This window comes from Saccoglossus kowalevskii, chromosome 1, assembly GCF_978046115.1.
Source record: "Saccoglossus kowalevskii chromosome 1, keSacKowa6.1, whole genome shotgun sequence".
Taxonomy (NCBI): domain Eukaryota; kingdom Metazoa; phylum Hemichordata; class Enteropneusta; family Harrimaniidae; genus Saccoglossus; species Saccoglossus kowalevskii.
Window position 1 is genome coordinate 20,179,765 of NC_140641.1, and position 136,349 is coordinate 20,316,113.

The 136,349-nt window shown below is 34.6% G+C and overlaps 5 protein-coding genes across 7 annotated transcripts; 2 read left to right on the plus strand and 3 right to left on the minus strand.

Moving 5' to 3' along the window:
- Nucleotides 1–23,055: 23,055 nt before the first annotated feature.
- On the minus strand, nucleotides 23,056–50,662 carry LOC100373827 (importin-7). Its single transcript, XM_002738564.4, has 25 exons — nucleotides 50,483–50,662; nucleotides 47,331–47,412; nucleotides 45,162–45,318; nucleotides 43,974–44,132; nucleotides 43,403–43,559; nucleotides 42,884–42,973; nucleotides 42,662–42,756; nucleotides 41,913–41,983; nucleotides 41,556–41,658; nucleotides 40,957–41,102; nucleotides 40,258–40,451; nucleotides 39,705–39,794; nucleotides 38,944–39,151; nucleotides 38,394–38,512; nucleotides 37,803–37,922; nucleotides 37,171–37,237; nucleotides 36,489–36,614; nucleotides 35,997–36,094; nucleotides 35,635–35,727; nucleotides 35,324–35,544; nucleotides 29,314–29,456; nucleotides 28,286–28,428; nucleotides 27,240–27,369; nucleotides 26,873–26,989; nucleotides 23,056–26,560 (listed from the first exon to the last, which is right to left on the minus strand). Exons 1-25 carry the CDS (start codon nucleotides 50,564–50,566, stop codon nucleotides 26,463–26,465), a joined length of 3,111 nt encoding a protein of 1,036 aa, XP_002738610.1. The 5' UTR covers nucleotides 50,567–50,662; the 3' UTR covers nucleotides 23,056–26,462.
- A 107-nt stretch (nucleotides 50,663–50,769) lies between these two features.
- Nucleotides 50,770–61,434, plus strand: LOC144359385 (vesicle-associated membrane protein 3-like). Of its 2 annotated transcripts, none has more exons than XM_085504583.1 (5): nucleotides 50,770–50,898; nucleotides 54,897–55,039; nucleotides 57,521–57,600; nucleotides 57,975–58,038; nucleotides 60,817–61,434. In XM_085504583.1, coding segments are annotated over exons 1-5 (363 nt in total). In that variant the 5' UTR covers nucleotides 50,770–50,896; the 3' UTR covers nucleotides 60,891–61,434. The 2 variants fall into 2 exon arrangements, with proteins under 2 accessions (XP_085360709.1, XP_085360654.1); XM_085504528.1 differs by lacking the exon at nucleotides 50,770–50,898 and adding an exon at nucleotides 53,886–53,956.
- A 2,265-nt stretch (nucleotides 61,435–63,699) lies between these two features.
- Nucleotides 63,700–82,247, plus strand: LOC100373981 (uncharacterized). Its single transcript, XM_085499779.1, has 14 exons — nucleotides 63,700–63,776; nucleotides 68,154–68,293; nucleotides 68,874–69,018; nucleotides 71,157–71,234; nucleotides 71,577–71,657; nucleotides 73,727–73,825; nucleotides 74,536–74,612; nucleotides 75,625–75,720; nucleotides 76,178–76,303; nucleotides 76,833–77,034; nucleotides 77,341–77,520; nucleotides 77,971–78,198; nucleotides 78,506–78,819; nucleotides 79,273–82,247. Exons 2-14 carry the CDS (start codon nucleotides 68,180–68,182, stop codon nucleotides 79,411–79,413), a joined length of 1,881 nt encoding a protein of 626 aa, XP_085355905.1. The 5' UTR covers nucleotides 63,700–63,776; nucleotides 68,154–68,179; the 3' UTR covers nucleotides 79,414–82,247.
- A 2,921-nt stretch (nucleotides 82,248–85,168) lies between these two features.
- Nucleotides 85,169–128,754, minus strand: LOC102800521 (N-acetylglucosamine-1-phosphotransferase subunits alpha/beta-like). 2 transcript variants are annotated; one of them, XM_085499781.1, is made up of 28 exons: nucleotides 128,517–128,754; nucleotides 119,396–119,481; nucleotides 112,450–112,614; nucleotides 112,007–112,206; nucleotides 110,247–110,314; nucleotides 109,019–109,150; nucleotides 108,197–108,274; nucleotides 106,431–106,502; nucleotides 104,229–104,279; nucleotides 103,329–103,460; nucleotides 102,332–102,502; nucleotides 101,376–101,499; nucleotides 101,092–101,160; nucleotides 100,608–100,663; nucleotides 99,757–99,871; nucleotides 99,356–99,561; nucleotides 98,960–99,150; nucleotides 98,348–98,475; nucleotides 96,993–97,666; nucleotides 95,916–96,115; nucleotides 94,993–95,145; nucleotides 92,121–92,289; nucleotides 91,615–91,700; nucleotides 90,998–91,096; nucleotides 89,782–89,949; nucleotides 89,478–89,568; nucleotides 89,105–89,179; nucleotides 85,169–86,991 (listed from the first exon to the last, which is right to left on the minus strand). In XM_085499781.1, exons 1-28 carry the CDS (start codon nucleotides 128,643–128,645, stop codon nucleotides 86,986–86,988), a joined length of 3,894 nt encoding a protein of 1,297 aa, XP_085355907.1. In that variant the 5' UTR covers nucleotides 128,646–128,754; the 3' UTR covers nucleotides 85,169–86,985. The 2 variants fall into 2 exon arrangements, with proteins under 2 accessions (XP_085355907.1, XP_085355906.1); XM_085499780.1 differs by having other exon boundaries at nucleotides 89,091–89,179.
- Nucleotides 128,755–129,427: 673 nt separating this feature from the next.
- Nucleotides 129,428–136,079, minus strand: LOC100374137 (uncharacterized). The gene is made up of 3 exons (XM_002738566.4): nucleotides 135,930–136,079; nucleotides 135,039–135,721; nucleotides 129,428–130,903 (listed from the first exon to the last, which is right to left on the minus strand). Exons 2-3 carry the CDS (start codon nucleotides 135,697–135,699, stop codon nucleotides 130,458–130,460), a joined length of 1,107 nt encoding a protein of 368 aa, XP_002738612.1. The 5' UTR covers nucleotides 135,700–135,721; nucleotides 135,930–136,079; the 3' UTR covers nucleotides 129,428–130,457.
- Nucleotides 136,080–136,349: the final 270 nt, after the last annotated feature.

A 136,349-nucleotide genomic window follows, 5' to 3' on the forward strand; every position in this document is an offset into this window, starting at 1 on the left:
CTGTTTTTAAATCAAATAGGTTACGAGCATTGTTGGCATGGAAATACTAAGCATATGGTAATATTATCGGCCCACATATTTTATTAATATAAAAATCCATAAGTCCAATGCTGTATACGAATTGTTGCTGCGTGAAACAATGTTGTATTTTATGCATGTATTTATCACCAATTCCAAGAGTAAAAGTCGTAACTTTCGAAGGTACGAGTATTATGACTCGTCCATACATTTCACTTACGTTTGTTACACTTGAATAAAGTCTACCACATGAAAAGAATGTTATTTACGAAGTTTTAAATAGTCAAGCCTTCCTGATTCGAGCCTCTTGTTGATTTGACAACAGTGGGTATCATTAATGTTTATTCTTTGCCAGTATCGCATTCCAGACAAAAAGTTCAAGATCGGTAAACAAGAAATGGACGAGTTAAGCGGCCATGTATGTTCTATAAATCTAACCTTGCACACATAATCTTGTATTGATGTGTTTTTTTGGGGGTCAAAAACAACGTTTCAGTTAACTCTTCGCGTTCATGGTATTTGTGAGAGTTTATCGATTTTTTGAACAAATGTTAAGTAACTGTTTCGTTTTGCGTCAAACTGGGTGGCCCGAATTTAAATGTCGGTGCGTGAACTCATTGAGGTCATTGCCCATTTGCCGCACGTAATTCAAACACGTGGTTATTAAAGTTCAGTCGAAATGTACGTGAGTAATGCGATCGAAGTGCGCTGCGAGTTTATTATAGAAAAAGTTAACATTACGCATGATATTGTATGTTATTGTATGGTTAATATTACATATTCACTTTAATAGCCCAGGTTAGTGTCCCAACAATAATAAAAATAACTTAGTTTGCGTAATTATTATAAAAGCAATACATTGCAAAGTTGAAATATTTAGAGCCCGTGCAATACTGTAAACATATTTGCGTTATTAGAAAAGCAGCACACTAAGTAAACGATGTTGAAATATTCAAAGCCAATACAGAGTTGGATACAGGTTGTGTTATTACAGTACCACCGGATATAATAACAATTTTACGAAATCGACGCGCGGACCAAGAAAGAAAAGGGTTGTTAAGGTAACGCGCCAGTTCAGTGCGTGACTTGGGGTCAAACTTCGGTCAACACACACTTGATGTCAGCATCGCCGCGTAGCAAGTTTCGCAACGTACTTGAAGTTCAATTGTGCCCCAAAATGATGTCGACGATCACTCAATTGTCGCAGCGCATGTTGTACCAAGTCCATGATAGACCCTGTTTCAACTTCGGCTTGCTTTTCCTTCTTAAGTGCGTGTTCTTGTTCACGTAAATTCGACCTCTCACCAATGTATTAAAACACTTTGAATTTATACTTATGCGTGATTATATTTGGTCTACGCGAAACATTAATCTTTCTAAACATTTTCTGAGACCATGCATGATATATATTCACAAAATAATGCGATCATATTTTATATTATGTTGATCTCTACGTCTTTCTGGATCGTTTTGTGATTTTCTTCCAAGGCTCAGGCAAATAAAATAATGTCAACTAATATAGACTAGTTTTCTAGCTTTTGGCTCAGCTAAATTGGTTTAATTTTTCATTAGAATTTTGTGATTCTTTTAATTTCCCAGTTCTTTGTGTTCATTAATGGTCTTGACAATAAGTGTGAATTGCTGTGCGAGCCCATCGCGGACGACCGCGGTCAGCCGGCGTCATGGAATCTATGCATAAATTTGCATAAAATGCGGTCGACCGGCGAGCACCCACCACCACCGCGGTAATGACCGCGGTGCACCACCCGTTTGATTTCCTACTCTCCCCTAATTCAAAATTACTTGTCAGAGATAGTGATGGAAAAGCCGAAAACTAATAATGCAAATCAGAAAATTAATATGAACAGATTTAAATGGAAAACTAATGAGGTCTGCGCAATGTAACAGACCATCTATGTACCAAGCTTTATTGAAATGTGATTGGAACCAAAAAAAATTATAAATTATTATGCAAATTAGGGAATTAATATAAACAGATTTTAACCCCAAACTAATCAGGTTTGTACATTGTCCTAGAGCATCTTTGCACTAAGTTTCATTGAAATGGAATAATTAGTACTTTAGATATCAGTGTGATAGCTTAAAAGTGGTTAATTATGTAAATTAGTAATTAATATGTACAGATTTTAACCCACAATTATCCAGATCTGTCCATTGGCCTACAGCATCCATGTACAAAGTTTCATTGAAATGTGATGATTAGTACTTGAGAAATCAGTGTGAAAGCTGAAAATTAATTAATTATGCAAATTAGATAATTAATATACACAATTATTTACCCTAAAACTAATCAAGTCTCTGGATAGTCCTAAAGGATCCATGTACCAAGTTTCATTGCAATGTGATAATTAGTACTCTGTAGAAAAGCTGAAAATTAATTAATTATGCAAATTAGGTAATTAATATGCACTGACATTACCCTAAAAACTATCAGGTCTGTGCAGTGTCATATGACATCTATGTACCAAGTTTCATTGAAATGTGATGATTAGTACTTGAGATATAAGTGGAAAAACCGAAAATTGACTAATCATTATGCAAATTAGGTAATTTTTACCAAAAACTAATCAAAACCAAGCATTAGTTCAGAGCATCAATGTATCAAGTTTCATCAAAATCCAATAAGTGGTTCTTTAGATATCAATGGAACAGTCATGAAACAGCTAAAAATTAGCCTATTATCATCAAATTAGGTAATTAATATGCATGAAATTTTACCAAAACTTAATCAATTCTGCGCATTAGCCCAGAGCATCTATGCACCAAGTTTCATCAAAAACTGATACACACACACACACACACACCCACACACATACAGACAGACACACTAACCGCAAAGACTCCCATTTTGTGCTTCGCACATGGGAGTCAAAAAGTGCAGAAAAAAGTCTGGTGGTGAAAAGGTTAAACAAAGGTACTTCTTTCAAAGATTCTCATGCATTATAATTTCTAAGAATGTAATTTATGATTTGCGATCATCTCTATTTCAAAGGACTTTATATATAGGTCTCCATCACATATCACACTAGTCACATACTCTCATCCGATCCTTGATACAACAGTGAATGGTAATTTTAAAAATGGCCACCAATCAGCCATTTGTAATTGGATTGCGAGACTCATAATGTCTATATATAAAGTTTCAATCGCATTTAAACAGACAGATGTCTTTGATCAAATTTAAATAATATGATTTAATGGAATAAGTTTCAATAAAAAAGTTTCAGTTCCTGTCAGTCGCCATTTTGTTCAAAGACATATTTTTTTATTCATGTTAGAGAGATATGGAACCAGAACAGCATTTTTTGAATATACACTGTGTCCACAAGGCAGCTATGTTGAATTGTTGAATGGATGTAACGGGTTTGAACAAAACTGTCACACAACATATTCATAGCCTTCTATTGGCCATGATTTGGCCATCTTAAATAATAAAATGATTACAATTGTGATATGATTAGATGAGTGCATCTGTGAAGTTTGATCTTGATCGGCACAGGCGCATGTCTGAGATACAGGTAGGGACGGACACACACAAGTGAATCTATCCCTGTCCGTTTTCAGATTTTTTCAAACTCATGCATTTAAATCAACAGCTAACTCGCTGACAAATGGGTAATATTGAAAAAAATTGAAAAAAATCCTGAGATTTCATCTTCTGTACGTACAATTCATAGCATGGAGAAGAAGAAAAATAAAAGAACTTACGGTAATACTGGGCTTTCAACTTTGCATTTAATGGGATTCCATGGCCGTACTCTCGCAGCTGTAGCTCTCTTCTTGTACTGACGTTTTATTTTCCTTTGCTGATCATCACTATCAACACTGCACTGATCACTCCATTTTTCCTGAAGTGTAGAATTACATTTATTGTAGTCAGTATTTGAAAAAATCCAAGAAAAAGGTTATCTACCTGTCTTTGATATGATGTGCAATATAACAAATCAAAACTGACAGTGATTATGGGTACAAATATTTGATGAAGAAGAAAAATGAGCAAAAAACAATTAAAATTGCCACTGAGGCCATTTTGACAAAATTGCATTGGAAAGTAACAAGTCATTGTTAATGACACAGTCCTGTCCAAAATTTATATCAAATTTATGCTAATGAAGTCATTGAGATTAGATTGAAATCATTAATAGGAGATGGATTTGTAGAATAATTATAATTTAGTGCTTTTACACGAGAATTGGACATTGGGCAGTCATATTGAATCAAATTACAAAAATAATGTTCATGTTGATGTATCTATTGGTATACTGTCTTTGTACAAAATTTAAACAGAAATGTTCATTGCATTCATGGGAAAGTAGGCATGGGTATCATGAAAAACAAAATGGCCACCAGTCAGCCATATTAGTTTGAATCACAGAAAAAATATGACATGCAACTATAACCCAATATGTATGATCATCATACCAGCTTTGATCCCAATTGGCCTAGTCATCTCTGAGAAACAGCTCCAGACATGTAACAATTATTTATAGAGCTTTTACATAAAAATTGGGTGTCACCCAGCCATATTGAATTGAATCACAAAAATAATGTTGGTGCAGATGTATCTCTTGGCATACTACCTTCGTACAAAATTTAAACAGAAATGTTCATTGTATTCAAGAGAAAGTAGCATGGGTATTATGAAAAACAAAATGGCCGCCAGTCAGCCATATTTGTTTGAATCACGGAAAAAGTATGACGTTCACCTATAACCAAATATGTATGATCATATCAAGTTTGATCCAACTCAGCCCAGTCATCTCTGAGAAACAGCTCTGGACATGTAAAAATGACGATTTAGCGCTTTTACATGAAAATTGGGCGTCGGCCAGCCATATTGAATTGAATCACAACAAGAAATGCTTGATATTTGAGGATTTTTTTAGCACAAAAATAGCCACCATTTGGCCACTTTGAAAAGGATCGTCAAACCAATATGTCCGTGTATCTATGACATGATGTATAATGAATATTAAAAATTTGAACATAATCAGTCAAAACAAGTCAGACATATGGGTCTGGAAACCCATTCATTAAAACAAAATGGCCGCCAGACAGCCATTTTGAATCTGATCTCAAAAACAAAATTATTTGCATCAAGGTCCCATAATGTCTAATGTATATACCAAGTTTGAGCAAAATCCATCCGTAAACAGTCGGGAAATGCTTGATTTTTATGATTTTTTAGCACAAAAATGGCCGCCATTCGGCATCTTGAATCAGATCGTAAAACAAAATGACGTGCATATGTATAATATCATGTATGATGTATGTGTGAAGTTTGATTGTGATTGGTCCAGGCATTTCTAAGATTACAGGTCCGGATGCACGGAGGTCAAAACATAAGTCCCCGTTTTCGGACTGCGTCCGAACGGGGACTAAAAATCATGTTGGTGCAGATGTATCGCTTGGTATACTATCTTTGTACAAAATTTAAACAGAAACGTTCATTACATTCAAGATAAAGTAGCATGGGTACCATGAAAAACAAGATGGTTGCCAGCAGGCCATATTTGTTCAAATCACAGGAAAAGAATGTCATGCACCTACAACCCAATATGTATGATCATCATACCAACTTTGATCCAAATTGGCCAAGTCATCTCTGAGAAACTGCTGGGGACATGTTTAGGTATCAGAAATAGCAAATTTTACATCCAAAATGGCCACCAGTTGGCCATTTTTTCTCCGATCATAAAGTAACTTGACAAGCATATGTAAGACATTATGTATTGTCTTCATGTAAAGTTTGAATGAAATCCGTCAATAAGTGTCGGAGATATAGCTCCGAACGTACGTATGGATGGACGGTCAGACGGACGGAACAAACCCAAATTAATAGTCAAAGTCCGAACAGGGACTAATAACATGTACCCGCAATCCAACTGGCAAAATAAATACAGTGATATAGCTGGCTTAATATGATATCAAGATGTATCCTTCATCGTGAGTAAAATGTGGGGAAAATAATTAAAAGTGAAGTATAACTTACTTCTACTGTTTCTTCAGCTGTTTCCGAAAGGGTTAAATCTTTCCACGCTGATTTCTCAACATCATCTAAACACAGTTTTCTCTTTCTACTGTTATTACCAACTCTTTTCCATCCATAATACATGCCCTGGTGATTGTAATCTGCAGCAATATTGAACTTTGACGTTTCACATGCTAATGGCCTTAGTAGTGGCTTCTTCTTATACATCAGTGGTGTAGGCTTGACAATATCAGGGGAGTTGTTCTTCACAGGTGTTTTAAATGGTATATTTGGAACCAGGCTGTGGGTGAAACCATGGCACAAAATAAATGTCTGAAAACTTTTTATGCAAGTTTTGAAATATATCATGGAATATCAAATGTATATAAACCAAGTCATTGAAAAATGACACAGTCCCTGTTAGTACTTTTTCAAAGTGATCTCCTATAAGCTAAATACCAGTCATTCTCAATGAAATGGATTGATTACGATGTAAAGAAAACAAATTCAAGCAATGCAGATAAAAGCAATGCCTTATGTAAAATGTAAATTGAAGTTGGTGTAGTAAATAGTGCAAAGTAAATTATGAATATTTTTCTATACTAGTCAATAATTTTATCAAATAAAGAAAAAACAATTGTGCACATGTATAATATGAGCTTATTTTGAACAAGTCATTGTTAATGACATGTCCCCGTTCCGTTCATATTTGAGTGACATATACATTCAAAGCAGATCATGACCGAAATGCACCTGCATATGTACAACACATTGTACTAAATCTGAACAAAATCCATCCATGCATGACTGAGATCCGGTTCCGGAATTGTGAAAATACGTGATTTTGATGCATTTTCGGCCTTAAAATGGCCATCATTCAGCTATTGTTAAGCGGATCATGAAACAAATGCACATATCTATTTGTGACATGATGTACCATGTGTGTGTAAAGTTTGAACTTGATCAATCCAGACATGTCTTGGATATGGATCCAGAACTGAATTCTTTAACAAAATGGCCTTAAAGCGCTCCATTTGGCTATCGTTAATGAGATCATGAAACAAATGCACATACATATTTGTGACATGATGTACCTTATGTGTGTGAAGTTTGAACTTGATCAATCTAGACATGTCTCGGATACGGATCCAGAACTGAATTCTTTAAAACAAAATGGCCGCCAGTCGACCATTTCAAAGTTGATCCGAAAAAAAAAATGACGTGCATCAAGGTCCTATTATGTTTAATGTATGTACCAAATTTGAACAAAATCCGTCCATGCATAACTGAGATCCGGGTCCGGAATGGTGAAAATGTGCGATTTCAATGCATTTTCGGCCTTAAAGCGGCCGCCATTTGGCTATCGTTAATGAGATCATGAAACAAATGCACAAACATATTTGTGACATGATGTAATTTGTGTGTGTGAAGTTTGAACTCGATCAATCCAAGCATGTCTCAGATACGGATCCAGAACTGAATTCTTTAAAACAAAATGGCCGCCAGTCCGCCATTTCAAACCCGATCCAAAAAAAAAAAAGATGTGCATCAAGGTCCTATTATGTTTAATGTATGTACCAAATTTGAACAAAATCTGTCCATGCATAACTGAGATCCGGGTCCGGAATGGTGAAAATGTGCGATTTTGATGCATTTTCGGCCTTAAAATGGCCGCTATTCGGCTATCGTTAATCGGATCATGAAAAAAATGCATGTGCATATGTCCCATATAATGTGTGATGTATGAGTGAAGTTTGAACTTAATTGGTCCATGCATGTTCGAGATACAGGTGATCACGGACGCACGCACGCACACAGGGCAAAACATAAGTCCCCGTTTTCGGACTACGTTCGAACGGGGACTAACAAAATCTGTTGTGATGTGTGAAGATATGTAAGAATACATAAAATAAAATAAACATGGCCACCAATCATCCATATTGAATAAAATCATGAAACAAAATGACGTAATGCACAAGTGATGTCAATCCCATGCATGAGAAATGATTGATGACATCTTCAAATGTTTGGGGGAAAAAATGGTTGGCAGTTGGTCAAATGTCATCAAAATTAATAACAAATCAACATGCAGTATGTCTTATTACCAACTTCAAATAAAATCGATCATGAAAAAGTTAGAACACGTGAAAATAACACTAACATGGATGCCAATTGCCCATTTAGAATCAAATGACTAAACAAATTTACATCAGTAACAAGCCGGTAGACTGATTGGCGATCCACTCCACTCAAAAAAACAAAATAGTAGCTTTAGACACTCACAATTAGAATGAATATGTCTGAGATTTTGACTTAAAGATTTGTAGGAAGAGATGTATTTTGTGCGAAAGAATTCAGTTTTGTTTGGCGGTGCCATGTCAACGATGGGCCAAAATTTCACCCCAGATTTTACCACCTTACTAGTGAAATGAAGCTGTGACCTCCCTGTTAGCGCTGGGTCATGACAATCATTAGCCACTGTGGTGACTAGCATGTTATGTTATTTGCCACATTAAGTTATCATTAGCCACATACAAGTTGTATTCCTCATCATGTAGGTATATTCTGTTTTATAGTGGATATTATTTTCTCACATCATGCATTTTGCTATAGAATGTAATTTTAGATTTTAAGTAGTTACTGTGGCTAATAGAATATAAATCAGATTAACAACTACAAATTTCAGTTAGCCTAATAAAATCAACCACGACTGAAAACAGTTGATGACATGTTCAAATGTTGATTTTTAATGTTTTTTTGGACTAAAATGGCCAAGTCGACCAATAGTTGACAAAATGAAAAGCAAATAAACATGCATATATGTCTCTATTATGATTTGTCTTTTAACAACTTTGAACAAAACAATCCAGGTATGTCAAAGAAGTGTTGAATGGATGGACTCAAAAACACAAGTCCCTTTTATGAACTACTTCCAACATGGTCTGAATACTTTATGTATAAAAGTCATCAATGAAACTAGTTTCTGTCCAATGGTTACATAATATACAATTGTTTGGATGGAAATTGCAAATTTTAACCACCCAGTGTTGATATCTATTGCCTAAATTACTGCAATTAAAACTACTTGCCTGTCTTCATCAATAATCAACGATGAGAATGGGTCTTCTTCACAAATAAGATCTGGTGTCCCTTGTCTTGCTAACTCTGGTACATTCTGAACATACTTTGATACTTCTGATTCATCATGTGTTTGGTGATCTTCTAGCATGTCTAGATGGTAATTTCCAGTGTTGGTTACCAGAAGTCCATATTCGTTTTCATCAATTGCCATGGAAACGCATTTTTCACCACTTAACATCAAAGCTTGGTTCCCATTTTCAGACTTCTCTCTGCCAGCATTCCACATTTGGAGATTTTTCGTAGATAACAAGTGTGGTGCATAAACTGAACCATGCTTTTGAATCATTTGACCTGGTCGCGTTTTAGGCCTGTATAAAAACAATAAGTCTTCAAGCAAATTGCAACGAGTATGCTCTTCTTTATGTACGAAAGCGAGATAATAATAAAACAAGAACAAATTCTGTGCCACACATATGCTTAGGTAAAGGTGTGTAAATGGTTATTTCATAAAAGAAAACAGTACTGCAACTCATTGATAATGGCAACAAATCTAGATATAGTAAAAGGCTTAAAGGTGTCGTCGTTATAAAAGTGTTATAAATATACATTTTTATAAATCAAAATAGATGTTAGAATTCAAATTGACCAATCTGTACATGGCACTTGGACATCAAGGTTAGTTCTAGTTGATATATGATAAGATAGTTCAACATTACCCAATCAGCAAGGCCATCATTTTGAATAAGTGGGCAGTCACATTTGCTATGTCATGTAAAAGCTTGTGTGTATATTATGGGCGTAGACATTGTTTAGCTCTTGAGCCAATCCCTATTTGAATCTCAATGAAAGCTGATGAACGGCTTTAACAGTTTTATTAATATGTTTATAGTTATAAGCAAATCCCTAGCTTTGTGCCTGTCACTATATAGAAAGGGGTTTAGATTTATAAAACAAAAACTTACTTGTAAGTTTTCTTTTTGTTTTTCTGGAGTACCTCATATTTTGCACCATACTCTGTGATGAAATCATTTTTCAGTTGTACAAGATCTAAATCTTCTACTTGGTTGGCACTACCTGCTAAAGAGTTTGACATGGTAACTACATGCACCGGTATATACAAGTACTACCAGTAACAAGCTACTTGTAGGGTATGTTAAACTTGGATAATATAAGTAAATGCTAGAGATTTAATATCTATAATTTTATATCTTTAATATAATTTCTTTATTGGAGTTGAAAATCGGTGAATATACCTTTCTTTCCTGTCTTGTATCATATAACATATACGTAAAAATATTGTAACCGAGTTTTCAAACACCTGCAGTTGCACTGATTACTATTAACCCAATAACCAATACCAGAATAATCATAACAGATAGTATGCAAGTACTAAAACAGACCCAAGCTCCCATCATTCTACATTTCACCATCAGACAATTAACATGCTGTAAACCACCTAAATTTACAAGACTGATTTTGTTAAAAACAGAATTTGCATTTACGGCCTGGGAGCTAATAATAATAACCCTAAACACAGTAACACGAGCTATTAGCGTAGCTATGCTATTCAAATCTCTTTAAAATGATATGAATGGAGAGTGATAATTAGCTTTTCTGGATCTTGATTTGGGTATGTGATAGGTGAGTGGCATGATCACTCGCTTTAGAAAGTAAGGTCTGTGAAAACTATGTTTATGTTTAAATATACCTTGCTTCTGGTCCAGATACTTGATTGCTGATTCTAAGTAGTGAACATACTGAATTGTTCCATGCAATACCATTTCCTATTTAAAAAAAAAAATTTCCTTTGAAGTTTACATGTTATTTATATTTACTTATTACAAAAAACTTGAACGAGGCTCCTATCAAGTCACTCATAATGAGTTTTGCTTGGCCAAGTGTTTAGGCCTGTCAGTGGGACTTCCTCATACTTCACACAAGACTAAGAGGGAAATCCCCACTAAACAGCCTTGAATACATTTTTGATTTGTAAAAGACCAAATACCAGGGTATTTTTATAATAATAATAATATCTTGATTGCACGCTTTGAAATACTTTTTTCTATTGATTAAACAAGTACTTTATATAATTTGAGAATTGAAAGAATGCAGATATTGCGGGCAGATACAGTATAAATGATTAACTACTAGTATATTTGCTAAATTCTTCACAACTGAAAAGAAAAGAAATGATAAATAAATATTTCCCCCACAAGATATAGTAACAATCACCTTTGAAAGTGGCTTTTTACTCTTAATAGGTTGAGTTCCAGATTCAGGAAGTCTTTCCCTAAGCTTGTGATAGCACAGTGCCAAGTTCGCTCGACATTTAGCATCACTCTCTCTTCGCTTCTGTATACGAACTCTCTCCGCATGTAACGCCTTGGCCGAGTTCTCAATACGTGGTCTCGGTTTTATTCCAACTTTGTTGTGCACCTCGCCCTTCCTAAAATGTGCCTGGAACATCTTGCTATAAAAAAAATTATGTCACAAGAAAACAGGTTTACATGAACTGAAACAATACACACTTTCTATGAAAGCAAATGCGAAACGCGTAAATACAAGGGTGCGTCAGCGTTTGGCCGTGGTTTTGTGAAGAGCAGACGCCATTCAAAACAAACCCCGCCATAAACGACTCGCTCGACGATTGAAGGTCTACACAGGAAGCTGAATTTTAAGTGAAAAACATACCTGCCGTGGCTCTCTAAAGTAACTATGTACTTTCTGCAAGTTGCAACAATGCTGACATCCAGCAAAATAAACCCTTTTCATAGAAATGTATCCGGAAAACCCGCAAAATTCACAACATCTCATGAAGGCGCCAACCAAGACTTTTAAAACATCGCGCACATAACTTCTGCTCATGCTCAGAACGTTTTATTTGAATGCAGACGTCATCAACGCTGAAACACTGTAATCTATCGGCGCAGGCGCAATGTAAACAACAAATATGTAGCAGAATTTTGTAGCAGTTTATAAAAACAGGACTGCGATTGGCTTCAAGAATGGCATCACTGTGTGGAGCAAGGTGTTTTTCAAGAAGCAAACGTGCGTGGTATGGATTGATGTGTTTTCAGTTGCGGGTTCGCAGTTTTCAGTAATCCTGAGAGTAATCTAAGGATGTAAATTGCTATATGGTATACAGATCGCGCTCACAACCTGTTCCGGGTTTTGAATAAATAATAAAAGTTGTTTTATTTATATGTACACTGGGGTAGCTTGGGTTTAAGGTTCCATTACAAATAATAATATGTTTCTCAGATAAAAACTTTATATATATATTTTTGTCATCTGCGAAAATTTCCAGGGACAACTCAAAGTAAGTATGTATTAATTGAAAGACGGTGGTCATATCGCCACACAGCTGCGACGTTTGTGTTGATAAACATTGATTTTCCACAATCCAATGCTCTTTTCTAATGGAAACCACGAGTACGTGTTTTGACCAAGGCACAATCGGCACAATGTGTCGCACAATGTACACTAAATACTGTGGCTGCCGCCCTCTATTGGCCGATTTGAAATGTTATTTCTTAGAATGTCAAGAGAGACTCGCGAAACAAACAGACCGAATAGCTTCACCTTCGCGGTGGTGTGTCCATTTCGCATAGAAAATTTGTTTGTTTCATGAGTTTTATGCATTTGCAGACTCCTTGTTGTGTTTGTTTTTTTTTTTATTGATAGTAATAATTATTTTACTCATTACTTATTTGATCTTTCTAAGTGACTTGCCCTATTGTATCCATGCGCTTTTTTTGCCGTTTGTTGATACATACTAGACATGAAAACTGTGTTACTGAAATGCTATGCGCCCTCCACCAATCAGATCGCCGGATTCACGATTTATATTCCCTGTATAAATTGAGAGAAGTTAGTTAGAACATGGCTTTGTCATCTGATATTGATTGACAGGAGATCGTCAAAAGAACACACATGATTGGTTAATCTAATCACAGTCCCTCTATAGAGGGACTGTGATCTAATGCAACATTTTATTATTGGAGGGCGCATAAAAACTGAAAAATACGTATAGGTTATAGAATGACACGCCCTTTATACATGGTTTTGAAGTCGCTCGCGCTCGTGATTTCAAAACCATGTATAAAGGACGTGTCATTTTATAACCTATACGTATTTTTCAGTTTTTACGGAGCTTAAGATTGTGAATACGATGTTCATGAATGAGCTTTGTTTTACACTACTGGTCGTTCGCTGTATTGTGTTAAATCACATCTCCAGTATACGAAACTCTTGTAGACTTGTCACTCTGACCTCAGACTAGTAATACTATATGCATGTACAAATTAGAAACAAGGTCTGCTGAAAAAAAATCCATACCAGATAGGGGGGAAAATAGACTTCATTTCAATCTTTCTGTCCCCAGGATATCAAATGGTCCGCCCCTAAGCGTGCCACTTGAATGTGAATTGAAAATTTGAAAAGGGACAAATTAATAATAAAAAAAGAAGTTCTTAAGTTGTTTCTTGAATGTTTTATTTTCGTGGGAAGTGATAACAATTTCGTTAACAATATGTAACAAAAAATACTGTATAACCCTAATATCTCTAGTGCGAACAATGACTTGAAAAAAAACAAACAGTTGATCACGCATGCGCAGCTTCCTAATTTATTATAATTTCGAGACATTGCTCGTTCCAGGTATTAATATTATAAAGAAGGATGTGTTCTCAGAAGAGTGTACACTGCGTAAGTAGTGGTTGCCAACAGGCAAGTTACACGGTGAAGGTGTTTGAGGCAATTTTATTTACATTAAAAACACAGGAATTGTGAAGATAACCCATGCTGACAAGGAACCTTTTCGACAACATATAAGCAATAAAAAGTCCCCCAATGTCTGGGGGACTATGGAAGACAATATTCTCTCTGCACCAAAACACCGCTACGTGCATTGTACGAAATGGAGTGTCTTTTTTCCTCCAGCCTTTCACATTTCATTTTTTAAAATAAGTCCTAGGTTCTGGCAATACATTAAAACTAAAATGTGTTTGACAAATGTCCCAATGTGTTCATCGGTATGCTGGCTGTGAAAATGTTCGTGGAATGCGAAAAACAAAATAGAATAGAATTAACATTATCAAAACATGGCGCCCTCAGAGTCGGCAGGCTGTGTTCAACTTAATCACTATCCTCGGGGGGGGGGGGGCGGACATCCGGGCATTTTCACCGCCTGGCAACCCGCGGCGGTGAAAACAAAGGCCCAAAACTCGCAGAAAACAGTACTTTGGGATGATTGTTGAGACTCCTCTGAACAGTGTAACAAGATTAGCCCTACTTGTGTATGATATATAAATTTGGTTGTTCGGGATTACTTCAAAGTTGAGTTTGTGTTGTTTTCTCGAATTTTCACCAGCTCGACGGGCGTTCCACAGCAGCGCGCACAGAGCCCATAGAAATGCATGTACAGTGGTGCGCGTCTTAGCAACGTGGAACGTCTTGTGACGTAGCTCCGCCCCCGAGGATAGGACGGAGTGTAGTTTAGACCGTCGCTATGAGCGAACAAAGTGAAACGGTCTTACAAATACAGAAAATGGTTGTTATCGGGGAATATTTGAGGATGACAAATCTGTATAGTTTTGGCAATTCGATTCTAGAAGCTGTTACAGTAGTTTCTCTTGTTTGATAACGGTGACTGTGAAATGTACGACACAGGTCGCCTCTGTGAGCAATTACTAAACATAATAACGCTAAGACGGCAGCTTTTTAAAGACCAAATGAAAATATCAATCACTGCAGCGCTACACCGCCAACATCTTGGCATCTGTATTGCCATTAGCGTTTGGAAGATTTTTGAGATTGTCTGTTTCCGGCAAGATACCGCCAGGGTATTTATCTTCCAGAAGATTTAAATTTTTTTGTAAGTCGTCGCTTTCACTTGGTTCTTCAAAACTGCTCTCAATATCACTTTGGCTACTTTCACTCCCCGTTTCGGCCAGTTCAAAATCTTCTAGCTCTTGAAGTTCAATGATGTCCCCATTTTCGTTCTGCATGTTCTGTGCTAACAACTGGTTGATGATGACTTCGCGTCCACCATCATCATCCGTACCGGCGACAGTTTCCTCGTCGTCAACTAACTGGTTAAGAGTGTCCTGAACCTCTTCGCCCTGTCCCTGTTCATTAGCCATATTTTGCAGCTTTTCTCTCCATGTAAAATTCTGCTTGAAGTACTCCCCTAAAGTGCGGTCGTAAGGCTCGAAGAACTCGTACAAACGCTGCTTAATATCGTCATCAACGCGCGGGCGAGGGATAAAATCAGCTGCAACTCGCGGACATACATTCTGAGGGAACGATAGACAGTACGCTTGTATATTGTCATCGAACGAGAAATGCGATTCTTGGTAGAAGTTCGGTAGGCCCAGGAACTCTTCGAGTCTGCGGAATTCAGTGAACGTGTTGAACTTTAAGTGCTTACCGTCGACAACGTAGATCTGAGCTGGAGGGAAATAACGCATCCAACTAAGCAGGTGCTTGAAGTAAATGCTGTTGTCAATAAGAAGATTCAAGTGCGCCACGTTGTCTTGATGTTTAGAGTCGAAAACTGATTTCTCGAATGTTTTTTTGATATGCGACTGGACATCTTCAAGGCGCTCCTCCCGCTTAGCGCTCAAGCGAGCGTACTCGGCAACTGCGCGCCTGACGGGGTCGCATACAACTGCAATGAGTTTTGTCGCCGGAGAGATGCCATATTTCACCCTTTTTGGAGCGTCTTCGGGAAAAATAAAGTAGTTGGGTAGTTTGTCCAGCGTCACTTGAGCCTCCGTCGTGTACGGCATCTGTTCTTTGTACCAATCGAAGCCCTTTTCGTAGATATCAGAATAGTCGATAGGAATGTCGGTTCTCACTTCAACAGCTGGATGAAAGCGAAGGTAACGTTGAATACGATCGCTACCGCACTGACGCATGCCGATGATGAGCGCCTGTGGTAGTTCTTGTTTACACCCTCTTCGACCCAGCTCTTTGGGATTGCGAAGAGTTCGCTGTGTCAGATCGTCCCTCGATTTCGCCTGGTAACACGAATTCCCAAATTTCGCCTTGAGATAGTCCTCCAGTTCTACTTTGGCATTGTCGTTAATCGGCATAAAGTTCCTGTCTGGAATGCCGGGGTAATCGCTTCTACCCAAAACGTCGTTAGTTGGCGCAGATGTAAAGAGAAATGTCAAACCGACCCAAGCGATGGCCCCAATTACTATAAAAGTAACACATCGGAGGTAACGGCGAGAGACCACCGTACGAACACTTGCCATGGTGACGGCGGACTGAGCAGGAAAGATAGATGCCACGATCCCACACCCTTATACCAACGCACCTAGCCGAGCCACGTCACTACATCGAACAATGCGCGGACTACATTCTATGCATTTTGGTAGCAGCTGGATGAAAGATTTATGAAAAAAATATGAAAAATACTTTTTTTAGTTACAATGTAAATGCATAAATTTGGGCGATGGGAAAGTTTGCATCGACAGCTTGCTTTGCTTGTACAATAGAACTTGATATAACACATTAACAGCAGGCTTACGATGACGCGCAATATATATTCATGGAAAGACTGTTTGGCAAAATCGTTGGTGACAGCCGGCAACTGTCAAATCCGTAGTTGCCAATGAATGGGATTCTGTTCTTCTTGTTTGCAGGAATTAAATGTACACCCAGTCATATTCACTACGAATAACGTATCTGACAGGCGCGTTAACTCCAAAATATTAAAAACTTAAATTCCACAACAACGAAAATTACTCGTAATTTTTAGATTACTGGAAGAACAGAAAAGCTGATCGATCATTATGATGACAGATGATCAACAGATGACAAACTGGTTATTATAATCACAACATTGTAATTATTCAATACAACAAGCTGGTGTTGTAATTCGTTATTTTAATCCGTGCAATGGTTTGGAAAAACGATTAAATAATATGTGAATGTGTCGCGATTTAATGTGTGTCCGCAAAGTGTGGTGAATCGCGGCGTGATCATTAATATCAATATTTTGTACTAAAATAATTACGATATTCGATGCTATAGTGTACATAATTGTTTTGCTGTGAACACACGAAGTTTATAATATTTAGTTACTAAAAACCAGATACGGTGTTTATTTTGTTAAATCTCGTATACACAGTTGTTGCAAATATAGTCACTGGGTCTGATTTGACTGCATGGATATTCAACTCACAATTTTAAAGAAAACATTCTCATGATAGATTTTAAGTTTACCACATTTAGATAACAATGTAAAGTAAACCCAATGAGAAAGAAAACGTTTAGAGCATTTTTCCCGAGCGTTAGACGAAGGTTTTACTCATCTATTACAAATATAATACAACGGCAGTATCACACTGGGCAATGCCATTTCGCACTCGGCTTATTTTCACGTCAACAACCGATATTTCCGAAATTTTAAATAACGACTTTTAGATAAGCACAAATCGTACACTCGTCATAAGATCTCGCATTCACATTACACATTCGTCGACAGAACAAACATGTATCTGTTACTCTAGCCAATTTAGTATCTCGGACAAATCGTTTTTTATTTTGTAAACAGTCTTAATGTACGTAGACACATGCCCTGAAAAACTATGTAGACTGGTTCCGAATGTTTGTTTGATGTCTTGTCCGTTTCTTCGCCACAGCGAGAAGATTCCAGATTTCAGAAAATTTACAATATGCGTGATGATAGACGTATTGATACTGCTCATTTCTAGACGGAAATAATATATTTAATTTGATGTGATGTGATGAAAGGTAATGGACAGTGATTTGAATCTGGAACGGGGTTCTTCTGAGATCTAAATCAGAGCAGTGGAATAAGGCTGAACGTGAAGCTCACTTCACGCTGGTTTTCTCATGACCAAATACAGTTGGAATATAACAAATGCATAAAACATTATACATTTTCTATAGATACTGACCTCAAGTGCGTTTTATCTATCTATCTATCTATCTATCTATCTATCTATCGATCTATAATTATCACAAGTTCAAATTTCATTGATTTAGCATTTCAGGCATATTCAGTGGGTTTTAAATTCATGGTTTTACCATTTAGACAGTGTGCTCAATTTTACCTAATAACTGGCTTTTAATTTAGCGCATTTTCCAATCAGCGAAATACTAGTAAGCAGAATTAAAACCCAGTGAATAATTAATCCTTTTACAGCAGTAGCCTTCACACAAAAGCATAACAAACACATTTTCTGTCCGATTAGTCTGTAATAGCCAAATTTGGTTTAGTTTCCTGTCTGACAAAAAAAATCAGAGTCGTCAATGATCGCGGACATTGAGATCCTAATAATAGGAGTGACTGATTTGAAGTTGTTCAGACATAATTCAACTTGTTTAGTCTTTCGCTCAGAATGAAGTACTGTAGAATACTTTATTTTTGCTTGGAATTTATTTTCGCTATTTTCGCTGAAGGGATGATTCCGTGAAAATAAAATCCAGCAAAAATATTTTTTTCCTATATTTCACATTAAACTCATCAAAAATCAGTGAAAATAAATTCCAAGCAAAACGCCCAAAAAGCCTTTTCAGCGAAAATAAAGTATTCCACAGTATTTACGGCTGAGGCTGGCATTTTTTTGAACATTTTCTCCAGTGATCTATGTTAAAGCAATAAATGGTATTCATCAGTATTTCGTAACAATTATTGACCGTAACAATTATTATCCGTAAGCACTCATTCATAAAAAAAATAAAACCATATTGTAAATGCCGAGAAAATCTGATTATAACGGTAGCCGTATTGTTAAAACATACACACACTGTCTGTCAATAATTTTATGAGTTTATTTGACATTTTTTAATATCATGATAATTCAGAGAGGAACACGTGTCATTGATTACAGACAAAATAATGTTCACCTGTAACCCCCAATTTGTCTGGTCACGTGATCACTCTACATTTGAATATAAACGGCCCAATCAGCCCCAATCCTTCATGAGCACGTTTTATTACTGGTGCTTTGAAATGGCATTCTCGTCACCGTAGTTTTATTTCCGGTTTAGTGCCAACGAAATGATATGACATGCATCGGTAACCCGCGGTTGATGTCATCAGCCACTATAAATGAAATCGGTTCAGGCATGCCCTTCTATCACGGGACTGTAATGATATGTTCAAATATGGATTTTTTTTTTTAATAAAATGGCCATCAGTTGGTCAAAGGTCTACTATTATGTATCGTCTTTGTACCGAAAAGATTAAAAAAAATAATGCAAATAAAACAGCATGGCTGTCAGTCGGATTTGTTTGCATAAAATCACAAAACAGACTGACGTGCCCCCAGTAACCTATCATATATACGGTTGATGACATGTTGAAAGTTTGTGTTTTGTCAGTCAGTCGATTACATTTGTTCGAAATCCTAATATAACTGAAGTGAACACGCAACCTATCATGACGTTATTTTGTACAAAATGTGTGAAAGCGTAACTAAGAAACAGGTAGAACATATTGGCCACCAGGCGGCCACTTTGAATAAGATCACTAAAAAGATGTACATGTACATCCGTAACCTGCCATGAGTAATGTCAATTTTAATTTTGAACGTAAAAGATCAAGCCATGCCCAAGGAACAGTTGATGACAAATATTAATTGTTGATGTTCTTTAGGGACGAAAATGACCACCAGTCGGTTAATAGTTTACGAAACAAATCGCAGTGCGCATGTCTACCATTATGTCTTGCCTTTGTACCAACTTTGAACAAAAACTAATTTTGCACGGAACCCAAAACATAAATCCGCTTTCTGACTTCGTACAATGATGACTAAAAAGACGAAAAATGTCGATTTGTTGGCCATCTTGAATCAGATCAATTCAACTATGTGAAACATTACACTGCCGCTGCACCAAGTTTGAAAACAAATATGTATTATCAAATTATAATTAAAACTACTATTTGTAATGTATATAATGGCCGCCAGTCGGGCAATTTCGAACAATTCCCGAAAAATGATGCTTATTTAACCAACAGTTGTGAAAAAGAAATGAAAAGCACAACTTGGATCAACACATATAAAATGAAGATTTTTAGGAAACATGACCGCCTGTCAGCCAGTCAAAAAATCAGCAGCATATGTATATCATTATGTATCAACGAATCATGAATAATTATACAAAACCGAATCCATAAGGCCCCCAGATGTGTTCAGTCGAGCCTAAAAATATTTGGATTTGAAAAAAAAAATTTGGTTGAGGTAGAAATGCTCAAAACAAATTGAGTTTTTATTTTCACACCAATTTTGCAGAAACCAGAAAAAAATATCAGGGGGAAGCAGTGCCTCAAAACATGTAATTGTTATGTGTCTTATTCAAAATACAAGATTATGCTTTTTAGGTAATTTAGGTATGCACAAATTTGCACCAAAAAACAACTTGAATTAAGTCTGCATAATATCTCAAAGCCAAAAATTCATTAAAATCAAACATGAGAAGCAGATTAAACTTTAGATTTACTTGAGGCGGGGGGGGGGGGGGGCTTCTTAACAGAGCTCAACAAGAAAACCATCATCTGATGAGAGATCCCCTGTCATCTTTATAACAATTGGTCTGAGCAGTTTTTAATAAGGTAAAATGACCATATATGGTTGTGTGCCCCTTATAAGACCGAGAGAACAGATGCTGGTAATCAGAACAAGGTAGTGCTAAAAAAATACGTTGCTATGGGACACAATTAGCACTAAAAACTAATCTGATCCAATAAGTTGTTCTTGAGCAATGAAACAGTGAATTCAAAACAGTCCTGACATTACACAACCCTTGAGAAAAATAACATAGTTGAACTCCGGTGACCTTGCCCTTTGTTATATAATATAATTCCCTTTATCATAGTTTGTTTCAATATAAATATGCATTGTCATAATTAATTTTGAATACAAACAAGTTTTGGGGTTGAACCAACAGTGGGGAATCAGTCTACCGAATGTCTTTAAAAGATGTAAATATCTTACAAAAACATTGGTGCCTTATTTGTTTAATTATTTTAAGGCACATAATTTCCAGCTTTCTTCAAAGTAATTCAGATATTTTAGTATAAAAACAAATGTCTCATTGAAAAAAAAAAGTGCTGCATTTAGATGTGAATAGATTCATAAAACATGCAAGATAACAGAAAATTTTAGCTGGCTTTAGTCCAAGTATTTTGTACAGGTGTCTGTCAAAAATTAATGATTCACTGAGACAAATATGAACTGCCTCATTGTGTGACTACTGTATTATATGAAAAGTAAAAAAAAAAACACCCTTTATGAATAGCTATCATGTTGCAAGCTCTGCTTTGTATGCAAATCAACTTAAATAGTTAGTTGGTGTCCAGTGGAGGGAGAAGTCAACAGTACTGTTGCCTCCTGAGAATCTACATCTTCAAACACTGCAATCTTTGATGTGCGTTTTTAAACTAGTATTATAAAAACTCTATCATTCTGTTCTAATAGCTGAAACATATTCCGGTGAGTTTTCATTTGTCGAATGAACTGTTTGTCAAATACAGAATACATATATTTTAGAATAATTTTCTTTTTAAAATGTGGATGAAATGTTTTGCTTTTAATGTATTTTTTTATGTATTGTTTTTGATTTGATAACTTTGAACTAAACAGATTTTCTATTAGCTTCAGATCTTGATCAAAGTTAGGCACCCAGTTCATAGGAGTGCTTATATTGATTTTCTGACATCTTGTTTTCTGTAAAGATTTTATTGGTAGGTTTGCAAATGTGTATCAGACTGTGCAATCTCTCCAAAAGTTGGTTTTGAAACCCAGTATGGGATTCTGAGATACATTACCAAGGATATTATTACAAGATAAATAATTTGCTTCATTGAATACATACAACAATGCACATTTCCACTGAGATCAGTGACCTTTGAATGTATATCACCAGTGATCAGTCAAGTAGAAACAGTCAAAATATTTTATCAGATTTTCTCAATTTTTGCATATTTTCATACAGGACATCTGTTGTTCAAACTCAGGGAAGACTTTATACTGATGAATAAGGTGACCAAGTTTGATAAAGTTTGGAATAGAATTAGTAAATTTATTATGCACACAATAACAATTATTAACGACAACGACGACGACGACAACGACGGACAAAATTTTTCCCTTAATATACCTTTCCCTTCCATCTTTGATGGTACAGGCAAGGTAAAAATGACATGCTTTACACACGATTGGCATCCAGTTCTCAAATGGTGAAAATGCCTTACAATGGCAGACATTTGGCCATCTTGAATACGTCCGACATGTCCGCTCCTTTCCACAACTTTCTCACTCAAATTTTTTTGTACTTTATTCTGGTATCCTTCAATATTTCTTGAATTGTACCCTAATTTGGGAGCCAGCAGACAAACATTCGGGTCAATTTTAACTAATTTGAGCATTCTCCATATATTCTGAAGGAAAGTGCAGACTATAAATGGGAATATTTTGTGAATTTGAGATGAAAAAATGAACTGGTGGTAAAAAGGTCAAGTTTGAACTTGCTCAGTGCAGGTATATGCAAGATACATGTACAGCTGAATACGATGCACAGACAGATGAAGGTCAATCCTAGGTTTTGAACTAATCTGGTTACGCTGTTCTGAAGTCCATTTTTCCCATTCAGAACAAAAATCTCTGGTATTTGCATTGCATGCCAGAAAAGCAGAGAAGCTTCAGTTGTTCTACATGGATACAGATTGTGAGCAATAGTTTGATTAAAATCAGCCAAGTCTAGGTCAATCTAAAGCTTTTAGAGAAGGGCTTGTTTTTTGACGCGTTATTAAGAATAATTACAAATATCAACAGATTGATAGGACCCCAAAAAAATTAATTGATGTGCATTTTTACAACAAGTGCCAAAGTTTGACAAAAACCAAACTCTGCACATTAGAGAAACAGTCAGTTTTCAGACGACTGAAGTAAATCGACTTAAAAAATAAACACCATGAAGCTACCTTTTTATACTGAAAAAGGTCTGTTTATTGAATCAACTGTTTGTAGAAAAAAAACAAAAATGACACAGTTTCTGTAGAAATTCAAACACTCATTATGCGCGATACTCTTCCATGATTGGCTCACAACTGTACAATTAAGTCTATAGAAATGCTAATAGGTCAACGTTGAACCTGTTGTTTAACTCGACCACATAACTTCTTTCATGCATCAAACAGATTTTTAATAATTTTAATCCAAAATGTGATGTCCTTTTTTGACATTTACATGAAAAATCCTGAAATTGAAGTAGGGGTAAAATCTGTAAATATTGCGGTGCACATAAAAAATGCATTATTTTTGTCGCAGGAAAAAAAATGTATGCAGCGAGTTACACAACAGTAAAAACTAACACGAGCTGAAAAACTGGAAGAGTATCCAATAGAATTGTCATCCCGAAAATAAATAATTATTTATTCATCAGAATCCCATTCTGCAAACAGACCACATCTGAGTCATTTAGTACAAGTCGCTATTTTTTCGGCACATAGCAGAGTTGACTTATTAATGACGGCGTCAAAATAAAGTCAACTACAATATGAAACATTCACATTAACTCGAGTGTCTCAATTTTCTCTATTAACGCTTTGACAGCCACACCCAAATTGTATTCCATCTATTATCGTCAGCTTTATTCAACGGTTGTCAAGGTACAAAATATGCAGTATGCGACAACTGCGCATACACATGCCGCATCAGTTCATCAACCATTCAACAAAACTAAAAAATATAACAAAGCTACAGTGCCAATGACCTGGGATACAACCAGAATTTACTCCCTGAATAGGAAAATTGACTAGTTAATTTCATTAATATTACAAAATTTATTCCACAAATTTTTAAATAATTTACATTGAGTGTTTGAATCCCATAGAAAGTCACAATTTTTTTCTTTTAAATCTATCCCTAAATATTTTGAAGAAAAAAAACATACGATGAAGCTCCTCATCCCACTTTTTTTTTAAATATATAAATACAATGGACTAAACCATGTAATAGTACCAAACCATTATAAATCGGGGAAGGGAAAAAGATGTTCATGGTATATTCACAAGGAGGTGCCACAGCTGTAGCGACTGACAGCTGATTCATTTGTTCAACGCTGGATGGCAAATGTGTCCAATTACAAAGCCCTGAAACATCTTTTTATACATCCATGTCAAAGCAAATATGGCATACCTTTGGTGTAATTACCGATATCAGTTTTACGACTATTTGGTGGTGGTGGTGGTGGTGGTGGTGGTGGGAGAAGGGAGGGGGGGGGGGAGGGAGGGATTTAACTATTGATAGAATCAAAAAAGATCTTTATATTCAGATAAATGTTCAATGTTTAAATAGCAATCGTAATAGATGACAGGAATTTGTGATAAAAAAGTCTGTCAATTACTATTGTGGAGGTTTTGGGGTTATCAAAAGTGTACCTTTCTTGTAAATTTGTCTTAAATCTAATTGCTTGAAACCTGGTTATTTTGTTGTTGTTAAAGAGTTACTGCCACAACATGCAAAAATAAAAAATGAACAGAACGTGCTTAGAGCCTTCTACAAGGACCCCCTAACCAGCAAAGAATGGAACAACATGGCATCACTGGGTAAGAGTCACTGCTCCAAATCTAGCAATTGACTTCATATGGGGGGGGGGGGGGGAGAACTACAAAAAATATTCGGTAACTAATCCCATGTTCAGCTGCTTATCACTGCTAAAAGCCTGCTTTAAACATTAATAAAACAAATATTTAAAGATTAATTTTTGATTTAAATTGCCAAGCAAGTACATGTACGGTAGGATTTCAGCTTTCGCAACAAATTATCAAAACCCATTTACATAATCATTATTTCTGCAAGTTGAGATTTGTTCACACTACGCCCATCAACAGATGCCACCAAAATGGATATGCACTTTTTAGTCAAAATAAAAAGAAGTGATTGCCGAAAACAGCAAGACATCTGGGCAGACAGAGTAAAGTATAAAGATACACCCAGCCAGACATTACAGTATGAGAACTGCTCAGGGATTGGACAGATCTTGGATATCAGCTGACCAATAGTTGAGAGCCATGCAAAAGCAAATTAAAACCAGACCTTGTACATCTATTCGCTACAGTTGTCATAACAGAAATTTACAAATTCCAAAACAATATGAGTAAGCAAATAACTTAAATAAAATTCAAATTTGACACGCTTTTGAATTTTTTTTTAAGAACATCAAAAAATCTGTAAACCAACTCCTCATAACAAAGTGTTATTAAAGACGATTTCAAGATTATTCTTAGTCATGGTAATCAATAATATTTCATTGGCAGAACACAGATCTTTTACCATCGTCTTTCAGAGTTCAAAATAATAGAATTTGAATAGATTCAAATTTCTAAAATCTTAATCAAATTATAGTTAACACTGATTTTGTTCACACATTTCTGCATACAAAAGGGTACAGAAAACAAACAAACAATGCTTTATAACCCACAATACATGATTTACTTTCCCCAGTGCCATCAAGTAGTAATCTACCCAATAACTTCACAATCAACCTGGACTTTCCAAATAACAGCAAAACAGTATTGCAATAAATCAAATTACTGCAATCCGAAATTTTTTTTCTACTTTTTTGTGTAATGTTATTTATATAGCATTTATATAAAACTGGTTTCAACATTCAATCTAGGAAATATTTCAAAATGAATTTCTCCTCCTGAATCAGAGCATGAGTTTGTTCATGATGGATGAGAATCACTAAAAAATCTAGGGAGTCTTCTAAATCACAAAGCTAGGAATATATTCCAACCTAGGGAGTTTGCGACCTGAGGAACCCTGGGAGTAGACATTTTAACTGAGTACTGTAGAATACTTTATTTTCGCTTGGAATTAATTTTCGCTATTTTCGCTGAAGGAATGATTCAGTGAAAATAAAATCCAGCGAATATACCTTTTTTCCTATATTTTACATTAAACCCATCAAAAATCAGTGAAAATAAATTCTATACAAAACACCCAAAAAGTCTTTTCAGCGAAAATAAATTCCAGCGAAAATAAAGTATTTCACAGTAATTCATTTCAAGGGAGGTAAATAAAAACCTGGAGGGAAAACATTATGAATGTGGAATATAAAGGAAAATAAATTCAAATTTGATTTGATCTTTTAGAGAATTCTAACACTTTTAAAGTTAAAAAGGAAATCTCTGAAGCATTGCAAAACAGCCTGTAAATTATTTTATTTGTGCCGTACTCACACTTTTATTTTTCTTTATATATTTTTAATGTATGGCACATCTCTACATAAGCTGCCTACCCTATAAAGTCAATAATGGTACAGTCATAAAGTGAATTCGGAAGATATAATATTATTATTATAAATTTTCGGGTTTGCAGGTTATTTACTGAGGGGCAGGAGGTGGTGGACTGAAGTTAAATGTCTGAGGCACTGTCACTTGGGTGAACTGGTATCCCCCAACTTCTTGTATCCTCTTCGATTCTGTTGAAAAATAAAACAGATCAGTGATTTAAAAATTTCATAAAATTGTAACAATGAATGGACAAACAAGACATAATGATAAGGTCTTGAAGCTAGATCAAGTAAGTTAAGTTGTCTTCAAGTTATGTATTCACCTCGATAGAGGAGGGAAATAGAGAGTGCATTTTTTTTTTAGGTTTTTGCTCGTGTTCAATAACAAAATCTTGTGCATTTAGTGAAACTTCCAAAAATTAACAAGCCAACAATAAAGATGTGTTCTGTGAAATAAACTGGGTACATAAAATACGTTGTTACGGGGGAAAAAAATCTCACCTGCAGCGGCTCTTCTTTGATCGGCTAACACAAGAATTTCTTGTACTTCCTGCTGTTGTTCTCGAGTTAAATTCCCTGTTAATGCATTATACCAAGTTGGGTCTTGTACTTGCAACCCTGTAATAAAAAAAGTAATGTTACCAGAAATAATTTACCATTTCACAGCCATATACGTTTTATCTGCTGAAACTTTGGGATAAATATTGGAAAGAATTCTTTAATCTTTTTTAAAAATATAAACGGGATATATACATGTAATTCTGCTTAGACTTTAACATGTAGATTTAGATTGGGGTTTGGCATTTTTGAGAAAAACACAATTAACAATGGTGGAAATATGTTCATGAAAACAGTAATAAACACATACCTTGTAAGACCTCTTTAAATACCATATACTCATCAATTGGGCAGTTGTCGTCATCAAGTGGCGTATTGTAGCTTTCTAAAGCAGTCTCTTCAAACCCTTCGAGGTCATCATCACCTAAGTTTTCACCAGCCTTCATAGGAAAGACGACAAGACACTTAGCATTAATGAAAATCTTAAATGTATGTACAATGTATGAAAATAAAATGCTCCTGGGTGAAGCAAATTCAACAAGTCCTTGTTAATGACATAACAATTAGGGGAAATGTTATTCATGCCAAGAATAAAGTAATAGTGACCAAAAGAATAGTTAATAATAGTGAATAACTGGCTGGTCTAGTATTAACACAAATTAATTGTATTAAGCGACACTTCCAAAATCGTAATGTATGATCAGAAATTAAATAGGATGTGCTATTCCTGCATTTTTTGATCAATGTTTAGCCATCTTTGATCCGATCGCGAAACAAATCGTAATATACATGTTTAATGTATGTACCAAATTTGAACAAAAACTGACAAAGGATGCACAAGATACCACATTTTCAAAAAACAAAATGGCTGCCAGTCAGCCATCTTGGATTGAATCAGTAAAGCACTGCATGTGCATATGCACATGTCCGAGATAAAGTACTAGGCACATGCAAAGAATGAACAAATTTGGTCGACAAGTTCTGATATACGACTCCAAACGGATAGATGGAGACTGGATTACAGTCCCTGTTTCAAGGTGGGTTATGACTTCACGCTGACTACAGAGTTAGTTAATTAACTTAATACGGGAAAAAAAAAACACTTTTTCGAAGATGATGCAACAATTAAAAATTTACCAATTTATTTATAAATATCTGGCAGATTCAATAGTTTTCTCTATGCTAACATAGTAATCATGACATCAGATTTTGTTTAATAACAAAACATGGTGCTGATGAGTTCTTGAGAACTTCAACCGATAGCCATGACATCAAACAATAGTAGTCGCATATGTTCTAGAAGTTGGATTGCTATCCCTACTCGTTATTACAGAACAACGTACAAAATTATCTCACCCGCTTTGCTAACATATCCAAATACTGCTGAGAATCCTCGTCTACTTCGTCCTCATCACTTTCCAAAACCTCTTCAAAGTCCTCATCGTCGTCGTCATCATCGATGTCTTCATCTTCGCTGTCCACTTCAGCCTGTGCTCTGCCTTTAATTAACCAAGAAAACATAATAGATAGATAGCGAAACCAGCAAACTGCAAATGTTTGGATTATATTAACATCATTAGTTTAACATTTTTACTGTGAAATCAACTTGGCCTTTCATACAAACCACATGGACAAATCGTTGATCCGCATCAATGTGATTCAAGAGCAAGGTGTAAATTTGAAGCAAACGATAATTTAAAATTCTCCTTTCATCCACCCAGCTTAACCAGATGACGATACCGTACTTATCCGACTTAGTACCAATGCTCGACTAAGCACCCACCCCCACTTATGTCATGCCTAGTTATAAAACCTATGGATTGAGCAATGTTTCACTTTTCTGAATATCGGCAATGAAATTTATATAATACATTGTTGATACTGATCGCTGTGAATATTGTGCGAATGCGTAGAGCATGGCAACTGTGCTTAAATTAAAAATTATGCTGCCTTTTTTTTTATTGGTTTATAACAGACTTAACCTATTAGGTCAAAGGACATTGTTGCAGGTTAAATTATGCAAGAAAAGAACATTGCGGAAATTGATTCCAAGATGAGTTGGCAGTGATTTTTGTTTCCCAAATCGAATTAATTGCTACTCAAAATGTTTTTATATCTGTTTTTTTTCTCTAAATTTCAGTTGGATTTTGCCATATGTACTCAATTACAACGCATTTTTTGAAGTTGTTGCATTGTAACACAAAATGCTTTTAGTATTGTAAAATCTGTATTAGAAGCTACATCTCTTTTTGAACAATTGAAAACCAAAAATTCATATGTGTAGATGTTTAATAGAAACCGCAGCCCCTCTTGTTCCATTTTGATAGAAGACGCGACTTCTAATACAGATTTTTCAGTAAACAGATTCTATTTACAGTACTTACTTTCGTACGCCCTGTTAAGTCCTTTAAATATGAGTAATAGTGATGGTAAGAACTGAGATGCGAGTACGCTCACTGTATCGGGTCTGCCGGGTAAACTCATCAACGTACAGAGACCTAAGGCACACATTTTACGATCGTGTAAACTGAAAGACGACAAACGGCACTCGTTAGTGACAAAGTGAAATCTAAGCTAAGCTGATCACAAAACTGTACATATCAACAATTACTGAAAGTGCATTTGTCTTATAGCAAAGTGTTTGATACAGGTCCCATATCTAAAATGTGCAAAAACTACATTGTTGACATTGCTATTTGAATGCATGTAGCGATAAGACCAATGCTTTCAAGCAGGATCAGAGTTTACTTACATGCACCATACAAAACCGATCATGGTATTGGCAAATTAATAAACCTTTATTTTGATTAATGTATGAATATTTAAATTTGAGGAGAGGAACCAAGAAATTAGTATGCTTAAAATATTCTTTACATCATTGGCATTGTTAGGTGAGAGTAGGAAATTAAACTGGCAGTTAACCTCGATCATTACCGTGGTGGTGGTGGTGGTGGGTGCACACCAGTCGACCGCATTTTATGCAAATTTATGCATAGATTCCATGACCCTGGTTGGCAGCAATCTTGTGCAGTAGACTCGCACAGCAATTCACACCTATTTTTAAGACCATGAATAGACACAAAAAACTGGGAAACTAACAGGTTACTTGACGCTAAGTTCAAATAATAACAATTCAGTGGCACCAGAAGCTTTGAAAGTAGTCTCTAATAGTTTGCAGAAGAACACTTATTTGCACAAGTCTTGGTACAACATCGCAAAGCGACCCAGAATGATATAGAAATCAACATAATGTAAACAAACCATGCATGGCACAGTCCCAGTTAGTTATCAAATTTAAGATATATAGTTTTGTTTATAGTAATATAGCTGGAATATAACCATGTCAGGAATATGATTTTTTTTAACATTAAAATGATTGACATTTGTATCTGATCGTCAAACAAGTACTTGTCCATATTGAGAGATATTGCTCTGGAACAGTATTCAAAATCAGCCATTTTGAATACATGTATATATATAACATGATGTATAACGAATATATAAAATTTGAATATAATCAGTCAAAGCATTTAAGAGATATGGCTCTAGAAGCCCAATCATCAAAACAAAATGGCCGCCAGTCAGCCATTTTGAATCCAATCTGAAAAATAAAACAAGACATGACATGTCATAGCCCCCGCTCAGAAAAAAATTTAAAAACTTATATTGAACTTAGTTTGTGTCAGAGTGAATTAATTCATTATGAGCTGTATTAAAATTCTGTTATTAAATGTTCAGAATTGATGTGTTACAATTTTAGGGGGTGGGGTAAAAATATATTCATTTGGCTTTTCTGAGACAATTTATAACTTGTTAAACATATAATGCGATGTGCACTTGTAAACAATTATTACCTGTCCCTGTACCAACTTTGAACAAAACTGGATGACACACATCTGAGAAAAAGCTGTTAACAGCTAGAAAAAGCTTGTTTTTTTTAAAGATTTTTGAGGGGAAAAAATGGCCCCCAAGTCGTAAAACTTTATCCAATCAAACAGGTCATGAATGACAATCCTTGGTGTATATTACCTGTGTCAACAACTTTACTTCCCATGTACTTCATGTACAGATCTACATGTAGTTTGTGGCCCTGAATTAGTTTCAATATCTCTAAATAAGGACAAGAGTACTTCTCATATGACAATGATACAAATAAAGTGCAAGAATCCAGAAAAATATTATCAAGTTTTTATTATCATACATTAATATTAACAAATCGTGTGAAATTGAACTTTTATGTACAGAGAAACATATATTTATGCTTTGGTTGACAGCACTTCTCAAAAAAAAAAAAAAAAGACGACCTGCAAAACTTTATACAATTGTCAGACATGCAGCGAATAGTATGCTTTTGTAATATATGCAGTTTCAGTGGCTTTGCTTTCCGAGAAAAAAATTCTGGCTCTGCACCTGAACAAAACAAAAAAACATTTAGTCAAAAGTAAGCAGAGGTTGTAGCATATATGCTCCCATTAGCTGTTAAATTTAATTAAAAAAGATATTTGTGTACTGTCTTTTCAGTACGAAAACATATTACTTAATATATTTATACCAGCCAGAAAGAAATTGCAAGTTTTCACTGAGCAATTAGGAATATACATGGACAACAATTGATGCATGTGTAGCAATATACTGTTTGAAAGGCTGCAAGATGTAATGAAGTAGCAAACCAATCACTACTGGAGTCTGACTGGCTGGGAAACTGCACAATACATACAAAAATGTATGCAGATGATATATGAGCAGCTCCACCAAATATAAAAATATTCTTTCCATAGTTATGACTCTAATGAGATCGTACAAGTTTATTGTGATTCTATATGTGTTTGTAATATTATTTAGCTTTATTTAGCATTCTGTTTAGTTGGTTAACTTTACTGTATCTTAATGTAGTTTATTTTATTTTTATACGACCATAGAACAACTCACTGTAGTTTGTTTTAATGTTGAATAAAAATTAAATCAGTCACTGTATAGTGGTGACGTATTGCGCGAAATTGTTGCAAGGACAATACTTTTCTCGATTTGCGTGTCGTCGCGCGTCGATAAAAAATGCATGGAATGGTCGGCAGTATCGATCAAGTTCGTCTAGTGTGACATTCGTGGCTGGCGACAAGATGCCGTATAATCGTTTAAATAGACGTCAAGGAGGAGTGAAAGGCCATAATCTGGTGCTACAATAGACGTCATGAAATGTTGGAAAATTACAGTCAATCAAAAAAACTGTTCACATGACAACAAAAAATATTCACTATATTTATTATGCATTATTTTTTTGTTGGTAGCAAATGATCACGGTACGGTAGCTTACTTGTTTTCGAAGTGTTGTAATTGTTGATTAGTACTCAGTAGTGATTATATTAACGTACAAAAAATAAAGTCGTTGAATTGTTATGAAATGCAAGTAAAATTCAACTTAGTTTTATCGTAAGCAAATGTTTTCGGTTACATGTTAACGCTCGATGAGACAATATCCGCCATGTTATCCATGCCCACGACGCTTGTTTATTGACCAGATAGGTCAAGTCGCTAATCAACCAATCAAAATGCTGGATGATGCCCATGTGCTCAAATTACCATAAAGCATTTAAATATGACAGTTCAGCGACCTCATGGTGAAAGCAACATGAAAGACCAGATTTACCGATGTTTTAGTGCGATCTTTTGGCTTCGTTTCTCATGGGGAAAAAGGCATGATTTTTTTAATCGAATTTAGAAAAATAAATAAACGTATCGTCCCAAATAAAAATGTGCCGGGTGGAATTTTTCTGTGGAAAAAATAAACGTACCGGTACGTTTATATTGGGACATTTAGCGTTGTGGGCAAAGCTCTCCTGAGTAGCGTCATATTTTTAACTTCGCCTATTGCGTGATCAGTGGATTACGTAAATAAACCAACACTTTCAATGAGTACATGCCGACCCAACTAAACTTGTTTATGGCTGTTTATGAACAGCGAGGACACATCTCATAGAACAATAGCTGTGGAAATCATAAACAAATGTAAATGTTGCGGAAATCAAGCATGGCGATAATGATTTTGAGCGAGGCAGAGTCTGGCAAGCATCTCAGAGCAGCATTGCGCCGACACCACCACGACGTTTGAATCCCGGTGAGAGCACTGCAAACCTCTTAAGTCACGAGGTAAACTTTCAATTTACACAATACATAATCAGTTCCTACAACCATAATAAAAAGGCAGTTTTTCTGGCGAAACTCTCGACAGGTTAGCAATAGTTTCTCACGATCACCAAACCCGAGACACAAACGATAATACAAAGTGTATAAATACCATAACAAGCACAGTTTCTTACCTTTGAAATTGACGAGACACAATTTTGTCCATAGAAGCGTTGCGCAAATAAAGATACAATCCCGGGATACAATATCCTCACAAAATTGACTGATTTCCCCTGAGACGAGAACTGCGTAAGCGTCATCAAAACTCGGATTAAACTCGGGTAATTTCGGGAAAAGTCGGATTTTGAAGGAAAAATGTTAAAAATCAAGGAAAAACACAGTGAAACTTTGAAGAATCGAAAAAATAACTTGATGTGCACCATAGCACCATCAATTTCTGTCTCTGTACTAACTCTGAACTGAATTGGATCACACATGTGTGAGAAAAAGCTGGTAACATGAAAATGTGCACACACATTGCACAGACACGACCCAAATTAAACCCCCCGCCCGGATCGCTGATCCTGCGGGGGCTAATGACGTGCATCAGGAACCTGTAATGTCTAATGTATGTACCAAGTTTGAACGAAATCCATCCATAAATGCCAGAAACGCTTGATATTTGATGATTTTTCAGCACAAAAATAACCACCATTCGGCCATTTTGAATAGGATCGTCAAACCAATATATGTCTATCTATGACATGATGTATAATGAATATTTAAAATTTGAACATAATCAGTGAAAGCAAGTCAGACATATGGCACGAGAACCACATTCATTTTAACAAAATGGCCGCCAGTCGGCCATTTTGAATCTAATCTGAAAAACAAAATTATTTGCATCAAGGTCTCATAATTGTCTAATGTATATACCAAGTTTGAACAAAATCCATCTGTAAAAAGGCCGAGAAATGCTTGATTTTTAGGATTTTTTAGCACAAAAATGGCCGCCATTCGGCCATCTTGAAACAGATCGTAAAACAAAATGATGTGCATCAATGTCCTATAATGTCCAACGTATATACAAGGTTTGAACAAAATCCATTTGTAAACAGATGGGAAATGCTTGATTTTGATGATTTTTAGCACAAAAATGGCCACCATTCGGCCATCTTGAATCAGATGATGAAACAAATTGACGTGCATATGTATAATATAATGTATGATGTTTGTGTGAAGTTTGATTGTGATTGGTCCAGGCATTTCACGCACGCATGGACAGACACACGGAGGTCAAAACATAAGTCCTAGTTTTTGGACTGCGTCCGAACAGGGACTAAAAAATAACGTCATTTGTTTAAAAAAGATTTTGTCAACACAAGAATACATGCACAAGGCTAGATTTATGAAACGTACAGAAAATAATCCTGTCAGTGCAACGCAGACAGCTTGACCTGTTTTGATTAGTTGCCAGTTTCTAGTTTGCTGGTCTTTTTTTCTGGAGTGTAACACAAATGATGAACATGATAACTACCATTATCAAATAAATCAAGAATCAGGATACGGCTTGGATACGATGAAACTTTGTCAATAGTCCTTTTTTCAATTGTAGGTTTTATTTAAGTGTAATAAATGTAAACATTTATTGACGAGTCATTACACCTATCATGAAAAATTGTATCACATCTCTTTTGAAATTGACGCTAAATACATGTACACAATACTGAACAAGCGTACATATCATTTTCATGCACAAACAAGTCATTTACAGCATCGGATTTAGTTGAAATACTTGGATTGATAAATTTCCATACCAGCGTTGATCTGGTGAATTTTAAAACAGTTATTTAAAACAATGACTCGTGAAATCACAAAGAAACTTAAGTACGTATTTCCCACCTTACCAACGACTGCGGTTGCGACTGGTACCGAAGTAGAGACCCCTAATTATAAGCAGTCCGCAGCTCTCCTTGGCGTTCTGCGGTACACTGCGATGCACTGCCTGTTTGATTTCCTACTCTCCCCGTAGTTTGAAAGTAAACGACTTTAGTGGTGATGTATAATTTGCTTTCATTGATGATAATTATTTTTAATTTTTTTTTAACCCTCCACGACAAGAGCAACTAAATATTTGTATATTTGTACATCAAAATATCTAAATATTTGCAATTGTGAATTTGTGCATACAACTATGTCTTTAATTCAACTGATCACCAAAACATGACGATAAGAGATAAAGCTCTCGCCATGCCTGCCCACTCGTATACTCACCCCAAGAAACAATCTGTGTCATTCAACCACTGCTTCAAGAACTGTTGCGTTATCGACTGATCCGAGTTTGGTAGTCGCATCTTCTCTAAAACCTCAAACAGTAGAATCGGATTGTAGTAGAGTGCCGCTATGACGACCTGTAAACACATGGTTCGAAGTTCACTCGTCTTCACTTCGCGGGTGAGCCGGTCTAAAACGAGCTCGACAAACAACGGAACAACCTGCGTGAAGAGAAAATACAGTCAAGATCAAATATACTCAGCAGACCAGGGCACAATGAGTTTTATTCCATCTATATACAAAATACTTACCTGATTTATGAGACCTTTGTACTGGATTAAAATAACTTCTAATAATTTGGCAGCATGGCATTCTGGGTCTTCGCCTGCATCACTCTGGAATATCTAAAGAAGAATGCATTTTGTAAATGCTTTACACCAATGCGCATCAAAACAAGCTCATTATACGATAACAATGTATTATTATCAAGTTTTTATAAATATAATGCTGGTTGGCAAAAATAGTAAACAAATAATATCAGTGTGTCGTCGATCTATTGATCTTTCCATTTCAATACTTCGTTCTTTTCAACACCACGAAAGTGAAAATGCATTTACACCTATGTATACACTGCAACAAACCATTTGAAACATAATTTTTATACGAGACACACCTTTTTACACATGTTATAAATTACTTCAATTCTTTTGGGATCCGAAAGAAAAGCAGGAGGATCAACGATAATAAAATTGTGTAAGGCTGGCATCATTTCTGAAAAGATAAAAGTTGACAATCGAATCTAGTGTCACAAATCTGTAACAATGTCGTATTTTTTTTTTTTTATTTCACACAATATGTATTATTCAGGCTAAGAAGATTCAATTTTAGTACCAAGATGTTTTTGAGCCTTGAGCAATAGTAAGTTAATTAAAGTACACCAAACTCACTTTTATTCGTTTTTTAAACATGTTATTTGTGTAAACATGCATGCTCCTAATGGAGCAAATAAAATATCCCAATAGCCTCATAGCAATACAAATAATGCTTGCCCTTTTTATCTGCCCTTGGCATCAATTGTACATATAGCAGTACTTTATAGGCAACATCACAAACTTGTTATCCTTGCTTATCCGCCCTTGAAACTCTAGGACAAACTGTTACTTACCAAGAAAATAATCAAAACCGTCTTTTTGGAACATGTCGTAAATCATGAAATAAACTTGCCAAAGATGTTCAGAGACGTGACTACAGGTCAAACTGAATATCAACGATAATACTTCTTCATAAAAGTCTGCAAAAAGAACATCATTCATAATTGATAAAAGCAGAAATGCAATAATTTTGATTAAACCACCAATTTCTTTTTTGCCTCAAGTGAACATGATTAACATGATTTATAAGATTAAGGTATGCAATCGTTTGATATGCCGCAAAAATCACGCATATATTGAGAAGTCACATGAAATGCAATCTAGGCAACAACAAAAATCACACGATTAAAATTAAAATTAGTGAGTCTATGAAAAAAATTATTCAAGTTCATCTTGGACTTCGTCAATCAAGTAATACGCATGTTTTTTGCGGTTTTTGAAGATGGTGATAATCGCACACATCTCTATTTACGCTATCGTACATTTCCAAGCATCAATTTCTGTGATACTACTCGTTATCAATTGATAATACATTTGATTGGCACACAAAGAATTGGATCGCTTTGTTTGTTTCCCCCATCACATAATACAGTTCATGGTTATGAAAGTTGCATACCCTCAATTTTATAACATACAATGACATTGTAGAAATGAGTAAAACACAGGTCAGTGAAATACAATGATTCCATTTCTTACCAATGACATTTTGCTGTAAAATAGTTCCAATAACATTCAATACAATTCCCTCTAACTGCTTCATAATCTGAAAAAAAACAACATTACAATTCACAATTTTAAATTCACACACACACTAATACTGACAACAAGTTTGTAACATTTTCAACAAGAGTTATATTCAAATCAAAGTAGTACTAAAATAATTTCAATCAGCTAGGGAGTCAAGTAGTACTAAAATAATTTCAATCAGCTAGGGAGTCAAGTAGTACTAAAATAATTTCAATCAGGTAGGAGGTAAAGTGGTACTGGAGCAATTTCAACCAGCCAAAGAGTCCAGTACCTAAATAATTTTAAACATACTAGGGAGTCAAGTCACTTGAATAATTTAAACCAGTATACGGGAAAATTTTGATCCACTCTAGAAAGTCAAATGGCTGAAAGTTACTTCAACCAGACGAAAGAATTATGTGCCACAGTATAATTTCAACCGACCTAGGGAATCAAGTGCCAAAGGAAAGTTTACATACAAAATCGAAAAGAAAATGGAATGGTTTCTCGATTCAATCAGTCTGGCAAGTCACCTGGCAATAGTAGGTAATAGTAGCGAAGGGTAAATATATATCATTAAGCCTCAAACCTAACATACGCACCTCTTTTTCATCTTCCATAACTGTTAATATTGTTTCTATTGTATTTAGTATTCCCATTGCTGTGATAGCTTTGTCATCTGACTGATCGTCCGCGTCTACAACTTGGTTAAATGTCATTGCCTAAAATAAATAATGATTGGTTTCAATACATTATATTGCACGGCAAATTGTATCTTAGGAAATGCAACAAGATATTGATGTAACCAACTTTCCTAAAAACACCTCATTGAAATCATGTGAAAAAGCAGAATTAGTGAGACAATGGAAAATATATTTCAGACCAATAATGTTGCCAAATGACAAAAGGGTACTGTAAAATACTTTATTTTCGCTTGAAATTAATCTTTGCTAAAGGAGTGGATTCAGTGAAAATAAAATCCAGCTAATATACCTTTTTTTTATATTTTACTTTTACATTAAACTCATCAAAAATCAGTGAAAATAAATTCCATACGAAACACCCAAAATGTCTTTTCAGCGAAAATTAATTCCAGCTAAAATAAAGTATTTTACAGTAATTTGAATTACAAAGGTGGCAGACACTAGAAGGAAGGAATTGAAGGTGGCAGACACTAAATCTATCATACTCACAAGATGCTGCGTGATATCTACTGCTATTGGAATAATGTCTTCTCCGTAAGTACAAATTAATTTCTGCATAACATTTGTCAAGTCATCATTTTCCGTTTCACGGATGACATGAAGTAATTCTGCAAGATATAGTAATAATGCTTGAAAAATGTGAAATCATTTGGAGATAAGACAGACAATGCACAAAAAAAGTTTTCCTGTTATAACCATTAGAGTATTTTACTAACCATAGAACGTTGTTTAGCACGAAAGGTGTTTATCGATTTTTGAACACAAGCAGTTTACCACCTGTTCTAAAACAATTGTTAATTTATTTCAATGCCAAGAAAGTTAGACATGTCGCTGTTCTTCTAGTTTTTGTTTACTTATTTGTTTATTCAAATAATTCCATTATGTCATGCCTTGTGACGTCATATGTAAATTTGACTGAGAAATCAATTCACGGCTTACCTTGTAAGATATTTTTAACACAGAGATGTAAATGATTTAATTACGTTGTGATTTGTGACATTACATGTAAATTTGACTGAGAAATCAATTAACAGCTTACCTTGTAAGATATTTTTAACGTAGGGATGTAAATGATCTTTAGCACTGTCTTGATTAGTGACTAACATCTGTAAAGCAATGGCAGCTTCTACCTTCACAGGAAGTTCCTTCTCTTCACACAAACATTTTCTCGTCAAATCGAGAGCTTTCAAAAGATTTTTCTCGTCCTTAAACTGAATCTCACTGAAGTAGTGCATCACCCAATTAGCCTGCCCAAAACACATAAAATTTTTGCTTAGTTTCAACTTTCTACTACCAAGTTGCATTTGTATGTATGTATGTATGCATCCCTTTTCATAGCCATCTTTTTCAGTTTCAACCTACTTTGACATTAATTTTTTGAATGCCAACATTTTTTCTCCCGTGATGCACACATTTTGCATATTTTTTACAAATTTGTTTTTTATTTCTTTGTTAATTTGTGATAAAATGGACATAATTTCCCCTTGGCAACAGGTTTTGATCAAAATTGCCAAAAAAAATATTAAAAAGATTTATTTTATGGAAGGTGACAAAAATTAATTTTGATGTGCACAGAATTTATTTATAATTTTCTAAAAATTTAATATCATTTAGAACCAAATGAATAGGAAGTGACACTTTACCTTAACTATCGTTACCTCAAGGTCGCATTCATTAGGGAATATATCTCTGCCAGAGAATTTGTATACTACCGAATCCAAATTGTTTATGGAAATGAACAGATTTTGCACAAAATCAAACACAACAAAACATGATATCATGATCATTATTTCTACTTACCCTTGCTCGCATGTAACCCAACGGATTATTGAATTCTGGGAAAACATGAAATGAAACCAACAACTCCATCTGAGGTTTGTACTTTTTTTTCTGTTAATTGACAAAAAAAAAGTGATTATTGAATAAGTCTCCTTTGCTTGTTGACATACAGCAATGTGTGGATCACCATAGCAACATGAGAGAACAAGTGCACTAGTTAGGGATTATTTATAATACAAAGCAATGAGTATTGGAATACTGTAGAATACTTTATTTTCGCTATTTTCGCTTAAGGGATGATTCCGTGAAAATAAAATCCAGTGAATATACTTTTTTTCCTATATTTCACATTAAACTCATGAAAAAAATCAGTGAAAATAAATTCCAAGCAAAACGCCCAAAAAGCCTTTTCAGCGAAAATTAATTCCAGCGAAAATAGTATTCCACAGTAGTGTGCTTCCTTCACATCAACCTCTCAATCTAAAGTATGCCCTCTCTGGCAGAAATAAGAAGTGACATAGAAACAAAGTAAGTATTGCGATTCATACAACCAAGAATAATTATACAGATGTACCTTGAGTAAAATATCAGCTAATGTACCAATCATATGGAGGGCACCGTCTTTTTTCCTAGGATCCACGTCTTTAGTTGTCAGTATATCTCTGCAGAATCCCATTGACATCTCCAGCATCTGTTTCCGACTTTTCACAATCGTGTGTAAAAGGGTTTGCGCTGCCATCACCGGCGAGATGAAATCTTCAAAGACATCTAAAAATTAGGATAATTTAATTTAATTTGATGACATAGAGCAACATATCTTTCACCCTGGAATAAAAATCAATGTCTCCACAGTGATGTACAGGTTAGCAGTGTATAGTTGTCATGGGTAACGTAGACAGATTTGGGAATAGAACTTCTCATCCTTATCTGATTGATCACAAGAACACATTACCTCAGACTACATGTGATTAAAAGCAAGTCGTGTTCAGGATCACATATACTGTAAGTAACACAATAAAGCATATGCTTTCTCGACTGTAAAATACTTTATTTTGTTTGGAATTAATTTTCACTATTTTTGTTGAAGGAATGATTCAGTGAAAATTGCACATTCAACTCATCAAAAATCAGTGAAAATGAATTTCACACAAAACAGCTAAAAATTGTTCAGCAAAAATTAATTCCAGCTAAAATAAAGTATTTTACAGTATTTATAGGGCGTACAACAGAACATGTTTCTTGTTTGACGCATATTTTCCCTGTCTATACTTACCAAATTTCGACCTAATATATTCGTATGGATCATCATTCCACAACTCTTCGTCCTCATCGGTGTAGCACATTAAAGGGAAGACTATTTCTTTTATCATCACTTCCACATGTGGTTTAAGAACTTTCCATGATACAGCATGCGTCACACTGAAATCAAGATATACAGTGATTACACTTTTGTAATTCACATTTTTTCATGCAGTGGCCATTGCTGACTGTGCGTTCCAAGCCTTGTTTTTGCATTGATGGAGCATACCGGCAGCGAATTGTACGCATCATATCGTTGCAGGGGATCTGAAAGTGGGACTTGGAATGCAAATTAGTCAGCAATGATAAAGTAATGTTAAACTCTGGTTGGTTATTGGTTATATTATCCTGTAACAATAATTTTCAATTGATTACCAGGGCATTCACTACAGCAAGGTCGCTTATCAACAGAACAAACCCCCAACAAACATTTTTTCCACAGTACTATGATCGGGAGATTCTCCTCACGTACACAGAAATCAAAATATAATTTGTATATTCTAGGCACAAGATAAAGGTAGTAATCACTGATAACATCAAGTAATATGTTGTTGAGTGTTCGTTGTGACTTACCCAGTGTTAATATAGTTCAATGTTTGTTGGAGAACACGAGGTGACACATAGATCCCTTTTCTGTATTGATCCAAATATCTACATAAAACATGTAAAATTTCATCTGCAAATGAAATGAAAGCACCATATTTGCTCTATTAGAATTGCACATAAACAAAAAAAATTACATTTGTTGTATACTGAATCATCAAAATATTACTTGTATAGGCCATATAAACACCTCTGTAATTTACACAAGCATATGCGCTAATAATAGAGCAAATACAATATATTACATTTCCCAAAAGGTTTCATAATGACGGGAGTGCATCTCTATATTTCAGCTTTGATGTACGTAAACATACAGCACTCACTTACTGGAAAACACCTTGATGTACCACTCGGCAAATTGATTGTATTCTTTAGTAACATTGCCAGGACTTCCGTACCTGAGAAAATAAACAGAAAGATATCAACATGGAAAGGCATCTATAAATTCATCCAACCAATTGAGCATGACAGTGAAATCAGAGCTCAAGATTATCTCGCTGTTGTGCAGACTTTAATACCAAGTGAGAAATGTTGTCTGAAACTCGTTTCCATAGCAACTGCATCACCTCTGATATCTTGTGAAAAATCATCAACAATAGAATTTGCTCAGATTACAAGATGATCAGATCTTACTAAATATAGAACTAACATAATCATGTGCGCAGACTTTAAAACAATTTTCAACTTCAACCTTGCTGTGGTTTTTTTTTTTTTTGGTGAATTCCAAGAAATGTTATTGCCAGAACAAAGCCATGAAGAAAGTTAACTCCACAATAATTATAAACACGTCTGTTGGTAGTTTAGTTTTTGTTTACTCATTTGTTTGTCCGAATCAAACTCAAACGTCTCATGAATAGTTAATCACATGATGTTATGATTTACAGTTATTTGACACAAATACAACTTTTATAGAATATCACCTTATTTATTTATAACAGGGCAGTATTCTTGAGAGAGGGGGGGGGTGAAACAAATCACTGCTAAGCCACGGTGAAGCTTCGGTTGAAAAAGACACGTGTATCTGCACACATACGTACACAGCAGAGATTTTTCTGTGACAGCTGTGGTGCTCTTACCTCTCAAAAACTCTTGCGATAACATGCATGGCCCATTTTTTACACTTCCACCAAACCAGCTCTGGTCGATCATCTACATCAACCTGCTGGGTTTCCTGTCAACGAACATCACAAATCAATAATTTTTTTTTTAATCATTGGACGGCAAATTCCAACATTGAATCATTCCAATGAGTACAGATAACAAAAGTGAATACATACATAAATTCAAAGTTGACTTACTTCCGGGACTGGCCTATCCAGGATAACTTTTATAACTTTCATCCAATTGGTAAACGTCTCCCGTGTAATTAGATCCAACGGCAAATTGTACTGTTATGGTGACAAGAAAACACAATTATTGTACTCTACCTAGTATGTAAACAACGTAAACTTTCCCCATTTCATGCAAGCCAAAAAAGGCGGATGTGGATATAATGTGTGAAAGGTGACACTTTAGAGTTAAACTATCAATACATTGTCTAATTTTTTAACTGCCAAATAGGATTAACACTAAATGTCAAAGTCAACTCTTGCCACCTTTCAATCAAAACTGCAGATTTTTTTTTATTAATTTCTAAAATGTTGATCAAGAACAGAAGCCAATTAGAAATTATGTCCATCAGACCCAAAAAAAAAAAAAAAAAAAAAAAATTGGAGAAAAATACGACAAACAAAGTTTGTCTGAATAAAATATGCAGCTTAGAGTTAGACATTTTTTTTAGCACAGCATTCATATATATAAATATTGTACAGACTTGCCTGTATGAGTGCGAAGAAGATTTTTAAAATTTGTTTCTGCATAAGAACTGATGGTTCTGATGCATCAGGTAACAGTTGTTGACATCGCTGATGAATTAGGGGTAAAATAAGCTGCATTGCAGCATGTAATGGAGCTCGCTCCTCTGGTTTTCGATATCTGTGAAACAAATTCAGTTAAATGGAGTTAAAACTATTTTTTTTTATTATTATTTGTATATTGTTTCACTTGGAGGATCAATGAAATGTTGTATTATTATCATAGGATATGTTTTTGCACATTTAATTTCAATTCACTGTAGTTTTAGTTTTGGCACTATCAAATATTGATGATCACGTTTTCTATAATGTGGCCATTTAAACTCAACAAAATTTGTAGGATTGGTTTGTTGTGTTGTCTTTTCTACTGAGATCAGTTCTGAACTTCACAAAATTAGAACTCACAACCACCATCTCGTACTGTATTAATAACTTTATTGGTCTAATGAGCTTCTTATAACAAAGACTTGAAAAGGTTCCTAACTAATAGATCGAATAGCGTCAACATCACAATGAATACAGAGACAATACTCACTCGTAGTTTTTTACCAACTGATATATAGCTACCAGTGTACCAAACCAAGCACTGGTGTTGTCCGCATGTAAATAGTGTACCACCTTATCGACAATGCCAGTCCATCGCCCTGGAAAATCTGCTTTAATGATCTGATATAAACAGACAGCGAGCTGTACTCTGCACAGTACAGTAAAAGAATGCAAAATTTAATTACTGTAAAAGGCAAGTGATCTGTGTTTACATGTTTACTGAGAATGGTAAAAGGCAAGTGACCTATGTTTACATGTTTACTGAGAATGGTAAAAGGCAAGTGACCTATGTTTACATGTTTACTGAGAATGGTAAAAGGCAAGTGACCTGTGTTTACATGTTTACTGAGAATGGTAAAAGGCAAGTGACCTGTGTTTACATGTTTACTGAGAACGATAAAAGACAAGTGATCTGTGTTTACATGTTTACTGAGAATGGTAAAAGACAAGTGATCTATGTTTATGTGTTTACTGAGAACGATAAAAGACAAGTGATCTGTGTTTACATGTTTACTGAGAACGATAAAAGACAAGTGACCTATGTTTACATGTTTACTGAGAACGATAAAAGACAAGTGATATATGTTTACATGTTTACTGAGAACGATAAAAGACAAGTGATCTATGTTTACATGTTTACTGAGAATGGTAAAAGGCAAGTGACCTATGTTTACATGTTTACTGAGAATGGTAAAAGGCAAGTGACCTATGTTTACATGTTTACTGAGAATGGTAAAAGGCAAGTGACCTATGTTTACATGTTTACTGAGAATGGTAAAAGGCAAGTGACCTGTGTTTACATGTTTACTGAGAACGATAAAAGACAAGTGATCTGTGTTTACATGTTTACTGAGAATGGTAAAAGACAAGTGATCTATGTTTATGTGTTTACTGAGAACGATAAAAGACAAGTGATCTGTGTTTACATGTTTACTGAGAACGATAAAAGACAAGTGACCTATGTTTACATGTTTACTGAGAACGATAAAAGACAAGTGATATATGTTTACATGTTTACTGAGAACGATAAAAGACAAGTGATCTATGTTTACATGTTTACTGAGAACGATAAAAGACAAGTGATCTATGTTTACATGTTTACTGAGAACGATAAAAGACAAGTGATCTATGTTTACTGAGAATAGTAAAGGCACATGTGTACCATAAGCGTACAAACCTGATCAATTCCGGTGCTGTGATCAAGGCTTCTATCAGGTGCTCCCTGATTGCAGCTCTGTCGTGTTCATGTATACTAAAAGGCACAGGGTCACCAACGTTTTCTGCTTCTCGTTCACTCCAATATTGTGCAACCATATTCTTCAAATAAATCACACCTGTAAAAAAAAATTATAACATCAAAAATTATTTTTGATTGCAGCTATGGTAGTAGTAAGAAATACCTCTTTATGTAAATGCATGCACTAGGTAAAAAGATAGGGATGAGAGAGAGAGAGAGAGAGAAAAGACGAGATGAACACACTAATACTATACAAACTAATATTTAATATGAGCAGTGACAAGCTGGTTAACAGCTCTACAAGTTGAAGTCGCATCCATTCTTTTTGAACAATTAAGAACCAAAAATACCCTATTTTTCACATGTATAGAAGCTCTAATATAAAACCACATCCACTCTGTTGTATTGTACCATTTCAATAGAAGCCACACCTTTTAATACATTTCTTATTTTCCTTTCTATCTTAATATTTTTTTTTATAATGCCCAAACCAGTGAAAGGTATTGACAAACATTACGGTATTTGCCATCATGCTAGGATCTATTCAATTTGTTGTTAGAATGTTATTAAACTGGAGAAAGCACATGAATAAGCATGTCTCCTCCGATTTTCAAACCAGGATACATGTACATTGCATGCGCACATTGCTAAATCATTATTCAAATATTTATTTTTCTTTTCAAGTTTAAATTTACATGCATCATATAAACCAACGTAACATAAAATATAGTTCTCAATATCTAAATATAAATGAAGGCTGGTATATTAAATTGCCGGTCTTGAATATATACTGCTGAAGTTCAAGCTGTAATTGATGAATCAACATCACACAAAATACTTCCATGTAAAATTTGATGTAAAATAAAAACAAAGTCATTAAATGCTTTAAAAACATGCAGGTTATTATTCAAGGTTGTGTAGTATGAAAGCCATGACTGACGGCACCAGTTGTATTAAAAGTACACCAGTTGCTAGGACGTGATTTGAAGTATCTATCAATTAGCAGTTGAGGCTCATATCAAAGTATTTTCTATGCATTAATTTCATATCTAAAATGTTGATCTACCCAAAGCTGCATTAAATATTCATTGTTAAAGTTGTACAATTTAGTATATGACAGTATACTATCAAGCCATCATAATCATAATTTTATACTTGCTATTCTCTGTAATGTATTAGCTTAGTTTGTTTTATTTTATCTATTTACTTTTTTGTAACCTTTTACTCCTTCTTAAACTTTTGTAACCATTGCCAATCCCTCCGGGGAATGTGTAAGTGTTAAAAAAAATTATTATTATTATTATTAAATTACTGTAGAATACTTTATTTTCGCTATTTTCGCTGGAGGGATGATTCCGTGAAAATAAAATCCAGCGAATATACTTTTTTTCCTATATTTCACATTAAACTCATCAAAAATCAGTGAAAATAAATTCCATACAAAACGCCCAAAAAGCCTTTTCAGCGCAAATTAATTCCAGCGAAAATAAAGTATTCCACAGTATTATTATTATCAAGCCATCATTCAATACAGTTTAATGCTCGGCAAGATGCATTTAAGCATGGTCAGTTTTTAAGCAAGATTTGAGTTGCTGTGACAACCTACCACACGTCTATGGCTTTTCAATACTTGTATTTCACAGCAAAGTATGTTTACAATGTTAACTGATTAAACTCTTTGGTTTGAGACCATAACCATACTTTTACCAAGTTTGTAGTTACACTATCATCTTGCATGAAAATTTTAGAGCAGCAATTTGACTTCAACCAAAGAACCGCAATAGCGACAAGAACAGAATGTTTCACGTAAGATCTCTTGCTGCGCGCGTTCTATTACGCAAGTGTTTGAGTTTTTGAAAACAGTGTATTAAATATGTTCAAATCATACTAGATTACATCCTACTGTTAATCTATTGAGGACGCATAATTTTGCTTTGAAATTCGCCAGTCAAAAAGCAGACGTGATCACAACAATGTGCATGTAATCAAAAGTTAAGTCTTAAATTCTTGAATATCATCGAGAAAGTTAGGGCTAAATTTCATGAAAATAGGGCTTAGTATCCTAATATTTTATTTGTCAGATTATCTCTGATTATAAAGTACACTCACCTGCTTGTTTGATTGGCATTTCCAACTGATCACTCATCACAACTTGCAGTAGTGTCGGTGCAAATCCTATTATTTTATGAACCTAGAAATCAGAAAAAAAAAATAGAGATATGTGTTTACACATTTGTTTCCACATGTTTAGGTGTTGCTATTTCAGAGATGAATTACAAGGCACATCTTTACGGTTATCATGGAAATGTCTCACAGCAATGAACATCTCATAATCAGAATATAGTTTTAATAGTAGATGCCTATTTAAAGTGCTAGAAAAATGTAGGTGATGTTTGGAAGATCATGTATGGGTGATTTTTATTTATGGTGGGATTTTGTTTACATTTTAAAGGGCATTCTGAAGGGCATCCTCTTCATGTGATGTGTCAAGTATTAATACTTAATCATAAGAGGAAACAAGACATTTATATGGTGTCATAGTTCCTGTCAGGACTTTCATTCACATCACGGTTACTAAAAGAGACGGTTAGGAAACGAACCATGTTCTTTTCATTGGATGCGTGTCGCGGGTAAACATTTGAAACAAAAGACGTACTAATCTGTGATAAATCATTGACATAAAATGTAGACAGGAAATCACGCAATTATGACGTCATTTTTCCCAGAGTTCATTACAATCAACAACTGCACGCCATTTTATTGTGTCTCTGTCGATACTTTCAGTAATACTAAAGTGTAAGTTGTTACAGTGAATCCTGACAAAACTTGTCGCTCGGTTTAAACTCAATACAAATTTGCCTGTCTTGTATGGCATTTTCGTTTCTAAATAACAAGATCGACAGAAAACTGAAATAAAAAAACCAACAAAACATGATCAGAAAAAAAGACGTCAAAGAAACCATACAAGTGTTTATATTTCAGCCAGGCGAAAGTTTTAATGAGGAGCCATGATACCACGTACATTTTGTTGGAAATAAACAAAATATGCGATAAGATAACTGAAATGACCCGCCCATGCTCTACAAAATGCATGTAAGCAGATCAAATATGCAACAACAGGCAGTTCCAATGAAATTAAGAACGGTTAAAAAGGGTTCGAAAAATTGATTTGGCGAAGAGACTGCTAGAAAGTTGTACCGACAGTTCACTAGCGTTGACTAAAACCACATTTAACGGCACGCTGAATATTGCAACATGAAAAATTTTCCAAAAAACTGAAACAAGGACAGACAAGAACAATTAAACAGGCATTTTATGAAACTGGCGGAAAATGTTGAATACATTTTCAACAATTTCTATGGCGTCTACAAAAAAAGTGTTACGACTTTCAACAAAATGGCTGATACAGTGACGCGAAAGAAAAACGATAAAATTTACTCTAATAAGCCCCCAAATCGCACACAACCTTCATAAGTACGCACAGTAGTATACTAAAAATTCATTTGGTAGTATTTTTTATAATATAATGCATTTTAAAATAGTGACTTAGGGGTTAGAATTTTTGTCACTTTTTCTACCGGGACCCAAGCTTACTCTCATGACAACAGTGAAAACGATAAATGACGATTCTCGATTCTGAATGTTTTCACAGTCACAAAGAGTACTCATCCGAAATGTACGTGTGGTTCTTCGTAGAGCTTGTTCACTAAACGTGAATATTCTATCGAAAACGAGCTTAAAATTTCAAATTCGCGGAACATCAAGTGATCGACACAAAAATGAAACAAAATGGTGGGCCTTGAAATCTCAAGCAATAGAGGGCGTGCACAGCGCGACACGCATCCTAGAGGGATTAGGCAGATTCACACCTTTTAACAATAGCGTTTCCTAACCGTCTCTTTTAGTAACCGTGTTCACATGTTTGAAAGATGATCTGAAGAGCAATACTGTAAATGCATGAACTACTGTAAACACTTCTATTTTCACTTCACTGTGGCTTGATTTAAGAGCAATCACAAAGATAAATTCTTGTGAAAGTCACTGTGACCTTAGGTCCTGACAAAGTGAAGTCTGCACTGATACTGATATTTCCTGACTCAGGAACACAACCTAAGACAAAAACTAACAATTTCTCTTGTAGCCTTGCTCATAGCATCAAATTGAGATTACCATTCCATATCTCACTAGCTTACGAACCTTGAAGTTTCATTCAATTGCAGTGTTGGGGACAAAACTTGAAAATTTGTCGTTTTATACAAGCATCATGATCCCATTTAGTAATGCTGCATAAAATGAACATTGATCACGGGGCAATGTTCAATAGGGGTCCTTTACGTTGCTTCAAAAGACCATGATAATGCCTGTGGGGAATCTTAAGCATGCCCTTTACAATGACTACTATATCACAATCAAATTTGAAATGATGTAGGTAAAAAATCTCCACATGACTGTTGGCAGCCATGACACTTGAGTAGTGCATTTTTTCCCCCACAAAATTGGTGTTAACAAATACAAATTAGGCACAAATAGGATTTATGTGAGCATCAGCAGTACAGGAATCTAATTTTTTCATTTGTGTTTGGATTCATGAATCTATGGTATTACAAAATACAATACATGTATTATTTTTAACCTATACTTATTATGAAAACACTATTGGTACAAATTATCATAGAAAAATGTTTCATAAAGTTTAGCCATTTTCAAGGTAGCAACACTACTGAGATAACCTAGTTATTATATTTATCAGCATATGCAAATTATTGGAGGGCATCTCAACTTCAAAACATCGTCGAGTTTTAAAACTTTTGAAAGTTTGTTAATGCGTGTTTTCGAATATACGCAAGTTAGATCATCAACCTCGCAGGGAAAAAACAAATGCGCAGGAGGGGAATCGGACGTGTAATAATGTGTGAAATGGAATGTAGTTTTGAAATTTAATAATATTGAAGTACACATGTTTCATCTCTGAATGTCATTCGATCATGTTTCATGTTGTAGTAAAAACGTGTAGTCGCTGCGTTCATCGGAAAAATGACATGTGTAGGCGGTACTCGGTAGAAAATACAAACAATCGGGAGCGGACTGCAAGTTGCAATGACATTCATAACATTAGTTTGCAGCTCGAGGATGATTTGTTTAATTTTGGCAGTACTAACGTGCTCTTGAGAAGGTTATTTCGCAACTCGCGCGAAATGTGTTCCCGTAAATCCGCCATTTTGAATGATTTCACAGATGTTCCCCCGGTCAAGACATTTTACCTGATTGAGCTCTTGTTCGGCCCTTTCCCGGGTATCGGGATGGATGGTCTGCTGCAACACCTCGACTAACTTCTGGCCGTCCATTGTGGTAAAAGAACGTCGGATTGTTTAGGAAACGGCAGAAAAATGCGTTTGGAAACGCAGTACACGTGAATTACCAATGACGAACCCGGCGCCAAAGATTGCTTATTCTGCGCATGTACAACCGACTTACGGCAATGAGTATCATTGTCAGTATGCCGATTTTACGACAAAAAGTACAGGGGTCAAATGAGGTCTCGTGTATCATGTATCATATGACTATTATTGATTTTGGAGATAAATGTTTACCAGAGATCGACTTGGAGGTGGAAGTCTAAAAGGACAACACATTTGTGACGTATCAACAATTTAACTGACCACCTCACGCTCACCATGTAGGTAAAATGGTTTACATAAAAATTGTTTTCAACTTGTAAAACTATTTTCTCATTGCTTCTCAAGTTCTCATCAATGCATATTTTTGAAGTTGTTATGCGTGCGATGATTTTGGTGACGTTTACATTGTACATTACCATCAGCCGTTTTGTCGTAAATATATAATATTTTTTACTTATTAATTAATTAATTCAATTATACGGCCCAAGCGAAGCAAAACAAAAACGTGTCGAAAAGTTTTGAGCTGGTGACGTGGGCAAATGAGCAAAAAGTAATACATTAACGCAAAGAGGATATTAACAGAAATGAAATAGTACCCGTAGTAAACAACCGCTTTCAAATGTGCCCTAAACCCAACATTTTAGCCCCCTTTTTTTTATAGCGGCTGACAACAAAATTCTTGGGTACTCTGGGGTAAATATTTATCAATTGAATTGGCAGTTGAATCCAACCAGCCAATCAACGATCATAGTGCACATCATGACGTCATCTAGAAATGTTCCAAAGTTATTCCATCAGCAAATTGAAACTACTTGTTTCAGTTCGAATTATGGAATTTATAAATATTTATAATAATCATAAAAAATGGGTTAGTAATACCAAACATAATATTCATGATTAGTATTCATAGAAATTTTATTTTCAATTTTCCATTCAATATCATGTGATATCTGGTAATTGCTGAAATCAAAAATTACGTTATCATGTTTTGAACAAAATTGTTTTAATGGGAAGTGGTCATGCGTCACACATGCACGAGATATAAACATAGATGGCGGCTTTGACTGTTGTCCAACCAGCGAGTACAAACTGAGAGGTTTACCAAGCTTAAATTAGGTATTTTTGTTTGGCGATTGGAAGGTATCGAAAATGTCTCCGGCAGTAATTAGTGCTAGTGATTTCATTAGAAAAGCACATTGAATTGTGGGAAAATCAATGTGTATCAACACTAATGTAGCACATGTGCAGCAGAATGACTACCACCCTTTAATATCTAAGACTGAATACAAAATTTATCACAATGCTCCTGCATTCACTAATTTCTGTGTAAATAAATTAATATGCATACGTATGAGATGATTTGCATATTATTGTTAGTTCCGGTATGTGGAGGAATTTTGTATCATTTCACCATCATTAATTTTTAGCTCCGCTGTCGACTTTGTCGAGCGGAGCTTATCATATGAGTGATTGTCCGTCGTCGTCTGTCGTCCGTCGTCCGTGTCAATGTTTTACTTTTTCAACTTCTTCTTGAAAACTACAAGCCTGAATGCTTTGATACTTTGTGTATATGTACCTTGAGTAGACCTCTCTCAGATTTGTTCATTTCATGATCATATCTTCAATTCTCTAATTTTGGTGAATATTTTTGTCATTTTGGGTAAAAAATGATATTTTCGACTTTTTTTTAAAAACCACAAGTCCAATTGCTTTGATATTACATATATAGGTACTACATGTGGACCTCTTTCAGATTTGTTCATTTTGTAATGATATCTTCAATTCTCTAATTTTGGTGAATATTTTTGTCATTTTTGGTAAAAAGTGATATTTTCAACTTCTTGTTAAAAACCGCAAGTCCAATTGCTTTGATATTACATATATAGGTACTACATATAGACCTCTCTCAGATTTGTTCATTTTGTAATGATATCTTTAATTCTCTAATTTTGGTGAATATTTTTGTCATTTTTGGTAAAAAGTGATATTTTTGACTTCTTGTTGAAAACCACAAGTCCAATTGCTTTGATATTATATATATAGGTACTACATGTGGACCACTCTCAAATTTGTTCATTTCATGATCATATCTTTAATTCTCTAAATTTGATGAATATTTTTGTCATTTTTGGGAAAAAGTGATATTTTCAACTTCTTGTTAAAAAACGCAAGTCCATTTGCTTTGATATTACATATATAGGTACTACATGTGGACCTCTCTCAGATTTGTTCATTTTGTAATGATATCTTTAATTTTCTAATTTTGGTGAATATTTTTGTCATTTTTGTTAAAAAGTGATATTTTCAACTCTTTGTTGAAAACCACAAGTCCAATTGCTTTGATATTACATATATATGTACTACATGTGGATCTTTCTCAGATTTGTTCATTTTGTAATGATATCTTTAATTCTCTAATTTTGGTGAATATTTTTGTCATTTTTTGGTAAAAAGTGATATTTTCGACTTATTGTTAAAAATGACAAGTCCAATTGCTTTGATATTACATATATAGATACTACATGTGCACCACTCTCAAATTTGTTCAATTCATGATGATATCTTCAATTCTCTAATTTTGATGAATATTTTTGTCATTTTTGGTAAAAAGTGATATTTTCTTTTTTAAAAACCACAATCATTTATTGTGAAAAATTATATTTTTTAAATCTTGTTGAAAACAGCAAGTCCCATTGCATTGATACTATGCATATTGTTCATTTTCTAATGATATCTTCTGTTCTTTAATTGAAATGTGCATTGCTAACAGCGGAGCTATCTCAGCCGAGAGGCTGCTTGTTTTTTCTTTCTTAATTTTTTCTTCCCTTTTCTCTCCACACTATGTAATGTAATCTTTTGTGTGTTGTATGTTTATATTATTAAGATGAAATAAAAACATTACTGTAGATTACTTTATTTTAGCTGGAATTAATTTTCGCTGAAAAGAGTTTTTCGGTGTTTTGTATGGAATGTATTTTCAGTGATTTTTTGTGAGTTGAATGTAAAATATAGGAAAAAAGATATATTCGCTGGATTTTATTTTCACTGAATTACTCTTTCAGCGAAAGTAGCGAAAAATTAATTCCAAGCGAAAATAAAGTATTTTACAGTACCTATATAATATTAAAAAAAATCATCGTTCATTAAGACAACATCTACTGCCATAAATTCACACATCTTTGAATTCATTCAGCAGCTGAATCAAACATCAATGTCATAATGGTATTTCTGTATGATATATCACTGATGTATCACGACCGTCATCAACAGCTTGCGCCATTTATCTTATCATTCAGTACATCATATGATATCAGAACATGTAGCATTCATATGCAGGTAATGCAATATTTCATACACTAGTACTACACTTGTTTCTAGTTGCTTTCGGATGTGGTTCATTTGTTAATATTTAAATAACTTTCATAAACTCAAGATGGTGGTTGAAAACCTTTAGACCAATCACAGCAACTGTGAAGTAGATGTTATTTTAAATAGCACGAATGAATATAATTTTGCAATTTAATATAATTATAGATAACAAAAAGCTATAGCTGAGAAAATTATGTTCAGATTAACAAAGAAATAATAGAATGATTAGTAAATTTAAACTCTGCTAAACTCTAATGTGAATACAGAATAAATCATTGTTTTAAAAAAAAAATCTAGGAAATGAAAATTGTTAACAGTCAGTGAACAACCAATGGCATTAGAGGTTAGGATCATGAGCCAGCAGATGTGTCAGCACAAATGTGTATCAAATTTGATAAAAATCTGAATATTTTGAGATATTGCTTACACAGGCTGAAATGAGACAATATACAAATTAGCTACTTAATATGCACAGACATGGCTCCAAAACTAATATTGTTTCAAGGTACCTAGTATGTATCAAATTTGACCAAAATCCGCTAAGAGTTTTGAGATTTTGCTTACACACACTGAAATGAGATAATTAATATGCAGATTGATTAATTACTGTAAAATATTTTATTTTAGCTGGAATTTTACTTATAAACAGGGTGAAATCATTATGCAAATTAGCTACTTAATATGCATGAACATGGCCTCTAGTCAAACTAGTACCAAATTTGATAAAAAATCGCCCCGAGGTTTTTGAAAATGTTGCTTACACAGACAGTCACACACACACACAGACACACCAAACTCATTACCTCCCTCGTGTGCTTTGCACAGAGGGAAGCTAAAAATATGTGAAAAGTTACACCAAAATATTGATAGTTAGTTTCAAATTGAATATCTGATTTGTTATTTAAAGGGCAAAGGCTTCAGGTCAACAGCAGAATGCAAATCTAAGCAAGCTACAGACTGATGTAGATGAGGTTGCCGAGTTACTGCATGATAATATCGACAAAGTGTTGGAAAGAGGAGATAAGCTGGAAACAATGGTTGAAAGAACAGGTGTGAAATGAATTGCTATATATCATGCACATAAAAAAAACAGTATATCATAGTTTCTGTGATGATTCAACAGTGTCATAATGAGGTAATGAAATTCATATACTGTAGGACCATTTTAGACTAGGCAAATTTAGGCAATGCGTTAGTTGCATCAAATTTAAAAACAAACTACAATGGATGGACAAGATATTTATGTAAATAGAAAAATTAGCCTGTCTCTTTTCTCAAAAAAAAAGAATTCATTTTTGATAAAACATCCTTGGTATCCCTTCTTTTTATCAAAATTATCTATCTTCATTTGACCCAACCCACTTATGTAAAGTAAAATGACCTCTTTATGTCTTCTCCCATATACAATATGGTGGAAAGCAACACTTCTGAAATATAACTTGTTGTTTTAGTAATTTGGGCATGATCTTTAGTATTCATTTAGAAATTACCAGTAACTCAAATTCAAATTTTGTAGCAAAAGATTTATAAGTCTGCCCATGCTTAAAGTGCCTGTGAAATTGCTGCTATTTTCACGCCTAAAATTATCCATTGATACATAAATATTATTATTTTTTATGTTTCTAAGCATAAATTATTTTATTTGAGTGAAAAAATGTGTTTTAAACTCAATCTACGGCAACTTTATTTTTGTGTATTTTAAAACGAGGCTCCTCATTAGCTTCTTATTTGTATACAGAAATTCCCCTTGTGACGTCAGAAGGGGAAGTTGCATGGCAGCTTGCATTGCCGATGTGTAAATAAGGCAAATTTCTTGTGCAGTTTTCTCGTCTTTGACTAAATTTTCACTTATGTACTTGTTCGTCGAGGAAGAATGGACCATAATGAACACATAGTATCATTTTTTGTTGCATGGGATTGAGTTAGATGCTAAATATGTCCGTTCTGATGTAGCTAGTCACCGTGATCGTCACAGTTACCGGTGCACGTTTGTACACTGTCGCTGGACAAAATAGAATTTTATGTGGTAATTATCTCGTTATTTAGCAGGTTACTAGGCACGTCACTACACTGTTTTATTTCATTGATTGTCTGAGTAAAACTTTCAAAATTAAAATAAAAGAGAACATATTTTGACATTCTAAACATTAGACTATAGTGATCACTATAAAATAATAAAAAAAACGACAAATCACAGTTACTAAATAAATGACAGCCGCGTGGAAATAAATTGAAATTTTGTTGAAATAGGTGAACGCGTCGGGTCACGACGAGGGCAAGTGCGTTAAAAGCGGCGTTTAATTGGATAACAAAAATAATCGAGATCGACACACATACAAATAAATTCAGAGTAGATTCGAGTTAGCGTGATCCATGGCGTGATTGTCATAATTATAACATCGTATTAAAACTTTATTTGGTGAAAACACATTGACCAAGCCCGGATTCTTATTTCAGAAATTATTACGCAGATCAAGCTGCAAGCATGGAGGTAAAAAAAGAACAGAGGTGTGAATTCGAAAACACCAATCACCAAACAATTAAGAAACTTTTAGTCTTCGAAAATGAAAACAATTAGCAGTGTGTAAGGGCTGTGTAATTTCCTGTTTGTCGACGCTCCGTTTTCGTGTCACTGTCAAAATTATTGCTACCTTTTACTTAACAGGGACTAAATGGTCTCTATAAAACGATAATCAGGATCGTAAAAAAGTCAACTCATTTGAAACACTTGCCGGACGTCTCTCTCTCTCTTCTGAAATCCGCCTCGGTGATCATGGTCCGGAATCTATTTCTTTCAAAAGTGTTGCGCCAGGTTTATGTTGTCGGCGTTTCTTTTTAAACCTAGTTGTTTTTTTCATGGACGAGAACAGTTTTTCCACAAAAAAAGGAATCTGAGGTTAAGTGGCTTTCTTCCACTGATGTTGCACCTTCGGATCGATTAGAAATGTGTGAATACTTACACTGTGACTATACGTTTCACTGCAGCTGCCCACAACACAACATCTAAAAACTCTCTCTCAAAAAAAAAAAAAAAATAGACAAAAAAAGTAGAAAAAAAACGCCGACCGAGTAATGTATATCGTTTAAAAGTATACTGAATGACCAGTGTTATTACGGCTCAGGGGTATGACTTCCTCTCACATTTTGGCATTTGGTGGCGCACTTTCGGCGAGAGTCGGAAATCCAGAAACAGTCGACCGTTTCGGGATAGGTGGGCGTGGCTACAACACGAGAAATATCCCAAATTTACTTGGATACGAGTAATCATTTTCAGCAAAAAAATCAATAACTGCCCATTTCAGTGGGACACAGATCTAAAATGGGAAACGTGAGGGTGGGCATTGCACAGGCACTTTAAATAGGTGATTGGCAATGAACTGTGCCTTTAGTAGCCGCCTTGTATAAAACTTGATTTGCAGCAGGTGACCCTAATATTTTTTTCTCATTTCACTTAATTATACACTGTACATGTCATTCTGAGATACTGTTACAATATTTTTTTTACAATTAAATGTTTTTTTGTTCCTCCAGAGGATCTCAACGAAGGAGCAAAACAGTTCCAAAAAACCTCAAAGAAAGTAAAGAAGAAATATTGTTTCAAAAATATGAAGGTAATCTGCTTTTCTCACAATAGTAACATGATGATTTACTTGATTGATCCATAGAACTAAAAAACATAAAGCGAAGTGGTCGCCACCTGCGCATGCGTGGCAACGCACGCTAAAAATGCAAAGGCTCATGGGTTGACACTTGTTTGTAAACAGCAAGACGCTATAGCTGTCTGCCGCATACGCAGGTGACGACTCCCTTGTTTTAACTTTCCTTTTCACCCAAGTGATTATAGCGCCCTCAACCATGTGTACTTTGGGAATTTTTGCTTTTTAATCTGTGATTTGTTTACTGGTACATTTTTTGTCTAAACTCTATATTTGTAAAGTTCTTTCGGAGTTTGTTTAATCAATTTTTTTATTTTTGTTCTTGGCAGATGACATGTTTACTAATTGTGGTTGTCATAGTGATTATTGCTGCTATTGTCCTCATTATTGTTTGTAAGTTATTGATTTTTCAACCAATAGACACTCATTACTGAATGTTAAACGCTGTATTTGCTCTCTTATACGCCCGGTAGTAGCACATACATTTACATCAATAGATAAGGTACGAGTATGTCAAAAGTCAAAATGAGTCATATTACAATGATCCAGTTTACAATTAATGCAACTGTTGGTTTACATGCACTTCTATTGGAGATGCATTTTTAATAGAGCAAAAATGGCAATTTTTTTGTCATCGGTATATTAGATTTAGTTCTGCCATAAATATATTGGTTCTGTAATTTAAAAACAAACTAACTATGAATTGCTGATTGTCGCTGTGGTTATAAGAATTAGAATTTAATGGTGACTTTGTTTCTGAAAGGAAAATCTTTGCCAGCTAAGGTCTGTTTATTTGGTCATCAGCTTAGTACTGGGGTGAGAATAATTTCTATGGCAACATCTCTGTTACCAACTGTCTCATGCACTGCCTTTCTGTATTGGAGTTCAACTGACAGAATTAATGTAGACAGTTTCTCCCAAATGGAAAAATTCATGAACCAGAATTTATCAGTATTTTCAAGTATATGTATTATGTATAAATACAAAAATCATATATTTGTTAATATAGAAACAACTTCTCTCTTCATATTTATGACATTTCTCATGATTTTTGTCAGATCTGTCTTCAAAGACATTTTTTGAGATGTCTTTATGTAAACTGAGAACAGACTTCTCAAGGTAGAGTGAACCAATTGATTATTGGTCACCAAATCCAGAGGAGAATAACGCACTGGAGAGGAGCATTTGTAGCCAAGGTGTTTATTGCTCAACTGCTAGGCCTGGAACTGAGTCTAAATACTCAAGAGATGCTCCATGACAATGTATCAATATCATTATGCAAATAACTATTTGGTGACCAATACTCACTTGGTTCACTCACAGTCCCTCTATCAAATAGAGGGACTGTGGTTCACTCTTGAGAAGTCTATTCTCAGTTTACACTTTAAAGTGCCTGTGAAATGGCTGCTATTTTCACGCCTAAAATTATCCATTGATACATAAATATTATTAATTTAAGCATAAATAATTTTTTTAAGTGAAAAAATGTGTTTTTAACTCAGTCTACGGAAACTTTATTTTTGTGTATTTTAAAACGAGGCTCCTCATTAGCTTCTCATTTGCATACAGAAATTCCCCTTGTGACGTCAGAAGGGGAAGTCGCTGGGCAGCTTGCATTGCCGATACGTGTAAATAAGGCAAATTTCTTGTGCTGTTTTCTCGTCTTTGACTAAATTGCCACTTATATACTTGTTCGTCGAGGAAGAATGGACCATAATGAACACATAGTATCAAGTTTGTTGCATGGGGTTGAGTCAGATGCGAAATATGTCCGGTCTGGTGTCGCTAGTCACCGTGGTCGTCACCGTCACCGGAGCACGTTTGTACACTGTCGCTGGACTCCGGCATTAGACAAAATCGAATTTGACGGCTGAATCGTCTTGTTATTTAGCAGGTTACTAGACACTATTGATTTATAAAATAGATAAATAATTTAAAAAAAACGACAAAACACAGTTACTGAATAAATGACTGCCGCGTTGTAATGGGTGAACGCGTCGGGTCATGAGGGGGACAAGTGCGTGAATGGCGGCGTTTAATTGGATAACAAAAATTATTGAGAGCGACTCACATACAGACAAATTCAGAGTGGATTTAGCGTGATTTTCATGATTATGACATCATATTAAAAAAATACTTTGACTGCTCAAGTCCGGATTCTTATTCCGTAAATTATTACGCCGATCAAGCTGCAAGTAAAGGCAACAAAGGTGTGAATTCGACATTCAACACCAATAACCGAACAATTCAGACACTTTTAGCCTGCGAAAAGCCTGAGGGCTGCGTAATTTCCTGTTTGTCCGACACTTTGTTTTCGTGTCATTATCAAAATTACTGCTACCTTTTTACATAACACGGGTGGTCTCTATAAAGCGATAATCAGGATCGCAAAAAAATCAAATCATTTGAAACACATACTCGACGTCTCTCTTCCTTCTGAAATCCGTCTCAGTGATCATGGGCTGGTCCGGAATCTATTTTTTCGAAAACGTTTTGTATTGTCGGCGTTTCTCGTTAAAACCTAGTTGTTTTGTCATGGACAAGGACAGTTTTTCAAAAAAAAAAAAAAAAAAGAATCTGAGGTGAAGTGGACACTGCATATGACGCTGTTACGAGGAAGTCCACCCCAACCTTTTCTCGTTATTTTCACAGCTTTCGTCCACCGATTTCGCACCTTCGGATCGATTGGAAACGTGGAAATACTTACACTATGACTATACGCATTACTGCAACCGCCCACAACACAACATTTAACCATCATAAAAGTTTGTTGTGAAAACAACTTCTAAAAATTCGCTCTCTCAAAAATAAAATAAAATAGACAAAAGAAACGCCGATTAAAAATGTATATCGTTTAAAAGTACAGTTGTACGTTGAATGACACAGTGATATAAAAGTACGGCCCAGGGGTATGGCTTCCTCTCATATTTTTGCATTTGGTGGCGCACTTTTGGCGAGAGTCGGAAATCCGAAAACAGTCGACCGTTTCAGGATAGGTGGGCGTGGCTACAGCACGGGAAATATCTCAAATTTACTTGGATACGAGTAATCATTTTCAGCAAAAAAATCAATAATTGCCCACTTCAGTGGGGCACAGATCTAAAATGAGAAGCGTGTGGGTGGGCATTGCACAGGCACTTTAAATAATAAAGTACATTTTTATTTTTGCAGTGGTTACGAAACCATGGGAGAGCAGTGGAAGCAACCCGACTCCGCCAACCTTTACAACAATTCATTATAAATGATATTTGTATGCGACACAATTCAGCTACCAACTTGATCATCTGTACATTGAAATCTGAGGTTATTGACCCTTTGAACGTCATAATTTCTCCAGCAAGAATTTCGTGCAACATTTTTTCATATGTTTCTAAATACTGTAGAATACTTTATTTTCGCTTGAAATTTATTTTCGCTATTTTCGCTGAAGGGATGATTCTGTGAAAATAAAATCCAGCGAATATACTTTTTTTCCTATATTTCACATTAAATTCATCAAAAATCAGTGAAAATAAATTCCATATAAAACGCCCAAAAAGCCTTTTCAGCGAAAATTAATTCCAGCGAAAATAAAGTATTTTACAGTATTCATTTTTAATATTGATGAACATGAAAATAAACATAATTTCCCGCATGACTACAATTCTTGATTTACATAAATTTATCCAGGTTAATTGGCATTCAAAAGGTTAAAGGTCAAAGGTTAATATTGAAAACTAATGATAACATCAGACTAAATCATAATTTTCATGAGCATTAATAGATTTGCTGAGCATTATGGGATAGATAAGCAAATTAATTTCACAAAAAATAATCTGAGAGGATTCAATATATGTACCAGGATTTTGAGAATTCTTTAAAATATTTACTCTACATTTTGTGCATTTATTGAATCAAATAATTACTGTACATGAATTTTTCAATCCAAGTCAAACCGATCTGATTAAAAATTAAAAATAAGATATTTTCTTACATATACAGAATTGCATGTTTTGAAATTTTTTCCTGTCATTGAAATGTTGACTGTCAATGTCATCAGTCGGTTTCCGTGTGAGACATGGGGTGTTGATTTCTAGCTATAGCAATCCATTCGCTGGTTTCCTCGCTTCTCGGCGTTCTGATGAGCTATTGAATGTTTACGCTTATAAGGTAACGACAGAACTCGAAACTTGTGCATTGACCATTTGTATTTTGTGATAGATGTCTCAGTTGATGTTTCTATAGCAGCTAGGAAAGTTTGAAATGTTACCCTTATTGCAATTGTAGAATGTTTTTATTTTTTATTTTATCAGATGAAAAATAAACAATGAGATTTATTAGCTTTACCATATGTATTTTCAACACAATGGACTGTTAATAGACTTTGGCTCTGTAGACACAATTTAAAAATATTGCTATTATTTGTTTAGCATTTTCAAAATTTTGGATTGGAGCACTCTCAGTGCCCAGTGTGAGAGATTATTTTGTTTTTATGAATCTCATTTTTTTTGGCAAGATGTATTCTGGATAGTTTACCAATACTGGGGATTCAAGAATGTTATGTGGCTGAGTATTCTTATTAAGTGAAGAGTATATTGTAGGATTGCCAAGTTAGTGTTCCATGTTAGTTGGGTCATATTCATGAGCCTCTGTAGTAGGAGACATGTTCACTAGATTTAAAGATGCATTATGGATGAAAATATGTATATTTTTAATATTGTTTAATATTATTTAATACTGTAGATTAAATTAACAAAGAAATAATGTTTTTTTTTTAAAATACTATAGAGTAAACTATATTTAGAATGAAAAATGTAATTTGTATACTAGTAATCACTGTAATGTATGGTAATATATGTATGCATTCAGTCTATTATTTGTTTCTTCATGCCTGGTGGACTGATGACGACAAAAATATTTGGAATTTAGGGATTAAAAAGTGTGGACCTTTTCAAAGAACTACAAATTCTTGTATATTTGTTTACAAAGTATTAGAAAATTTCTGTTACAAAATTAAAAGTTGATTTGCTGTATCAGCATTATATAGAAAGTTAATAGCATTCTTATATATCCCTGGTAAATATAAAAGACAATTATATATATATTTTTTTGGTATTCCTTTAGAAAATACATTTCTTAGAATAAGATTCTGTGATCCACATTAATTTTGCAGGTTTTGTGGTCAGAAAAAAAAAATGCTATCGCTGTATCAGTGAGTATTTCATTGCGATCCTTAAGACCAAAGTTTTATTTTAAGACCAAAGTTGTGTTGTTCAAAGTGGATGTGCAGGCATTTTCTAGTGAGAACACATTCTCACCTTCTTTACAAATAGGTGTGTACCCCCCACATGGTTTCATTACTTCAAGTTTTAAAAAAACGCATATATTTTTTCTAATCCAACGTATTTACATTTCCTTCCATAGAGTCCCATGTATTATTTACACATACAGTAATTTTACATTTATCTAGAAAAAATTAGGTGCAGACCCAATTTTTTTTTCACATGTGACCTTGCAAAGCAATAAGCAAAGTATTCAAAAAATATAAAAAAAATCCAAAGACAAACAAATTCAAATAAATAATTAATTTTGAATTGAAGTTTTCCATATATCAAAGCGAAAAATTCATCTAATGTAATTGTTGTCTTATTTATCTTCTCCCTGGAAAAAGGATTTGTTTTGAACAAGATTTTTTAATAGTGTGAATTATGACAATGGTAATTCTTTGCAATATTGACCATGTATTGAACCCCGACCGAGGTGTCGATGTTCATTTGTTTGGGAAACAGTGCCGTGTGCAAAAAGCAATGCCGCGATGACGTCACACCTAAAGCCAACAGCACAAAAGGTAAGAAACAGGTCAAATTTTCTCCACCCGATTTCTTCGCATTGATCAATGTATTTACAGGAAATAACCGATCGTATAATTTCATTAAATCTTTCGGTTTCTGTATGCAGCAAAATTTGCTGAAATTTGGCGCAACCAGCCCACAAGTTTTCACTTCTTCGGCGAGAGCTCCCAGAATGCTTGTACGTTTTGCGGCCCGATAACCTGCATATTAATTGATTTGTGTTGAGAGCATGTTTTGTTGATATTGTATTCATGTTGCCCACTCAACTGTACGTTCTTGTCCCGTTGCATGGCGGTCCAGGTTGGTTTCCCAGCGTTCCATCACCCATCTTCCTCTTTGCAAATCGTTCAATGATTGTTGGCGGACTTGCCGCTACTGTAAAAGTGCCGTTGTTTGAGAGCTTTATGTTGGATATTATCTGGAATTTTTCTTGTATGAGGGTCGCAAATGAGGTTGAAACTCATTTGATTCGCTCGTGGTGACTGGCATGGCTTCTCAGATGGCGAATTCATTGACAATTTTCCCCGGCATTTTCGCTCTGTCTTTGCCATTTATTTTGTATTGAATCTAATTTGCTGCTGCCGTAGAAATAAGTTTGATTAATACAATGACACGTTACTGTCCTATATTTTTCAATAATGTGTGTAGTCTGTGTTAATTTGCTCCTATAATCGACTAACTCAAACTGAGCAACATATTCGTTAAAGCTTTCCATACAGACGGAGAACGGGGGGGGGGGGGGGGTCAATCGAGACTGCAATTCACACGTTTTAGTACACGTTTGCATTTATCGACACATATTTGGATATAAAAGGAAATTGGGCTGGACATCAGATAAATTTCGCCACTTTTACACCTTCAAAAAAACTAACACATATCTGAAAATGTTCTCAAAAAATGTCAATATGTTAAATTGCCAAGCTCCCTTCACATGTTGGATATGAAGTGGAATTAAAATACTAGTAATAGAATTCATTAACATTAGAATCAAAGCAATTGACTCGAAATGTTTTTAACTGGTGTTTTGTTTTATTGAAGTGGCTACAGTCATTGTGAGTTTGAATTTCATGTAAATGTACAATGTATTTTACACTCAAATACATTGCTATGGGTCCCATATTAAACACGTAAGCAACTGTATCGCTTTACTGTCTCCGTCATATTGTTCCAAACACCAAAACGGTAACATTACCAGCTAACTTGCTGACTGGTTTGTTATGTGCATCTGAAGATTGTTTTATGTTTAGACTAAATTAGTTCAAACCTCTTCTGGAGAGGGTGTGTTCCGCTAAATGCACTCGTTCATGAGCCTTATGCACCAGAAAAACCATCATCTGTGTTCTGACATTTCATACTCTGTCAGTATACACATTTTGTTTGGATAACTTGCCATGTATTATATAGAAATATATATGACTAAATGAAATAAATTGAAAGGCAATTGCATCGTGATCTGTTTATATTAAACATGTTTGAATTCTCCTCTTGAAGTTGGTAACGTAATGATCTCCAGGTGTGCATTGCAAACCAGTCAGCAACTTAGCTGGCAATCTTGGTGTTAGGAACAATATGGTGGTGACAGAAAGTGCTCATCAAATATGTGTCAAATTAAACGCGACTTGAACAACCTGTAGTATGGAAGTCATTGTAGTTGCATTAACAGGTATCTCTTGCACTGAAACTGAACCACTGTGTACTGTTCATTGTAAAGTTAATGACTTATAGCTACATAAACTACATAAGGCATATGTAATTGCATAACACACTAGGGAAATGATCCGTCTAGATTTGTATTTTGTATTATTTTGAATTTCATATTGTGTCTATGGTCAAAATAATTTGTATTTCAATGAAGCAGCCAACATTGAATACTGTCAACAAAAAAGCAGCTTATCTGTAGTATTGTAATATATAATGAACTGTTTTGTTAACAAACTCGCAATATTGAGGGTTCTAATGCAACAATTTTCGGTGGTGTGTATGCTTCTGTTCAGAGCCAATAGAACACATGGAAATGAAATTGCAACACAAACTGCAAGGAATGAAACTATTATACAGGGTACTCCCACGTATCCATAAATGTCAGTTAAAAATAAAAATTATACATGCACATATTCATAACCTTTTAAATGAAATCAAATGACCTTTTATTTAAAAAAAATCTTGTTCAATCTATCATGATCCTAAGTCTGTACATTCCATGTGTATGTATATTTGTGTACTTGTCTTCTCCAGATGTTGCCATGATTGGACTATGCTATAATATGCTATGCTATAATAAGCACTGCTAAAAATACAGAATTACATATTTTGTATATTATTAAAGCGTGGTGGTCGTCCCGCAGCGCGTGTTCAAATTTCATGTAAATAAACAATGTATTTTACACGCGTTGTATACGTCGCTATGAGTCCCATATCGAACAGGACGCGGCGTGACGACTGTCACCCTTTAAACATTCATTTCTAATGTAGTGATCAATAGTTAATGAAATAAAATGGCCGAGTGTAATCAATGAATTGATTACAAATGTATAATAATATGCACTGAAAACGACCTGATTCATTTATTTATTTATTAACACACAACATCCCCCGGAGGGGATGAAAAGGGTTACAAATCAGATATTAGTAAAAGAAAAATAACCACATAAAGAGTAAGGGAACAAAAAGGCATAAAAAAAAAAGATAAGTTGAATACAAGGAATGTATTACTGGCTTAGTTTATGTAGGTGCTGCTGTCTTGTATTAAAACAGTTTTTTAAATATTGCGCTAAAGGAATAGACATTTTCTCGTCACTTAGTAATGATATGAATTTATTTTCATTACTAAATTTGTCAAAATTTGGTATACGTTTATTAGCTACAATGTAAAGTTTTAATCTTATTTCGTTGTAATGAGGACAATTTATGACAAAATGTTGTTCATCTTCAACATGGTCATTGTCGCACATATTGCAGACTCTGTCTTTAAAATCCAAACCTATATGCCGGCCTGTTTCAATTTTCAGACAGTGGTTGCCAAGTCTAAATTTTGTTAAGGATTTGCGAAGTTCACTGTTTTTCATAATTGTTAAGTAGTTTTCTTGTTCTATTTTGGTTTTAAAAAGTTTGTAGGTTCTTAGTTTATTTTTAGAATTTGATTTGTTCCTATTGTCATTATTTATTTCATTTTTCCACTCAGTTGTAAACTCTTCTTTTAATTTCTCATCAATTGTTTTTAATTTTGATAATGAGATAATATTTGTTTCATTTAAAAGATAAGAATGGTTAATATTATTTAATATCAGATCAAGTTTTTTAAACCATTTACTTTTAATAATTTTATTGACATAGTATGCTTCTTGAAGTAGAGTATTTGTGGAATTTGCAATACGATTGGCATATTTTATCATTTGTTTCTTAATAAAAGAGTCAAGAGGTAATTTTCCCAATTCACTATATATTGCCATGATTGGTGTATTTTTTGAGATACCAAGAATGTACCGATAGTATGTAAGCTGAACATCCTCTACAATTGATTTTGTAGAGCTTTCTTCTCCCCAAATGTCACTCCCATACACAATAACTGGTCTGATAAGTTTATCAAATAGTGACAGTAGTATGGACATGTCCAGATTACCAGATCCAATTTTGGTCTTTAATGAGAATAAGGCTTTTATTCCTTTTCTTTTTAGGTTTTTCATTGCATCTTTAAATTTACCATTTGGACTCATAGTTAAGCCAAGATAATTGAAATCTTTAACTATATTGATTTCTTTTCCTTCATAAAAGAATATTTCCTTGTTAAGGAGTCTGTTACACTTATTGAATATCATTATTTTTGTTTTATCTGTGTTGACAGACAACTGCCATTTTGATGTGTAGGCTGATAGTTTATCCAAACAGTTTTGTAATCCCCTTTTGGATTTTGAAAGAATCACAATATCATCTGCATAAAGAAGGCAATTAATGGGTGTGTTGTGTAACAGTGTAGGGTCACAATGATCATTATCAAAAATATCAGGCAGGTCATTAATAAATAAATTAAACAGACTTGGGCTAAGGTTGCATTCTTGTTTTACTCCGATATTTGAACAAAATGATTCTGTTAAACCATTTCTTGTTTTTACCTTATATTTCACATCACCATACATATCTTTTATAATCATTAGTGTTTGAGGGATTCTGTCCCAAAAAATTTAACCCTGTAAAAAGATGCACCATTTATTATAGTACAGTGTACTCACAAATTCATGTGTAAAAGTGTGACTTATTGCTACTGGTACAAGTCAATAATCTTGTTGATTGTGTAGTCATTTATCATTCAGAATATAGTAAATCTCTCAAAAACAGATGGACGATTACCTATTTTCCTTTCTTTCATTGATTTACATAATAGAAACACCTGGCATCTAGAGGATGTAATTTATTATAAAACGTATTACAAGAGTTTTGTAATTCGACTATTCACATGATATAGGGAACATATAAAGCATGTTTGACAGTACAGGTACTTTGAATTGTTGCAAATGTGGTTTGGAAATTTTGAAATAATTATACAGGTGATTAATTTATTTAATTTATTACCAAATGTGTAAATTATTATCTAATTGGTGTGTGTGAATTAGCTGCAAAACTAAGAAGCCTTTTTTTTTGAATAATAAGTTTTAAAATAATAAAATTTCATATTGTTTTCAGTGATATTTTCCTGATTTGTTATCACCATGGATGGGACTGGAGATGCTTCTACTAAATCACTGGATACAGCTGGAATGAGTTCAAATGAACAGGAGGTGATAGGCATGCTTCTAGCGCAGTCTAACTCAGATATGCATAACGTAAGTCTCTATGACATTTATACACCTATAGCATAAACACACCAAATATAGCCCCAATACCTTTCAATCATCCAAACATGGTCTCAACAACCTTTTCGTCAATCAAACATTTAATATTCTCCTAAGATTCAATAAGCAGATGGAGAAACTGATGGCTTTGGTCTATATGAATCACACTCAACACATGGGAACTCTTGGTGTAAAGCCATATTGTCATACTGGGGTATTAACTGCATATGTGTGCTTAGTCCCACCCAACCACGAACTGAATTATTTAGTAGTTATTGCGACCAGAGGGGGGGTGTCAATCATCGATCAGACATCAACTGAGCCATGTTCATAATTTGCTACAATAATGCGCTTGAATGAACCGTAAATGTGTGCAATGCAGGTGAAAACCTCGCTGGAAACAAAGAAACAATAATGAAACAGAAGAACATACATAGTTCTGATGACAATGTCCCTTTAATCCCAAAATCACAAGTTTTCTGTTGTCTTAATCTCCCGGTTAGATCACTCATTGATGTTGAACTCTCAGACTATGAAATTTTACTTAGTACAACTCTCATTCCCATTGCAGCCTACTGAATCTGAAGGACAGCATGTGGCCGTTTCCATAGCTACTGGTTTGTCAAATACAGATGGTAAACTACAGGTTGTTGAAAGTCAGAGCTTACAAGCAGTGACATTGCCTGATGGTACAACAGCTTATATTCAACATAAAGGTGAGTGTGATACATCAAGATTGGACATGTGATGTTGGCATCTATTCTTTGCTCATTGAATATTTATTGTACAACTTCAGATACTAAAAATAGTTCTTGGGATGGTAATTCTTGATATTGTCCTCAAGTTTTACCATCCCAATCCCCATCCCAATCAGCAATATTATAAGTAGTTTATATAAATTACCATTGTCTGCTGATAAGCCATATTCTGTGTTAAGCGAGATCATACGAAATCTTGTGTGACCTAAATCACGCACTTAGCAACCGGGCGACAAAGGTCAAGCTTTTCATTCACAACGGTGGCAACCATTATTTCGGAATGTTCCTTCTCTATTAGAAACCATGAGTTGTACGTTGGTTTGTTGAGGTACGTTTTGTCCTTCTGGGTCGGCTTCACCTGAGCTTTAAAAGCCCCTAGCATGCTGCTAGAAATACGCGAATATTGTAAATCTAAGACGTGTCCGTCAAAACAAAGTTTGTAGTCTTCAAATGATTTGTATGCTCGGAGCTTCTTCCGGTCATAGTCAGACCTATGGCACATAAGATAATTAAAAACATCACTCAAACCAAAGTCAGGAACGTCTGAAAAGTCAGTACTGTACCGGGGAGGGTAAGAGGGTCTGTAAAATCACATCCTAGCTGTTTTAGTCGGTCACTGACGTCCCTCTTTGGATCGCGTCTTGTCATATCCGGGTCTTCGTCTAGCCCTAAACTGTGGACTGCTTTTGCCAGCGAAACTAAAATATTCTTTCTATAATTTGCAGTGGACACGCCAAATTTGCGAAGAAAGTCTTTTAGCTTCGGGACTGTGAGCTTTTCAAAAGCATCCAGTTCTAAATGTTGCCGAGTCGCGTGTGTGGTTTACATGTCACGACGCCATTTTGTTCTAAAGCTTGACCTGCCAGCAACCGTTGCTATGGCGTAATCTCACTCTCGCGTGATCCCGCAGTTGGCGGAATATTCATTATTGTGATGTCCTGCATGTATTGACCAATCAAACTATTTATTTCTGGTCACATGTCTATGTATTGTCCAATCAAACTATTTCTGATCACATGTCTATGTATTGTCCAATCAAAATATTCATTTCTGATCACTTGTCTATGTATTGTCCAATCAAAATATTCATTTCTGATCACTTGTCTATGTATTGACCAATCATAATATTCATTTCTGATCACATGTCTATGTATCGACCAATAAAAATATTCATTTCTGATCACATGTCTATGTATTTGACCAATCAAAATATTTATTTCTGATCACTTGTCTATGTATTGACCAATCATAATATTCATTTCTGATCACTTGTCTATGTATTGTCCAATCAAAATATTCATTTCTGATCACTTGTCTATGTATTGACCAATCATAATATTCATTTCTGATCACTTGTCTATGTATCGACCAATCAAAATATTTATTTCTGATCACTTGTCTATGTATTGACCAATAAAAATATTCATTTCTGATCACTTGTCTATGTATCGACCAATCAAAATATTTATTTCTGATCACTTGTCTATGTATTGACCAATCATAATATTCATTTCTGATCACTTGTCTATGTATTGTCCAATCAAAATATTCATTTCTGATCACTTGTCTATGTATTGACCAATCATAATATTCATTTCTGATCACATGTCTATGTATCGACCAATCAAAATATTTATTTCTGATCACATGTCTATGTATTTGACCAATCAAAATATTTATTTCTGATCACTTGTCTATGTATCGACCAATCAAAATATTCATTTCTGATCACTTGTCTATGTATTGTCCAATCAAACTATTTCTGATCACATGTCTATGTATTGTCCAATCAAAATATTTATTTCTGATCACATGTCTATGTATCCATCAAAATATTTATTTCTTATCACATGGTTATGTATTGTCCAATCAAAATATTTATTTCTGATCACATGGTTATGTATTGTCCAATCAAAATATTTATTTCTGATCACATGTCTATGTATTGACCAATCAAAATATTTATACAAGTTTTTACGTGTATCTGACTGTTAGAATATTTATCATTAACTATCTTGTTGCTATGCCTACTTGTTTGACAGGAAAGTGTACATTATTACTGTCTTACTTAAACATTAAATTGTGTTTTAATTCAGATGGCAGTCTTGTAGAAGGACAGGCTGTTCAGTTAGAAGATGGTAGTACAGCTTACATTCAACATATCACAGAGAAAGGTAAGAGCTAGCTACCATATACTAGCTTTAGAGTGGTACATAGTAAATCACTGAAGTGACTGAATCATCCTAATATCGCTTCTGAGAATAATACATGTTTTTGTGTTCAGATTCATTGAAGTTTCTCTAGTTTGAATTTAACAAGGAAATTATGATACGCTAAATATACATTCATAGTAAAGGAAGTAATGAGTTGTCATATTCAAATTGAGCACTTTTAACATGCAAATAAGCTGCCATAAAGAAAACACTCCAAATTGAATCTGTGAAATCAGTTTATATCTTAGAAACATTTGAAGTGTATAAGATGAAGTATAATGATTACTCTGTTCTCAATGATAGATGGCGATACAGGTTTTGAAGAAGGACAGACGGTTCAACTAGAAGATGGCACTACTGCTTATATACAAAGGGCTACACGAGGTAACATGATTATTTTATGAATACTGTATTCAGTAGAAGTGCAGCTCCAGTTCAGGCACATGGCTGTTTTGATGGTGTTCGCAAACCACACATTTCCATACAATAAGTTTACATGCCATTTATATATAGTCAAACCTATCCTCGGGGGCGGAGCTACGTCACGGACGTTCTACATTGCTAAGACGCGCACCACTGTACCACGTATTTCTATGAGCTCTGTGCGCGCTGCTGTGGAACGCCGGTGGAGCCGGTGAAAACTCGAGAAAACAACACAAACTCAACTTTGAAGTAATCCTGAACAACCAAATTCATATATGTTACACACGTAGGGCTAATCTTGTTAGTCCCCGTTTGGACGAAGTCCGAAAACGGGGACTTATAATTCGGTCTCCGTCCGTCCGTGTGTCCGTGCATCCGTGCGTCCGTCCGGAGTCATATCTCAGAATCCCTTGGACCGATTCTGTTCATTCTTTGCATGTGCCTAGTACTTTATGTGGGACATATGCACATGCAGTGGTTTAGCGATTCGATTCAAAATGGCCGACTGGCAGCCATCTTGTTTTTTGAAAATGTTGTATTTTGGACATGCTTTGTCAGTTTTCATTCAAACTTGGTACATAGATTATACATGTTAGGATACATGTCCATGATGATTTATTTCACAATTGGATCAAAGATGGCCGACTGGCAGCCATCTTGTTTTTTGAAAATGTCGTATTTTGGACATGCTTTGTCAGTTTTCATTCAAATTTTGTACATAGATCATACATGTTATGATACATGTCCCCGACCGTCTGTGAGTTCCTGAGTTTGTCTGTTCGACCGTCTGTGTGTCCGTCTGTCCGTGTGTCAATCTATCCAACGTCATATTTCAGAATCCTGTGGACCGATTCCGTTCATTCTTTGCATGTGTCTAGTACCTTATGTGGGACATATGCACATGCAGTGGTTTAGCGATTCAATTCAAAATGGCCGACTGGCAGCCATCTTGTTTTTTGAAAATGTTGTATTTTGGACATGCTTTGTCAGTTGTCATTCAAACTTGGTACATAGATTATACATGTTAGGATACATGTCCATGACGATTTATTTTGCAATTGGATCAAAGATGGTCGACTGGCAGGCATCTTGTTTTTGTTTTTTATGCAATATCTTGGACGGGCTCTGTCAGTTTTCATTCAAATTTGGCACATACATGTACTTTATACATGTTAGGATGCATGTCCATGACAATTCGTTTCAAAATCTGGTCAACGATGGCCGATAGACAGCCATCTGACTTTTTGGCCTTACTACTATATTTCCACAATTTATGTACCATTTTCATTCGTATTTGGCACATACATCATACATATCAGTGTGTTTCATAATCAGATCAAAGATGGCTGAATAAAGACTGTTTTTTTTTTGGCCATATTACTATGACACGAAACACGTGTTTTGATGTAAATAAACAATCTGTTGTATACGCCACTTGGAACTCAAGTTTCAAGGACATGCTCGCGACAACCCCTCCGCTTTAATATGACGAGCACAAAGAGAACTTAACGGGGACTGTGTCATTTTCAATGACTTGTTTAATACACTGTTCAGGGGACTCTCAACAACCATCGCAAAGTATCGTTTTCTGCAAGTTTTTGGTCTTTGTTTTCACTGCGAGGGTTGCCAGGCGGTAGAAAATGCCCGGATGTCCGCCCCCGAGAATAGTGACAATCTTTGTATGGGCAGTGAGAATTCAATTTACATGTAAAGTGATCAAATATAAAGGCCACTTGAACATTTTCACCAGTGACACACCACCCCTTTGATAATAGTTTGATAAAATGAACCTCTGAATACAGTGTTTTATACTAGTCACTACAGTGATATTTTCAATTTAAGCAAGACAAAAATGCATTTATTTATTCTCCATCTTTAAATATCTGTTAACAAATTACCCCTTTTGATATTAAAAATTGTAGACTTATTTTTTTTCATTAATTAATTAATTAATTAATTAACTTCCATATAAAGACCACCAGCCTATAAAAACTGTCTGAACTTACTCAACGATATACACTTGATTCCAGCTGATGGTCAGACAATCCAGGCTGTACAGTTAGAAGATGGTACAACTGCTTACATCCAGACCCATTCTGCGGGAGAAGGATTTGAACATTCACAACAAGGTGAGAGCAGCTATTTCAAAAATGAATCTTAAGTTGTAACAATATCCTGAATAGTGTACAGTGTTCTGCCTAGAAAAATTACAAACAGTATCTACCTTTCTTCATAACAATTTAATAAGTTAATGAGTTATATTGTGTTCATTTTTATGCTGAATTTTATGCTGTTCTATTGCTTATCCCAAATTTAACAGTTGGGAACCTCTACTCTATAATGTCTAGGGGAAAACTTTGGTGTATAGTTCACAGGCACAGCAATTGTAACTGAATGTATGTTCACTATAAAATTGGAATGTTCTCACTCCAGACTATGGTAGGGAGCTCTGTTATTGTGAACAAATCCTGGCTCATCACCCTGGGGGCACATGGTTAACATTCATACATTTATAACATTCATAACATTCATACATTTATAACATTCATAACATTTATAACATTTATACATGTATATATATAAGGTCATTATAATATGATTGATTTTTACCATAGATAACAATTTGTGAGTTCACGTGATAAATTTAAGTACTGTAGAGCACATTGAAATACCCACATGCCGTTTTTTTGGAAACTTTGATACAGTAAAGAGTTAGAAGAACCTCAGTGCCAAATAGAGACTTTTTTTACTTGAATAGCTACCAGCACATCTTGAATTAGCTGAATGTTACCTGGTTTATTGAGTATAGTTACTGAATTGTTGTTTCTTCATTTTTCAGATGGTACCAATGTTGAGAATACTGATGATTCAGTTGACCCTAATTCTATCAATGCATTAGAGCAATATGCTGCACATGTGAGTAATTATCACTTAGATTCAACTTTTATTATTATGTCCCTTATGAGGATAGGGTCACATTCAGTCAAACTGTTTTTAGTCTATTCAATTTGTTCTAAAAATCATCAAAATCAAGCATTTCTCAGCTGTTTACATATGGATTTTGTTCAAACTTGGTATATATTTTGAACATTATAGGACCTTGCACATCATTTTGTTTTCAGATAAGGTTTAAAATGGCCAACTGGCGGCCATTTTGTTTTAATAAATATGCTTCTAGTGCTATATCTCTGACTTGCTGGGTCTGATTATGTTCCAATTTTGAATATTCATTATACATCATGCCATAGATATACAGATATATTAGTTTGACGATCCTATTAAAAATGGCCGAATGGTGGCCATTTTTGTGCAAGAAAATCATTAAATATAAAGCATTTCTCAGCTGTTTACAGATGGATTTTGTTCAAACTTGGTATATACATTGGAAATTATAGGACCTTGATGCACATCATTTTGTTTTTCAGATAAGATTCAAAATGGCAGACTGGCGGCCATTTTGTTTTAATGAATGTGGTTCTAGTGCCATATGTCTGACTTTCTGTGACTGATTATGTTCAAATTTTAAATAATTTAGAACTGTGTTATGGTCTATGATACCATATTTGTTTTATTAGAAACAAATTCCCAATAAAGGCACATATAAATATGGAAAACTAATTGTATACTGAATCATTAAAATATTATGTATTTTGACCCATACAAATACCTCGGTAAGGATGATTCACATACACTGTAGCCTCGTTATAACGAACTCTTTGGGAGGCATGCAATTAGTTTGTTATAGTGAAATGTTCACTATAATGAAGCACATAATACATTGGGTTTGTTGTGAGCGGGGGACATGTTATGTGTTCATTATATCAGGAAATTCATTATAAAGGTGTTCATTATATTGAGGTTACAGTGTACTTAGATTGTTTTCAGCTTTATTTTTGACAACAATGCATACTGTCTCAATTATTTGTAGGCTACCAGTGAGCATGGTACAGATCAAAGTGGGCTGGCACTACTTGCTAATTTAGATGAGAAAAAGACAATGGTTCCTCCTCTTGCAGTAAAAACAGTTAAGATATTGCTTTTTTCTTTGTTTCATTCTCATTTGCTTGGTAGTTTTGAGTCCCAATAATATTGAGACAGGCACTTAGTTGCTGGAAAGACAGTTTGCAATGACATCATGGTAACGGTCTGTCTGATTTCACACCACTTTGCTGCTGAGGAACACTCAGGCTTGATGAACTGATAATTTGTGCTCCATTTTTGCAGAAGATATTGCTAGTCATGTAATCCATGTTACTATGTCATATCTCTCCCAATTCAAAAAACAAAAACAAAAACACCATTCACATTGTATTCATATATTGAATGACGGATGTATAGATAAAATGAATAATTGACATAATTAATCATTGTCAAGTTTTACATTTATTAAATCATGGTCTAAATTGACCTGGTCTGGGGTAATGAAGTATTGCATTGTGTTGCTAAACATTATTAATAATTATTATCATTTTACTTCACAGACTGTGATGGGTGGTCTTTCTGCAGGTAATCTGGGTAAAGTTGCAACATATGACATGACTAGTAAAGCATTTAGATGTGGGCATGATGGTTGCGGTAGAATGTACACAACAGCACACCATCTCAAGGTATTTTATATGTACACATTTATAACACATTCTGTTACGCTATTTTCTGCTGTGGAATATATATAGCTCCAGTTGATGTCATGATAGCGACGGATGTACTTTATCTCATCTTCTTGCAACATGCACAATGTTTCCTCCTTTGCTGTACATGATACAGATATGTATATGAAGGATTGTGACTGTAAACTGTTTTAATGCAGCCATGTACATTAAATACTAATTTATATTTGTTTAAATTTAGTATTTTCTTTATTAGTAGTACATGTGCTTCTGTAAATAACAGATATGCATGTTTATATGATTAAACCTACTGGGGTAGCCATGTTTTAGTGACGCAGTAAACAATACCGGTAAATGCAATTTTGGTTTATGTGTACTTAGGGATGCGCTTGCTAATAGAGCAAATACAGTTGATTCGATATTGGTCAATTTCTGAATGATTATGTCATATGGTTTGGAAAGCACCGGTTAATGGTACATGTGGCTTACCCAGTAGTATATTGGCGTAAAACTTGTCTTTCTCTCATAGGTTCACGAAAGAGCTCATACAGGTGACCGACCATATAAATGTGAACATCCAGGCTGTGGGAAAGCCTTTGCCACCGGCTATGGACTGAAGAGTCATACTAGAGTACATACTGGTGAAAAACCATACAAATGCCCCGAAGAAAGTTGTCAGAAATCATTTAAAACTTCAGGAGATTTGCAGAAGCATGTTAGAACTCACACAGGTGAGTCTTATTTCAAAAACTTTTGTTCCAAAATAACTGGATGACTCGCTGATTGAAGCCAATGGCAAGCTTGACTGGTGAACCATTAGAGTGCTAAATATTTTCCTATCCAAAATTTAGTGCAAATATTTTCAAATTTTGTGAAACTTTCACTAAACTTCATCCTTATGTCTATCTGTGAACCTTTCCATTGTTATCGTCGCCTTGGACTCAATTCCTGTAGCTTGTAGCTCTTCAAATCTTACAAAAGTTATTTCAATTATTTGTTGATTAACTGATATTGTATGATTCTGTTCATATTTTCAGGTGAGAGACCTTTTAAATGTCCATTTGAAGGATGTGATAGAGCCTTTACTACGTCAAATATACGAAAAGTACACATTAGAACACACACTGGTGAGCGACCATACATATGTCGGGAAGATGGTTGTGGTAGAGCATTTGCCAGCGCTACTAACTATAAAAATCACATGAGGATACATACAGGTGAGCGAATCGATATTGTTTGCTAATCTCTGAAATCCAATTTTATAAAGGATCCTTGTAATCATGGAGGTTCACACTTTTAATTTGAAAAATGTTATCTAACCATGTAACATCAAGTGAGATTTGTTTTGTCTGATTAATTTAATTATCAATATGATTGATACACACCACAAATGAGATGTACAAGCAATTTATTTCAAAAATGTTTATTTCAAACCATGCTGTATGTAATCTGCTCTCAGCTACGTCTTATGGTACAGACTGTTGTGAACATGTCTTATTTAGTAAAACCTCAGACTAATCTTATATTAAAAACGCTGTATCTATTCCATCTTACTCTATCAAGGTTTTTAATGCTAAATTAGTGTTATACAGGTATATATGGCGTGTAATTTACATGTATATGTGTACCATTCGCTGAAAAAAAAAGTTTATGGTATATTTCATCAGGTGAGAAGCCATACGTCTGCACTGTTGCCGGATGCGGCAAACGTTTCACCGAGTACTCTAGTTTATACAAGCATCATGTTGTACATACGCATTCCAAGCCTTACATATGTAACCACTGTGGTAAGACGTACAGACAGACATCAACACTAGCTATGCACAAACGAACTGCTCACGGCGACTCGGATGCAACCGAGGAAACGGAAGCACATTTGTTTGCACAGCAGCAAGGTAAGCATTCATTTTTTTGTATGTATAAATTCAACTAATTTTTTTTCCAGATACGGTAGCTTTCTGGCCATTCATATTACCCATATTTTCTTTATTAACAGTGCATGCACTTATGTAAATGATAAAAAAAAGTGTTTATAAAAATAAATAAATAAATAAATAGTAGAAACGGTTAAAATTATGACCTAAATCTACGATTGCTATATTTGCATTATTGTAACTGGGAGGATAAATAACATAGTGGCATATCAATGCAGCCAATCACAATGACTCACTCAAGTGACATATTCTGTACATCTTTTTTAAGCTGCAGTGGCCGGAGAAGCAGTTGTTGCAGCCGCAGCTGCAGCAGCCGCAGCTGCTGTGGGCATGCCTCCTATGAAAAGGCCCCGGATTCAGTATCACCTGAATGCGCAAGGTGAAGTGACACAAACACCGACAACTATAACAGAATCAGGTTCAGATGGCACCGAAACGCAAGATGTGATTACACCTGTACCGGTCGCTTTAGTATCTACTATGTCACAGGATGGTGTAGTCACAACTACGGATACAGAAGCAGCCATAGCTGCGATGCAGGCAGCTGTAGACAATGATCCAACACAAATCACTACCATACAGGTGAGAATCAATTATAACACTTAAAGGAAACATCAAGCCAAACAACATAATGACCCCTCAAGAAAAAGCTCCACAAATGTAGGAGAAGGCAATATTCAACTTTTCATCAGTATTATGTAGCCAGCCATCTTGATTCTCAAACAAAGGATTATGGGTAGAGTATGACATCATAGAATCTGTTGTCAAAAATTGAGAAAATCTTTTGAATCAAGATGGTGGAATACATAAATTGATGAAAAGTTGAAAATCTAGAGAATGAAAAGTGATATAAAAAACTGTTAATTGCATGTTCTTACATTTGTCGAGCTCTTTTATCTGTGAGTATTATGTTGTTAGACTTGACTTTCCCTTTAAAACATACTGACTGCAATAAATGTCTTATTATTTAATTTAATGGCAGAAAACACATAATTTAAGTCAGAAATTCATTTATTTAATTGACTTTTATTTCAGATCACAGATCACCAACAGTTGGAAGAGGCTGTGAATGCAGAATTACAACGGACGGATGGAACTGTGCAATCAGAGGGGGTTCAGATGACGGAAGAAAATCAAAATACTACTGAAGCCATGATATCTGCTTACAATGCATAAAATGTTGTTGTATATATATATTTTTTTTTACGACAATGAAATGTTTAAAAGGTTGCTACCGTTTATTCGGTGTTTATTTTCATTTACTGATTTCGGTTTCATGCTAGTACACCTGCAATAGAATGTAAATAAATTTGTTGGTAGAGTATGGGTCATTCAAAGGTGTAGAATATGGTAATTATTAAATTATACCTTTGTCTTTCTTTGAATACTATGCTCTAGCATGTTGTTAGACCGGGACTTGTGGTAGCTCATTTCAGCTGAACCTAGCCTTGTGGTAGCTCATTTCAGCTTAGTCCTAGGCCTTATGGTAGCTCATTTCAGCTGGGACCCGCGCCTTGTGGTAGCTCATTTCAGCTGAGTCCTAGGCCTTGTGGTAGCTCATTTCAGCTGGGACCCTGGCCTAGTGGTAACTAATTTGAGTTGTACCAAGCCCTGTGGTAGCTCATTTCAGGTGGACCTAGCCATGTGGTAGCTCATTTCAGGTGGACCTAGCCATGTGGTAGCACATTCAGCTGGACCTAGCCATGTGGTAGCTCATTTCAGCTGGGACCCGCGCCTTGTGGTAGCTCATTTCAGCTGGACCTAGCCATGTGGTAGCTCATTTCAGCTGAGTCCTGGCCCTGTGGTAGCTCATTTCAGCTGGACCTAGCCCTGTGGTAGCTCATTTCAGCTGAGTCCTAGGCCTTGTGGTAGCTCATTTCAGCTGGGTCCCGCGCCTTGTGGTAGCTAATTTCAGCTGAGTCCTAGCCCTGTGGTAGCTCATTTCAGCTGAGTCCTAGCCCTGTGGTAGCTCATTTCAGCTGAGTCCTAGCCCTGTGGTAGCTCATTTCAGCTGAGTCCTAGCCCTGTGGTAGCTCATTTCAGCTGAGTCCTAGCCATGTGGTAGCTCATTTCAGCTGGACCTAGCCCTGTGGTAGCTCATTTCAGCTGGACCTAGCCCTGTGGTAGCTCATTTCAGCTGGACCTAGCCCTGTGGTAGCTCATTTCAGCTGGGACCCTGGCCTAGTGGCAGCTCATTTAAGTTGGGACCCACGCCTTGTGGTAGCGCATTTCAGCTGGGATATTGAATACACAGCTGATTTCTAACATCTTGTATTTACTCTCGAGAAAAATAACATTTGCGTCAACCACTCCTTTTATTGGCCATGATTAATGATACAATATTTTTTCCATTCAGTTTATTATAAACTGAACAGTCCATTTGTGCCTGTCTTGTTCTGATTATTTAGCCATGAGACCATTCCTTGGAATTGTGTATTCTGTATAAATTATGCAGGTCATATATATAAATTCATACATCACCAACTCCATCTCAGTTATGTACAATTTCCTCCCTCTAAATGATGTACATGACTGACAAAAAATGTCAATATCCTCCCCTCCCATACAGTTTCATGAAATCTGCTTTTAATACTAGAAGTTGTAGGCAATCCATTCCTGATGAAAGATCTTTACATCCTGTGGTTTTTTTTATAAATATATAAAATATAAACAGGCCTTAGTGCCTTTCACTGTATTACATGATGTATTTGACTTGTAACCTTTTCACCACCAGACTTTCTTGTCCAAATTTTGCTGCAATTTTTTCCTAAATTCTTCAATATTTCTGGAAATAAACCCTGATTTTGGAGCCAACAGTTTTTGGAGTTTTTACTAAAACAATTTGGCTATTTATGTCCAAATCTTCTAAAGGAAAGTGTTGAATTTAAATGGGACTATTTTGTGAATTTGTGATGAAAAGAGGGAACTGGTGGTGAAAAGGCTAATTTTATAGTGTCTATGGCCTCAGGGAGAGACGATGAGAGAATGCATTTTATAATGTACTAAGCTGCACACGTTTGTCCTGCATATTAGGCCAAAAAAAAATTTTTTTGTTGCCCTCAGCGACCGACCGAAAAATATGAAATTTCAGGTCACGTTTTTTTTCCCCCCATATACCTCGGCTATTTATGATACCCTTTGTTTTCACAAGTTTAAAAAAAAAAAAAATCTGACCGGCCGACCCAATTTTTTAATTTTCCGGCTTGAGGGCAACATAAGTTGTTGTTTTTTTGGTCTTACAATGATATAGATATACATAACCAGGTTACTTTTTGTTCTAGAAGGTTAATTTGTAGATTGGTTTCACTGTAAATAATTAATTTTTGCCACTGGTAATTTTCAAGTTTTGATGATTTTAGTACAAAATTTCATGAAAGCTGCTGCGACCTAAACTCTGCAGAATCACAGTGATTCACTGTTAGAAAATTTTGTGAATTTTCGTGTTGGCTCAGGAAATTTTATTCCTTGCATATAATTAAGTGGTTTAAAGTATTCCGGTAAACAAGACTAAATTATAGTACCCTGGTAGATAATATTTGTTAATCGTTGTCTAAATCGTTAATCTAAGTAAGTAACATAAAGGTCATCTTCATAATAATAAACCTACAATTTTAGTTGCATACAATCCCCCTTCCTTTAATAAAACTTGTACTGCCATAATTTTGGTTATTTTTGCCAATTCAAAACTTCACCAAAGATAATACAGTATTACCCATAATGCATAGCCAACTAACTTTCATCACCGACTTAGGGAGTAATGCTTTTTTTTTTATTTATCTGACAAAATACATTCATTGACTCGTATTGTTGTAAATAATTTATTACAATGTAACTTGTTTTGCTCAGAATTCAGGATTTGTTTTTTTTTTGCAGCAAGTCTAGATATTTTCACTTCTGCTGTAACTATGGATTTATTCTGTGGCATGTTTTAAATACCATTAATTATTCTGCATTTTACATCATGCATAATTTGTAAGTACTATCAAATAAATAATGGTTTGGCAATTGCATTGTTGTGGATGTGTGAATTGTTATGACAATTGTTTGCATATGGGAAATCAACGGTGGTGTGGAGGTCTCTTCAATTTATGAATGAGAAAACTGTTCAACGCATAACTTACTCATCTGACCTATCGCCAATGCTCGACTAAGCGCTCCCCAACCCTAAATTTTGGGGGCATCTCTATTTTTAAATCGTGTTTAACTAAGCACCCATCCGCTGCAATATACTCCAGATTTGATTGTCCAGTTATAAAAACTGGTCATTGTTAAATATCTCCGAATATCAAATCTAATTTATATAATGCAGCACACATATCTTCTACAATATGTTGTGAATGCGTAGACCACGGTAACCGTATGTAAACTATGCTTCAATAATAACCTGTTAACTGTGAAAGGCGGTAAACACTTCAGCGTGCATTTCTTCCATAATATGTTGTGAATGCGTAGACCACGGTAACCGTATGTAAACTATGCTTCAATAATGACCTGTTAACTGTGAAATGCGGTAAATACTTCAGCGTGCATATCTTCTACAATATGTTGTGAATGCGTAGACCACGGTAACCGTATGTAAACTATGCTTCAATAATGACCTGTTAACTGTGAAATGCGGTAAATACTTCAGCGTGCATATCTTCTACAATATGTTGTGAATGCGTAGACCACGGTAACCGTATGTAAACTATGCTTCAATAATGACCTGTTAACTGTGAAATGCGGTAAATACTTCAGTGTACATATCTTCTACAATATGTTGTGAATGCGTAGACCACGGTAACCGTATGTAAACTATGCTTCAATAATGACCTGTTAACTGTGAAATGCGGTAAATACTTCATTTCATATTCAGTTTACCTTTCAAAGTTACTAATTATCAGTTCGCAATTAAAGAACTTGGATGCTAGAATTCAAATCTGAGGGTAAAATATAGATTAGAACATGAAAAATAATATTAATTGAGTATTGTGGTATATAGGTACTTTTCTGCCGTAGATGACAGCCATGGTTGAACTAAAATGTTATAGTGCAGGTAAGGGGGTGAATTAAGTTATTAATCCTGCTCATTGAATATAAATACAATGTGACAGTACATGTATGTAGTTTTAATACAAAACTCGTTCAGGTTCTGCAAGTTGAAAATTCAGCTTCTGCAAGTTGAAAATTCAGCTGGTCCCTTTAAAGAACTGGACCTACAAAAATTGGAAACAGTTGTTGAATTTAATACCAGTGCTGTTGGCTAGTTAGATCTTTATAGGGAAGTGATTTCCACTTACTGTAAAACCACTTGAATTTTTTGAAACCTTTGCTGTCAGTGATAATTACATATATAAGAAAGTTAAATAAGGTTCTGTAGACTAAAATTTCAACCCTGCAAACTATCAAACCATGGAACTTTCTGGCAGGAAAGATATTAAAGTGCCTGTGAAATGCCCACCCACATGTTTCCTATTTCAGATCTGTGTCAACACTGAAATGGACAGTTGTAGATTTTTTTTGCTGAAAATGATTACTCGTATCCAAGTAAATTTGAGATATTTCTCGTGCTGTAGCCACGCCCACCTATCCTGAGACGGTCAACTGTTTCCGGATTCCCGACTTGCCGAAAGTGCGCCACCAAATGCCAAAATATGAGAGGAAGCCATACCAAACTATAAACAACTTTGCCCATTGAGAATTTAGATTAATGATTGGATGTATGGATATGAACTAACAAAGCACTCGCTGCCTGGTATGATCTTTTCTTTGCATTAAAATTGAGTATAAAAGTCCTGTAGCAATGCAATAATTGTATCTAAACATTTTGCATCAAAAACACTGGCTAAAATTTACTATAGGTGTATCATACATGTAATTACATGAACAAATTAATATTCATGTTTTTTCTCAAATAATATATGTACTGTGTTAATCAAAATGTCTTATCAAATATAAATTAATTGTAGAAAAGTTTCTAAAAAGTAGTACAGCAACATACTAGCCAATGTGTTCCTCAATTACAGCAAGTCTCAAGTATTGCAAACTTGCTAGCGAATCTCGCTGGCGCCGTCCTGTGGTCACTCCCACTCTGGGTGAATCTATATAACAGTAGGGGGTGGTCATACTTTAGTTGAATGGCGATTTCGATTTCAAATATGCCAGGGAAAGTGTTCTATTTTCTTTGTGTAATTAGTTGTTCGTATACAAAGGATTGTCCACGCAAAAAGGATGAATGAAGTCGAATTTTATTAGCGATTGGTTTAATGTTACCCCAACAAATCGCTTGGATGTGATAATTTATTTTCTCACTGATTTGTAGGCAACTGTTCTCAACTTTTTATTTAGTTTCAATCAGTGTTCAAGAAGGCTACACCCATATAGTGAATATCGGTGGATTAATCGCATTTATCATATCAGTTGTACGCCAGCTGACTGGCCATTCTCATGCTGACCAGGGAAACTACTTTCACATTATCACACCTCGCAAAGCAAATCATTCAGGGTAATCCAGACATGTACCACTGAGGCTACGTAAAAGCATTCTATGTTCCCTAACGCAATATAGACTCGCCCAGAGTGGACACGACCACGAGTCAGCGCCAGCAAGATTCAAAGGCCAACTGTTCAGTCAAAACCCAAGCAGTTAGCCAATTCGCTGCCCCAATACTTCTGAGACTTGCTGTAATACTACACGTATTAATCCTATTGTTTCTTAGAGTAATACAACATTAAAAGTTCCCAAAGTGCAGTAATGGAGATGTGCAAAATAAAATACTAGCCAGATTCAAAGAGGGGGGACAAACATTGGTCTACTACACTTAAATAATTGACAGATCTTGGAGAGCATATTATTAACATCTGTTTCACAGTAGTATGGTAGTATTATAGATTGCTATAAAATAAATGTTTTTTGTATACATATGCACCTTTCACAAATAACCAACAAGAATTTGTAACGATATTAAAAACACACAAAGGTATTTATTCAATTGTTTTATTATTAAAATACCAATTCCTTTCAACAAAAAAACCTGATAAATCTTTGTACAAAAAAAAATGAGCCAGTTCTGTTCATAATTGCCCCATTAGCTCATAATATTATTCATCCAAAGTAGAGTAATCTGCAAGAAGCCAAATCTACAATTTTCTATAAAATATTGTATCCATGCAAATTAATAATAGTATCCATGCAAATTAATAATGGTAGTAGTTTTTCCATATTTGGGAACAAAAATAAACCCATGCATTAATACTCATCTTAGGCAAGTATACAGAAAATAAGTTTCAATTTTAGCTAGAGTCAATTTATATATATTTACATTTCAACCTGGATATTTTACCCAGAATTCAACTGGATATGCTATAAAGCACATTGTCTTAATCACGTTCAGCCAAACAGGGTATATTTATGGTAGCGTTGGTTTGTCTGTAAAAAATTATGGTCAATTATTCTCTGAAATTGTGTGCGTTTTCGCTCAAGGAAGAATCCATTAAAAATTGTGGCACTGTATAGTTCCAGGGGTTTTTTGAAGGACTTGTTTATCATAGCGAGGCACATTTTCGGAATATGTGAAAATCATTTACACTACATACATTTTGTATTCACAAAATTTACACAAATTCAGATTCATAACTGTCTCAAGACCCAAATTAAATACATGAAAGATCTCATAGTGAAGATTCACCCCCCCCCCTCTCTAACAATTCAGTTTAACAAGCTTATACATGTCAACCAATCAAATGTGCTGTTGTATCTCAAAACTGTAAAAACACTTCGCTAAAATTAAACTTACAATTGCCAACAAAAGTCTTTTGAGCTGACAAACTGTAATTAACCCGACAGTGACCGGCATATTTATCAAATATCTCCAAAAGTCTTTGGGAGTACAAAATCTTTTATAAGTTCATCAAATCAAACAAATGTTGTTAGGACAAAAAACTTGGATGTGTTTCACTCTCACTTACAACTGTGACGGTTAAAATAACATGAATGACTGTAGTCAGAAAAAAAAAATGAAAACTGACAGACATTTATAATCTGATCATCTGTGTAATTCTAGTTTTCATCAGCAAGCAATGGTCCTAGATTGCGCAAATGCAGGAATTATAAAAATAAAAAAAAAAAAATCTCACTATTGTTGCATAAATATTCCACATACCAGAGACATAATTTTTTGCATTATGATTAAAATTGTAATCGCCATACCAACAAAATATACAAAATAGCCTTTTTTTCTAAAGTTCCTATATCTAGTTATTTACATCACCCGCTGTATCAAAAAGATTTGCAATAAATAATGAAGTGGAAATATCATGTAAAAGTCTACAACTGTAAAATAAGTTGACCAATTAAGGAAGAAGAGAAAAAAAAAACACCACTGAGTAACTGTACCTATAATAATCCAGACCTTTTCCAGATAACCGCTGAATCCTTTTGTAAAATTGAAACTATTAAAATTGAAAATAATTTTGTAGAATTTCAAACATTTAACAAATAGATACAACTATTGAAGACAGTTTCTATGGCAACTAAAAACAAAGTAGAAAATTTATAGGAGTGGAATTTTTCCACTCTAAATTATAATACGGAAAGAAAATTGAAAAGTTAAAAGATTGACTTAAGTAGCTGGCATCAAACTGAAGTAATATCATTCAGCCCTGTGCCATGTGTAAATGCACTCAAAAATAAAGAGATGAGAGTGTGTCTTCTTGAAAACAGAGCTGTGCCTGCATTTAGTTGTTAAGTTGAAATCTCCTTCATTAGAATCATTTCTATAGAAAAAGCAAAAAAATAAATTTTATGTAGATAACAGGTGCATTATGGGATATTTGTTCATCACATGCGATATACAGGCGTTATTATGCGAGCATACTATCTACTGACTCAATTTCGAATCTGAAATGTGAAGCAACTATAAATGCCTTTTTTTTCATTTTACATAGCATAAACACCATACTGTAGAATACTATATTTTCGTTTGGAATTAATTTTTGCTATTTTCACTGAATCATTCTTCCAGTGAATATACCATTGTTCCTATATTTTACATTCAACTAATCAAAAATCAGTGAAAATAAATTCCATACAAAACACCAAGAAATGTCTTTTCAGCAAAAAATTAATTACAGCTAAAATAAAGTATTTTATCATACATTGAACTCATTCAACAAAGATAGTTTGAGCCTAAATTTAGAAGCATGACTGTACATGTATGGTTTTATAGTATGTTAAATAGAAATATGACTACAATAAAATACTGTATAAAACCACTTTATTTTCACATAAGCCTTATTCTCACTAATTCAAAGAAAAGCAGTGAACAGTTCATTGGGGTTTTTGACAGTAGGAGTTACAGAAAATTCCGTAAAAATTTAACCTTTGACCTCAAAGTCAATTCAAATCAATATATAATTTTTTCCTGATTTTTTCAAAATGCTGCCCAAGTCATGTAGTCAATGAAAAAGGATGTCTACTAGGACCAAAATTAACAAAGAATTTGTAGTAAAGTACATATAAATGTGTAAAATTTAACATCAAAATGTTGGCGCTCAAAATGTGAAAATTTATAGTGGTGACATTTCACAGTAATATTACTGTAGTATTACTAGAACAAGTTATTTATGTACATGCATTGAATCTTCGGGGGCGGAGCTACGTCACAGATGTTCTACGTTGCTAAGACGCGCATCACTGTACCACGTATTTCTATGGGCGTTGTGCGCGCTGCTGTGGAACGCCGGTGGAGCCGGTGAAAACTCAAGAAAACTACACAAACTCAACTTTGAAGTAATCCTGAACAACCAAATTCATATATGTTACACACGTAGGGCTAATCTTGCTACACTGTTCAGGGGACTCACAACAACCATCGCAAAGTACCGTTTTCTGCGAGTTTTTGGTCTTTGTTTTCACCGCCGCGGGTTGCCAGGCAGTGAAAATGCCCGGATGTCCGGCCCCGAGGATAGAAGGAGCAGACACTCATGCACATGACACAATAAATAAATCACCATTTAGTGACAACAATGGGAATAACAACCAATGTATCATTGGTGATTGCACCCCACGACCAAATGGAATAGTCGGTTGAAGCAAAAGTGACCCATCATGTAATAACCAATGTCCTCATGAGTAAAATGGAATAGTCCAAGTAAGGCCAAAAAAAAAATAGGTTTTGCTTCTCTTCATTGTGTGTGTCTGTTTAAACTTGCACCTTATGCATTTTTTTTTTTTGATTTTGCATACTGGTAACGTGCACCACATATGATAGAATAGGGAAATATTTGTTTTCTGTTTAAGAGGATGTTCTGTTGATCCAAAACAACCTGCATGTATTCAAAAGCAGTAATAGACCATTTTCCGTTCACTGCGAGAATCACGCGTTATGCGTGAAATCGAACGTAAAATCAAGACAAACAAAGGTCATAGCGTCGTAGTCGCGTCAAACATCGCGTTGGATTCGACAAACGCGAAAGTATTTCGGGGACATTTCCATGCTTAATAATGTGCTGTCCACATTTGATGATAGGCAATTTCGATTAAGTAAGGGTATTCGGAAGCAATATTCCTCTGTCGAAGATCGGCCGGTCAATGTAAGCTATGAAATAAAGAAATTCTCGTTCAAAATCAAATCGTTCGATTTTTGCGGCAGACGTTCGACGCGCGTCTTTCATGCATCTCGCGAGATCTCGCAATTGTACGGAAAATCACCTATTGTAGTAAGCACCAAGAAAAAAATTTAAGCCGCATCACCACATCAATTTTTCCCAGGACACAAAGCAAAACCTTTTTTTTTTCAGCCTAAACTATACACCAGATTAAACAGTATAGGGTCAGGGTTTGCAGGCAATTCATTTGATGCGAAGTATTTTACATTTTAAATCATACATGCTGCATGTTCTCTGTTTGTGTATCTCTCTTAGGTCTGCACTCCGGAAAAAATTTCTTCTTCACGGCTGAGAGCTGGAAAAACAAGAAATCTTGAATCAGATCGTGAAACAAATTGATGTGCATATGTATAATATTATGTATGATGTAGTACGTGTATATATATAAAGCCGGCCACGTGATAACGATGCTGTATGTGTGAAGTTTAATTGTGATTGGTCCAGGCATGTCTAAGATACAAGTATGGATGCACACGGAAGCATGGATGCACAAAGGTCAAAACACAAGTCCCCGTTTTCTGATTGGGACTAAAAACAAGGCTACCTACCTGGATGAATCATAATATGTTGAACGTTTTGAAAACTGAACTCACCTGATTGGAACAAAAAGAACCGATTGTGAATAGAATTAGACATGCTAATGAAATATGAGTGAAAAACTTCAGCCAATCACGATATCTTCGCCTGAGAAACAAACACATAGAAATATAATTAACAATTGAAAGAAAACTAAATTTTCTTAATTGTCAATTTGACTTATAGTATTATCTTTGAATCAAGCTCTGTATAAAAAGTAATTCTTTTATAACTGATTTTTATAAGGTACAAGTCACATGACTAGAAAGATTATGACATTACTATGATGATTATCATGTGACCAAAAACATGACCACCCACCATTCGTTGAGTTCTTGTACATGTAGAAATCTATTCCTGTATTCCCTCGGAAGTTCAAACTGAGACGGTATGGGAAAGAGGGCTTCATAGAAATCTTGTAACACTGCTTTCACCACATGGGCCTCCTTGCTGCTATGGTCTATGTTGTCATTTAAACATATAAATTTCCTGTATGGTAAATGAAAACAATAATGTTAGACATTGACAAACTGAATAAAATAAGCTCTGGCAGCAATTTAGCAAACTTGTTAACTAATTCGCTGAAAACTTCTGATAAAGTAGATTTGACCAAAACAAACAACTTTGCATACTAGCATTTGATGGGGACAGAAAGAAGGGTAAAAGTTGTATGTCATCTGCTTGAGATGGTTGGCAAATTATGAATTGTCCTGAAACAAATAAACATGACTTTGACAATGAAACAATTAGACAAAATTGTCATGAATAATATTTCAATACATTGTCAGTTTCGCAAATGATACTCCACAAGTTTTCAGTATCATTCCTGCAGTAATCAATGTTTCCAGGACTGGAACGCATGGAATCTGCTTTATCATATGGACTCAGATTGGCTTGGAACATATGTACCAAATCTCAACTTAACCTTAATAGAACAAGCAAACCCGAAATTACCAATGAACAAATAAAATATTTGTTAACAGTAGAATGTGCTCATGTGTGGTTCTGATGAGTTCCTTCTGCTACTCTCAAATCTTGTGTCAATGTTTACTTACTTAGGGTTTCTACTGATGTCATCTATTAAACTGACCAATCACATGTGTACTTACTTAGGGTTTCTAATGACATCATCTATTAAACTGACCAATCACATGTGTACTCACTTCGGGTTTCTAATGACATCATCTATTAAACTGACCAATCACATGTGTACTTACTTAGGGTTTCTTCTGATGTCATCTATTAAACTGACCAATCACATGTGTACTCACTTAGGGTTTCTAATGACATCATCTATTAAACTGACCAATCACATGTGTACTTACTTAGGGTTTCTTCTGATGTCATCTAACTGACCAATCACATGTGTACTTACTTAGGGTTTCTAATGACATCATCTATTAAACTGACCAATCACATGTGTACTCACTTAGGGTTTCTAATGACATCATCTATTAAACTGACCAATCACATGTGTACTTACTTAGGGTTTCTAATGACATCATCTATTAAACTGACCAATCACATGTGTACTTACTTAGGGTTTCTTCTGATGTCATCTAACTGACCAATCACATGGGAGACATTAGTTCTAATCATCTTAAAGGCCACTTCATCATCTCCCAGTATCTCATGCCTGGTAAAAATATCAAAAATACAGGGAGAAATCATTTTTAATTAACTATATCATAAGCAGTTTGTAAACAATAACCTCTAAAACTGGTTATATAGCTGTACAATAATGCATGTACCAATGAAAATGGCACAGCTTTATAATAGCACGGCAGTGCCGTCAGCTCAGCTGGGCTTCACTATGTCATTATGAATTTGTTTCAATTTTCAGAGAAGACCTAAAGTTGCCAATAAATTAAAGATTGTCATGTTATGAAGCCACACGAAAGCTTTGATATTTAGCGCTGTTCCTACCAGTTTAAATCGTTCATACATGCTGACTATAATTTACTGTGCTATACACACTGACATACATAATTCAGAGACTGATTCTCTGAAACTGACTGAGCACACATACATATTTTTCTCCAATCCTGTGTGTTCGCATATCAAAATTCGTGCAGGGGAACATACATTCACAGTCTCTGATAGAGGAACTGTGATACATCATATTTTTATTTGAGAGACAAGAACTTCACTTACTTGTACTTGTGTTTTCCTTGCTGTGTTTTATTCATTAGACTAATCAATGGATCACAGTGCAGTGCAAGGTATTTTGTAACAAGAGGCTGCAAATAAATTACACAGTAACCAGTATATCTCATTAACAGACCTACCAATTTTAATTAAAGAGTACGATGATGTTTTTATATTGATTATATCAATTGATTTCTCCTTGGAAATTACATTCCTTTTTATGCTAAGATATTTGTATGCAACTAGTGTTATTTCTTTTTTTCATTCGTTTGACAGTCATAAAATCCATTTCAGCATAATTAAGCTTAAAGACGGCTTTTGGTACCAAAGTATAAATCAATTAAGTATACCAGTAAAAGTGTTGCCATGACAACAATACACTCATTGATTAATAATGAAAGTGATCTTTTCACACCTCTTTCTGTGAAATTTTACTTCACAAAATTAAAGCGATTTGTAGTATTAACCACTGACGATTCCTTTAAGATAAAAATCTACTACTAGTCGCTTACCATTTCTTTATCATAATACGTTTCAGTCGGTGGTTCAAGTACATATTCCTTTGGCAACTCTTTGGCACAGTCCTTCATGATCTGTTCCATTGCTGTCAACGTCTGTAGGTCTAGGGGTAAATCGTACACCCGAGTTGCCAAAGTGCGGATTTCTCTGTCAGACAATGATCTGTGAACAAAAAACATGGACAGTTAAATATTTTTCGGAAAAATTGTTGGTACAAAATAAAATGTCAATAATAAAGTTTGGATGATATGTCATGTTATGAAGATAGTTGTTTAAAAATACACTTATAAAATTTTTTGAACATTTTGTAAAATTTTGAAGGCACCCTTGAATGTTACAATTTAAAACAAGTCATTGAAAATGACACAGTCCCCGTTAAGTTCTCTTTGTGCTTGTCATATTAAAGCGGAGGGGTTGTCGCGAGCGTGTCCTTGAAACTTGAGTTCCAAGTGGAGTATACAACAGATTGTTTATTTACATCAAAACACGTGTTTCGTGTCATAGTAATATAGCCAAAATAAAAACAGCCGTTATTCAGCCATCTTTGATCTGATTATGAAACACACTGATATGTATGATGTATGTGCCAAATTTGAATGAAAACTGACAGAGCACGTCCAAGATACCGCATAAAAAAACAAAAACAAGATGTTTGCCAGTCGACCATCTTTGATCCATCATGGACATGTATCCTAACATGTATAATCTATGTACCAAGTTTGAATGACAACTGACAAAGCATGTCCAAAATGCAACATTTTCAAAAAACAAGATGGCTGCCAGTCGGCCATTTTGAATCAAATCGCTAAACCACTGCATGTGCATATGTCCCTCATAAGGTACTAGGCACATGCAAAGAATGAACAGAATCGGTCCACAGGATTCTGAAATATGACGTTGGATAGACTGACGCAGGGACAGACGGACACACATGGACGGACGGACGGATGGACAGACTCAGGAACTCATGGACGGTCGGGGACATGTATCCTAACATGTATGATCTATGTAGTAAATTTGAATGAAAACTGACAAAGCATGTCCAAAATACGACATTTTCAAAAAACAAGATGGCTGCCAGTCAGCCATCTTTGATCCACTTATGAAATAAATCATCATGGACATGTATCCTAACATGTATAATCTATGTACCAAGTTTGAATGAAAACTGACAAAGCATGTCCAAAATACACCATTTTCAAAAAACAAGATGGCTGCCAGTCGGCCATTTTGAATCGAATCGCTAAACCACTGCATGTGCATATGTCCCTCATAAGGTACTAGGCACATGCAAAGAATGAACAGAATCGGTCCACAGGATTCTGAAATATGACGTTGGGATAGACTGACGCAGGGACAGACGGACACACGAACGGACGGTCGGATGGAAAGACTCAGGAACTCATGGACGGTCGGGGACATGTATCCTAACATGTATGATCTATGTAGTAAATTTGAATGAAAACTGACAAAGCATGTCCAAAATACGACATTTTCAAAAAACAAGATGGCTGCCAGTCAGCCATCTTTGATCCACTTGTGAAATAAATCATCATGGACATGTATCCTAACATGTATAATCTATGTACCAAGTTTGAATGAAAACTGACAAAGCATGTCCAAAATACACCATTTTCAAAAAACAAGATGGCTGCCAGTCGGCCATTTTGAATCGAATCGCTAAACCACTGCATGTGCATATGTCCCACATAAGGTACTAGGCACATGCAAAGAATGAACGGAATCGGTCCACAGGATTCTGAAATATGACGTTGGATAGACTGACGCACGGACGGTCGGGGACATGTATCCTAACATGTATGATCTATGTACTAAATTTGAATGAAAACTGACAAAGCATGTCCAAAATACGACATTTTCAAAAAACAAGATGGCTGCCAGTCGGCCATCTTTGATCCAATTGTGAAATAAATCATCATGGACATGTATCCTAACATGTATAATCTATGTACCAAGTTTGAATGAAAACTGACAAAGCATGTCCAAAATACAACATTTTCAAAAAACAAGATGGCTGCCAGTCGGCCATTTTGAATCGAATCGCTAAACCACTGCATGTGCATATGTCCCACATAAGGTACTAGGCACATGCAAAGAATGAACGGAATCGGTCCAAGGGACTCTGAGATACGACTCCGGACGGACGCACGGACACACGGACGCACGGACGGACGGAGACCGAATTATAAGTCCTCGTTTTCGGACTTCGTACGAACGGGGACTAATAAACAAGTCTGACACAAAATTTAAACAGGTACACTAAAATCTATGCATTGGGTGTGTGAGTGTTATGCAGTTATGATTAGTAAATCAAAACACACAACCCGACATCTACCCACCCCATAGAGTTATGTTTGTCAAGTGCACCCCATCCTATTGGGTAACACACTGTAGCATGTTGGTCACCAGAGAACCTGGCACTTGTCTGTTTACTGTTCAATTAAATATTTTATGGAATTGTTGTATCAAAGATACCTTCTGAGAAATTTTGCAACTTAGCATTGCCAACAAAATATAAACATGAACAGTTGCACTGATTGGCTGCAAATTATACATATCATTATTGATGCTAAAAATAACTTTTTTTAGTCTTGAGATATTTAACAAAAGTGTTTGATGAGCTTATATTTATTTTTTCTTAAATTTTTACAATAATTTGGCAGAAACTGAACTGATAAACATGCTGAGTAAAAACCAAATTTGTGGGTTTTTTTTTTGCTTGATCAAACATTTCATTACAAAATACAAACATGCAATAACCGCTTCATTAAATGGTGTGATACAAAATATTGTATCTTCATCATTTTAGGGCAAAGCTTCTATATTTTCACTATGACAACTTACCCTGACCTATCGGTATCATATACATCAAATATTTCAGAAGGGCTCATCTCGATTGTTTGTCCCATCATGAAATACATGTAGGAGAAAGCGAACTGCATGTCATTCGAATGTCGGATTTTGTGCGAGGAGGTTGCATCAAACTCTTCTGGGAAGCTACAAATAAGAAAAAAAAAAAAGAGTACAGGCATACAGTGAGTGACACTGAGATTGAGGTCAAATGAGGTCAACTTTTGGCACATTCCATAAAATAAACTCTATTTACTAAGAATTTATGACTATTCGGTCCGAAATCTAAGAAAAATACATTTCCTGTTGTGCAATAAGTAAACAAAACTGAAACCAGTCAATCATTTTGAATCAGAAATTGATCTGATCTGAACAGCCTGATGTACAACTTAAGCATAAAGAAGAAACGCTTGATTTTGAATCCGGTCCAAAAAACGAAATGACATGCACCAAGGTACCATTATGTTCAATGTATGCAACAAGTTTGAACAACATTGAAATACACACAACTGAGATCTGGTTCATGAATCAGAGAACAAAACATGTGTATATTTATTGTATTACGCATGTGTAAAGTTTGAAAGTGATCTGTCAAGACACATCAGAGATATGGCTCTAGAACCACATTAATTAAAACAAAAATAGAAAATAGACATGATCGAGTTGAAAATTTTGAATCACGTCTGCAAAACGAGGTGATATGCATAAATTTTTGTACATGTACCAAGTTTCTACAAAATCCATTCATACACGATTTGTTGATGAATGTTTAGCACTAAAATGGCCGTCATTCGGCCATCTTGAATCAGATCACAAAATAAATTGAGATGTATAAATAGTGGTGAATCCGCAGATGGGGCATTTTTTTTGAGGGACTGGCCATATATTGACTTGACCGTTTCAACATGATCTCTTACCTCAGTTCACATTCCTTCATAATATATTTATCAATCATATGAGGCATATGAGCTGGCACTTTACGCGCATCAAACCCAAATTTCTTGTTATAAAGTTTATTCACATGCCTCAGTGAATCACCAAACGTGTCTAGCAAACGACGGCTTTGTCTTGGTTCCACATCATATGACGAGGCATCAACTTGTTGTTTCTTTTTAATCTGCAAAAAAAGTTTTTATTCATATACAGTTACATCTATATACTATTTTTGGTCATGTGACAATACTCTTATTTCCATAAACCCATTGACTTTATCCTAATTGTAAACTGGTCATGCTTGTATTCATATGCAGAGTCACAAGTAACATTACATAAGTTTTAAACTAGCATTGTATCAGATCTCGTAACTTGAAAGCATGTAGCGTAGACAAGGCGGTGTTGTGCACAAATGATTTCTAATTCTTTCAATCTATTGTTTTTGTGTCCAAAACATTCATTCAATTGGGAGTTACACACTCAAGCTATTTACTTGGCTCTAACCAAAACTATGGGTTTATATCTCAAAAAAGATTTATTTGGAGTTTTGATGATATTCCCTAGGATGATAAGCAACGCAATGGCTCACTGAGCGAGCAAGCTACATTGTTTTGCATATACCAGTATTTTGAACAATGAAAATTTGTACACCACACATTTTTCTAAACGTTTCTTTTCAAGTGGTTGGAAGTTTCAAGTAGTTTTTGCAAAATCTGAAAAAAACTATTAAGTTTTTCATGGGTGATGTACCGGGTAATCCAAAAAAGTGGCATCATAAACAAACGATTAAAATTCTGTTTTCTGTGAAAAGTAAAAATGGGGCACCTTAATCCAACGTCATATTCAAAATCAGCACCTTAAACAACCCTAACAATGAAAATGTTCATTTAGATTATGATTATTTATAATAAATTATTTAAAATATTATGATTAATACACAAGGTCAATATTGAGTTTTGGTGGCAATATATGAAAGAAGATCAATAAACAACAATACAGACAAATGGACAGATGTCAAACACTGCATGATCCCTGGATACCAACAGACACTGAATACATACCTTCACAACATCTTTAAACACATCTTTCTTCTCCCATGGTAAGAAACTCGTCATTTTGAAAAAATTATCGTTAGAATTCATAATTTTCTCCATTTCTTCTGCATCAACATTTGCAAGCGTTCTACTCTTCCAGGAATTTACTTGCAACGCTTCTTTATTTTCATCTTCCACACCCCTTCTCATTTCTACAGCGTCATTAAAACCGTTCAGATGCCTTGCGTTTCCCTTGAATGCATTTTCGTCATCATAATCAACATTCATATCCAACCGTCTCAAATTGGGACCAACATTTTGAGCATTTTGGTTATCATCGTCATTATCATGGTGATCTTCAATATTTTCCTCTTGTTGTTCATGTGACAAACCCTGAAGTTTCTGGTGATCCTCATTTGCTTCAGGTATTTTCTCCCCTATCACCTGATCCCGGACACCTTCATCAACATCTTTGACTTGTTTCTCCAACTCATCGCCTTTTCCTAAACCATCTAACAGCTTCATCTTCTGTTCCTCCAGACTTATTTCCTTACCCGCGAAACCTTCTTCTTTTTCCACTTCACCATTCTTAGCATCTTCTTCTCCTCTGACTTCTGGTTTCCATGGCAACTCTCCCGTCTTGAGATAGTTGGCAACAATTTTTCTTCGCTTTCTCTGATAACCTTTTTCTGTCAAGTCTCCTGCCATAATCAAATAAATATTGTAAAAGAATAAAAACATAAAATGTCATGATGGGTTCCAATGTTCAATTTATTAGTACAAATGATTAACCTTTTCACCACCAGTTCCCTCTTTTCATCACTAATTCACAAAATAGTCCTGTTTATAGTCTGCACTTTCCTTCAGAAGATTGGGACAAAAACAGCAAAATTTGTTGAGTCAAAAAGTGCAGACAAATTTGAGCGAGAGAAAGTCTGGTGGTGAAACGGTTAAGCGTAGCACAGCAGTATTTTGTGGTGTAAAGAAAGCTTGAATTCACCACTGCCCCTTGTACAGACTGGTGCCAGGATGATGGTCCCTGCAAACATTTGGCTAGACCTGTTACGCTTATGATTGCTTCTGAGATAAATTTTCATGTATGTTGGTCGACTAAAGGGAGGTATTTAATCAAAATAAATATGGGCATTTTTGCACAGGTGGAATATTAACATCCTAACATCAGGCGGAAGATCTTCTGTGCTTCAAGAGAAGTACAACTCAAAACAAAATTCAAATATCGAGGTACTTTGCAACGTATGTGGCATCAAACAAATCTATGTTGAAAATGTAAATATTGGCAGCCATGAATGACTCTACTCTGACAGTACAAGCGGTATACCGTAGAAACACATTTTAACAGTCAAAAGGTTTTGGACACTAACCTTCTTCTACTTGCTCATAAAGTTCTTCTAAAACTAGAGACACTTCCCCAGGAAGTGACTTCAGTGTTTCTTCCAAGTCCCCAATTTCTACACCCAGCTCTTCAGATTTCATTCCAATTTTAGGCGCCCTGTCAATGAAATAAAACAATGAGGTATTTATTAAACTTTATTCTGTTTTAAAATGAAAAAAAAAAAATAAGATGTCATTCATAAAATATGAAATGTCAGTATTTGTCTCATATCACAAAAAATTCTCATGACAATACAATCAGTATTGTGGTTTCAGTTTTCCTGAGAAAAAAACACTATTAATAAGTCAATGGCAGTGCACTGCGTATCGTGAATTGGGTACTCATTTTTTTGCTATTTTCTTTGAGATGTGAAATCCATGTAATAAAATTAAAACTGTAAAATCTGTGAATTTCACATAATAAGAATTTATTTTCGCCATTTTTGCTGACGAGGTCAATCAGTCACAATACCCTTTTATCCTATATTTTGCATTCAACTTATCAAAAATCTGCGATAATAAAATTTTAAAAAAAATTCTTTTGAGCAAAAATTATTTCCAGCTAAAATAAAGTATTTCACAGGATACTATACTCTCCTCACCTCTTCTCTGGAGGTATCTCCTCGAATATTATCACATTCTCATCTTCTCTTGACGTCTTTCGTGTTGTGCTATCTACTTCATTTGAGCTAGTTCGTGATTTTGCCAGCTGTAGTTTAAACTTCTTTTTCTCCTCTGCTGTCACAAACGATCCACTTGGCGGATTAGTGTTTACAGTCACATTAAATGTAATCTTAATGAAGAAAACATAGCAAAACCAATGAAACCTTGATCATTACTTCTTTTTTTATTTCAAAATTTGTTGTTCCAGTAAGGTACTAAAATTTCATTTCTCAAATGCTATTCATACTCAACAAATTATCTTTAAATAAATTCAGAGACTTCTTGAAAGTTTTATTAAATTCCTCTTCACCAGCCTCATGACTGTTAGGTCTTACCTTGGTGTCTTCCTTGTTCGAGTCTATGCCATGTACATAGAATGTGAGCTCAGTTGAATTAAAATCAGGATAAAGTAATAAACTGATAAATTTGAATTTATTTGTGACTGTCGCAGCACGGACAACAGCATTATTGTCATATTTAGCATCTGTGATGGAACCACCGCCAAAAACTGGGGTAACGTTGAAATAGACGACCTGCAGACCTAGACAACAAAAGAAATAACAATTTCTGAAAAGTGAAATCACAATAAACATGATAATTCAAAAGATTGTATTTGCCACGAAGATCTTATTCTTGTCATGCATATAGGTTTCGCTCGCATTGGATTATGGGAAAATTATGCAAATTATTTTCATATATGGCCAGACTGTTATAAATAAGACAATACTCTTCATACCTTTGGGTAACGTTGTATGTGACGTGTGTCTGTCAATATCCACTGAGAATAACTGACGCACGCCCGAAACACCGCAATCACCAGAGTCAAAACCGCAGTCTGCAACATTACAAGACTGTAACGAAAGTGTGAAAAATTATTAATGTGAACTGAAATGACAGTAAATTTTGCATAAAAAAAATAATACCTCGGTACATGAAATTATAAATAACTGCATTATTTAAATCTGTATTGATTTCTACATTTTATTAGCCTTTGAAATGTAAAATCATTTATGTCATACAAAAAAAATTATGGTATTTATAAAATGATGTCATCACACTCCATCGGTTTTGTGGTACCTGATGGCTACTGCAGTAAATATGCTTACATTGTTGAATTCATTTGCTTAAAAATGCTCCAATCAGTGTGCCTCTCTCTCATTACAGGGAACCAATCAATTTACTTGTTGAAATTGACAATCTGTAATCTGTACTGGTCTTCATTGTTTTCACGACAGGCACTCATATTCAAATCATAGTTCCAAAATACAAGTCTTGTTGATTATTTTGCCAGTGTATGTTTTGAAGCGTATCAGAAGTAAATTTCAAATTGAATTTTGAAGTGAATCATTGCACTGTGATTGGTTAGTGATGGGAAAATTTGAATTTGCAAATACAGATTATTTTACTACTGAAAAACTAGCATAGTCCATGAATGGCTACAACTGTTGCAGCTTTGAATTTGGTTTGACACCAAATTTACTTGAATTAAATTGATATTAATTAGACTGTTAATTAATTTTATAACCCGATTACATTTAAATTGCAACAATTTTGAGGATATTTCACGAAGTCATGCAACATAAGTACCTGATCACAGTATCTATCAGCGACCCAACCATTAGCACAACCGGAAGCACAGTACACTGAAAAATAAATATATAATTGGCATATATTTACAAAAGGGCATTTCTCACGGACATGGTGAACCACGGAAAATAAGGGATAATGGGTAGTGGAGGCATTGCGATGACATACTTTAGAACAAAGAATAGGTAGTTGCCGCACATGAAATTGCAGCATATTACGCCCTCTATGGTGAAAGTTATTTTAACTTTGTTTTTAGTAAAATTGCCTAATATCTCAAACAAAGAAAAGTTATTGATTGTTTGTTTGTTTGTTTCAACACAAGTAGATGATGTCAAAGATATGATATGGGACAACATGATATTATTTATAATATACAATTATTGGGTATTTTTGACCTTCTCTCTAAAAATGGCTATGGCTATGAATATTTATAGATTTTGCTTCTATTGATCTCGAGTCACAGATTCCTGAGAGTATGACTTACTTTTTGATGGGCCGCCGCCCGTATCAAATCCCCAACCTAGGTCTCCATACTGACCACCAGGCTCCACACCTAATAAAACAAAATGCAACCAATTTTGAGAATCATACAACAATATATAATAACTAGAATATTTTTGACATCACCATGTTGTTATCTTATTTTGTCAGCATTCTCATTGATTTATCGATAGTTACCAGAATACGCAAAGATTTTATTTGAATAAAAGACGCAAAAACAGTTTCATCGGACAATAACAAATACAGCAGATACATGAAAACACTCACCGTCGCAATCCCCGCCATCCCATTCACACTCGGATATATTACACGATTTGTCACAGTAGCCATCTTTAATCCAAGACGATGGACAGCCGTCATTACAGTTTGGTACTGGCCACGTCAGGTACACCTAATAAATGAAGACACAGTAAATGTAACACTTTCACAGAGACATACTTTTTAATATTTTCCTTAATCTGGCAATTTGGAATAAAAAAAAAAATTATTATGTGGCAAGAATTTCCCAGATTATGCAAATGTGAGTCTATGAAAAAACTGATTGGTTACGTCTTAGCCTTTTTTTGCTACTGACTTTGCTATTCACAAAGCGTGTATTACATTCTTTTCGAGTTTCTGAATATAAAAACACAATTTTTTCTCATTCATGTTCATGCAACTATTCCAAACATTCAACTGTGCTCTGTGAAGTGAAATATTCATCACACATCACTATCAAGGTATTTTGGATCGAAATAAACAGATATTACCATGGACAGAAAAATTGAGATTGCTCCAGATGTTGTAAGATTATAACAAATAATTATCTACTTATAAACTCATAGTTGCTGCTGATATAGAAAGTAAAGTAAGCAAATATCACCGAATAAACAGCAAGGTAAATACTACGTCAAATCAAAGTAAACACGTACTGCATGCGCGACTCAAAGCAGTGCTCGCGTACGGCATTTAATCGCCTAGCTTCACGTCACTAAACTTAGTTATTTAAACAAATTGTTGAGTATGTGCAGACTTTTGTTTACAGTCTAAAATGTATTTACATTTTTTTACATGAAAGTATGTACAGAGCAATTCTGACAATTCAATAGGATTAGTGTAAATTTGATCACATAAGTGGATCTACAACTAGATCCAGGTTTTTTTAATATACTTTACATTTCCATTTGGCATGTACCCTCAAATAGGATGATTATTTTCAAGTTCAAGGTGATGGTCTACTTTACCTTTTGTCCATTAGAATGCGTGTAGAAATCATCAGGCCACACTTCTTTGCCAAACATTACATCATCATTGAGGTAAATGAACTTCTGAGAGAGACCGGGAATTTGATGTAAATGACTTTCGATCGCTGGTGATCCAAAAGTTGGTAAATGACTTTTGTTGGAAAAGATTTCCTGCAACAATCAAAAAATTAAACTCAAGAATTATTCTTGTATTTATTATGAACTTTTTTTCACACACACCAACTCTGATCGTCGTTCCCTTCACAGGGATTGAAATAGAATTTTTTCCCTGCAATGCACAGTGCGCATTTTGAATTTGAAATTTACCTGCACTAACTTTTAAATGCACCACTTTTAAAGTTTTAATAAAATTTACGGGTTCTCGATTGATGCGATCACGAAAGAATAGGGTTTTGTTTTAGTTGTCTTACAATGTTGGTTGAACTTAATTCCGGTTAATGAATATGAGAAAATGTTGTGTTAATTTCTACATGCACAGCGTGCACATTATGTTTTGAGTTTACTTGCACTAGTTAATAATCTATGTGCATAGTGCAGTGTGCACCAGGGTATTTCAAACCCTGCTTCAGCTAATGACATTTTTTTAGCAAACCTTGTGTGAGAATTCTACGGGTATCTAATTGTGAAAAAATATTTATTATTGTCATTGAATTTAGTCCTTGATGTAAAAGTTGTGGAAGACCGACTAGTTTGGAATAAACACAAAGTGATAAATCATGCAGATGTTGAATGCTGCCCTCTGGTGGCTATATAATTTATTCCTTTATTTTTAACAAATAATAAAGTAATATTTTGTTTGGCAGTATTTCATCTAAGAACTATAATGATAACATTTTCTCATAGAGTAGGAATTGAACAATCTACGAAATACAATTTCAATTATTTTTTTAGCAAAATACAAGTTGGTTTTTAGGATGAAATCACATTTCCTGACACCAAATTTGTGAAATAACTGTAACATGTTTTTTCAACTTACTTCATGTGTAACGATGGTTAACTTTGGATTATCTAAATTTAACCATGAGGGTATCTGGCCGTTAGTCACTATAAAAACGTGCCTGACCCACGGAGCATACCTCTCTATCGACCGAATAGAGTATCGTAATTCCTAAAAAAAAAAAAAAAAATAGAAGAAATCATCACAGCTGTATGGCATGATTGAAGAGCATTTAAACTTGAAAGTCAATGATCATTGTGACAGTGTGCTTTCAAACACATCAGCTGCAATAATGGAGTATTTCTGAATGTACATTAAATATCTTTACATAACGGTATCTTCCAAGCAAGGGAATTAACCTCTAGTGTGGCGGAAGTATTTGTACGAGATACTAATAGTTGGCTGTCACTAATATTAGACGCACCCCCCCCCCCCAAATGTTAATGAGTGTCACACTGCGTTATTTAAAAACCCACTAATTGGGTAAATATTAATATTTATACCATTCTTGTGACCCATTGTAAATCTACACGCGCATTTGTCTATATGCCAATTGTAAACAAGCTACACATGCATTGCGTAAACTGCTATGATTGTATTTGTATGCGGCCTTCATGAAATTTCACTTAGTCTGACCTACTACTAAACTCATAGTGTCTGTGGTGTTTCTAATACTTAACAATGAATATTGAAATATCCCATAGATTACACATGAAGACTATATTAAGCAGTCCAAACAGTTCATTCAGCGTCATCATTGCTACTCAAAATAATAAACCCCTGGCATAATAATGATAAAAATACAGAAAAGTTCAATTCTGGAATGAAAAATACGAAAATTGAGCAAAAGTTGTGACTTGAGCAAGAATGACGATAGTATGGATGCTGAGATTCATGGGAAAATAAAGTGAACATTATTTAATAGTTTGATATTCTTACCTCATTATCTTCAAATCTATTGGCTGACATATCTTGAGTATCATGATCAGACTACAAATAAAGATAATACAGAGATACGTTAGAGTGAAACGAAATGTACATACTTTACATACGCTTTCCAGACAAGACAGGAATACAGTGTGGGAGATACGTATATACTTATTTTATGACTACACGATTACAGCCAAGTCTGCTTGCAACCCGGCCGAGTAGAGTTTGTAAATTAACATAAATTCTCTATTATTTTTTGTAAAAATTACGAGATATGGGACTTTTTCACATGGCAGTGGTACATACACGTATCATTAACAGTTGTGATTTTTATCATGAAATATCACCGATGATATTCGTATTTAATATAATCTCTCAGTATTATAAACAAGTGAAACAAACAAACAAACGAATGAGTGGCTCCCAGTATATAGCGACCATATTTTGTTGGAGTCGCAGGCGAGGAGAGATACAGCTATACGAGTAGTCACAAAGATGACATCACAAGTGTGAGGAATACTGGGGGATTATATATTTATCATAATTGTAGATACAGTCCCAAATACAAGTTTCTAGTACATGTAGAAATTGCTCAATTTTTTTCCAATAAATGATGGGACTACTACACTAACATTCGGTAAAAATGTATGAGGACCAAACGTGAATGGACACGTGTCTGTCTCAATTTTCTAGCTTAGTAAGCTCAGGATTTTTCATATTTGACAGAAATTTGTTAACATTTAACATAATTCATGCCTCGACCCCTGAGTGTTAATGTAATGGTTACTATTTGCAATAACACACCACCATGTAGTTTTACAAAGTACCGGTACATGTTTTTACTAACATTTTATTTTCTTGAGATTGGACCATGCCAGATTAAATTCTCTCACAAGATATCCTGAAGATATTTGTAATTGGCTGTTTATGCATAAAAAAGTAATTTTTATTACCAGTATATATTTAGTCAGCTTTAATATGTATTTTTTCCATCAACATTGAGCACAAATTGAGTTCGGCAAAGTTCTCTGTAGGTCAGCGGGAATATCAAGGGAGTCCAATTTCCATTCCAAAGGTATAGCATCCCAAATACACATTAATTTAAACAACTGTAATTTTGACAGAGTGCTATATTTCCCAGAAAGATGTTTTATCAAATGACTTATGTTCTAACAAATCTGCAATATAGCGAATACACATGCGTTGTATGTCCGGAAAGTACACAGACATTCCATCTAATTTGATATTTTTGTTAATCCAAATTATACACCGTGCTGCAGGGTCCTGATCTTTAGCATTATTTAATCTAATCCAAGCATTAAGAGTTTCCTGATAAAACTTGAAATTGATTGGCAAGACATCTGGGTGAAAATTACAATTAAATAAAAAATCTCCCTCAAATGGTTTTCCATGGATGTTGAATTGAGCTCCAACATTTTTACAGTAGAGGCAAACCCAACGGTGTAAATTCTGGTACAGAATATATAAAATGCACATCACCATAGTGCAATGACATACCTACATGTAGGTGATAACATGTTTATGTGTATAATGGAAATGTTATCATTTGATGCATGTTCCAACTGGACACAGAAAAAAAACAAATCAAATGCTAAATGCCGTTGTTATCACAGTATGATAATACCAGACTGAAAAACAACAAATGGTGTATTTACACTAACTCGTAACTATGACAACAGAAAGATTTATTTTGAAGATATAGTGCTCAAAAGGGTATTAATTCTGGTGATGATCAAAAACCATTAGTGGCTGCAACTAGGTACAAATGCATGTCTACAAATAGAATTTTTGATGCTAGGTTTAATTAGCAAAAATAGCATATATCTGTGATTTTTTGGCAATTTGATAAAATGTGATGTGATAAAATACTATAATAATATCATTTGTTTGTAAAGCTGTGGCACCATAATTTGTACTATCCACTCACTATAGGTTCAAATAATACAATCCATGCATCAATAATATCAACATCTCTACTGACAAGTGATATCAAGTGAAATTTTAGCTGGAATTAATTTTTGCTGAAAAAACTTTTTGGCTGTTTTGTATGAAATTTATTTTCACTGCTATTAGTTGAATGTAAAATATAGAAAATTGGTATAAAGGTATTTGCTGGATTTTATTTCCACTGAATCAACCCTTCATTGAAAATAAAGTAAAAGACGTAGTGGACAGTGTAAGTATACTTACCGGATGCATGAGCCAGACTAGGTTACCAGTAGTCACTTTAATTTCACTGTCTTCTCCGTAATAAAGCTCAGACTAGAAAAGACAATCACAAGTATCTATAAATCTAGAAATATACCGTACTTATCCGGGTAAGAGCCCATGCCTGGACAAACGCCCACCCCCCACTTTTGGCACAATAAAGAAGTTGAGGTCATATCCGGGCACATGCCCAGGGGGTCTTTTTCTACACAAAAAAAAAAAAAACTATTTTCTATTCGTTGACTGTGGTTCTATTAACAGTTGACTTTTTTGAAGTCTGTCGTGATACTTATAAAAATTGTTAATTGCGTAAAACAAGGGATGAACGCAAAATAGCTGTGACAGCTTAGCAGAAACGGTAGTTCTCTTTTTGAAATATGTCGTGGCCCTTATGTCGTGGTTTGTGTTTCCTTAGAAACGATTCAGGCAAATCGTATAAGGAGAGCCGCTAAGCAAGTATCGCACTCGTTCGACTTTAACGCAGTCAACAATGAAAACAATGTTGCAATATTGTAGCAACCCATACCTGGGAGAGTGGTTGAAATCACGTTATTTTGGCTTAAAAAAATATTTTGTACAAATTGTAGCAACGGGAATCTTTCATCACCGTCATGAAAACTATTCTTCTGTCGTTGGATAAAAAAAAACTTCCTATTTCAAGTTCACCGCGATATCCATATAGTGAGACATTCCAACCGCCGAAACTTGCTGAATGATAACGTTCACCATTATTAATAAGTGTCGAGTCTGATAAAAAAGCAATGTCACGATTTGACCTTTATGATGAAATACTAGTAGTGATGTCATTCTTAGCCAATCAGTAAAGCAGATGCATAAAGGTCAAAGATGATTGCAAGACTGTAAACAAAATCATCGTGTGCCATCGCAGCAGAGCAATCCCATTTTTCTTGTCTCTTTATTATGATTAGACATGAATGAAAAGTGCCAAGCTGACAGACTGCAAAATCCGTGGATTAAAAGTCCAAATTGTGGAACGATATCGACGAACTTCGGGAATAAGATTTTGTTCGACGGCTAAAGTGACGCCGACTTGGACTTTGAAGGTTTTGAGTTTGACGAAGATGGCAATGAACGTACAAATAAAGATCTGAGAAGTTTTTTCAAACAGCTATGAATTTTTATAATTTTTACTGTGTAAATTTGTAAATTATTATTGATCTTGTATGACAGTTAATTCGTAATTTGTCGAGACCAGAAATCATTTTACGCAGTTTAACCCCTGACATTTTAATTCATTTTGAGTTCACGCATATTGGGAGTGTTTGTCGGCGGGAAAATCCTAATTCAAATGATTTCTCACTGTCGATTTTTATTATTTCTGGTTTATTTGTCACATTATAAGCAATACATTATTTTTGTTCGACTTCTAGTGTTGCATATTGTTCATTTATTTCCGTTGCATGTTTTAATTTGCCGTTCTATCCCCTGCCGCAGTTCGAACTGCGTGTTGTCAATTTTCGCAAATTTTCGTTTTTTTTGCCGGGGATATCCTGGCAAACGCCCACCCCTTCTTTTTGGCAATTTTCCATGTTCAAGACCCTGGGCTTATACCCGGATAAATACGGTATATTGAAAACTGCCAATAATACTAAATTTAGATTTTGGAATAACTGATCATTGTTTGGCAAAAAGTAATTAGGATTTATTACCTCCCTTCCAACTCATGAAATGCTGAACTCTAAGCTGTTTCGCACTAAAAATAACTCAGAAATTGTGCATACACATACCTGACTTAGAAAGGAATGCACCGCCTGTTTGTCTGTCAAACTGATGACCGCTAAACCACGCTTTTCATATAAATCAACCTATAAAAGAACGCAAACACTGTTATTACCAGAAGACTGGTTAGAACCCCAAATCTAACCCGTCACTTACAAGGTTTTCAGATACCCTGGTAAGCAGACAAAATGTTGAACACTGACCCGTATTGAAAAATTCATAAGGTTTATTGAAGAAATTTATTATCACTCAATAAGTCTTTCGCAAATTACAGCAAATATTATGATACATGTACAACGATTTTTCACACGCAATAACAGAAATAAGAACTTCATACAAAAAGAATGCAGAGATATAATTTTATTTACAGTGAAAGCCAAAAAAACCCTGCTATACTTCCAACCACATTTGTAATCTATCATTTAATTTTTCTTGACAGTAGGAAGATACATGTGATATTTATATAATATTGACTCAAAAACATCAATGATTATCATTAACTTAATTTTGTTTATTTTACCATTTTAGCTATATAAACTGTACTACTTTTAACATATCTATATGATTCAGGTAGAATTCAACAATCTGACACGACAAATAAAGTAGTTCCACAAAAAGTCACCGAAACACCATATGTGTCACTGAAACACCATATGTTATGGGGTGGTGAAATGCCACATGTACCACCGAAACTCTACGCACAGCAGTGAAACATCATACGTAAACTGAAGCGGCATATGTGGTACCACAACTCCACATGCAACACTGAAGCAGCATACAGAGTGCCTCATATGGAATGCTTCCAGGTTTATAACAACTGCAATACTTACAAATTCTACATTCTGTCTAAAATTTTCTGGTAGTACTTTCCAAATCTCGTCATCCTCCATGTCTTTTGGCAGCCCTGTCATAATTATAGTGTTGTCAAGATAAACACTGTGTTGAGCTGTCCAATCAGTCGTCTAGAAATAGTAAAGGAAATATACAACATTTTAGTCGTTTATTCAATTAACCTTTGCACCACCAGTTTTCTCTTTTCATCACAAATTCACAAAATAGTCCCGTTTATAGTCTGCACTTTCCTTCAGAAGATTAGGGCAAAAATAGCCACAATTTTTGAGTAAAAATATAAAATTTACTCAATTTTCAGAAATATAAGAAAAAAATGCAGAAAAATTTGGGCCAGAAAGTCTGGTGGTGAAAAGGTTAACAGACGGCCATGCAAGTAGAGAGGTCTACCTGAGGTACCTGTATAGTATCAAAGCGATCACACAATTGGTTTTTAACAAGAAGTTGAAAATATCACTTTTTACCAAAAATGACAAAAATATTTATCAAAATCAGAGATTTAAAGATATCATCATGAAATGAACAAATCTAAGAAAGGTCTGCCCAAGATACAAATAAACCAAGTATCAAAGCAATACGAATTGTAGTTTTCAAGAAGAAGTCGAAAAAGTAAAAAGTTGACACAGACGACGACAGCAGAAATCACTCATATGATAAGCTCCACTCGACAAAGTCGACAGTGAAGCTAAAAAAACCCTGATGCACACAAAGATTTTGGTTGCTTTAAATAGATATGACTGCCTAGTTCATGGTCGCTGGTGTACACACCTTATGCAATTCAAGTTCAAGTCACCTAGGTTCAGCACCTAATTGCAACTTGTGTTACAGTCCACTTTCTAGAATGATTTAGCTAGTTTAATTTAGTGAAGCATGCATTAATTGGTCAACAAATCCTATCAGAGAAGAGCTGCCAAATGTGATTTGCTCTAATTTGTATATAGGTTGCTGGTCAGATATAGTTTGAAGAGTGTAAGCCAGCGGCCTTTAACCAATAACTGAAGATTAAAAGCAACCAGACTTTTAACTACATTAGATTTTTTCTTATTTCAGATATGTTTAGAAAAGGTTGTTGTGAATTAAAAAATAGAAAATTCTTTGATTAACAGACTTTTTGATCATCAGTTACAATATTGCACAATGACACTTTTGAGCCATGATTATTAAAAAAAATAATTCATTTCACAATTATACTTTAGAATTAGAACTCACTAGAAAACCTTTGCTGACTGTGAGGTTCATCCCTTCAAGCGTTATTGGCTGGTTGAACACATCGATTTCTGGAAAGAACAAATAACAACTTTCAATGTAAATGTACTACAAATCTAGGATTGTTGAGAAAATTGTCTGTTGCCATAGTAACTAAGATGACAAACACATCAGGTGCCCTCATCCAGGTAAAAATTCTTGACGATATAATGATACACAGTATCTGTGATTACCCACAATCCTTTGTGGTTTGTAATGACATATATTGGTTGGTAAAAGTCACCAGTATACAGCCCTGTGTTGATATGATTCATTCATTCCAAAAGTTTCCTTTTTTTTTCCAAATTGCTGAATATTTGTTGTTTCAATAGAGAAGTGGCATTCTTTTTTTGTCAACAGTGTTAATAACATTAGTTACTTTATTAATAATTACTGTAAAATACTTTATTTTAGCTGAAAAGATTTTTTGGGTGTTTTGCATGGAATTTATTTCCACTGATTTCTGATGAGTTGAATGTAAAATTTACGAAAAAAGGTATATTCGCTGAATTTTTGACTGAATCATTCCTTCAGTGAAAATAGCAAAAATTGTTTCCAAGCGAAAATAAAGTATTTTACTTTTAATAAGAATCGTACTAAATAATTTTTAGATACCAGAGGAATTCCCCATACATTAGCTGTGAAGATGAGGGTGAAAAATTATGTTGGTGATTACATTCTCTAAAAATTCACATCAAATCACAACACCTCTGAATTGTTTTTTGCCAGACTTGAAGATATATTTGACATTCTGATCACACATTGCAAAATGTATTTTTGAAAAACAAATACAGCAGACTCAGGAATATAACAGTGTTTAAAATAATAAGTCAATAAAAAGTGAAATCAATTTTGAATATTACAATCGAAGAGAATTATGGGTAATTTGAATGAGTAACAAATTTGAATAATAAGTCAATAAAAAGTGAAATCAATTTTGAATATTACAATCAAAGAGAATTATGGGTAATTTGAATGAGTAACAAATTTGAATAATAAGTCAATAAAAAGTGAAATCAATTTTGAATATTACAGTCAAAGAGAATTATGGGTAATTTGAATGAGTAACAAATTTGAATAATAAGTCAATAAAAAGTGAAATAAATTTTGAATATTACAATCAAAGAGAATTATGGGTAATTTGAATGAGTAACAAATTTGAATAATAAGTCAATAAAAAGTGAAATCAATTTTGAATATTACAATCGAAGAGAATTATGGGTAATTTGAATGAGTAACAAATTTGAATAATAAGTCAATAAAAAGTGAAATCAATTTTGAATATTACAATCAAAGAGAATTATGGGTAATTTGAATGAGTAACAAATTTGAATAATAAGTCAATAAAAAGTGAAATCAATTTTGAATATTACAATCGAAGAGAATTATGGGTAATTTGAATGAGTAAAAAATTTGAATAATAAGTCAATAAAAAGTGAAATCAATTTTGAATATTACAATCAAAGAGAATTATGGGTAATTTGAATGAGTAACAAATTTGAATAAACGGCAAATTCATCAATGCCTTATAAGAATGACAAATCACAATGTGATATAGCCACTGTATGTTGACATTAACAAATGGGGTTGACAAGATGAAAATTTATCCAGGGGATACCCGAGATCTTGTTCCGGGATTGTAGAAATGCTTGGTTTGGTACATTTTAACAACTTTAATATAAACGTCGACACAGGTAGTTAGCAGTTAAAGTATATATACTTACCAGTTTGTTTCCATGGCAACTGTATCACAGTATAATTGTTGTTATCTTCTGTTGACATGGTAACATTAAACATTCTGACAGCCATTCTAAGATCTGCATTCTCTTTTTGCAACTGTTTTAACGTAACATGTTGCGGCAAAACTGTTTTGAGAACTAGAAAATTGGATGGCACGCAGTCTTTAAATTTGCATTTGATTTGTCTGAAATACAAATAATTAACATGTATAAATTCCTCATACAGATGATCAATTGATGAGCCAACTCAACCCCCCCCCCCCCCCCACAACTGCCTTGTTGAGTTGAGCCAGACGTGGTGGTGGTCAAGTGGTGAAAAGGGTAATATTATGAATATTTTATCTCACTTACTAATCAGTGCCACACTTCTATCTTTTACACCAACTGATAATGCAGACTATGTTGAATACTACTGTTTGCACACTTACTTTGTCTGGTTTCCGTCGATATAAAGTCCATCTTCTGAATGCTCCTTAGTTTTGTTTCCCTGCTTTTCATACTCCGATTTAAATCTTTTTAAATCTAGTAAAAGTTTTGGGTCGCTCCCATTCACCCATGTGTACACTACATCTATTGGAACTGGTAAACACATTCTGAAATCAACAATATGTACAATGTATAAGGTTAGGCCACTTCCTTTCAATGTGTTTTATATCGTGTATTTAACTCATGTCATTCAGAGTGTGACACAGATGGTGTAGTGATGGCAAGTAATGTGATACATCTTTGATGAATTGTATATACCATATTTACACTGTCAGAAGCTTGTATCAAATAAAAGCACATATAAACCTAAAAAAATTAGAATTATACTGAATTATAAAAATATGGCTTATTTTTAATTTGTATGTGTTCTACCAAATGTTCATATAATGAATCAAGTATGTGCCATCTATATAAAGTGGTTATTTGTTTAACCAAATGTTCATCTAATGATTCAAGTATGTGCCCTCTATAAAGTGGTTATGTGTTTAACCAAATGTTCATCTAATGAATCTAGTATGTGCCCTCTATAAAGTGGTTATGTGTTTAACCAAATGTTCATCTAATGAATCAAGTATGTGCCCTCTATAAAGTGGTTATGTGTTTAACCAAATGTTCATCTAATGAATCAAGTATGTGCCCTCTAAGTGGTTATGTGTTTAACCAAATGTTCATCTAATGAATCAAGTATGTGCCCTCTATAAAGTGGTTATGTGTTTAACCAAATGTTCATCTAATGAATCTAGTATGTGCCCTCTAAGTGGTTATGTGTTTAACCGAATGTTCATCTAATGAATCTAGTATGTGCCCTCTATAAAGTGGTTGTGTTTAACCAAATGTTCATCTAATGAATCTAGTATGTGCCCTCTATAAAGTGGTTGTGTTTAACCGAATGTTCATCTAATGAATCTAGTATGTGTCCTCTACAAAGTGGTTATGCGTTTAACCAAATGTTCATCTAATGAATCTAGTATGTGCCCTCTATAAAGTGGTTATGTGTTTAACAAAATGTTCATCTAATGAATCTAGTATGTGCCCTCTATAAAGTGGTTATGTGTTTAACCAAATGTTCATCTAATGAATCTAGTATGTGCCCTCTATAAAGTGGTTATGTGTTTAACCAAATGTTCATCTAATGAATCAAGTATGTGCCCTCTATAAAGTGGTTATGTGTTTAACCAAATGTTCATCTAATGAATCTAGTATGTGCCCTCTATAAAGTGGTTATGTGTTTAATCAAATGTTCATCTAATGAATCTAGTATGTGCCCTCTATAAAGTGGTTATGTGTTTAACCAAATGTTCATCTAATGAATCTAGTATGTGCCCTCTATAAAGTGGTTATGTGTTTAACCGAATGTTCATCTAATGAATCAAGTATGTGCCCTCTATAAAGTGGTTATGTGTTTAACCAAATGTTCATCTAATGAATCTAGTATGTGCCCTCTATAAAGTGGTTATGTGTTTAATCAAATGTTCATCTAATGAATCTAGTATGTGCCCTCTATAAAGTGGTTATGTGTTTAACCAAATGTTCATCTAATGAATCTAGTATGTGCCCTCTATAAAGTGGTTGTGTTTAACCAAATGTTCATCTAATGAATCTAGTATGTGCCCTCTATAAAGTGGTTGTGTTTAACCGAATGTTCATCTAATGAATCTAGTATGTGTCCTCTACAAAGTGGTTATGCGTTTAACCAAATGTTCATCTAATGAATCTAGTATGTGCCCTCTATAAAGTGGTTATGTGTTTAACAAAATGTTCATCTAATGAATCTAGTATGTGCCCTCTATAAAGTGGTTATGTGTTTAACCAAATGTTCATCTAATGAATCTAGTATGTGCCCTCTATAAAGTGGTTATGTGTTTAACCAAATGTTCATCTAATGAATCAAGTATGTGCCCTCTATAAAGTGGTTATGTGTTTAACCAAATGTTCATCTAATGAATCTAGTATGTGCCCTCTATAAAGTGGTTATGTGTTTAATCAAATGTTCATCTAATGAATCTAGTATGTGCCCTCTATAAAGTGGTTATGTGTTTAACCAAATGTTCATCTAATGAATCTAGTATGTGCCCTCTATAAAGTGGTTATGTGTTTAACCGAATGTTCATCTAATGAATCAAGTATATGCCCTCTTTAAAGTGTATGTGTTTAACCGAATGTTCATCTAATGAATCAAGTATGTGCCCTCTTTAAAGTGTATGTGTTTAACCAAAAGTTCATCTAATGAATCAAGTATGTGCCCTCTATAAAGTGGTTATGTGTTTAACCAAATGTTCATCTAATGAATCTAGTATGTGCCCTCTATAAAGTGGTTATGTGTTTAATCAAATGTTCATCTAATGAATCTAGTATGTGCCCTCTATAAAGTGGTTATGTGTTTAACCAAAAGTTCATCTAATGAATCAAGTATGTGCCCTCTAAGTGGTTATGTGTTTAACCGAATGTTCATCTAATGAATCTAGTATGTGCCCTCTAAGTGGTTATGTGTTTAACCGAATGTTCATCTAATGAATCTAGTATGTGCCCTCTATAAAGTGGTTATGTGTTTAACCGAATGTTCATCTAATGAATCTAGTATGTGCCCTATATAAAGTGGTTGTGTTTAACCAAATGTTCATCTAATGAATCTAGTATGTGCCCTCTATAAAGTGGTTGTGTTTAACCGAATGTTCATCTAATGAATCTAGTATGTGTCCTCTACAAAGTGGTTATGCGTTTAACCAAATGTTCATCTAATGAATCTAGTATGTGCCCTCTATAAAGTGGTTATGTGTTTAACCAAATGTTCATCTAATGAATCAAGTATGTGCCCTCTAAGTGGTTATGTGTTTAACCAAATGTTCATCTAATGAATCTAGTATGTGCCCTCTATAAAGTGGTTATGTGTTTAACCAAATGTTCATCTAATGAATCTAGTATGTGCCCTCTATAAAGTGGTTATGTGTTTAACCAAATGTTCATCTAATGAATCTAGTATGTGCCCTCTATAACGTGGTTATGTGTTTAACCAAATGTTCATCTAATGAATCAAGTATGTGCCCTCTATAAAGTGGTTATGTGTTTAACCAAATGTTCATCTAATGAATCTAGTATGTGCCCTCTATAAAGTGGTTATGTGTTTAATCAAATGTTCATCTAATGAATCTAGTATGTGCCCTCTATAAAGTGGTTATGTGTTTAACCAAATGTTCATCTAATGAATCTAGTATGTGCCCTATATAAAGTAGTTATGTGTTTAACCGAATGTTCATCTAATGAATCTAGTATGTGCCCTCTATAAAGTGGTTATGTGTTTAACCGAATGTTCATCTAATGAATCTAGTATGTGCCCTCTATAAAGTGGTTATGTGTTTAACCGAATGTTCATCTAATGAATCAAGTATATGCCCTCTTTAAAGTGTATGTGTTTAACCGAATGTTCATCTAATGAATCAAGTATGTGCCCTCTATAAAGTGGTTATGTGTTTAACCGAATGTTCATCTAATGAATCTAGTATGTGCCCTCTATAAAGTGGTTATGTGTTTAACCGAATGTTCATCTAATGAATCAAGTATATGCCCTCTTTAAAGTGTATGTGTTTAACCGAATGTTCATCTAATGAATCAAGTATATGCCCTCTTTAAAGTGTATGTGTTTAACCAAATGTTCATCTAATGAATCAAATATGTGTCCTCTAAGTGGTTATGTGTTTAACCAAATATTCATCTAATGAATCAAGTATGTGCCCTCTATAAAGTGGTTATGTGTTTAACCAAATGTTCATCTAATGAATCTAGTATGTGCCCTCTATAAAGTGGTTATGTGTTTAACCGAATGTCCATCTAATGAAAAGTGTTTTGCATTGCATTTTAACACATTGTCTACTGAAAGCCTCCAGACATATCAAAATCAGTGGAGAAAAGAGCAGACAATCTGTTAACTCAGATACATTGTAGATGTTCATCAAGTTATGTCTAACAAGTCATTGTCAATGACACGTCCCCGTTCTGTTCATATTTGAGTGACATATACATTCAAAGCAGATCATGACCGAAATCTCAGACCACTTTCAGTGGTCTGATCCGAAATGCACCTGCATATGTGCAACACATTGTATGATGTGTGTGAAGTGTGGTCTTGATCGGTTCAGGCATGCCCGAGATATGGATGCTGAACTGTATTCAGTTAAAACCCGATTTGGAAAACAAAACAACGTGATTCAAGGTACCATAATGTATAATGTACAATGTATGCATGAAGTGTGAACTAAATTCACCCATGGTAAATATGTGCAATTTTGACGAATTTTTTACCTTTGGTGGATGTTACACACCCATCTTAAATCAGATCATGTGTGTACAACATGTATGATGTATGTATGACACTTGAACTTGATCAGTCCAGGCATGCCTGAGAAATGGATCCGGAACTATATTTAGTAAAACAAAATGGTCACCGGCTGGCCATTTTAAACCAGATTCAAAAAACAAAATGATGTGCATGAAAATCTCCCAATGCAAGGCCGAGATCCATTTCTGGAAAGGTGAAAATGCACGATTTTGATGATTTTTCAACATTAAAATGATTGCCAGTCGACAATCTTAAATTGGATTATGACCAAAATGCATCTGCATATGTACAGGTTGTGTATGTGTGTGTAGTTTGAACTTGATCTGTCCAGGCATGTCCGAGATATGGACCGAAAACTAAATTCTTTAAAACAAAATGGCCGCCAGTCGGCCATTTTGAAGTTGATCCGAAGAAAAATATGTGTGCATCAAGCTTATATTATGTTTAATATATGCACTGAATCTGAACAAAATCCATCCATGCATGACTGAGATCCGGTTCCGGAATTGTGAAAATCCGTGACTTTGATGCATTTTCGGCCTTAAAATGGCCATCATTCAGCTATTGTTAAGCGGATCATGAAACAAATGCACATACATATTTGTGACATGATGTACCTTGTCTGTCTGAAGTTTGAACTCGATCAATCCAGACATGTCTCGGATACGGATCCAGAACTGAATTTTTTAAAACAAAATGGCCGCCAGTCAGCCATTTCGAACTTGATCCGAAAAAAAAAATGACGTGCATCAAGGTCCTATTATGTTTAATGTATGTACCAAATTTGAACAAAATCCGTCCATGCATAACTGAGATCTGGGTCCGGAATGGAGAAAATGTGCGATTTCAATGCATTTTTGGCCTTCAAGCAGCCACCATTTGGCTAACGTTAATGAGATCATGAAACAAATGCACATACATATTTGTTACATGATGTACCTTGTGTGTGTGAAGTTTGAACTCGATCAATCCAGACATGTCTCGGATACGGATCCAGAACTGAATTTTTTAAAACAAAATGGCCGCCAGTCAGCCATTTCGAACTTGATCCGAAAAAAAAAATGACGTGCATCAAGGTCCTATTATGTTTAATGTATGTACCAAATTTGAACAAAATCCGTCCATGCATAACTGAGATCTGGGTCCGGAATGGAGAAAATGTGCGATTTCAATGCATTTTTGGCCTTCAAGCAGCCACCATTTGGCTAACGTTAATGAGATCATGAAACAAATGCACATACATATTTGTTACATGATGTACCTTGTGTGTGTGAAGTTTGAACTCGATCAATCCAGACATGTCTCGGATACGGATCCAGAACTGAATTTTTTAAAACAAAATGGCCGCCAGTCAGCCATTTCGAACTTGATCCGAAAAAAAAAATGACGTGCATCAAGGTCCTATTATGTTTAATGTATGTACCAAATTTGAACAAAATCCGTCCATGCATAACTGAGATCTGGGTCCGGAATGGAGAAAATGTGCGATTTCAATGCATTTTTGGCCTTCAAGCAGCCACCATTTGGCTAACGTTAATGGGATCATGAAACAAATGCACATACATATTTGTTACATGATGTACCTTGTGTGTGTGAAGTTTGAACTCGATCAATCCAGACATGTCTCAGATACGGATCCAGAACTGAATTTTTTAAAACAAAATGGCCGCCAGTCAGCCATTTCGAACTTGATCCGGGAAAAAAAAATGACGTGCATCAAGGTCCTATTATGTTTAATGTATGTACCAAATTTGAACAAAATCCGTCCATGCATAACTGAGATCCGGGTCCAGAATGGTGAAAATGTGCAATTTCAATGCATTTTTGGCCTTAAAGCAGCCGCCATTTGGCTATCGTTAATGAGATCATGAAACAAATGCACATACATATTTGTGACATGATATACCTTGTGTGTGTGAAGTTTGAACTTGATCAATCCAGACATGTCTCAGATACGGATCCAGAACTGAATTCTTTAAAACAAAATGGACGCCAGTCGGCCATTTCAAACCCGATCCCCCCAAAAAAATGACGTGCATCAAGGTCCTATTATGTTTAATGTATGTACCAAATTTGAACAAAATCCGTCCATGCATAACTGAGATCCGGGTCCGGAATGATGAAAAAATGCGATTTTGATGCATTTTCGGCCTTAAAATGGCCGCTATTCGGCTATCGTAAATCGGATCATGAAAAAAATGCATGTGCATATGTCCCATATAATATGTGATGTATGAGTGAAGTTTGAACTTAATCGGTCCATGCATGTTCGAGATACAGGTGACCACGGACGCACGGGCAAAACCATAAGTCCCCGTTTTCGGACTACATCCGAACGGGGACTAATAAACGTTCATCTAATGTATTCACTGAATGTTTTTGCATTTACAATGTAACCACACAATCATTTAATAAAATCAGATACATGTATGCTGACCAAAAATATTTGTTTTACCTTACGAGTAACTAAATGTCCAAGTATGTGTTCACCAAGTGTACATGCTTTAACCTTGTAAAACAGTTTGTTCAGTATTATTATTATTATTACTACCAACCTGTCTTGAAATGACCTGGAGACTAGATTATCGGAATATATACTAAAAATAACTTCATATTGTACTTTGCTCCACTCCATAGCAACCTGTAAATGAAAAGAGACATGGTTAAACCCAATCATGCCGACTCTTGTTCTTTATAACATTTTTAATTTCACAGCCATGACACATGTTGATAGGATTAATTCGTGACTAAAATAAAAATGTTTCTATGGAAACTGATTCAACTAGCAATAGTTCTGAATTTTAAAATACATTGATTTTCGATTAAATGGAAGACAGTGTTGCAACAAATTCTGTCAAGACTTGTTACTATTTCCCAAATACTGTAGAATACTTTATTTTTGCTTGGAATTTATTTTTGCTATTTTTGCTGAAGGGATGATTCCGTGAAAATAAAATCCAGCGAATATACTTTTTTTCCTATATTTAACATTAAACACATCAAAAATCAGAGAAAATATATTCCAAGCAAAACGCCCAAAAAACCTTTTCAGCGAAAATTAATTCCAGCGAAAATAAAGTATTCCACAGTAATGAAATGAAGGACATGTCATTTTTTCATTCGTACATAGAAACATTTCTGCAAAAACCTTTGTGTATAACATAACTTCAAATCAGGTTTTAAAATTTCCTTTTTTAAAATGAGCAAAACGTATGAACAAGGTACAATGCACATTTTTATTTAATTCATTCTATGTTGTCAAAATTTCTGTTAAAATAATTTGTTTTTTATCCATATTTTACGAATATTTTGAGGAAGTCTCACCCTAACACATGAGATGCCCTTTTTCTCGTCTATGTGTCGTACATTGATATATTGTACCAATATTCATTGATAAAGTAAAGATACCATCAGATATATATATTTCCATTGAAATAAAGGACAATTTGTTTTATTATGTGGCTGCAGAACTACCGTGGATTACAAATTACATATCAGTATGTTTTTATCATTGATCCTAAATTTGGTTTATGGCCAATGATATACAACATGATACGGTATTCTCCATATTTTCGAGGATTAGGCAGAAAGCACTTGTGTATAAAATCAGGTGAACTTTGTACTACAGTGTCTGCGTCATAAATGACCTTTTAATCTACATACATGTTTATAACTAAAATGAAAAATATTCACGAGTTTTAAATTTTGTAGTTTATTTATGGTGATTCTTAGGGCACCATAATCTTCCCGCCAAAATTTAGTCAATATAATCAGCATATTTTTATGTATTTTTCTCGAATTTTTTTGATGATATTTCGTCAAATGAAAATATATCTTATTGGCTACAAGTATTGATCAACCTTTTTGAAAAAAAATAGAAAAACAATTATATGGGTTTTCATTTGAAATGACAAATATTGACATGGTGTTATACGGTTACGCTCTTGATTTGCATACACCCCATGATTGGTTTTTAATTCAGAAAATTTCACAATAAGCTAAATTAAAAATAGACCTAAAAAATGGATTTGTTATCACCACGCATGTTAAAAACTTTAATTACAGTGAGTTTCAGAGTTGTTCTTACAACTGTTTATGGTCACAAATTGACAACTGTGTATTTTACGTACTCGCCATTTTCCAGCTGGTATCCCACGGTCGACTGAAAATGAGTAATCAAACAGAAAACCATGCAGTTTTAGTGAGGAAGTTGAAAATTAAACAGCACAAACTATCACCTCACATTTGATATTTTGGGAGGAATGCTTGTAAAATAGAATAGAATAGAATAGAATAGAATAGAATAGAATAGAATAGAATAGAATAGAATAGAATAAAATAGAATAGAATAGAATAGAATAGAATTGGTAGAGATTTTTTTTTATTTATCTATATTTTCTTGTTTATAACTGTTTTTTATTTGTTTGTTTTTTTGCATATGGGAACTGCTTTTGCAAATATCGGTATCATAAATCATGTTTGAAGTTGATTACATTACCCAGTTTTGTGAAGTTTAGAAAATCTATAAAATAAATTTTCTGAAATATGGCCAAAAAAATTTAGGGTTAGGCAATAAAAAAACAGGGTAGGAACCATACAATTTTGTTTTCTTGGACTTTTGAAGTCTTAAAAGGCTTATAATTATAAATACAATGTACTACTACAAGGGTTACACTGTAGGAGTTACAGTACAGTTTAATTGAAGCGATAGAAAGCTGGTAGATTACATTTAAACAGTGCTTTTGTCCAAGTCGACAAATCATACAGGTGTGAGATGAATATACCGTGTTTGCACACGTTTTTTTTTATTTATCAATAGAAAGCACACAATGAAAAAAAAAAAAAAAAAAAAAACTAGGCAAAAAATAATCCTAAAATAAACTCACAACTGTTTACTACTGAGATTAGCAACAAAACATGCGTGTGGCTTTATGACGAGTTTGCCTTGGTGACTTTTGAAAGTACAGATACCGAATTAGCTCTATTTAAAGCGCACATGAAAAAAAAAAAACTGCAATTATTGCGTGCCTGTTCATTAAAATGTTACGCGCTACAACTATACATACATATACACCTGTCTTGTACATAAAAGTGTGTGTACTACTGATACAGCATTGTGCCTTTATGTTCACATAAAGTTACACCAGAGTGAGAAAAAAGTCGGGGTTAACTTGTTACGCCAGCATGAAGAAATTTGAATATAAGGTAACACTGACACCAACATAAAAGACAGATCGTTTAAGAGGGTTCAAAGCGAATTGACAAAAAATTGACATATAATTTCATAGAGAGTTTCCAGGCAGGTCACACCTTCACTCTAGTTGAGTGGTAAAATCAAAATTTCTGGCCCATCGTTGCCATAGCAAAGGCTAAAAAACTTCGCACCAACTACAAATCTAGGATTAAACGCCTCGAACATAGCTCATTCTACTCAACTTGAGTGTGGGCACAAAGTTAATATTTTTTATTACTGGGAAATTTTACCTCAAAGTTGGAGTAACTTTTCACTGGGAACAACTTTTTAACTCTTCTGTGATATTTTTGGCTGGGCCAATGTTGTTCATATTTGGTAGGCAAGTCGTACCTTCACTATAGTTGGATGCCAATAAAAAAAAATGATTTTTGTATACTTTCATGCCAAATGTATCACTTCATACCAGACTTGTAATAACAGTGTTCAAATGATCATGTTTTTTATTTTGGATATGCTGTGCACAAGAGAGAGAGACCTCCAGTGCTGACATTGTTACACTGTATCAATGCAAGTTCCAATGCAACTTTGACTCAATTGTAAATGCTGCTTTAATCAAAGAATCTAGAAAATACATTTGCCAAATTTGTCATCTTATCGAAATCTAGGATAAAGGTTCAACGGTCAACTTGTGTGGATATAATAACAATAACAGCAAAAGACACACTAGTAATAAAGTGAAGTGACATTGGAAGACTGAATGCTCTTTGTTAACGTATATGGAGACCCGGTTTTCGTTATAAGTCGACATTAGCTTCACAGCCAACAGCCGAAAACATATTGTTTGTTTATTGAATGGAGCGGATTGCCAATCTGTCTATCGGCTTGTTAAAAAATGACTCATTTTCACCATAGATACACCTCTGGTGTTTACAAAAGTACATGTGCTACTAATAGAGCAAATACAGTATCTAGAGCAAATAATTTGACTGCATTTTATTCAATTTCAGAATTTTATTGCAGTATCTTTAAACCAAAAAGTGCAGCATCCCTGGTTGTAACATTTATACACAATATTTCATTGCTAAAACGGGGACTAAATATTGACAGACCACATTAGTCATATGCTAGAAAATTAGGTTGTGTATAAAACTCATTATTTCAGATTAGAATAGCTATATGTACCCAATTAAACTGTTTTTATTGTATTTTGTACAACACAACACAACACAACACAACACACAACACAACACAACACAACACACAACACAACACAACACAACACAACACAACCAGATTCGTGAAGAAACCATACACTACCGGTAGTAATACCAGATTATGTTGTAAATTTGCCCATCCCAAAAAAAGATCCCAAAGTGAATTTCTAGTGGTCCTGGCCTAAATATTTAGTGCCCTGGGCCGTCGGGACGGTGTAAATTTCGAGGCCTGTTCACCCTACCCCTACCTTTAACCCTCACCCAAGCCCTCCAATTCAATTGTACATGTCTCCTCTATAGGAATGCTTAGAAGGGTGGTATACTGTACAACTATAATGGGAAGCACTGAATGGTATGGGTAGGATTTGAGTTAGGATTAAAGGTGAGGGATTCAAAAGAAACTCTTTCATAAAATTAATTAAAAAATTAAGATTTGCCTTTCAAAAAAGATGATTGGTGACTAATATTGGTCTGCTACTTGAAATGCACAACATGAAAACAATGCGATCTACAGTACTTAAGTTTAGAATTAATATGCACAAGTTTCAACCCCAAACTAATTAAGTCAGTGCAGTGTCCCTGGTTATGTATGTAAGTTTAATTAGAATATGATGATTAATCTTAAAATAATTGATGGAAAAACAAACAAGCAGCCTCTCGGCTGAGATAGCTCCGCTGTTAGCAATGCACATTTCAATTAAAGAACAGAAGATATCATTAGAAAATGAACAATATGCATAGTATCAATGCAATGGGACTTGCTGTTTTTAACAAGAATTCAAAAATATCATTTTTCACCATAAATGATTGTGGTTTTTAACAAGAAGTCGAAAAATATCACTTTTTACCAAAAATGACAAAAATATTCACCAAAATTAGAGAATTAAAGATATCATTACAAAATGAACAAATCTGAGAGAGGTCCACATGTAGTACCTATATATGTAATATCAAAGCAATTGGACTTGTGGTTTTTAACAAGAAGTCGTACAAATATCACTTTTTACAAAAAATTACAAAATATTCATCAAAATTAGAGAATTGAAGATATGATCATGAAATGAACAAATCTGAGAAGTCTACCCAAGGTCATATACACCAAGTATCAAAGCATTCAGGCTTGTAGTAAAACATTGACACGGACGTCTGACGCCGGACGCCGGACAATCACTCGTATGATAAGCTCCGCTCAACAAAGTCGACAGCGGAGCTAAAGATTTAATTATTAAGCAAATAATAGTTATTATTGATATATTTCAAACAAAAACTAATTAAATTGTCACATTATCTTGAAGCGGGGGGGGGGGGGTGTTACTTGAAATATCAGTGAGAATATCAGTGAAATTATTATGCAAATTAGGTAATTAATTATTACCTGAAACTAATTAGGTCTGTGTGATGTCCCAGAGCACTTATGTGTTAATTATTTAAGTTTCATTGAAATATGATCAGAGGTTCTTGAGATATCCATGTAACAGACATATATACTGTAGAATACTTTATTTTCGCTTGGAATTTATTTTCGCTATTTTCGCTGAAGGGATGATTGAAAAGAAAATCTAGCGAATATACTTTTTTTCCCTATATTTCACATTAAACTTATCAAAAATCAGTGAAAATAAATTCCATACAAAACGCCCAAAAATCCTTTTCAGCGAAAAATAATTCCAGCGAAAATAAAGTATTCCACAGTATATAATATATGTACAAATAAATACATACACACATGCATGCATGCACAGAGACAGGGTAACTGTAAAGACAGCTAATGATTCATCGTCCATTCTCAAAAAATACCAAATCAAAGTAATATTGTAATGTACTATACCAACAGGTAGTCTTCTAACAGAGAGTAGAGCTTACACACTCTTAAAAAAAACAATGAATTAAACTACAGGTGTGGCAAATCATTTTTTTAGCTAAAAATGTACTAATACCAGCAACTATAGAGAATACGTTATTTTGACATCACTACCTACTGGTATTACTGCCACAGACACCCTAATTATTGTTTCCATTACTTTCACCACCAGACTTTCTCGCTCAAATTTGTCTGCAATTTTTTTCTTATATTCTTCAATATTACCTGAATTTTGAGTTAATTTTTAGTTTTTACTAAAAAAATTTGGCTATTTTTGTCCCAATCTTCTGAAGGAAAGTACAGACTATAAATAGGACTATTTTGTGAATTTGTGATGAAAAGAGGGAACTGGTGGTGGAACTGTTAATTTAAATTAGAAAAGATTCATATAACAAGCAATGCATGGCACAGTCCCTGTTATCAAATTTAAGATACATAGTTTTGTTTATAGTAATATAGGTGAAATATAAACACGTCATAGATATGGATCCAGGAGCTGATGCTTGATTAGGATTTTTTAACGTTAAAATGACTGACATTCAGTCATCTTGTATCTGATCACCTAATGAGTACTTGTCCATATTGAGAAATATTGCTCTGAAACAGCATTAATTAAAACAAAATGGCCACCAGTCGACCATTTTGAATTGAATAGTCAAACCAATAAATCTGTATATCTATGACATGATGTATAATAAATATAGTGTATAACAATTGAACATAATCAGTTAAAGCATGTCAGAATCGCATTCATTAAAATAAAATGGCCGCCAGTCAACCATTTTAAATCTGATCTGAAAAACAAAATGAAGTGCATCAGGCGCTCATAATGTACCAAGTTTGAACAAAATCCATTTATAAAAGACCAGAAAAAGCCAGAAATGCCAGATTTTTTGATGATTTTTTTGCACAAAAACGACCATCATTCAGCTAATTTGAATCAGGTCGTCAAACCAATACATCTGTATATCTACGACATGATGTATAATGAATATATAAAATTTGAACATATTCAGTCAAAGCATGTCAGAGATATGATGCACACATTAAAACAAAATGGCTACCAGTCAGCCATTTTGAATCTGATCTAAAATACAGAATTCATCTGCAAACAGCCGAGAAATGCTTGATTTCGATAATTTTTCAGCACAAAAATGGCCGCTATTCAGCCATCTTGAATCAGATCATGAAACAAATTGATTTGCATATGTATAATAAGTATGATGCATGTGTGAAGTTTGAATGTAAGTGGTCCAGGCATGCACGCATGCACATAGGTCAATCCATAAGTCCTCGTTTTCAGACGGCGTCCAAACGAGAACTAAAAAACGTACATGTAAGACAGAGACAAGAACAAAACAATTAGTTGCGGATATCAGATGGTTTTTTTAAATTAAATCTTAGAAATTAGATTTATAAATTTTTTGAAGAATTCAAAACATCAAGTAGAATTTAGCATTTAAACACATAGAGTTATGTTGACATAGAACACCTCCAATTTGACTTCACCTGCCCCTTTTTCAATTACATTACAACTTTATTTAACCCATTGAGCACCAAAGTCAACTTTTGTCACCATTCACAAAATAGTTCTATATACAGTATGTGCATATTAATTAGGTAATTTGCATATCATTAACCATTTGAGCACCAAAGTCAACTTTTGTCACCATTCACAAAATAGTTCTATATACCGTCTGTGCATATTAATTAAGTAATTTGCATACATTAACCCATTGAGCGTCAAAGTCAACTTTTTCTTTTGTCATCAATTACAATCGTAATTTGTTTTAATTTTGTTCACAATTCTTATCAATTTTGTACCCAATAGAATTTGATATCTATTTGGCCCAAAATTATCAAGAATAATTTTTTGTAAAATTATTAAAATAGACACAATGTTGCACATAAATTTTAGGGTGAAAAAAATATGGAACTCAAAAGATTAAAATAAGGTAAACAGGAAAACATTATTTATTCAAGAAATACCATTTAACTCCAATTAATAATCTTATTAATAAGAACATTTAAAGTTTATTTTCAGAAAATTTAAATGAAGGCGGTTTCTCTCATGTATCTTCAGTTATAGGATGTTGTCTGGAAAATCATGATCAGTATCTCAATTGCTTTTGTGTTTAGCAAAAACATGAAAGAACTAGATAAACACAGATGAAACAGCTGTTACAAATACGGTAATGGGGAATTAATATTTGTATTTATAGAACATCTGTGACCAGACAATGGTGGATTGGTGTTACACAGAGTCTTTGTTTTAGTGTGAAAAGACGAAGACAAACAATTCTAATACTAATGAGATTTCCGTTCCCAATTCTTGAAAAATGCTAAAAACTTTCAAAATAACTACTGGTAACTGCTGCTACTTCCAAATACAATACACAAAGACAAGAATTTGACATAGACAGATTTTAAAAATGGTTAAATATAACGACACCTGTTACCCAGGCATTTGTGACAAGAATATGTTAGTGTGGCTGAATCACAAAGTAATTTAAATATCGATATTGACCATTTAAAATATTGATTTCTTTGCTTACTGTTAAGCTAGAATTGTAAAATAAGATGCACATATTGTATGCAAGACAAAAATGTTATTTGCACACGCGAGTTTTAATTTCTACCATGGCAGACTGAATTAAACTCATTATAATATATCCATTGCTATATATCGGGAGAGACAAACATGTGTGAAAGCTGCTAGGTATAGTTCTTTCTAAGCAAATATGGCACTGAGGAACTATGCTATTTTATCCAGAAAAGCTAAGTATTGATTTTGCTAATGTTAAATTATGACAATATTATTGAAAATAAAGTTGAAAAAATGAAGAAATGTTACTGTCTAACATGGAGAGGTCTGATCATCACTGCACGCACATGAGGTTTTAATAGCCTAGAGAAACCGACATAAGGGAAAGAAATGTTGGCAATCATATATCTTAATTAATTATTCAATATAACCAGACCAATCACACTCTATAAGTTGTAGATGAATAGATGATTAGGAAATTGAATGAATAAACACTCATTTAGATACTACCGGGTACTGGTGAAGAATCAATCAAAACAAGTAGTCATAGATTGGTTGGTTGGCATAAAAATATAGTAATAATATTTTACTTGTATTCATTTAAAACATGGCATCAGTTATGTCGTTCGTGAAATTAAAATTTAATAAATAAATAAATAAAAATTGTAATAAATCTTACTCTTTTATACCCAAGTCACATTCTGAATGGAACCATCACAGCCCCTCGCGATGTTGAGGGACTGGGGTTGAACCTGGTTCTACTGCGATTCCAACACAACGCATTTCTAATAGATTGGTCTTACTGCCGCGGAGGCCATATCAAACAAGTTCAATAATGCACGATGATGTTATGGCTACTTACCTCCCCGAACTGGAGCGCCGATATTAGAACTAACACCACGCCTCCAAAACAAAGAAACGTACCGTACCGGTGCGAAAGACAGGTGTACGTCTGTCGCTGTAATAATTTATAAACTCCTTCCGCTGTCATCGTTATTTGATGTGTTGGGTGAAATAAAACTAAACAGACCAATTGGGTAGAAAAAAAAGGCCAAGATCAGAACACATAACACACTTTCACATGGGGGTAGCCATTTTGGGGAACTGAGAATTCTGGGTAGTGACTGGGCGACAAGGAAAAATACCCGCTGTCGATGTAAAACGCCACCTAGCAGTTGTAATGTGCTTTCTGTCGTTTTAGTTTTGTGGCATATTAATATATATTTATTCTAAATTTATAGCTGCCTACTTCACTGATAGAACAAGACATTCTTTGGTTAACTTTGGGTTTAGCTATATATTAAACCAAGTTACTTAATAATTATTGAACCCTTTAAATTCAGTACAGAAGCTCTCATTCTTGCATTTGCAAGATACGTCATAGATGGTAGTACCAAAACTTCATTAATTTTCTTCCCAAACATTTGGGGAAACATCCCCCCCCCTCCCCCAGTTGACTACAGGTGTTGATTGCAATTTAGAAGATAAAAAAAGCAGATTTATTTTTTAAGGAGACAAGTGTAGTATTCAATTGCAAGATTTTATTTTTCAAAAATCACTTTCAGATTATAATTATACCGGTACTTGCACTACTTTTCATTAAGGCAGGGAAGATGCAAGGAGGTTCAACCAAATACTGACACAAAATAGGATGTTTCTTGATGTATGAACTCCAGTAGGGAAATCTATTTTCATGGAGTCTAACCACTCATCCGTAAATATGAATACACAGGATAAATGAGGAATCTAATAAAATGAAGGAGAATGGAAATGTAACATAATTGATTCATTTTATTTTCAAATAACTTTTAAATTGCAAAAAATACATTTAGTACATGTTGTATATCAAAGAAAAATAAGTTTCATTAAATTTGGCTGGTTGCAATAAATATCAAGGCAATGACTGCGAGAAAACATACTCACAAAATCTTGGCACTAAACAATATCCAGTCAATTACATATAATAATTAATAAATTGAGATGAAAAATTTACATAGTATTGTAATTATGAAAATATAAAAAATTGATTTGTTCCTGAAATGACATACCCAGAATAAACAACATACAATACACAATGACTCTAAATTGATTGATATTTATTTTAATTGCGTCATTTTGTAAGAAATAAAGTATTCAAAAATAAAAATTATTTAAAATACTTGAAAACAACTAATAGCAGCAAAAATGTTTTTTATTGAAGAAAAGAGTTGGCAGTACATTAATCATATTATCAATACAACATTGAAATTTATTTGAGTGCAAGCAATATTAAAACAGCACTCCTCAGTGTCCATCCTTGTTTGTGTTTATTTACACTATTATAGTAGTCCGTCCTTCGTTTTCTATTGTTATTTTGATTCATTTAAGTAAATACACTGTGAGATTAGACCTATAGCAACCTGTTGCTTTAAGGAATAATAATGCTGCTTGTCCCCTCCCCTCCCCTCCTTCTCATTATGATTCAAATATTCAAAACTATACAATAACACATTTTCTATGAAAAACAACAATTTGTGAAAAGCTTTGAAATAATTTTGATTGATTGCACTGCTTCCCTGAACTATCGGATCAACCACACTGACTGTAAGTGTTACCAAATATTGCATTGCCTTGATGTCGAAAGGCCATATACAATTTGTTAACTAAACACACTCTACTCGTTGCAATGTTACATGCAGTTTATATTTAACTTGTTTACAAATTGGTAACCATGGTTGCCACAGCTGAGCATCGTCTCTGAAGTGTCTCTTGACTGCATTCTGACAAGTTGATTCACTCAAGTAATTGGTTAAGCCGAGTGAAGTCAAACATCGTAGCTCTGTAAAGTAGTAACTGACACAGCTTTACCCTGCGACCAATGTGTTACCAGCTGTTTCTGAGACGGGCTATTAGAAACAAATTCCGGGAGCTGTGTTTCGATAACAGGATCCTGCATATGGGCATCAGTGATTGAATACTTGTCTTCGTGGGAGACGATATTACCTTTTGATGTTGTTGCTGAACTGTCGCAATTAGGCAATCCCGAATCGTCATCACTCATCACGGTATGCTGGAAGTTATTGTTGTCTGGGAAAACCTCCCCGACACTTCCTGATTGGCTGTACATATTTGGAGGCGGATAGATCATCTGATCAAAAAGTCCTTCCTTTGATTCTCTTTTCTTTTCATGACTACTCAACGAGCGTAAGAAGTCGGCACTAGACAGTCGTCCTCGAGAGAACAAGCGTGGTCGATGCAGATCACCATACCCTACAAAAAGAATAAGACATAACTGTTATAAAAATAATGTTTACAGTTTAATATTCAGTTTACAGTTTATTGTTCACTAAAAACAAAAAATCATCAACACAGAGCGTTTATAACAGCTATTAAACTGAACAAACATCACATTCCAGGGCTGGAAATTCAATAAAACAAATTTGTCAAGAAATCATGAATAACAATTGTGAAGTATTTATACAAACAGTCTTTAAATCGTTAATTTTTAATTTAGTTTATTTAACAGGAAACCACAAAGTCATTGACACCTTTCTGCCATTGATACCTATAACTTCACAGTCCCCCCCCCCCACTGACGGACGTAGTATATACTTACAGTATATTGTTAAAATCATTTATTTTAAACATTTCCAGTACTGATGTTAAATTTCATGACGAGGTGTGAAGTATTTATACAATATGTCTTTAAACCATTATTTTATAATTTAATTTTGATATAATTTTGATACCTATAACATAACAGCCCCCCCCCCACACACACACACACACTGACTGACGTAATATATATACTTATAAAGTTAAAATCATTTATTTTAAACATTCCCAGTACCAGTACTGATGTTAAATTTCTTGACAAGGTGTGAAGTATTTATACAAGCAGTCTTTAAATTTATTTAACAGGAAACCACAAAGTCATTGACACCTTACTGCCATTGATACCTGTAACTTCACCCCCCCCCCCCACTGACTGACTGACTGACTGACTTAATATATACTTGTATTTTTAAAATCAGTTATTTTAATATTTTAATGATTCTTTCAGTGTAAATGAGTGGCATTATAGACTAACATATCTGTTGATAACCTTGGGTGCTCACTGAATCAATATATATTGAGGTGGGGTTATTGACTGGAGTTCTGCATACTTTCTGCCAAGATGACTGATTGTTATTGTACATAGGCATGGCTGTTTTATCCTGTGGTTCACATGCTTCCTTTTGTTATCTCATGTGTCAATACATCACAGGAAGTTTAAATTCCACTTAGCACATTAACTTTGATTTATTGAAAATCATTTTACTTTACAAGGGGTAAATTTTCAGTCAGAGAAACCTAGCAATTCTCACAGAAAATTTTTGTTCACACAAAGTTCCCCAAAGTTGATAGTGACAAAAAAAATTAAACAATTAAATTACATAATTGGATAATAAGTTAAACTGATGCCACTTAAAAGGAAGCTGTATTGACACAGGATGGAACTGTAATTTGGATGTTCTCACCACTGATAGAATGCTTTAAATCTTGCTCACTTCTCAAGACAATAAAACACAACAAATCAATTTGTCCCTATAGGTATTACGCTTGACTCGTTTTGAATTTATTTGTCAAAATTGCATAAATCCAGCAGATACAAGCAGTTTAGTAATAAGTGTATAATATTCATGTCATGTTAAAGAAAAAAACAAGTACATGTATCTATAAAGTTAGACTGAAAATTGTTAATAATTAACTTAATCAAAGAAGAAATTTGACAAATATAGGTTCTGACTTCTAACCTCGGACCCCTGTCATGCCAAAGCTAAATATCCTGGATTGAGTATACACTTCCTTTAGATAATTATTAAATCTCAGTTCCAAAGCAATTTTTTGACAGACAATTTCACTTTTATCTTAACACACCTGAGTGAACATTATCACAAATCTTAAATTGTTTTCAAAGTAAAACTTCAAAATTGTTAAATTATAGTTTAACATTCATAATTGCACTCAAAGGTACTTCTTTTCATTGGGGTCTTGCAAATTTTTGAGAATTTATGCAAATTGCAATCTAGTCAAAGTGAAATTTTTTTTACCAAAATGGTCGCCAATTTTCTGAGGCAATTTTAATTTTCTTTATACATTCTGATTCACACAAATTCAGACAATCTCTCATCTCACACAATAGTTACATGACCCAAATATTGATATTCGCTGATTGTTAGCACGTCGTCCATGCTCGATGTGACCTGGTCTAGTCACTATACCACGACCATGGAGATTGCGTTTTTCGTGATTGTAAATTAATAACGATGTTTTATCTATTCTGTAATTAATCTTTGAATTCTGAAAATGTTAATAAAAATACTGATTTCGAAATATGACAGTATAATAAACAAATAATTCTACAATCAACGAATTTGATTGTAAAACCTACGTAAGTGTGTGCATTCAATTTATCGCTATGTACTTTGTATACTGTAAAATAATTTTCGCTTGGAATTAATTTTCGTAATTTTTGCTGAGGGGATGATTCAGTGAAAATAAAATCCAACGAATATACCTTTTTTCCTATGTTTCACATTCAACTTGTCAAAAATTAGTGAAAATAAATTCCGTACAAAACACTCAAGAAGTCTTTTCAGCGAAAAATTAATTCCAGCTAAAATAAAGTATTTCACAGTATTTGTTTTAGATGTGTAAACAGAAATCCCAACTGGATTTGGTAAGTGCCTCCGACTTCATTTTGAAAAACAAGATTAGTTGTTTCACTTGTCATTGAAAGTTTTTGATACAAGAAACAAAAACATTGCAAGATGTTTCTGAGCCATACAAATAAATACAGTAGTTTACAACATAATTTTAAATGTGGGACATGCTCAAATGCAGCTCGAAGGCCAATCATCCACCTCTTATGTTTTGTGAAAATTTTCTTTTTTCCTTGCTACATTTTAAAGAGTCTGTAACCTGTACTCTGATTGGCCGACTCTTACGCGAGTTTTGCACAAGATTTCCATATACATTGAGTTACTGTGACCGAGATACGATATATAAAAAATGTAACAACGGCAAGTAAAACCAATAAAATATTCATAAACAAACAAACGTAACAATAAGATTATTTTAAAAAATTTAACAATTTAAAAAAAAAAAATGGCTCCTATACCTTAAATCAAATTTTAATCAGATTGTACATTCTATCTGTTTGGTCAAAAAAATTAAAATTGAATGTACAGAAAATTTACCCAAATTCACACAATTTTGAGCAGGAAGACAAAATGGCACTCAAAGGGTTGATAGGAGAAAATTAATTGTCTATACTTATTATAAAAAATAGAATTTACAATGCTACTCTGAAAATATTTTCACTTCTTTTGTCCTGAAGAATTTGCGTGGGCAAGTTTCTGTGACCTTGGGTAGAAGAAAACGAAAGTTTCGCTGTGAAAAAACATTTTTCAAAATTTTTATTTAGATTTCTGAATAAAAAAAATCACCACTTTGTGAATCAATAAAAGCAATGAACAGAAAAACTGATTTTTTTTTTTCTAAATGACTGCAAGACTATCAACTTTCATTCATAATAAAGCTACCATAAATGTTTACATTGTCAAGACAAAGACATCATTATTCAAGTTATACTTCTACCATTCCTAACTATCGTAGCACAACAAACTGTTTTGTATACCTGGGCTGCTGGTACATTAAATATACTGGGAAACTAGAATTGCAAAATCTTTCAAAATTGTTCTTAATTTCTTTGTTGAAATAGTTCATTGCACTCTGTCTACTCCCACCCTTACTACAACATCCAGTCACATAATAACAGACATTGTTTAGACTTATCCACCCACTGACTCATTCCAAAATAGATAAAGATATTTTTTTTTGGCAGCAGTTCATGTAAACAGCTGATATAACTTGATTAAATGCAGTACTGATATATTAGTCATAATACAGCAAACTGCTGCAGGATTGAGAACGTATTTGTATGTTGACACTTTGAAGACCAATGTCAATGTTAGTCCCCTTTCATTAAATACTGTAAAGGGGTTAATTATTCACTGGGTTTTAATTTTGCTTATTTCGCTGACTGGAAAATGCGCTAAATTAAAACCCAGTGAATATGTAAAATTGAGCATAGAACACATTATCTAAATGATAAAACCATGAATTTAAAACCCAATGAATATGCCTAAAATGGTAAATAAGCGAAATTTAACCCAGTGAAAATTAGTCATTTTACAGTACTCCTGCATACTTTTTTTTCAAAAAAAAAATGGACTGATACCTGTATGTAGCCGTGTCCATCAGGTCCAAATTAACAAAAATATAATTTATAAAGAAAAATCGATAAAAAATACAAAATATATCGCCAAACGGAAGGGTACAACAAAACAATGCCTCTTACCTTCTTCAAGATCACACTCCATATAATCCAACTCAAGATTACGTGGTTCCGTCTTTGTTGTTCCCTTTTCCAAATCACCTTTTCTGATTGCAATGGAATGGCGGTGCACTGGACAATATATACACGTAAATAGAACTATAACAAGTACGATCGTGAACCCTAGGGCCGCCGACAAGCCATAAGCAGAGTACCGCCAGAATATCAGCCTTGCAGCTTGGTGGTCGATTATTGCCTGTAGCTTCTGTAGAGGTTCGTGTAAATCTCCCTCCGTGACGGGGTTGCTCATCGGAAGACTTTTCTCGCTAGCAATAATTGCCCCATCTTCTGGGTCAATAACTGGAACCGTAAGCAGATCTGGATTTACTGTTGTTGTGTCGAGATCCTGCTCTCTTTCTGTCTGGAGACGAAATTCTTCCGGGGCTGGCCATGGCGAGCCTGACTGTGGAACATCAACGCATATTCTGTCGCTGAGGTCGTCGCATGGCGTCAGTTCAACTTTCCCTAGCTCCTCGACACAAACAGTGCATGACTTACACCTCAAAGTCATTAAATCGAAGTACCAATTGTCATCAGCACACATGATATTGGCCAAAGCTTCTCCACCACATTGTATTAAAAGTATTGTGGTTATAGCGAACACTGTTCTCGAAATTGAAAACATTTTGTATAAGTTTGTTTTTATTCTGAAATAAAAAAAAGCAAACACTTATTAATGAAAGCATACACAAATCTTAGACAATATAATACCAATTAAATGTAATGCAGACAAAATAGTGCCCAGTTTACACTGGTGGACAAACAACGCGTACCCTGACCGAGCCATGGTACTGACTGGGAAGGGTACAGTTTGCCGGTGACAGTTTCAAAAAATCCCCCAAAAAGAAAACGTACCTGTAATCGCAATAGAGAAAAAGTTCACAGTTTCTGAATCAGATAGTTGAAGTGTGGCTAGACGGTCATACAACTAGCACTTCGGCGCTGAGAGTTCGAGTAGTGTACAATCAGTCCGTTACTCACTAGATCTAGAACACACCTGCCAAAATGACGTCAAAGCATTCGGCGTGGGCGCACCTAGCCAATCATATTGTCGTTTTTCACCGGGCCAATTTAAGTAGACGTAAGTGACCCCCACTCTGTATGTGACCCGGTCAGATGAAGCACATACGTCGGAAGGAATATATAATAATATTTTTATCGTTATCGTGTATTCACTATTGATGTAAAAACACAATAAACTAGTAAAATATAAATGAAATAATCTGTCAGTACACAGTCCCTCATTTGAGGGACTGTGGTCAGTACTACTTACAT

Coding starts and splice junctions, on each gene's coding strand:
- LOC100373827 (XM_002738564.4), bottom strand. CDS start 50,566: ATGGACGGCCAGAAGTTAGTCGAGGTGTTGCAGCAGACCATCCATCCC. Junction 44,133..45,161: donor ACAGCACCGGAATTGATCAG/GTTTGTACGCTT, acceptor TGTACTGTGCAG/AGTACAGCTCGCTGTCTGTT. Junction 37,923..38,393: donor TAGATATCACGCAGCATCTT/GTGAGTATGATA, acceptor TATTTATTTTAG/GCAATGACATTTAACCAAGT.
- LOC144359385 (XM_085504528.1), top strand. CDS start 53,925: ATGATATCAGAACATGTAGCATTCATATGCAG. Junction 53,957..54,896: donor CATGTAGCATTCATATGCAG/GTAATGCAATAT, acceptor TGTTATTTAAAG/GGCAAAGGCTTCAGGTCAAC. Junction 58,039..60,816: donor TATTGTCCTCATTATTGTTT/GTAAGTTATTGA, acceptor TTATTTTTGCAG/TGGTTACGAAACCATGGGAG.
- LOC100374137 (XM_002738566.4), bottom strand. CDS start 135,699: ATGTTTTCAATTTCGAGAACAGTGTTCGCTATAACCACAATACTTTTA. Junction 130,904..135,038: donor GGAGTGTGATCTTGAAGAAG/GTAAGAGGCATT, acceptor TTCTTTTTGTAG/GGTATGGTGATCTGCATCGA.
- LOC102800521 (XM_085499781.1), bottom strand. CDS start 128,645: ATGACAGCGGAAGGAGTTTATAAATTATTACAGCGACAGACGTACACC. Junction 101,500..102,331: donor CGCATTCTAATGGACAAAAG/GTAAAGTAGACC, acceptor TTCATTTATTAG/GTGTACCTGACGTGGCCAGT. Junction 89,180..89,477: donor GTTCTTTTTGTTCCAATCAG/GTGAGTTCAGTT, acceptor TTGTTTTTCCAG/CTCTCAGCCGTGAAGAAGAA.
- LOC100373981 (XM_085499779.1), top strand. CDS start 68,180: ATGGATGGGACTGGAGATGCTTCTACTAAATCACTGGATACAGCTGGA. Junction 77,035..77,340: donor GCATGTTAGAACTCACACAG/GTGAGTCTTATT, acceptor TCATATTTTCAG/GTGAGAGACCTTTTAAATGT. Junction 78,199..78,505: donor TTTGTTTGCACAGCAGCAAG/GTAAGCATTCAT, acceptor ATCTTTTTTAAG/CTGCAGTGGCCGGAGAAGCA.